Below are 144,179 nucleotides of genomic sequence, written 5' to 3'. Positions count from 1 at the left end.
GCAGTGCACAGCTTAAATTAAGTTTTTTGTCATATACAAACTTGCTTTAATAAACTTTCAACCTGTCAAGATCACAGTTGAAAAACACTTTTAAGGTCCAGCACTCCAGTGCAACTAATATTCTTCTTGACATTTGAAGTATTATATAAGGTGCTTCAGGTGTAAAAAGCACTGTAGACAAAAGACTTTCTTGCCTCACAAAGAAACTCATAAAATGGTTGAATTGTCAGGAAAGTGACAGCCAGTAAGGGACAAGAATGCAAATGGATTTAGAGCTGTGGTAGCTCCTGAAGGACACAGGCATCAGGAGACAGTTTGAAATGCCTCTGGATGTTCTCCCCTTCAATGAGCTCTAGTCCTTGTTTGCACCCTACAGACCACCAGCAGAGAGCACCAGGCTTGAGCCAAGTTAAAACTCAGCCAAGGGAGGAGGATGCAAACTTATTTATTCCAGACCTGATCTACCCAGGCTGCCAGGTTTGTGTTTGTGGGGAGGACAGCTGGCAAAGCGGTGGTGGCTGCCAGCAGCTCCCTTAGCTGCCCATATCAATATCACAAGCTGCAGGATCACCTTTTCCAAAAGTCATTAATAATTACAGTAGGACAAAATGCATCCATTTGCCAAAATAGGAAATGAAATACAAACCACACTATGCTATCACCACTTAAAAGCACAGAACAGTTCTGATTGTCTTTGGACCTGGCTGATTGTCTGGGTAAATGGATAAGTTAATGCAGTTGCTTGACCTTATGGTCAGCATGATCTTTTACCAGAAAAGACTTGTTAAAGTGGGGTCTTCACTGTCACTGACAAAAGCAGGGGCACTACTGATTCAGCTGAGGTTGGGACAATCAAACACAGGTCTACCTGCACATTACTGGGAAAAACTGGTGCAGTAAATTAGCCTTCATCCAAATCCCAGCTCATATTCAAAGTATCTGTGTGAGATAACAGCAGCAAATCTCAGTCATTGAATGCACAACCTTTTCTGATTCTTCTCAAAACTTCATTCTCTTTCATCATGGACACATCAGTCCAATATTTGCCCCACTAAATTCAAAGACAAAAGAGGAAAGAACTTATCACCATTGACATATTCCAGTTCTAAACATAAAGGAACTAAAATAAAAGTGAAGAACAACCTTCCTCACCCCATCAGCATCACTTTACAGGTGCAGTGGCAGAGTGGTGTGACTGAGGGGTGCTGGAGGGTACAGAGAGCTTTTGAGGATCACACAAGTACCTTTACAACTGTCCACAGGAACCTGTTCATTTCATTCTCAGGGGGAAGGCAGAAGACTAGGCCCCAAAATCATATTATTAAGGTCAAGCAGAGAAAAATAACTGTGCTGACTCAGGCACATAACAGCAGATTCAAATATAACTGTGTTTCCTAGGTAGAGAGCAACTGTATATTCTCCTCCATTTTACAGTAACATATTGCCTCCCCTCTCAACTAATTTCAAAAGGTTTAGTTAAGTTAAAAAAATCTGTTACCTTAAAGGTAAGACCACCCACAAAATGGGATACTATGGAAGGGGAACAAACAAGAACAGAGCTGAAACTCCAGAACAGTCTTGAGCTGAAGGCCCAGAATTAGTTTAAATGGCACCTCAGGATCATGTACAGGAAGGCAGAATGCTGAAGTGTTGTGTATATGTATCAATACATACGTGGGAACATCTATAATAAGTTGTAATCTTTCTGGAATATGTTGTCACTTTAAAGTAATTATAGCATACAAAGTGGGTAGGAAAAAAAAAATATCACTGAAAGTGAAGCTCAGACTTCTGAATCCACAATAAAGAATCATAATTACCTGCTCTTAGCTGGTGAACAGCTCTAAAGATATAAAAGTCAATATAAGGAGCAGGTGTTCAGGCACTACTTTGAGCATTTTTAACACACTTTCAAGTAGGCTTTTCCCCCTCATAGAATGGTGATCATGCCATGCTAGGTATGTCAGCTGTGCAGGCTTCTGGCTAATTCCACTGCTGTTAAGAAAAGAAATGTAATTTAGCAAAGCATGATGAACTGCTGTCAACCTGAATGGAGCTGCCTGTCCATTGTGCTGTCACCCAGCACTCCTGACAGTGAAGGCTTGAAAAAGCAAGTTAATGGCTCTTTGTGCACTTGTTCAGGCTAAAAAGACTTCCACTTTATACCCCTGTCTAGGAAGGGCATCACTGTTATTTGGTGATTTTCCTTGCTCTCTCTCTTCTGGCTCTCATATTACAGAGATTAGAACAGCAAACTTGGCAAATACCATACGTTCTTGTATGGCAATCTCCATTACTACCCTTTACTCCTGTGCAACTTTGTTAGACTGAAGAAATACATTTCACAGGGCAAGCTAGAAAAATATTGATATAACTGAGCCTTCTGATAGCACTCCTTAATCTACTGCATCTTCTATCTTGTACAATCCTTAGATATCCATTTTCCATACTTCCTTTAGTCTCCAGCAACCCTTGAGACTATTCTATTAACATGCATAATTGGATTGTGATCCTTTATGTTTGCAATTCACTCTGCATTCTTCCAGGTTTGTGTGCTCTGTTTTTGGCAAAAGCCTATAACAGCACAGATTTCTTTAAAAAATCTGGTTTTCAAAATTTGCTTGCATGCAGCTTATGGCTAAGGTCATGCTTTAATGGCAGGTAGGAATTTCAGGTCTCTTGATAGTTGGGATAATGCTGACAATGAATTATTTCTGTAATTTCTTGGAAAGCTCAGTGCTTCAAAACCAGCTGCTGGCAGAACCAAACAAGTGCTCTGCTTTGAACTCTGACAATATTGAAGTTTACTAAACTTTAATGTGCCAGGGAAGAAATTTTATCACTCTGAGTCAGAAATAAATGCATATATGAGGACTGAAACATTTTAAACAGTAGGGTATGTTTCTATGTTAATAACTCCTGAGCAGATACTGTTAGCTCATTCTGTTTAAATCTGATAAAGCTGCCTGCATTGGGTGACAGGGTGTTCCTAAATTGGTTTGAAGAATGTAGGCAAGTCCTCTGGCTTTCTGTCTCCATAAAGCCTGTTTCCAGTGCTGTTTCTTTCAATGGTTTTTAGTGCTGTACCATGATAGTCAATAAAGTTATTCAGTAAAAAGGTAATAAAACTAGTATTGACCTCAGAGACCACAGAAAAATAGAATTAAATCAAACAGGTCAATGACACTGATTAGTTCCTATTGGTTTACCTCAGGATCCAAGGTAGTGAAATGATGATTTGAGCAGGATAAATGAATCTGTCTGTGTAATATACTTCAATAGCAAAAACCTTATACTACTTTTTTAAACATTGCAGCCAATGCATCTAAAGCACAGCTTCAGACTTATATGTAAGGATTAGTTGATGTAGCTGGTTACCAGTTCTCTGAAATTCAGTGGTGAATGTGATGAAGATTCTTTTTTAATCTTGCTCATTTGCATATAAAATTGTTTTGTTCCAATCAAATTTCTGGTGAGTTTTGCTAACAAAGGAGACAATATTTGTGAATACTTCTTGATGTACTGCTGGGCAAATGATGCATCTGATTCATCTTGTTTGAAGGGAGTTTTTTGTTGGTGGTGCATGTCCTTCTCAGAAAACAGTGTTTGCAGCAGTTTTGACCATATATAATGTGATTTGATTAATATGTGGAGAACCTCTAAAATCTCCATTTTGCATGTATATAATTTTCCCAATACACCTAGATAAGAATACTTTCCTTAGGAACATTTATTCAGATGCTACTGAAAAGGATACTTTAAAGTAAATGAATAAAGATCTGAGCAGAGTAAGGATCTGAAGACAGAATGGTAAAATCATCATAGATTTTTTTTTTCTATAAACTGAGGCTTGTTTCTTATAAAATAAAAAAGGAACTTGATGTAAGTGCCAGCTTATTCTTTTCTTGGGACCCTGCTTTAACTATATCTATTATCTCAGTAAGCTTTGCAGGACACTTGGAGCTGACATGGGGGACACACAGGGCTTTGCTGACACTTGACAGTCCATGTCAAACTTTTCCAAGGGCAGAGCTTTAGGTGAATAGATTACACACCTCCCAAAACACAGGTGCAGTGACAGAAGATGTGCTTTTTCTGCACAAGCATTCCTCCTTGGAGTCCTGCTGCCTCTGAGAGAACTTTGAAACACATGGAATGTTCCCTTCTTCAGATACTCAGTTATGAGCTTTACAGATGTTCCTATTTAATGCTCAAGAGCTTTCTGATGTTCAATAAAGCCTCCTCACATTTGTGCCAACAGAGCTGTCTCCTCAAGAAGCATCTGTCCAGATGTGGTGAGTTCTCTGGGAAGCTGGTGGGACCTGCAGCAGTTTCTCACAGTCATGGTGCAGGCTGTGCTAATTATCCTCAGTATAAACCCAGCCTCTTTCCAGAGCCTGTGAATAAATTGGTATATGGACTCTTCAAGATATTTTTGTTCTCAAAGCCTCTCTGATTCCCGTGGTTCCTCATAAAGATTTTGAAGTCACAATTCCAAACTTATTCATCATTGCATGGTCTAGAAACTAACAAATAATTCTCTTGCTCACAAGTGAGGCTGGAGGAATTTCTTTCCTTCCAAACACTCTGAATAAAAGTCATTAATTTACCATATGCCTTGGAGTACTGATTGTTGTTTATGATCCAGTAGATTTCTTTTTGCTCTCAGCTATACTGACTTGGGGATTTTTTTATATGTTCTAGAGCCTTCATTACCTTCAATTACTTTCCAATGCTTGAACAACCAGTGTTCTTCACTTTAAAAAATTGTTCCTGTACTTTCCACTGTGCTTTGCCTGCAGAAATCAATCACGGTGAAGAAGTATAGTCAGAATAATTTCCTTTGCAGAGCTTATGCTCAACAGGATAAATCTCAGTTTTCCAGGAGAATGATACTTTCATATTTTTAGAATAGATGTCTCATAAATTGGATTGTTTCTACAGCACCATTGCTAGTCCTAATTTCCGAATCTCACAATTGCAGGGGTAACCATCAATTCCTGCTTCATTTCTGAGGCCCTTTAATACTGAATTGCCAGAAACAATTTTTTTTTTAGTTTATGGGGAAGAGTGGACATGTTATGCTCAGAGAAACCAACAAATGGGTCTTTGTGCTATGTATGGGTACATGGTTGCAAAAGATGTCCTCATTACACAAATTTGATGCACCAGACCACACCTGAGTTTGATCTAAGTTATAACTAAACAGTCTCAACATCTCAATATCACCCAAGCAGCCTTTATAACTGGATTTATCAGTGATTCCACCTGCAATGGATCTACAGTACATATATCCTTTTGGCCCAGACAAAACACTGATTTCTGCACTAATATTTCAGTTCACTGCCATCATTTGATGGCATGGATGAAAAGACAAGAATCTATAGCAATACCCTACAACCTGTTGCCCTCAGCATAAATAATGTAACCTGCTCAGATGAACAAGCAGAAGTTCTAGTTTGTCACAGAATAACTATTGTCATGTCAATTACAGTGAAATAGCAGTTTCTCCTTTGAATTTACTTACCTGGGGGTTGGTTTGTAGATTTCAAATCAAGCTGCATTAAATAAGTAATAGAAGAAAAGAAGGCTTCTTTACAAAGAGGTTTGTCTCCCACTAGCTTCTCAGGTGATAAAACAGCTTAAGAAAAAAACTGCTAACTACTGATTGAAAAGGAGTTTTCAGAGAGAAAAAAATTGATTTTGTGGACCCCAGATAAGAGTAATATAAAGTAATAATAATTACCTAATAAGGTAATAAGCTTTTATATTTTCTCTTAAATAAAGGTGTATAGTGACTTCTTTCCTTTTCTTTACCTCTCCTAAAAAGAATTAAAATGAGAAGCTGATGCAAGTAGGCTCCACATATGATACCCAGAGTATGCCAGGTGAGCATCCCCATCATGATCTAAGTAACCATCAAGTAGGAACAGATTCAGAAATCTGGAAGTAAGAAAAATGTTTCTGCTCTTCTGTTAAACCCTGGAAAATTAAACAAGAGGTTAAATGCAAACTGCTGGCTTCAATGTAAGCATTGATGGTCCCTGTATCATTCAAAGAACACTTGTACCTTCCTCTATTCTGTTCTCTGGGTGTGGCATTCAGAGGTCACAGGACTGAAACAACCTAAGTCAAGTAAGTAATTGCAGATTAGAACAACTGTCTGGATTTTTATGACCCCTTAAATACACAACAGCAAATTACCTGATTGCCTCTGTTAGCTCTAAATGTTGTTGAAAACCTTGTATGCCCCCAGTCTGTGTAATTGTTTGCTTGTTGAGAAGATTCCCAGGGGAGAGAGGTGAGAATTTTTTGCAATTTGCAAAACCTGTATAATCAAAATTATTCCTTTCTGTGGTAAATTTCTCCATGGCATTTATTTAAGTATTGTGTCATGCTTTAATTCTGATTTTTCCGGTGGTTTGAATTTACAGAGAGTAACTTGTCTAACAAAGGTCATAGCATAGACTTTTTTGCTAGTAGACATGTTATCTGTGGTGTAATGCAAGAATGAAAAGGACAATTTTCCCTTGGTCAAATGATTCACTAGGAAAAAATTGAATTCCACAAAGTAAGTATATGAATCTCTGAAAGTGGCATAATTCAAGTATTGTTTTGAGCTTTTCTTAGAGAGAAAGCGTGTTAAAAGAAGTGGTTAAAGAAGTAAGAATGCAGGTAAAGCATGCACTAGAACAGCTAGTATATTTGGAAAAAAAAACCTAGTATATTTGGGTGGCTTGTTTGGGCACAAATGAGGGTTTTGGTAGCAAGACTGTTATGACTTTTACCAAATGCAAAAGAATTTTCCATGCTGTAATTTCTGAAGACAGGTGAGTTTTTTACCAGCTTCTTCAGAGTATGTGCTTCAGTCTGCCAAAAGCGGGAACTGTGAATGTGTTCCCTCGAGTACACTCTGAGATCAAGCTCTGCTCATTGCAGAGGAGGTGGATCAGATGTCTTTCCAACCCAATCTCTTCTGTGATTCTGTAGATTCCACTTGAGTCCACTTGCACTTTTCAGAGGAAGCTGTATGTGGCTGTATGTAGCTGATGCTGTTGATTTCAAATTCTGACACTTGATAGCAATAAAACAGGAAAAGTTTTCTATAGATTGGAATAGTTAGACATTTCTCAAAGCCAGTTCTATATTTCTATGTTTCATTTCAACAAGTAATTCAAAACATTCCACCCCTGTCTTTCCACAGTTGAAATTCACTGGTAGATATGATTGCCTTTGCTCATCACCTCCTTTGCCATATTCAGATGGTAATACAAGGGTTTCTAAAATACATTATGAAATGATGATATCTCTTGGATGCTACTTAAAATGCAATCACCATGAAACAAGTACTTAGCATTTGGAATGTTCTTTTTTGTTTTGGACATTTTGAGAAACATTAGCAGAGAAGAAATTTAGGAAAGAGCAGTTGTATATGACTACACATCAGGAGGAATCAAATTAAAGCATAAAAAAAGGTTTTTAACTTGTCCAAATGAAGCTGTGAAGAAAAATGCTTGAAGAATTTTGTAGGACTATTCATCCCTTCTAAACTTTTTCAATATATGACTCCCCTTCATTCTGAGAGTTCTGGGAGGACTCTCAGAATCAGAGCTACAGTTCTGAGAAATCCTGAAAAGAAAGGTTTTGCCCAACTCTGCCCTGTGTGACTGTATTGGGAAAGAGAATGAAGCTTTGGGAAAGATGTTGAAGAAAAGACTCTCCAGAAAGTTCAGAGTGGCTGTGGGAATAGGATGAGAGCGTGGAAAAGGTAAGGCTGCTTTGGAGTCCAGGAGCAAGTGGATTTCTGTGTCTGCACAGGACTCCTGTTGCCATGTCAAGGCCTTCTCTTGAGATAAGTTGAGGTTACTGATGTAGCTTGACAAGTCACAAGGATAACCTGTCCCACCATATGCCTGTTCAGATGGGAGTGGAGAGCTCAGAAAAAGCCCCTGGAAGGCCTGGGTCTCACCTGGGGACAAAGACATCTCTGAAGGAAAGACAGGCTCCCAGAAGAACAGGCATTTGAGTCAATGCCTGTGGCAGAGAACTTCATTACTGTGCACCTGTTCTGCTGCCTCTGAAGAACTTATTTATATGAGTTACCTGAAATCAGACTGTCACAGCAGCCATGAGAATAATCATGGATCATGAGAGGCTGAAGGAGGAAGCAAGGATCAGGTACCTTGATCTGTCAGGATGCTTCTAAACCAGAATCTACAGATTGTTAAAGATGTACATTCTGAACAAAAACAACAGCTTAGGTTCTACTGGCATTGAACTAAAGATAATGATGAGGATAACTACATGCAATGCAAGGAAAAGATGTCTTAATGTTGATAGTGGAATGCAAAATATTGCCAAAGTAATTAATGGATATTGCATCAAATGATTCATTAAAATAACACTAGACAAAACATTGAAAATATGTCTGCATTTATGGGGAGATGAAATTAATGATCCAACATCAAGAATTTCCCTACCAGGTTCTTATTGACACAAATTGTTAGAGAAGTCTGCATGCATCTTTGTAAATTATCTAAAATATCCTTTTCCTGACTAAAGTAACAGGCTCAGTGCATCTAGTCTGCAACATTTGTAGTGGATTTAGTTCGACTTCTGGAACTATCTCCCATCTGAAAATCTTGCAGTGCCATTACAACAACCATGAGAAATTAGCATGAATCTTCATTACTTGATAAAAAATTTTTAAGCTAAGATTCCTAAACACATGATTTCACTCCAAAATATAGCATGATTCAAAATACTTTGTTTCTGTGATATTTTCACTGCAAGTACTAACTTAGTATTTTTTAATCTGGATTTGTAAATATTCAGGATTCTGAAATTAGATTCATAAAAATATAGAGTTTTTGTGGCTGTTCAAAAGAATCAAAGGACCAATATAGTTCCTTGAATTGTGTGTGGTAGTGCAGTGACATCTGAGCCAGAGCCAAAACTGAGATCATACTGTGAAAAGAAAAAATTATCACTTAATAATTAGGAAATGTCTGAATCATGCCTCAAGAAGAATTAAGTATAAAAATATAATTAAAACAGGTTTAACATATGCCAGTCAGTAAAATAAGATGAAATAAAATTTCAAGGAAGAAAAGCTAGGCATATTTCCCTGCCACTTGCAAACAGAATGAAAGAGGATAATCAGAATATATAATTAGTAGCAAGAGAGGTACACTCATTACTTTCATGAAATCTAAAATGAAGTCCTGATTAAGACTCATAATTAATACTTTTCAAAAAGTGATCTGTAAATCCTATTTATTTTATGTAAAAATATTCTGCTTGATCTTAACTCTTCAGTTTGTTCTGGATTCACTTGCAACTTTCTATCTGGAAAATAACTCATAGTTAAAGTTGCCATAATTTTTTTTTTTCAATCTCCTTTCCATGTCAGTATTCCCTACATTTTGCCACATGGATGTTAAGAATTTGAGAAAGAAAGAATTGCAATTTTTTTTTTTTTTTTTTTTTAACTAGAGTTTAGCAGATAAAATAATTCCTAAACTTTTTAAATGCTCCTATTTTATGCCTTCAGCTTTCCTTTAATTCCTTGGAAATTACAATTTGAGTGAATTGAGGGAGGTGAAACACTGTCACAGGTTGTTCAGTAGAAATTCCACCTCTGGAAACATTCAGGGTCAGGTTGGATGGAGCTCTGAACAGCATGATCTAGCTGTTCATTGCAGAGGGGTTTAATGATGTTAGATGTTCTTTAAATCTCCCATTCAACACAAATATTCTATGATTTAAAAACAAAAATTCCATTGAGACTGATATTAGTGGCTTAGAAAAACTTGACCAGTTGTAATAGAAAATAAAAGCATCAAAGCATTATGAGTTTATTGGAGGCAGGGGTGGGTGAGGCTGGTGAATTACAAAGTTCCAGTTCTGTCCAGGTAGCATTTCCATGAGAAAGTCTGGAATATTGTAAAAGTTTCAGTTGGTGTATTATACAGTTTCTACAAGTTCAGAGTGACTTGGCAGTTTTCAAAATATTTTTTTATAGCTAAAAATGGTTTTTGGTTGTTTTTTTTTTCCCTATCATTTTACCTTATGTGTTGTCTTGCCATTTATACAGAGAAAAAACTTTTCATGCAGGAAATTGTGCATGCATTATTTTCCTTTCTCTTACTTTACAGTCAGGAGAATAAAATGAATATACACAACCAGTCACACGATAAAGTAATTGAGGGTCAGGTGGGATATGTTTCTTGTATCCAGGATGAAGTTTTCCTTATTTTTCTCTTGGTGTCATGCCCACAACAATAAGCAGCTTTAAAAATTGACAGATTTATCATCTTGACATGCAATTTTCTGGGTAACTTTTCCAAAGCTGTGGTTAAGCTATGAAGCTATTTCTATTTGGAAAAATAAACTGATTATGATGACGTACAGAATTTTTCACTATATTCCATTTTTTTCTTGAGTTCTAACCTTGGTCTTTGGTACTGAGAATATTAAATTCCTGGGGTTGATAATTATGCTCAGTGCTTAAGAACTGGAGAAAAAAGTCATGGTGCTGGTGTTGAAAATAGTGAGATTTAGTCAATCTTTGGAGCAAGAAGTTGAAGCCTTAGTGCATGGAATGCTTTCTCTAGACAAAAATTATCATTTTAAAAGTTGGTAACACATTGCACATGGAAATAACTGCAGCATTGTAAAACTGTGAGGTAAATATGCTATTATACTAAATAAGCTATGAGGACTATGAGGTAAATAAGAGAAAGGTGTAAAATGGGGAACTATCTATTGGAATATAGAATATTTTCATGGAATTCATAACCATGAAAATCCAAGCAATCAGGTTTAAAACCAGTGGTGAAATGTGACATATATATGATTTGCCTTATAAAAGATTAAAGTTGAGTAATTATTTTGAAGCAGCTTTACAGAGAACCAGGCATTTAACTTTTCAGAAAAAATGTCATTTCAGGAGAGATTAAACTGATTGTGTATAGCCCAAAGTATTAAAGTCAGCACAGAGAAATTGTGACAAGTTTGTAACTCTTCTCAGATCTGTCTATTCCGTCCCTGGAAAAGTCTCAAAAACAGGACTTGGTATTTCACAATATAGTTCAGTGGGCATGGTGGTATTAGTAAAAAAATTGGACTTGATGATCTTGGATGTCTTTTCCAACTTTACTATGATTCTATGAAGTGTTCAAGGACAGGTTGAATGGGGATTTAACAATCTTGTCTAGTGAAAGGTGTCCCTACTTTTGGCAGGGGAGTTGGAACAAGGTGACCTTGAAAGTCCCATTCAACCCAACCCATTCTGTGGCTGTAAAGGGGGAAATGACTTTCTGAAAATAAGTATGGACCAGCAAAATAAATTAATTTGCCATTGGGGAAGTTAGATGAAGCAAGTTCATATTATGCTGGCTAATTTTCAGTGACACTTCAGGCAATGTTTTCTGTTCTGTGTCCTTTTCTTGGGGACTGGAGTGGGTGAAGATGTTCTGTGAACTGAACCAATCTCCTGATGAAAGAGGAAAACTGTTTTAATTCTCACAATGATAAGAAGTCAAGGAGGACAGTTCAAACATAACAAGCTCTGTAAAACCAATCATTTGTGAGTTTGTACAAGGGCAGACTCCAAGTGCAGTCACCCATTTCTCCTTTTCATCTCTTTCTGAGGGACAGAAGATAAGGAAGTGGGATCCTATGTGTCACTAAAAGGTATGGTGAATTTTAGAAAGCACTATTCTGTGTGAATTCTTTGCAAGCCACACAAAGCCTGCAGTATTCTTATGCTGGATAGTCCAACCTTTCAAACAAACAGTGGGCAAGAGTTAATGCTACCTTTCAATCTCTCAGGTTATGTCTTCAACTGAGCTTGAAATAAATTGCTCTGTGGATGAACAAAGGGCTCAATTCTCCTGGGCTACCAACCTAGCACTCTTCTCAAGTACAAAAGTCAAATATAAAACAAAGAAATCAAACAGCTGTAAGACCTGATAAAGTGTGAGCTGAAATAGGAGACCCAGAGGACTGCAAGTATGATACAGCAAGCAAAGTATCATTCTCATATGAGCAGTGCATCATGTCAACTGTATTACTGCCAGGATAGGAAAAAGTAAACATGTAAGAACACTTTGAAAAAATGAAACAAAAAAATTTCTAATCAGAAAACCAACCTCCTTTTTGTTGCTGTAGGTACAGGTATTTCTTTTGATAAAGAAATCAAGTTTTAAAATAAGCTGATATAAATAAGGGCAGAAGTATTTACTACCCTAGGTAACTTCCTGTATCTGTACTTGTGCAATGTAGATATGGCTGTAAAATAAGCCAGGAAAAATTCCAGCTATCCAGAAAACTACCAAGTTGGCTTTCTGCATATTATCAGTGCTAGTACAGGAAGAATAAAATCTGTCCACTGAGAAGTGAACAGCTGGAGTTAGGAAGAGTAGTGAATCACTTTTGGTGCTAAATAGCCTACTTTACTAACGTGAAGCTTGTTGTGTGACCTGATTGCAGTTCTTTTCAGTTCAGCCTGCAAAGGGCAGGACTACTGTGCTGCATTCTAGAGTCTGGCAGGCAGGCAGTGCACCTTCACCTCTTGCTTCTATCTCTGATTCATCAGAACACTGGTAAGGTTGTGGCTTACTCACTTGGATATGTAGACTGTAATTAATCTGTTAACCTTCAGAGACAAAGCAGAAATGATCTAATGCTGATGTGTCTGTAAAAGTGTATAAGCAGCTTAAATTTAGAGCCCAAGGTTAATGTCCAGCAAACTGATGAAATAAACTGGCTATCCTTGAAAAGTAATTCACTTAAATGTTTTTAAGCCCTCAATCCCATCAACATCTGCCTTATTCAAATCTGATAAGAATGCTGGAATGTTCACTTCATTTGGTACAATAAAGAGTAAGCCTGCACTGATTTATGGTGAGAATAATTTAAAAAACTCACCTTTTGGTATTGCAGCATTCTAATCAAAAGGGATTTACACTGACAGTGGATTTTCTTCTAAATGGTCCAAAAGCATTGCAAAGAGCAAAAAGATGAAATAGCTTACCTGAATGCCATTTAGATCTTTATCTTTCCATTTCCATCTTTCACTAAACCATGCTGAAATTTTCTTGAAGCTTGAACAACTATAGTGTGACCATTGTTGCTTTTTGTCTCCAGCCAGCACCACTTATCCTTGCTGTGAGTGTGACCAGGTTCTTTAAGCCTGAAAACAGAAACAATTCAACTCTGAATATAAAAATGTGAGTTTAAATTAATCTCTTTAGGGACCTTTTTATGCAAAAATGTTGATTTTTTTTTTTAATTTATTTTTTTTATTTTTAATTTCAGGCCTTATTCAGATATCAGTTTTTTGTTGGAATTGGACAGGCTTCATATCTCCCAAATTAAATCAGACTCAACTTTTGAAAAGGAAAGTTTTATTTTCTTGCACACAGGGTCCAAATACACAGTGATATGAACAATAATGAGAAAAATCTGAATTTAAAAATGAGAACCTAACACCAAAATTTTTAACCAATTAGAAATATCTTGAGCAAGAGATTGGCCTTGAATAAATTTATTTCTGTATATCTTTGGGATTATACTAATATGACTACACCAACATTTAGAAGACTACAGCATCACTTATCTGGTTAAGGGAAATTTTTATAATTTTTGTTATAAAGGGACAAAGGAAGAGCAAATAGGTACCCTATATATTTCAAGGATTCTTTTCTATTATTCTATTTTTTTTAAGCCAAATATGGTATAAGGGCCTTAATCCTCAAGATTAGTTGGGACTGCTGAAGGAGACAAGTTCTTGCATTAAGTCCTAAAGAATGAAATTATATGAAAGGTCCACTCAGAATTGCAGTCAGAGATGCATGGAAAGACTATTTTTTTAAATTACACTGAATTACTGGGTTGGAGACACCAGCAACCAGGAGTTTAAAGTTACAGGAGACATGCCTTTTATATAAAAACAGACAAATCCTTCTCTCTGTATTTACTCAAAGCCAGAACTTTTGTTCCAATCATTAAACATTCACAAATGTTTATTCTTGATTTTGTATGATTGGAGTTATGTAATAGTAGAGTCCTAGAAAGAGGAGTAAAGCTTAAGAATATATGGAGAGATATTTGTAAACTGAGTGGTCTTATGAATTATAGATTGATCAAATCTAATTCTTGAATGTAATATATTTTTAAATAAACAGATTGGAGAATAGTGTCAATGTCAAATTGTCTCTGTACAGAAAATTCTAAGCCCAAATTTTACATTACTTGTTGCATCTGATTTATAATTCTGGGAATGTACCAAAATCACTTTTTAGTGGGACCATGCCTTCATGGTTCTTCCAGTGGTTACTTTTAACTCTCCTAAGAGAAAAACCAAAAACTAGAATAATACAACACTTTAGTCAGAGGCTGATAAACTGATTACTTAGAATTTTTATTTGAATTATTTGACTGACTTAAGAAAGTGTTTGGTCTATAGAGCACTTACTAGGAGTACATATATTGTCTTTTTTCCTTATATAAAGGCTTACCAGCAAGTGTTCTCATGATTTATTTAACAACAGCTGGCTTTATTGTAGAAAGTCATAGGGTTGCCTTCAGTTTAGGTACACACTCAATGCTGACCTTGTGGATAAGGTAGAATTATGGCAGATAGGTTGGATTGTACTGTTAAATTAATGACCAGTCAAATGCTGTATTTAAAACTTTGAATTTTAATACTCCTCAAAGTCAGCTGTGTCCAACATTTTTGCTCACTTCTAGGACCATCTTTTCCATCTACATCCACCAATGCTCCCTTTCCCTCATCATGTTAGCCAAAGGTTCATTTGTTTCATCCTCATTTAGTTTTCTCAGCTGAGTGTACAGGAAGGGAGGTTCCTATGTGTTTGCTCTTTAGTGATATGTTTAAGCTTCAGAGAGTAAAATGATCAGTTTCCAGATCCAGCAGATGTAGAAGGCTCTAAAACAAGCCAGCTCATAGGAATGTCCTAACTGCTGGCACACAGCCCATGTATACAAACACTTACCTCTTGTGGTTCTTTCCTTGCAGCCTTAGTGTTTGGTAAGACACTTATTTGGTGGCATATTTTGGGAACATATGATTTCCCTGTGAACTCTGACCAACAGAGCTTCCAGGGAAGTAATGGTTTGAGAGTTGAGCTAAAAAGCCCTTTTATTGTTAGTGCTGTGTTACATTCAATAAAGTATAACTTTCATAATTAGTTCTGTCTATTCTTCAGTTCATTAATACAGACCAGTATTAATTTTAGTTCAAACATCCTCATGTGCTTATGTCCTTCACTGTGTGTCAGACACTGTGTGTGTCTCCTCTTTGTACAAAGTTATTTTCAGCTAGAGAGCATGGGACTTCTGAAAATTATCACTCTTTAAGATATAGATGTCAACCAGATCCTTGATAGATGAGAGGAAAAACATGAAAGGATGGGGATTTTTCCTCTCAAAAGAAAAGTGGTCTGAGCCAAAGTTTCATATGATCATTAGTCACTCATCCACTAAATACAGAATTAAAATTGAACATGCACCTACAGGAATTATCTGATTTCTAGAGAGTCAAGACTGTGTTTTTCCCTTCTGTTGTCAGTGCTTCTGTAGTGGCAAGTCCATTTTTGATCTGTGTGCGTTCAGTGTGTTCAGCCAACAGCTTTCCTAGGAAATTCTCAAGTGTTTACATGTATCAGGGTTGAAACACAGTGGTCTTCATCTTTCTTGAAGATAAACTGGTTGAATGATAGGGCTCCAGTTTCTGTGTTCTACTGTGAGATTCATTAACCCAAATCATCCAAAGGATAGCATGAAACACTTTATCACTATCTTCATTACTGCATGCTGTTTTCCTATGGGGTATTGTACATGGCAAATAGAGAAATTAATACTGAGTGTATAAAAATTATTAGTTAGTGCCTAACAAGAAACAAACAACAGAACCAAGTACAATCTTTGTGTGGTAAAAACTGTAGCATAGTTTGGCATATTTGTAGTTTGGTTTTCCTAATAACAAGTCTGATAGTGGTTAGTGACAGTCACTGGTCCTTAGTGAACCTACAGGAACAGCTGACATCTAATGGATGAAGATAAATTACCCTGATTATGGTGCTAGGCTATAGAGACTAAAAAGTTTTTTTTGAGATGTTTAGGGTGATTTTAAAAAATTAACGTGGTGATTCAAGTTAATGTGCTACACATACATCAAGATTTCCTTGACATTTAATCATGAGGTTCTGCTTTGAAAAGCTGTAAGCATATATCATGGTACTGCTAATATTCACTGACAATCAAGGACCATTTTAAAAGAAGAAATAAAACTGATATTGTCTAGTGATGTTGATAGGTTCTCATCAATTTTAGATGCTTCCATTCAAAGACATTATTTTTATTCTGCAACTAGTTAGTAATCCCTAGAATAACATGAAATAATGTGATGTCTATTTTTTGAGTAGTTTTATTTGCCAAGGGTCTGGGCGACCTCTGCATTCAGAGTTGAAATTTAAGTTAGGTGGGCACTGTAATAATTTTAGAAGTGGAAAAGCCACTTAGCATGAACTCATTTTTAACAGGTCTGCTGTTTCTTAATCTAGTATCAATCAGGTTTTCCAGGCTGAAAATCTTAACACTTTTTTTTTGAAGCTTACAACATGAATGTTAACAGTAAAGTTACTGAGAGACTTTTCATAAAAAAGTCTAACCCATTCAACCATCCTTATTGTTTTAAGCACTATAAGAACACACTTTAAAACCAAGGGGCAGATGGCAGAAGTTATGCATCCCATCTGATTTGTCCTTAAGAATCATGTAACCACTAGAAAGGCAAGAAACTATTTTCAGAAGTAAGAGTTTGTTAATGTTACACACTGCACACCTCCCAATACTCATGGCTCCACACGTGGCTATTTCTCACTGTGGCACCACAAAGTCTCTCTCCACAGCCCTACCTGAAGTGCTGTGCACATTGCTGCACACATTGCTAGATCAAACTATTCCATGATCCTTGCCACTGTGAGAAACATTTTCTCAAAAACTAGTATTTTAAAAAGATGTGATGTTTCTATGCAAGGTTGTACCTTTCCATTGCAGTATGAAAAATGTACCCTGCATCTCACCTAAAATTTCTAGTTATTGCATATTGATATGCTATAGTCAGGTCCATTTTTTTTCCCTCAGCTGATCTTCAGCTATTAGCATGTCAGACAGAAGTCAAATATTTTTATGGTCTGTGGAAAATAGATGTCACATGTTCTCAATCAGTTAAGGACTGTTGAGATGTGAACTGAAGTAAGCCTGTAGTGAAAGCATAAAATTATCCCAGTCAGTTTCTTATCTTGCAAAATGTACTTGATTGTTCTCTTTTATCCAAAAAACTATGCTGGCCATGGTATTTTCAATAAGACATCAAATATGCAGTGTATTTAATGCATTTTTTTCATTCCTTTATTTGTTTTAGAAAAATATTATTTCCTCTCTTTTCTCAGATTCTTAACCCTAATATATTCTATTGAGACTTCAGTTTGAAGACTGTACACTCAGTGGGGTCTATCTGACCACAGTAATCTGTCAATTTTAACTGAAAATTCAGCAATGTTCACATCAAGGATTACATAATAGAGTATTATGGCAACTACAGTTTCCTCAGATCCTAAAATATACAGCAGTAGGTCACTTTCCAAGCTTACTGTGGAAAGGCTATCTTTCCATTATAGAATTTGAATTATATACAGACACCCAGGTTATTGTTCCTTTCTTCTATCAGCTTTTTTTGCAAAAAACCACATGATCTGTTATTTAGAGCCTAGCCTCAGGATGAACACCATTGTGACAGTGCATTAGCATTGGGGTAGAAAATACACATATCAAGGAAAATAAATTTAAATTGATTAAAAATATTAGAAAAAAAGCATGTTATATCTACATGATAAAGACATGATTCTCTTTTAATCCATGTTTTTTATGTCCCTTCCATGAAATATCTATACTACATGTGCTGTCATGCTCAAATAGTCTGTAACATTTTTCAAGAGTTTTATCTAATCTAGCTGTATTTTTAGTGTCTCCATTTGTGCTTTCTCTATTCATTAGAGAATAAAATAATAGGCACATCTGGGGCATGGTTCATCTCATCTGAAAAGAGACTTCTGAAATGTTATTGAAAATACACTTTGAATGTGATAATGTGATTTCTCTTATTTTTATTTTTTTAAAAAAGAAAGGAATAAAAAGCAAAAGTCCCTTCACACTGCCTGACATGCAATGGGGACATCCATATTCTGTGAAGAGATGACATCTAAAGCATGTCAGGTAATAGACACAGTTTGGTACAAATAAAACCACTTGGGCTGAGGGAATCAGGACCTTCATTGAGGCTGAACAGAAGAATGTCTGAGAGAAAACCAAGTAACAATTTCAAAAGCTCCCTTTTAGGTGTGTATAATGTTAGATCACATGATTATAATGTAGTTTTCTGAAGGAATATGGAACACTTCTGGGATGGAGACCATAATTGGTCTATATAATTCATAAATATTAAATGCATTCTTTTAATTGTGCCACCACAATCCTTTGCTCACTATAATTCTCATTCCTAGTTACTGTCTAGGGATGCATTTTAATTACTACTCATTCCCATTCTAGAGGCATATGTAGAATAGCAAGCTTTCAACATTTCTAGCTGCTATAGATTAATTTTCCATTTTCTATTTGTTCTTTCAGGTTCTTATGAGTACTGCAGTAGTAACTCAAATATATCCTATCCTTCAAAAGTAATAGGCAACAACAAAAGCTGTAAGGAAAAATAAAAAACAAAAAAAAAACCAAGAAAAAAGTACACCTAGCAACTTGTGGAACACACTTTTAATAGAATTTGCAAATATTATAAATTTTGGAAAAGTTGTATGACGTGTGCAAATTTAGAAAAGAAATCTTGTCATACAACGGGATAATAAATATGCTGGTCATTATTTTTCCTTGGAAAGAATCAGTGAAATCCTCAAAAGAATTAGGCTTTAATTTAATTAATTAATTAATTAATTAATTAGTTAATTAATTTAGTTCAAATTAAGTTTAGAATTAAACATCACACATTTTTCGTTGCCAATTTTGCTTTGTAAAATAAATATCTGCATTGCTTTGCCTTTCATCCTTTTTAAGCAATCCAAAAATAGTTTTTACCAAAGTTTTTCCTTCAAATGCATCATTAATCTGACTAGCAATCACTTATGTTCCCAGTTAATTTAGGTTATAACCTTTCCTATGGAGAGAGTTCTCCTTTCCCTGACTGTGGTGCACAAGAGGTCTGAAGCCTCAACTTTAGTGAACTTCAGGGAACTTGTGTTCTTTATTTTCCCTTGAATGGTTTCTGGAGACTGTCAGTGCCCTCGAACAGAAAAAAAGTTTAAGTCTTTACCAGCCCCTGCCAGCTCACTGCCCACTTCTAAATTTTGTTAAACATGAGAAGAAGCTCATTAGTTTCTGCCAGAAAGAGAAATGGGAATTACTCTCCAGTATTATAAAGCTTTTTAATTTCATTTCTTTCCTTCTTTAGGCACCTGTGGACAGAGATATTTCTGTTAAGAATGGAAGTGACTGAATATAAAATTCCATTGACACAGGTGATATTCCTTTTCACCACTAAAATTTTTAGTCAGCAATCTATAGAGTAAAAGCACCACAATTTTAACAATTTAATTCTTGTAAATTGGTTTAAAAACTTTCACTATACCCTACTTTGATAGTTTTTCTTGGATGAACTAAGACAATAAAGAAAAAAGTGGAAAATTAATTGTGAGATTGAAAGAAGGTAACTAAAAATATTATATTTATTTACATACCTTTATGTTTCTTATTGAAATATATCTAAGAACATCTATATTTGACTATATTTGACTTCACTAAGTCACTCTTGGCAAAGTTAAGGACATTTTCAGAGATATAACCTCATTCTCATTTTGAGAGACTCTATCTGTTGTAGAGTAACTGTATCTTAAGATGCTACCAATTCTGTTATAATGTCTGGGTACTTTCGCAGACTTTTCAACATTGCTTACTAAAAATGAGGAGTTCATTTGGATCAAAAATCTTTGGGGAAAAGAATTCTATTTGACTTCCAACTCATTGAAATTTTACTTTCACCTTTTCAATGTATAGCTTCTGTATTTTAATTCAGCTATATTAAACAACATAGATTGGTATTATAAAGCCATATATTCATATTAAGAATACCTCAAAAAATCTGTTTCATGGTCATGCTCCAGGGGTGAAAACTTCTCCCATCCTTAAAGGATAATGGCTTTGCACCAGGAGGGTGTAAGAAATGTTACCTGCTCATTGTCCACCCTGAGAGAGAGTGCCAGATGGGAAAGGGATAGTGCTGGTGGCAGCAGGGCAGTGCCAGCAGGTCAGCCACACCTCCTGCAGCAAGAGGCTGCTCTAGCAAGCTGAGTATCCAGCACAGACAGCTCCTTTCTCTGCAGCAGGTGGGATCAGAGCATGTGTGATTACCAGCAATTTGCTTATCACAATCTGTGGTAAGTGAAGTGCTTTATGATTACATGATAATACATTTGCTTCTTTGTCTGATCTGCACCTGCTCAGAACAGGATGGTACAGATAAATTATTTTTATTCATGAATATTCTTAGGAGAGAGAGAGAGATTGCTCACTGAACTAATTTTATTTTATTCCTGTAACTAGGCTGCTATTATTTCTTGTGGCAAATTTCAACCTCTTTTGGATGCAATGCATAATAAAAGGAGGTACTAAAACTGGCAAACTCTTAATGTTATTTTGTGCCATCATATTTTCTCTTGGTTTTAGAAGTCTCTGCAATAGAAACACAGAAAAGCAGTAACAGTTCAAACTCCAAAGTCTTCCTGCATCTTCATATCTATGTCTAAAAGGCTAATGTAATATGTCCTAATGTGTCTACTGTAGGTGAAAGGCTTTTCTATTAGTCCTACATAATTTCTCTACATAAAAATACTCAGTTTGTTTTTTTTTCTATTTCTTCTGTCAAACAACTCCAGAAGCCCAGACAATCCTTGATTCTGTACTATAAGCGATGCAATGACATAATTTAAAGTGATTTCTGCATTTAATTTAAATAAGGCCTTGCTGTTGTTGTAATCCCTACAGTTGTTCCTGCACCTCAGATGGTTAAATCCAGATTGTGATTGATGGGCCTGGTGCAGATGGCATGTGTCTTGACAGCATCAGTGCATCTGAGAACTCAGGGCAATGATCAAATATGATCTGCTCCCCTTGCACCCCTCAAATACCATCAATGGGCTTTATAGGTGCTCTTTTCACTAGTATATAGTTTTTCACATTTTTCAATGAGATTAGGACACTGTTTAAAGTATATTTCTTGTATTTGTGATGTGGAGCAAATATTTACATTCAACATATGTTTTAGATAGAGGTTTTGGCTTAAAGCTGGTTCAGTATTTAGCAGTACTAAGCTGTTGAGATGGGTGAATTTAAACTGTGATAATGAGCTGCCTGGGACAGAATGTAGTCATGTAGTTGCAAGAGGTGTTTGACACCATGTCAGGGTGGTAGTTGCTTATGAATTCTACCTTCTACCAGAAAATAATTGGTTGATCACACGTAATGCTTGGAGAGGTTGGTGAGTGTTCCATGAAATGTAAAACAATTAAATATTTACATACAGTTAGTAATGCAATCAGATTCTCTGCTGCAAGTCAGGAATGGAGGAGGAAGGGGGAAGCAGAGAAAGAGGGTGAAAAGGTCAGCAGTGAAAATAGAATAGAAGTGAGAGAATAAACTTTTTTCCTTGAATAGCTGAGCATGCATTTTCCATCGAGTATTAAAGATTTAACAGAAAGCTTATTTTTGTTTATTAGAAGTGCACTTCACAAATGCTTGAACTGACCTCAATTTTTGGGACAGCATTACATTTTCATATGAATCAAAATGCTTAGACAGTTCTTTAGAGTGGAATTTGTATAGGCAACTTTCCCTTTGCCTTATGTATTATAACAAAATATGTTAAAAGAATGATGTGTTGGGTAGACTTAAGACGAGAGAGTAATTTTATTTTATGTCTGGTACAGTATGTTCCCTTGAATAAAATGGTTAAAGTTGCATAAAGTAACTAGTAAATTTGAAACAAGATGGCCACTAATTTAATCTAAATAAAATTTGTGAAGGACAGGTTCCTAAAGCTGGAACTGGATGGCTTCACCAGGTACTTTCAAGCTCAGTGATCCTGTAATTCTACATAATGTTCTACTATGCAACTTCCACTGGGCTATACCAAGGGAGAAATTTTTTTAAACTTATCCATGTTGCCCTCAAGTGCATACTGTGAGCCTTCAGCTATAATTACTGGAGAAATCTGCACCAAAAAAAGCCTCCTTGCACACAAATTCATGTTCAGGTGTGGGCCAAGGGTCTATGTGCTCTTATCTCAAATACAGATTTGGATCTGTACACAGGCCCATTTCTTTGGTCTGTGTACACAGAGTCACAGAATTCTGAGTAAGGGCTGCACTGTTTATTGATGTTTCTTCTGTCCAAAGTTCTAGCTCTGAGCTTACATAGTGTTTTGAGCTGCAGTTTGAGCACCAGTGCTCAAATCAGAGACTCCTTATCCTGTCTCTAAACAAGCAATCATGTTTATCAATATATTAGGTAATGTATAAAATTTGGTTTAAAATGTTTAGCTACCATTATCTATGCCTTTAAAATACATTGTTCAGTTCATAAACACAACTATTGTAGTATTAATCTCTTCATCTTTTGTGTCTCTTTTAATGCAGTAAGTGTAGAATTTTTGTGTCCAATTTTTATCATTGGACAACACACAGAATCATTAAAAACATCATTCAGGATATGACTTATGAAGGGGACAAGTGCATCAGACAGATTTTTAATTTTCTCCTGTTTTAGTTCTTATTGTTTTGCACTAAGACAATGTATAATTAAAGATAAGAGAATGCATTTTCATAGATAGGACATCCATTGCTATTTAGGTATGATTATATCATTTTGATTTCTTCTGATAGCAGATTATGGTAACAGTAAAACCTATTTGGATAAAATAAGAGAGGATGATAATGGAATATTCCCTGTGTGACTGAATTCTAAACATGTCAGGAAGCATGTGAAAATTAATACAAACATCAAGTTGGTCATTTAGGGAAATAGTGCAGGGGTAACTTCATAGTTGTTCTTTCCTGCTAAAGCTTTGCAGAGGATGAGGTTAAGGTTCAGCAGGGCTGTGGGATTCTCTTGGAGGAAACAGTACAGATGCAGAGCAGCCCCACATGTGTCAAGGGACATTTTATACTGTCTTGGACAAGACTGAAGTTATGGGCCAGAAGTATTGGTGTCCCAAATCATGATTCCTCTTGTCTCCCTTTCTATTGCACCAGTATGTAATCCTTTATGTATTGCTGTGATCTTTCAGTAAATCCAAATTGGTCTCAAAACAACTATCAAGAAAACAGGGAGAATGACATATAGCATGTGTAACTGCTAGTCAGGAAACAAAAATGTTCTATGTTTTCAGATCTCTGGAGGGTAATAAATGTCACTTGAAACACAGATAGTACTTATAGTGACATAAAACCACAGCAAAATGTCCTAAAAAACCCCTTCATTTTAAAAATTGACATATACTGTATCCTTTTCAGCAAGGAAATGCACGTCTTTGTTTTCCTCTGTTGTATTTCTACGAGACAGCCTTGCTGCAGCTGTAATTTAAAACACCACAGATTTTTTCCTGAGTCAAACAATCATCTGGCTAGAAACAGAAGATGAAAGGCATGCTGTTAGTGCTTACTTCTACTCAAACTTCTGTTTCTTCTTGGTACCTTATATGTCAAAATTGCCCTGCTTTCAAATTACAAATTTTACATTGTAAAAAAAGCTCACTGTCAATTTATAGAACAGATATGGACCCCATTGTGTATAATTAATCTCTGCTATTTTAGACTTGATCTTCTTAAGTGACCTGGAAACTTCAGAAAAACAGGCCTCTTGATCAATGAGAATTGAGATAATCATTATTAATGTGGAAACTTTCTATCAAGAGCCCTTCAAATAGATTTTTTCTTAATTGCTTCCTCACTAGCACTGGAAAAAGGAAGTCAATTTGCACAGAAATAGCAAATAAATGGAAATAAGGAGGCTTGAAGAAAGCTTGTGAAAGTTATCTAAGCTTTTGTTGAAAAGACTTGAAGGAAGAACAGTCAGTCTGAATGAGTTCATTAATCCCCAGTGGATATCTAATACAAATATGCAAGTCCACATTGAAAGCTCAAAAAATATCTCTGCTATTTGGGACAAATGTACGGGTAGCTCTTGTCAGAGAGGAGAAGTTGTTCTTTAATCCCTTTATTCATGTTGGTTTTAGGGGTTAAGAATCTGCTCATTTGAAGCTGTTAGGCTAAATCAGCCCACATTAGCTCCTCAGATATGTTTTTTGAAACAAATTAATTAGAAGACCTTGATATTCTACCTTATGCTAAACTGCCTGAGTTATAATTGTGAGAATAATTGGATGTATCTCCCTACTCTACAGTAGGCATTCAATAGCAGATGGTGCCTTGATGTCTCATTTTTCAGAAATATGGTAGATTGCATTCACTAGTATGCTAAAGAGTATCATCATAAATAATTGCCACTAAAGGAGTTGGCAAATAAAAAACATATATTATGACATGCATTTTAATAGAATTTGAAATGGTTCCTATCTATCCAGAGATGACTTGTAAAGTGCTGTAGAGTGCTTTAAGATATAAGAAGTTGCATACTAGTAATTGCATTTATAATACATTTCTCTGCCTATCATTAGACTCTATTTTTTGTGTAACTCTTTTGTGCAATATTCATATCACACTCCATTTTTATTTCTAAGGTTCTCAGTTGCAGGATTTTGAATCATTCTTTAAAGTTTATTCATTTGGCTTTGCCTTTTAATTGTAGGCTTTTATATTTAATTAAGATTTTTGTGGCATCTGTTCCAGAAGTGCCACATAAATGTTATGATTCATACATTTATGAATTATAAATATTTTGTTCCAACAAAAGCCAAAACACAGAACTCTCAACACCTACACATAACTGGGAGAGCCATAAAATGCTTAAGTTGAAAGTTTATACAGTTTGTTTTTAAATGTAAAACTTTTCCATATTTTGTGAAACAAAGTTAAAAAACTGTGGATTTATTTCTTACTAATTCTCATGATACTACTCCATTTGTTTTAACAGCACTGCATTAACTATTTGAAGACCTCAACAACAGTTTCCTCTGTGGAACACACAGAAATGTCATTTCCTCCTTCAAGTGGGCTTGGAATAAAAGTCTTGAAAATTACAGTGTTTTGGTTTTTTTTGTTTGTTTGTTTGTTTTTTTTAATTTTTTTTTTTTTTTTTTTTTTAAATTTTCAGATACCTGAGTATAATTTATATGTTCCAGTGACTGAAATGAGAAAGCAGGGATGCTTTCCATGAACCTGAAAGTTCATAAGTAGCTTCAGGTTTCTGGTCATCTTAAGACCAGAAATGCAGATACAAAAATGATTTAATTTTACTCTAGTTCTACCAAAAAAGGTTTGTACCCAACTTTTCCTGGTTTATGTCAGGTGTACATGAATGTTCTAATCACTGCTCACTGGCTGACAGTTCTACCTTCAGGACTGCCTACTTTAAATATATGCTAGCATAGTAAAGACAGGATGTGTTCACATTTTTAGGGTTGGCATTCAACATTTATTTGCACAAGCTTCTTGTAGGCTATGGCTTGGAATACTGACTAAAGACCATGGCCACCAGTCAAAATTGAGTCAAACCCTCAATTTTCTCTGGCAAAAATAAAGACGCGCCTACAGAAAAATGTGAGACCTGGGCAAGCATGGGAGCTGGATGTACAATGTGTGTGTTCAGCAAAGACCTGCACTTATTCCATTAAATAGTCCCTAGTTCCCCTGGATCCCTGCTACCTCAGCAAGCTTTGGCACAGAGCTGTAAAGTCCAGCCTTCAGCTGCATGATGGTCACCTTCACTGTGTCTCTTGGAATTGTGCCCCACTATCAGCTGAGACCTTCCAGCTCTTGCACTGCAAATGATTCTAATTTCATTCTAATCTCTTCTTCCCATGCCTTTTATGCTACACAGATCTTTAGTATCTTCTCTTTTCCAAACTGCACAATGCTATCTAGTTCAGCCATTCTTTCTATGGAAGTCATGCCACTTTCAGAATAATTGGTATGATTAAATTGACTTTGTTAATTTACGAAAGAAGTAATTTTTAAGTTTTTGTTATTATAAAATTATTTTTAATTATTCTTAGAGGAAAGAGATAAAAATTAAAGAGAAATACAATTGAAATACAATCAATAAATGACTCCTGAGAAAGGAATCAAGAAACAGAGTTAAAATCCATCCGTGTTAACTCTTAATCTTTTAATTTCATATTTAATGATTCAATGTAATTATGCTAACATATGCATACTCATTATATTGTGAAATGTACTAATATAAGGCCAATATAGATTGACTAGCCAAATACTTAGGATCATAGAATAACTCAGCCTGGGGGGAACTTCAGAAAATCTTTAGCCCTACCTAGTGCTTGAAGCAAGATCAGCTCTGAGATCACACCAAGTTTTCAGGGCTTTGTTCAGTCTGGTCTTCAAAACCTCCAGGATCTGCAACCACCCTGGGCAACCTGTTCAAATGTCCTTATGGGGAAATTTTTTTTCCAGTCTAGACCCACACAGGATCTCTTTGGGACAGATGAAATTGTTATTGTTTTCTCCTGAATTCACTGGACAAGAACCTGCCCAGGACCAGAGTTTACACTGACAATTGGACAAACTGAATTCACATATCCTTTTGAGATAGAGACCAGAAAACCACACGTGTCAAACTGGAGCTGGCTGACATACAATGCATTTTTTAATACCCTGGAGGATATGCATGCATGTTCTTACCAACTTCCCAAAACACAGATTAAACAATAATGGGGTGTAATGTATGAACTACTTAAACGACATTAAATGAATCTCCATCTGCCTGGGATGCCAACATTCCTGGGACTGTTTGTTCAAAATCCTTTTGAAGAGTTCAAAAGAAAAATGTTGACAACTCAGAGAGCAAAACTAATTTTCTCATGGGTAAAGCTCCACACTGTTCTACACCTCTGCAAAATTTTGCTTATGCATATTAAAGGGAGACTGTAACTTGGAGGAGTGTTAGTAGAGGTAACTAGGCTGACTGAGAAGGTAAAGCTTAATTCCCAGACAACTGGCAGAGCTTGGCTTGTTTAGGCTAGAAAATTGAACTCTGAGAATGAACTGATTGCTCTCTGTCATATCATCACGAGAATAAAGAGAGAAAAAGAAAGTTATTGAATTTAAACAAGAGATTTAATGTTGGCATAGAAGTAAATTATGAATAAATTTAGGATGGAAATTAGAGGGGTTTTTAGACATCATAAGCATGGCTTTCTTGAACAGATTTCCATTAGAAATAGTAGAGGCTGAGACCAAATAATTTTTAAAAATAATATAATAGTTTATGAAAGGCTCATTTGTGACTGAAGATGGCTGGATCTGGTGAAAGATTTCCTGTTTGATATTCTTAGTTCAGCAAATGACCTTTTCCCAAGTCTCTTAAGGACTTATTCTCAGAAATGCTAAACCCAGTTGAAATTCATTTAATCTTGTTCTGAGAGCAGTTCCTTCATCTGTAAAATGGATGTGCCACTTAAGTTGAATGAGCATTTGCAACCCTTAGGATAATTAAAAGAAAAAAAAAAGAGTTTAAATTAGGAACACACCCTGAATTTTTTAAAAGCAATATAGAAATGTCAGATTTCCAAGGTTAATTAACCTGTAATAGATATAGGCAGCTAAATTGATGAGAATGTTTGCAAATCTATAATGCAGAGATTAGTCTTTCTTTCTACAGAGGCTCTCTGGGAACTTTCTATGGGGCATGAAGAAATTCTGCTAGCACAGTACACAGTTTAGGAGCACACAGGATTTATTTACTGATTAATATTCATGGGGAACAGTAACTACTACCATGTTTCCAGGTTAAGCATTTGCCTGCTCATGGTGCATTCATGTCAAGAAGACTCTGCTGGTAAGACAGTCATCATACAGGAGCTGCAGGTGTGATCTCTGTTCCCCCAAGTGTTGCTGCATTGTTGCATCTAAATGCTTTTTTCCTTGGTTTTCATTTCATTTCATTTCATTTCATTTCATTTCATTTCATTTCATTATTTCATTTCATTTCATACTGATGCTTTTCTCTTAAGTCACTGAGTTGGTAGTTTCCATCTCTGCTTTTGTCTTTCTTATCTTGCACAGAAATAACTTTTCTTTCCTCTTACAGCTTAAAGGGCCAAAGTCAAAAGCTGTGTTGTAAGAAAGGCAGGCTTTGCATGGCACACATCTGAATTCCTGAGATGAGTTATAGCAGTACTGTCTCTGAATTGTCAAAACTTTGAGGATTGTAGATCCAGCACCAAGGAACTGCCCTCCTCCAGCATCTGCAGTACTACCCAGGTTTGAGAATACTCAGGGTAAAAATTAATTCTATTACTGTGTCTCCTTCACTGTAATTGTGATTCACACACTAAAGAAATTGAAGCTTTTCCATTATTTCAGTGTAGTTTTGCTGCCTAACTGCATTCTATTACATGCATATGTTAGGAGTAGAAACATCTCTAATAAAAACTATTACAAATAGAAAATAGAAAAATATATATTATTGAATAACAAGCCACCTGGGAAAGGAAGAAGTTAAATTTGCACCATTAAAAAAGTGGAAATTTACTGGAATTTACAGTTTACAGTAAACTGAGATGAGCCAGTGAGACAAAAACATTTTTCTGCAATGGACCATTTCATTATTTAGCAGACATTTTTCAGTATGACAGTAGCAATCACTGTTTGCAGAACAATCATGTCTGTGCACTCAGCCTCTAAATTTTTTGTGCTGATTGCCCCTTCAAATCTGTGGAGATCTGGAAACAAATGTAAGAGCAGGTAGGTTTGACAGCAGCCTATTTAGCCTTGGCCTTGGGTTTACACTATTTTAGTTTTTGTTCTGCCTTGGTTTTAGTAAAGTTGCCATTTGAATTAACAGCCCTCCCTCTTCTTTATAAGTGATATGTGAAAATGAAACATGAAGTTATTCCAACTGGGGCTCTAAAGCTCTTAGCTGAGGCAAGACTTTTGAACCCTAAATTATCTCCGAAAACAACGTAGTGCCTTTTAGGTTGACACCATTGCATTCCTTGTGCATTAAAAAGCCAAGAGTAATGGTTAGGCAAAATCCTGATCTTAGAAATACAAAATAAGTTATTATTAGTATTAGTAACATACCAAGTGATCCAGAGGCTCACAGAATAAGCAGTGCTTGCCTGCTCTTGCTTGTGCTACAAGTGACATTGCAGCAGGGTTGGACCAGAGGATCTCCAGAGGTCTTTTCCAACCCAGCAATTCTGTGATTCTGCATTCTATATGCTAAATATTCTTATGCAATTAGTAAATCCCTAAAAATTATATAAGGACTGATTCTGAATGACAAATTCTTTGCATATATTATTTTTCAAATATTCTAAGCAGACAAGACATTGTTCAAATTAATTTACATTTTAAAATTGACTTATAATCCCTAGAAGAGTCTAGCACATATAAATTTGTACACTTTTCTATTACAAACTGTCATCTGTAATAATTTCCCACTTTAGTGTTCCTCCTGGATATCTGTAAGGTTTATACTGAACTCATTTTTCACGGTAATATTGGGATACTCAGTGGATCAAAGAAGAGCACTCTAGCAAGAGTTTTCTCCAGTCACGAGCATTCCTTCCTCCATTTTGTATCATGGCAGTTCTCTGTACAAATTTGCTAAAACTTTCCATGAACAAAATAACTAGAACAGTTACTAATTGAAATCAACAATGTTTTTAAAGAGAAACTATTACTCTGACTTATGCAAGTATGTATTTTTACACACTTTCAGGCACAAATTCAATATATGTGAAACATCTTACTGACTTCTTTCTTCCTTATGTTGCTGTACTGCTATTTTTCTAGCTCATTCCTTATTCTGAAAAAGCAGTAAATACATTTTTGCAGTAATATAACTTGCCACATAATTTAAAGATATACTTTCTTATTAAAAAAAAACCAACAAAAAACAAAACAAAACAAAAAAAACAACGAACCACATAACAACAATGAAAAACAACAAAACCAACAAAAAATCTCCCTTGAGGTTCTCAAGATTTTCATAGTAATTTATTTAATTCTTTATTCTAGCAGGAATGGGGCTTCAAAGCAGAATCCACCTGAACCTGCTTTTGTGATGTGAACAGTAGGATTTATAGGATTTAATATACCTCTTACATCTTTAATTCTATAAAATAGTGCCCTTCATATTGACTCCTTACTTTGATCTGATGAAATTGAAAAGTAGCTTTTATGATCATTCTATAATTCTACTTATTTAATGAAGGTATTTATTTTTCCAAAATTTACAGCAATCTCTACTTACACTAAGAAGTCTTCCAGCATTTGCTCTTTGAAACAGACATTCTTTTTGTCCTCAGGACAGCTGCAATTTTCTCAACAGGTATATTAATGCTTGGGGAATGTCAAAAGAGACTTAATGAGAAATCACATGTGAGAAAGGATGTCATATTTCCAAGCACAATGAAAGCTGACCATGACTTTGACCCTGATATCTTATTTCCCTGTCACTCTCACAGTTTCAAGTTAGTCAGATACTGCTTGACACAACCACATTCATCAAATAGACTGTTTTAAGTTATTAGTCAACAGTTTACATTGTCCAAAATTGTTTAAACCTCACTGATATTTTTCCAGCTTTTCCAGTAATGAAACAAATGCCAGTAATGAAATATTCCCATAGAAAGAAATCTTGCATAATCACTGTGCAAGCTTAGAGGATTGCTGCTGACTGTTGTGGCAGCAGAGCTTGGAAGTTTAAAATTACAGAGAGGTTGTACTGCCAATTCTCACCAACCTTATTTTGCCATCTCTTGTCTGTCCTCTGTCCTCAGCCCCAGTATGAAAGGGGAGCAGGCAGGATTTTACTCAATCAGTTTGGGTTTTTTAGATACACAGCCACCATTGCTCCTGGCCCTTCCTTTCTCTTTATTTGAAAGACTCCCCTCACTCTACAGATCCTGTGGCTAGCACATGACAGGGTTTGCCCCTTCCACCAAACATTCTCCAAGCAGCAGCAAGGCATGGAGCCCTGGGTTGAATGACATGCACAAGGTCATCCACAACTTCTTTGGGCAGCCTGTTCCAGTGTCTCACCACTGTCTAGTAAAGAACTTTTTTCTAATGCCTAATTAAAATATCTCCTCTTTCATTTTACAACCCTTTCCCCTTGTCCTGCTGCTATCTGTCTGTGTAAAAAGTCTGTCTCACTCCTTTTTATGAGCCCCTTAAAGTACTAGGAGGCTGTGATGAGGTGTTCCCAGAGCCTATTTTTCTCCAGGCTGAACAGCCCCATGTCCTCCAGCCTGTCCCCATAGCAGAGGTGGTCCAGCCTTTTGGGTAATTTCAGGACTCAAATATTTTGATATTATATAACTACACTGCAGCAAAGCATCTTCTGCTTATAGATTTGTCCTTTATTTAGTATGTGACATATCTTGGCTACTTTCCACAGAATGTAGGAAGTTTGTGATGATATCACGTGATGTACTTTTACTTTGAGGGACAAAGGGCCCAAACTGTGGGAAAAATTAATTTCACTTCAATGCCAGCTGATGATAAAGTGCTTGTAAGAACCAGAAGATGACCTTTTCCAGAAGGCAGCAGCAAAAGGTGTGTTCCCAGACTAATAAATTTGATTCTAATACACAGATTCTAATGGCTCCTTGTTGTATCTTTTTTTAATTTTGATCAAGTTATTACTAGCTCTTAAAATTAATATATTTTCTTTTTGCTTTTTTACTTTAATTCCATGTTATCCTTCATCTTTTCTCTAATGTTGCAGTACAGAATTCTTTCAGTTTTTTTCTCTTATGTGTAATGGTAGATACAAAAGGGAGCAAACTTATATGGTCTGTGATATGTGAGGTTGAGACTTCAATTCTGCTGAAGAAATAAGGGATGTACATTTCCTGTGTGTTACCAAATTCTATACCACTGATCCTTACATTATCTCTTTGCACAGACATGAGATACATTTAGATATTTAGATCACAGGTCCTCCCAAAGTCACCTAGTAAAGCTGTGGCTGACTGGAAAATGGAGTCCAGCACTCCACCTGCCACGTGAAATGAGTTGACCTAATGAAGAGTTATGGTTAAACAACTGGAGACTCACTCTTTTGTTTTAATGGGAATTATAGTATTAAATGAACAAATAAAAAAAATTAAAAGTCTCAGAGGGGTTTAGCTCCTCCTTGCTGTTTGTTTTCTAACCAGCATTAATTTGCATAAAGTAAAAATGGGAATAAATAATGTAATTAAAAATAATAGTATGTTAATCTTCTATCCCTAAGCTTACATTTAAATGCTTGAAGGGTGATGCATTTGGATCTGATACTTGTTTACTAGGGATGATTGCTTAGCCACTTACTGTATTAATATTGACAGATGTCCCAGAGAGATAATAAGTGAAAGCATATCAGTACTTTGCAGTCATTTAATGTCAGCATATAATGCTACTTAATACATGTTGACTTCCACATTTACCTTTTCTGCTGAACAGAGGAACAGCATGAGAGTTTTCTCCAAACTTGATTTGATTTTTTCCATTAAATAAATGAAAAATGGCAAGCAAAAAAGTTTTCTAAAATGACAAACTTAATGTTTCATTTCACCAGTGGGGGGAAAATATAACATTTAAAAAGGCTAGTTTGTCAGGTGCATTTATAGATGACTACAGGTGGTTTTAGAAAAGTTTTCAGCACTAATATGATAAGAATTCTCCTCTCTCATGTTGTAAATAATTCAGAGTATTAGCAGAAAGAGAGTTTTCAACAGAAAATTTCCCTTCCAAAACTTCATGGGGACAAAAAAGAAGCAAAGACTGATAAAGTCTTAAATTTTACCCATATAAAGAGAGTTGTATTCTTCCACAATATATTCTAGAGCATCTCCTGATGCATATGTAAAAATATCTACTGACTAATTTCTACAACTGCCTTTACCAGTTCTCTCACTCTCAAAAGTGTGAAGAGTTTTCAGTATTTATTTCTTAATGTCAAAGAAATGCAAATAGTAGTAGTAGTAGTAGTAGTAGCAGTAGTACTAGTAAAAAAAAATAGTGGAGAAAATGTTAAATGATTTTCTTGAGGACTGTGAACTAGTATTGAAACCTACATTGTACAGGTGCATGTTTCTGACATGCAGTTCATCAGACATGCAGTAACAAAGCAGTATGAATATATAAATATAAATACCTGTTTTAACATGCACCCTTAGCAACTTTCCTCATGTAGGAATACCTAAATTATAATGATACATTCTGAAAGTTTTCCAAGAGCCTGGTATTTATATGACTCTTTGATTGCTGTTAAATTTTAAAAAATGTGGCTAAAAATGTTTAGAGATGTTGGCTTGTTGCCTGACTGATGTTGCCTCTGACATAGCTTTGCTGCAAGGCTTTTAAAGTTTTTATCTTTTATCTTTTTTTATGTATTTCTCATACTGTGGCACCCAAAAATTCCCCCAGCACTTGAGGTGAGGCTGTCCCAGTGCAGAGCAGAGTGGGACAATCCCCTTCCTTGCCCAGCTGGGGATGCTGTGCCTGAGGCACCCCAGGACACCTAGAGAGAAAGCAATAATCTGTTTTTATTCACTACAGTTCTTCCTTCACCTGCTCCTGCAAAATCTGCAGTGGCTCAGGAGCAGCCATGAGTCACTGCCATTCTCTTCAGGAAATCTGCACCAAGTGAGAGCATGTATTGAACTTCATATCAAACTGTGAATGAACAGAGTGGGGCAAATGCACTGAGGAGGTTTTCTTTAGAGGAAATGGCAAAAAAGGTTGGTTTGGAAGGGGATAATATGTAAAAAATTTATTCAGCAAATGGAGCCGTTGTTTTGTCAGGCTCACCAAGCACCAGAATGGATTGGAGCCTCAGCCCAAAAAGTACAGACAGGATCAATAGGTTGGGAGAATTTGGGAACTATGAGGTTTAGCTTGTTTCTTTGTTATTGGGCAAGAGCAAAATATGTTTAAAAAATGATATCTTTTTTTTTCACAAATTCAAAATATTATCTGAAACCAATCCCAGAAGAAAAACTCTGTGTGTTCATTAAGTTAGGAGTTACATTCTTCAAGCTAAGTGTTCTTTTCCCATATCAGCTCCTTATGTCTGTGGGTACTTTTGATCACCTTTGCTTATGAGGAGCAAGAGACAAATATGACAATTCTAGACTAAAAAGAAAATAAAATTAAATCCCCAGAGCCCAGGGGGATAAATTCCTTTAGATGTGTTCTTACTGCTGAGACAAGTCAAGGTGTCTAAATTTCTCAAGAAGATGAAATAAGGTCTCCCAGGGATTAGAGTGCATTTCAGAGTGAAAGCTGGATGTCTTATTTAAGTAATGATCATAAGGGATACTGTTAGCTGGGTGGTAGTTTTAAAATTACATTAATCTTTATTTCTCTGTAGAAACCAGTATGTTTAACAAGATGCTCTTCAGTTTTCTGCTGTGGTAAAGGAGCACATTTTTACACACTTTATACAATTATTAAATTCATATAAGCTAAGATCTATAGTTAGAGGTTTCATGATTGAATTCTTTATAACTTATTCTATGGCTAAAATGGGTCACAGACTATAAACACAATGATTAAAATATACATATATATATAAAATTAAAAACATCAGCAGTTAGTTTTGTTTTTTTTTTTAATTTCTTCTGTCAAGCTGTTCAGCTCAGGGATTCTGTACTCATCAAGACCCATGACTAACTGCACATTTTGAAAAATGTCCAAAATGAAGTTTTTTTGTTATATTGTAATGGTTCCATCATTCAGCAACCTGTAGAAAAACATAATTGGCAACAGCCAGGAAAGTGTTGGCTCAATCTCTACTCATTGAATGCTGTAGTCTCCTAAACAAACTGTTTGGATACAGTTGAGTTCAAGCACTAAAAATAGTAATGGTGATATTTTCGTCCTGTTTGAAGAAGAGGAAGAAATGAAAAAAACATGGATGCGTGAGATAAAGTTGGATTTACATTTATTCCTGATATTTTGTTCACATTTGGAGACCAAATATATCAGTTTTCAGAGTAGTTTTCTGAGATTATACAGAAACATACTAATTTTTGTGTTTCTTACTTCACAAGTTCAGAATTTTCTTTAGTCAGCTGAATTTTTATCATTGGTAGCCTTCTGGCACTACCTCTCCCTCCTCTTATGTATGTTTATCAGGTTTAGGTTGGGTTTTTTGATTGGTTATGTTTTAAAGTTAATTGTTTTGACAGAGTTTCATGTCAAGAAAACTATTTCAAGCTAAATCTTATTAATGTGTTGTTGTATACAAAACATTTTGGGAAATAAAACACATTTTTTTCCAGCCTGAGATGCCATTGTTTCAGTAAACTCAGCAGTTCCCTTCTGTTTCAAATAAGATTAAAAAACATTTTTATTGATAGATGTCCTCTCTCTCTCTCCCCTTTCCTTTTCCAGTTGATAACCACATTATTTTTTTAATTGGTAAAAAGTTATCACATCTGATAGTACCAATATCAATAAGGCTTTAGAAAGCTAATTGTCCACCACAGAAAAAGAAAATACAGTAATAGCTCGTTTATGGTTTTATTATATATATAATATATATATTAGGTGAGTGTAATTTCTTAAGCTAGGATTCTTGGAGCTCAAAGCTCACATCAGTCATTTCCATGTTTCCCCATATTTTCCTATTAACACACTTTAAATTTTTATGAGTAGGTACTTTTTCCAAACAGAAGGAGTCATATTCTGCCTAAGAATGACTGAGAAAGCAAGTGCAAAACCTCCTGGTGCTACAGAGACATGAAGAGTCCTTTGACAAGGAACTGAGCTTACTAAGAAATGACATTTCTATTGTAAAGATGCTCTGTATTATATACAGGCAATTTCACTCCATTGCTTCATTCCATTGCTTAGACTTGTATCTGGTGTGGCTTAAGTAGAAGCATTTAGGGTTGTCAAGTCTCAGTTGCTTTACATGTAATGTTCTTATGGAAAACAAACAGCAGAAGACTCACACCAGGAGAAATCAGAGTTTGTAAGCTGCAGCTTTCATTGCATAGTTACATTTCTTTCTGAAGTCTCTTGCATTTGGGAGCAAGACTTTCAATCTTACTAGAAGACTTGTTTCAACATGCACAGTCACTTGAGCTTGGATTTTTACATGACTGGTTAGGAAAATTCAAATTAATCAGTAAAAAGAATATAACAATCCCTGGAAAAAGTATCAATAAATTCCTAGCATTATTATTTTTTTAAATGCATCATATATGATTTTTTCTAGCTGACATTGGATAACTGTTCAAGTTAAAAACAAAAACACAAACAGATTTTAAAAAAATATAATGTACTATTGTCTTAAAGCAATGGCAATATACATGATGTGCTACAGAGTAACACAATGAAGTGGTAAGGAAAATTTTCTATTATGTAAGAAAAAAACAAAAGGAAGACTGAAATAGCTTAGCTGCACTAAGGGAGCACTGCTCTTTGCCATTCTACTCACAGAGTTTCCATTAGCAGTTTTACCATCTTGCAGAAAAAAAAAAAAAATCAGTCTGATTATCTTCTGGCTAGAATATAGGACATGTGGCATGTACTCCCAGGGAAGTTACACTTTATGGCATGAAAACTTTCTCCTACTAAGTGCAGGAGCACTGCCAACAGACTTGTGACTTGACTGTTAATTCAAACTACTACAAAATCAATTTTGGTACCATGTAATAGCAATTAGGTCTAATTTTCATATTGCCTTTAACAAAATATTAAGGGTTGACTCTGTCTAGTGTTTTAATGTTTTAATAGACAATAATTCCTCGGTGTTCATTAACCAGAAACATTCATTCAAGGATTTAAAGACTTTATCTGAGAAAACAGAACTCTTTAAGATGCAACTAAGTACATTTGTAAAAAGCTTTTTTTAAAAAAACTAACAAAACAGAAAAGCAACCAACATCCACTTTAAACTATTTCAGACTTTTTCTACAGTTTCAAACATCTTGAAAGTGATTCATAAAAGCCAATTAAAAGCTAGCCTGTTGGCTCAGCAGGAGGGACTCATATATCCCTTTCACATAATCCTGGCTGGGGTGTGATGAAATGGGTAGAGGTAAAGCAAGCTTCTAGACTTAAAAGTGACAAAGTATCCAGTTACTCCTCACAGGAACTGAAGGGGAAAAATCAATTATAATGTCTGTGCATCTAAAAATATGGCTTATGCCTCTGCATGGTGCATTATCATCAGAGCTGAGCAGGCGAGAGAGCAAAGAGGGAACGGGAGACTGGGGAAGTGATCACCAGAGGATGCATTAGGAATTCAGCAGGCTGGAAGCAATTTCAGTCAGAAAGGAAGAAAGAAAAACGTTTTGATGTTAATTCATTCATGCTTCCCCATTTGACTTGCAGTCAAGGCCATCCTCTTTGTAGCTTAGTGAGAACAGGTAGAAATTTTTATGCCTGATTCTGATTTCTCTTATAGTTGAAGCAAATCAGAAATTAATCCAATAAAATCAGCCCAGAAGTACTTACACAAGATTAGTGTAAAAATCAGACCCCTTATGTTTCTGTGACATAAATATGTAGGATTTATGTCTATTTCTTTCCAACACCCATCAAGACTTTGGACAGAATTAAAAAATGTAATTTGTTGTAGTTGCTGCAATAACTGCAAGCAGTTTTATTCTTGGCTTCTTCCTCTTCTAAGAGGGGAGTCAGGTTTTACCTCCCCTTCCTGAGGAAGATATATATGTCATAGGAATACTTTTTAGGAGATGTGTTTTGTTTGAGTTCTGCATGAAAGGGTCTCAGTTTTCCTAGCAGGTCAGTCTATCCAATTATAGCAGAAAGTAAAAGGCCTGCCCTGATAATCTCACCTGCTCTTTGCTTATGAGCACTGCAAGTACAGTCTGCAAAATAATGACAGAGCTTCTGCTCTCCCTCTGCTGCAGTCAACTGCACTTTGCTACTACTCTTTAACTCACTCTGGAGAAAGTGTGGGCAATTCACATAAAAAATTCAAGAGATGCTCTTCTGTGATGGCCAGACACGGCATAAGCAGTTATTTTAGATACTGACACCTTTCCAGCTAAAGCATGCTTCATTTTCAGCACACTGCTGCAGTAGCAGAAGATGTTGAAGTGCTGCATATCACAGCTGGCCAGATCTTGTTTCATGTGATTTTGGGAATTAAAGAGAATATCACCCTGTTCCTCTGCAGTTTGCCTTCTCTTTTCACACCCCATTCACCCCTCATCTGCAAAAAAGCAAAGCTTGTTGCTTTAGAAATATAGCACAGAGAAACCTTTTCTCACTGAAAGGAGGCTGCTGAACCAAGGCCTTCTAAAGGCAGAGTACAAGGCTGAGCTGCAGCTCTGAAGAACCAGCAGCTGCCTCAAAATACCGTGCTGGTGGCCAAGCTGCCATCAGTCTACTTTTCCACTGACTTAATTGGCACTTCACCCAGGCAGACCAGTATTCATCCTTTCACACTTTGCTGTTCAGACAGAAGGAAAAGACTCTATTAGCTGCTTTGATGTAAACCAAACCTTTAGTCAGTTAACAGGACCTATCAATTTGTTCAGTTCACCTAGTTCAAGAAAAATCAGAAAAAACTTCAGTTCCTTTTAGTGCATGAACTGAGCAGCAGACAGCTGTCAACAGAAAAGAGCTGAATAAGTGTATTTGACAAATATTTTGGACTTTAGTAGTAGGGCCACAACTGAAAAGACAGAAAAGTGCCCCTCCATAGCCACTCTTGTTGTGAGAAGTATCTTCTTATGATATGTTTACAAGAATTTCAGTTCAACAGCCATTTTTCCCCAAATTTTGTGCTTTTGAATCAACAGCAATATTTCAGTTGTCACATGTTTATATTGGATAACATTATCCAGAGACAAGATTCTGACCCACCTGTAACAATGCTAGAAACTATGCAAAAACACATTTAAGCAAGATTTGTGGTTTTAAAAGCTCCAGAGAAACAAGGTCTTCATTTGAGGTCAATTACTGCAGCTTACAGCTCTATTGGGCTACACAATTTGGTATGTAATGTAAGAAGACTGGACAGAGATCCTCTAAAATAAAATGCTTATTTGATCATGGCTTTTCTAGCTTTTATTTACCACAGGAAAACAAAACAAAACAAAACAAAACCTCAAACTGTAAGCATTAACAGCTGTGTGTAGGGGTAAATGTCTGAAACTGAACCAATGAACCTTCAAGCAGAGCCTGCTGCTTGCTAGCTACAACAGTTGTGAACTCCTTGTAAATTCTGAGAACTCCTGCTCTAAAGAAAAGTGGCATGCCCCAAATCCTCCAGTTAACAGAGACATGAAATTCAGGAGGCTGCTCTCACATTGAATTATTGAGCTTGGGAAAGCATAGAGCTTGGGCTTCTATAAAGAAGAGCATGTGGTGGAAAATCAGATTTCCCAAATGAAGTAATCTTCATAAGAAGAAGGGAACCTGAAAAGAAGGCAGTGAAGATCATAGTTAAAGGAAAGATGCTGGAAGTGGGAGAAGATCCTTAAGATCAGACAGCTTCATGGAGACAAATACTAGACATGGAGAAAAATGCTGGGGCCAGGCAGGGACCTTGGCTGATGATGCCCAAGGCAGGTGACAGCAAGCAGCAGCACAGCAGGAGCTGGCAGGACTCTGCCTGACCATCTGTGCCAGCAGGGACCTTCCTGCTGGGAAGTGCAGATCCAGCAGGCTGGGGACGAGGGAGGGAGGGAGGGAGGGAGGGAGTACATGACATCATGAAGCTGAACAAAATCTTGAATCTTGTTGACTCTTAATGAATACCTCAGCTCTGGTTTCTCCCATCCCACCCAAGCACGGGCAGTGTCAGAAGTGGGATGCAGTGAACCTTGCTGTGATGGCACCAGGGATCCCTGCAGCAGCAGCTGTGTGCCAGTGGGATGGTGCCCTTGTGCAGGTGGTGGTGCACAGCTCAGCTCAGCACCTTGCTGGGCTCTATGGATGCTGGCAGGGAACCTCACTGGGGATTTTACATGCTGGCAGCCAGGGGCTCTGTGGCAGCAAATGCAGTTGTTGGGCTCCAAATTCAGTGCATTTGTCTGCATAAAAAGTGATCAAAAATGGATGCTGGTCTCCAAGCTAACCAAAGAAAGCAAAGCAGAATAAAACTAAACTTCTGGTGCCATCCATATTAGTAAGCACATAAATATTTCAGTCTTCAGTATAATTTACTTTAGAATTTGTGTCCACTGTTGATTTCTCAAGAGGATGCTCCTTTTAGGTGATCAGTTTAAATTTTCAAATTGGACAAACTGTGAGGTGGTATCACTCAGAATTTATACAGAAGATTATATTTTGCCAGTCACACATGTAGATGTGGAAGGTAGTAATAACAGAGAAACTTTGGATTGGTAAACATAAATCCACAGCATCCATATGTGGAATGAGTGGAGATGACCTGGATTAACTCAAGTGTTAAATAATAAATTAAAAACCAAGAAAGGAGGAACAGAGCAAAGATGAATTGTGTGTCACATGGATGAATACACTAGGAAGTACCTAATGCACCTAATGTAGGTGTGTTTTCATAGATTAGAAAGCAAACACATCCAGAAGGGTTTCATGGGCCATAATTCTCTTAAAAACTATTAAAATGAGAAGTGCAATGCAATTCTGTTCTGTACTTAATATATTTTCTCTGTATGTAGGGAAGCATAAGTCTTGATCATTTGATGTCCCTTGAGGTTTTAATGATTTCCTGTTTTGTCTCTAATATTCCATTCTTTCTTGTGCATACCCACTTGCTTTTTACTTTAGGGCTACATAAAAGTTAAAATTGTTTTGATTTGTAAGCAGTTAGCTGTAAAAAATCCCCTGGCTGATATTTTTGGAATTGCATTATGTTTTCTAAGCTATAAAAGCATATCTGTAAAAACATGGCTGGATCAGACATGACCATCACTATTTCAGATTCTGCCATGCATTTATGTCCATGACCACAGCTTTACAGGATGATCCCAAGAGCATTTACTTGAACCCCTCCACAGATTATTGCAGGGAAAGAAAATATTAAACCCATTATGTCAGAATCAAGGTGATTTAATGGTGAGTTTGGTAACAGCTCCTCTTAATATTTTTCTATGCCTCAGAGACCAGGAATTAAGGTGCATTGCCTCAGGGAGGATTATGCAATTTTTAGAATGCTAGTATGCATCACAATTCCTCTTTTTCTGTCTCCTATCTAGTCACAGGAAGAATGGTGTCCCCATTCTTAGAAAGGAGGGCAAAGTGTTTAAATAATAAGCAGTGGGAAATTAGTTTATGATTCAATAGCAAGTTTGGAATCTGTGCTAGGGAGCCAAAAGCAGATTAGCTATATCCTTAACAGTAAATATTGCCATAGAAACTGAGGGAATACTTGCTAGCAGAGACATAGGGCTTACTTTAATTTTGGGGGGCTTTTTACTATAAAAATCCTTGTTGTTACAGCAGAAGCGATATCTATATTCCCCTGAGATTTATGCCTTTATTTTACATTTTCTTCTTTGTGATGTACTAACCTCTATAAACTTCCCTGGCCTGCAGAAGCATTCTAACTTCAATTCATTACTTCATCATAATAAAACTTATTTCAAGGTACATTAGGCTTCTCCAGGCAGAACACTCATATGATACCTTTGTTTCAAACAAACAAATAAAAAAAAAGTGGTGATGGGAGGGACATTTTTTCATTCAGCACTCAGTGAACTGAGACTGTCTCAAAAAAATCTCCTGTTGGGTTCAGAGCTACTACCTGTGTCATGCACTGTTTAAAATGGATTGAAAGAGTAGGAAGAAAATGATTCATAGAGTTTTAAGGGAAAAGCTGATGTCAGAAAAGTATATCAAGAAAAACAAAGCAGAGCAAAGCAAAGCAAAGCAAAGCAAACCAAACCAAACCAAAACAATTCCAAAAATAAGAAAATATATCAGGGAAATTTCACTTGGCAGTTTTTTTCCTGGTAATTGCAGGAATATGTGGCAGAGCCCTCAAAAGACTACAGTATATTTATACACTGAATAAGAATGGAGGTGATCATCTCCCTTCTGTCTTTTCTCTAATTTTTCCCAAACCAAGCAAGATGCCATGGTTTAACCCCAACAGACAACTAAGTAAGTACCAGGCAGCACCTCCTCAACCTCCACCACATCCAATAGGAAGGGGAAGAGAATTGGAAGAAAAAGGTAAAACCCAAGGTTTGAAATAAGAACATTACTAATACTAATACTAATACTAATACTAATACTAATACTAATACTAATACTAATACTAATACTAATAAATACTAATACTAATTCTAACACTAATACAGGAGAATAAAACCCAAGGAAAATGACTGATGCATAAAACAATACTGATGTGCACCAGCATTGCCAAAGTTTGAGTATAGGAATGATTTCTGTAAGCTGATGAAGAATAACTTCAAATACATAGAAAGCTGTGTTGGATGCCACTGGAGCACAATAATTTTCCTAATCCAAAATATCACTTTTAAGAGTGCTTTAGTGCAAAGTTAAATGAGGACATTTAAACCATGAAAGGAAACAAGTGGAAGCAATTTTTTATGTAAAATTCTATACTGCATCAATTTTTGAATGGAACAAAAAAAGGAATCATCCATTAATGAACCCTTGGTAATGTGAAAGCTAAATAGTCCCTTCAGTTAGGAAACCTATCCTCATCTTTCCATGCTATGATCTAAACTGAACACTCCTGCTTAAATATCCATATATCTATGGTAATAGAAAGATGAGAACTTTCTCAGAAACATTAATAAATTTCACTGTCCAGGACAGCTGGGTGAAAAATGAAATGCCAAGCATATGGCTCAACTAGACAGCAAATTTATCAATGTAATTTATCAGACAACTCCTACACATTATTTTATACACTTCAAATATAGTACAACTGTTACACAGACAGTATCAGCCCATTTTTGGACTCTTCTTTCCCTAATCACTTGTAGTTGCAAGAATTAGGAAAGGGAAGTATTTTTATGTCAAAGATAAGCAATTTCAACGCATTTGTAAAAATATTCCTCTTAGTGAATTAACAGTTTTATCAGGAGACATTTCTTCATTAAAATATCTATATATTGCACAAGAAAATTCTGTCTAGTAAATCACAGCAACTCAGACCTAACCCCTTGATCAACTGCCTTAAATTACTGACTTGTTTATAAATAAATTTAACAAAAAAACAAACAAACAAACTCATTTCTACTTTGGCAAAAATTCCCAATCCACACCCCACTGTTCCTCTTTGTTCTTCACTCTTACAAAGTACTAGGAGCAGGATGCCCAAGAACTAAGGCATAATTTTCTTGTCAATCCATTATTTTCAGTTCTTCAGTGCAGTTCTTCAGTTCTCTTAGAAGAGATACTACTCTCTTTTCTTTATGCTTGGGGTAAGTTTTTGAAGAGGTGAATATCAATTTGAAAAAAAGAAAAAGAACTTCAGTAAAAAAGTTTGCTTTGCATGCCTAAATGTTTTATGATTTTATAAGACTAGAATCTCATTCTAGAAAAAAAAAACAGTTCTGTGTGTGAAAAATGTGATTTTATTTTTACACAGTAGCTGTCAGATTATGGCATATTTGATATCTAATAGCAGTAGAGGAAAAGGAGGTGAAATACTCCATAATCACCTTCTTACACAGGTTGCCACCAAGCTGCCCCTGTGAGCTGTGTAGGGGATCAGTAGATGCACTGACTTCCTTTTCTGTGAAATGCAATCTCACCTTTGGCTGAAAAGCAAAACAGAGACAGACAGAGACACAAATCCTCCAGCCATTCACCTCCTTTCTTTTTTAATTGAATGCTTATGTGCATTGGTCTCTCAGCACTCTACTGATAACAAAACTCCTTTCAACTCTCTAAGCTATGAACTCTGTTTCCAAAGACACTGCATCTTCACTGGGATTCTTCTTCAAAAACAATCATGGTTTAATTTTTTTCCTCTTTTCTTCTCCAGCCCTCTGAAACGCTCCAAAGATTTCTCTTTCAGCCTTCTAAAGAGGCAGAAAAAGGTTTCTCTATTTCTCTTTCTCCTCCCCTGCATTGAGATAAAGTTGAGTGGCAGCCAGTGAGGGGATTAAAATGGAACAAAAATAACTTCAGATCAAACATTTAGCTGATATCTTTCCTCCTAGATTATCAGCAGGAGATGTGAATATATGTTTTTGGGTAAGTCACTGTTCAGTAAGCCATCTGCTTTTGATTGCAAAGTGACTGTAAAAAATTTAATAACTTGTAACACCTAGCAAATGCACTCCAAGAAACCTAGGAATGGCTATGGTGCTAAAACTACTGATAAAAAGTTGCTATTTATTATTTAAATTAAGTTTATGTCAAAAAATAAATGGGTATCATTCACTGCTGCATGCAAGCCTCATACTGCACAGAGAAGTCTTGACACAGTGTAGGTCAAACCACACAGTGGGAGAAGAAATAGGCTTTCAGAAGTGGTTTTGCTTTTTCCTGAGCTAACTGGTTAAAACACAGGGAGTGGGAGCCAAGAAGAGAGACCTTCCACTGCAGCCCTGGCCCTTGTTCCCCTGAGCACTGGTCCCACTCCATCCTTCATGAGCGGGGTTTTGGGAGATGGGGCAGCTGGCTGTCCTGCACTGGGCAGCACAACCTGCTGGGCCAGCTCCCAAGGATGGGAGCAATCACTGCCTGGCAAAGCCTCCAGCCAGCTGCAGGAGCACACGGTGCCCTGCATGAGCCTCTTCTAAAATAGGGTGGTCATGGCCATGTGAGGGCCATGGGGGAGTCACCTGCTGGTGATAATGAAATTATCTCAGTCATTATGCACTCAGCCCAGCCTCCAGCTCCACGTGTTGCCTCATCAACAGAGCTGAATGGGTCTGAGCTGAATGCACAGAGAAAACAAAAGAAGCTGAAAATGGGAAGAAAGGAGAAGAGGTGTTTTTCTAAGCACTTCTTTATCTGTTCTCCTTTTTGCTTCAATACCAGAATCAGTAAATAGATGTTTGCTAATTGACACTAAATTAATAGTCAACAGCACCTATGACATATACATTTTGTGTGATTACAAGGCAGGCTTCAGTTGTGAACCCTGGGGAAAAATATTAGAGCACAATGGAGTGGAAAAATTGAGTGTGCATCCCAGAGAATGAATGAAAGTTTCTGGAGTTTCTTGTCTGAATAGGCAATCAGTGTGTGTGAGCATGCTGCCACCCAGCTGTAAGGGACACGGTGTGCCCTGCTCTCCTGTCAGTACCTGATGGCAGCAGCGAGTCTAAGGTGCTTATCCAGCACAGGCTTACTCATGTATTTAGTTTTCACACAGTAGGTAAATTCTGTCCGTGCTATAATCAATGGGAGCTTTGCCAGTGTCTTAACAAGGGCTGGGTTTTCACCTTGGAGTCAGCAGTATTACTTTCAAGGTATAAAGAGAATTATGTGAGTAAACCCAGGGAGGGCTAGGATCAAATTTATTCATGGTGCCTCACATTGCTCTATGGATTGATCTTGGGGTTGCTACGTTTTAGTTACTGTAAAGTTTATTTTATCACATTGCTTTGTAAATTCACAGAATAATTCTGAGACTAAAGGTGAATTAGAAAACTTTCTTTATTCAACTGCAAAGTTTTAAATTGCCTATAAAATTGCAGTTACACAAAATTCTGTTCTCAGGGTTTACTTATGGACAGGTGAAAAACAGGTAAAACCGATTCTGTGTTTCAATACATGAGACATATTTTGCTTATATTTAAACATAACATCTAAAAATAATTTACATTTTAGAAATAGGCAATTCCATCTTTAACTGTCTTGATCCATTTCAGAAGGGAAACCAATTTTCTAGATTTGTGCTCTCTTTTAGTTCATGTAGAAGATGTAATATCTATGTAATAATATCTATGGCAGATAATAAAAGTTGCCTCTGAAGGAGAAAAAGCAAATGTGGATCATGAATGATGTTGTTTGTATACTGAAATCTGGTGTAGTTATTGTCTATGACTTTGTGAAAGCAAAATGTCACTCAGTGCCTTTAAAAATGAGTGTAAATCTAAAAAAAAGTTCAGATTGACCACATTTAAATGGAAGTTACAGCTGTCGAATCATGATTATGGACTTTTTCAGGCAATTCTGATTATAAAATATCTCATTAGTGTTAAGCTAATGTTTTCTATTTGGTTTTGATTACCACCAGATCCAGATGTGCTAGTTGTGCTAGGAGCAAGAAGGTGTCCTTCCCTGTGATTTCCAGCAGCAATAACCTCTGCTGTTATTCATCTCCTCCCTCTCCTTTTGCCTACTTCAGCTTCCTGTGCTGTGCCTCCCTTCTTCCCCAGGCACCCTGTGCACTCATCTTTCAGCCTCCATTCTTCTCAGAAGATTTCACCTAACTGTGGGAAGGTGTAAATGTTGGGGTAAAAAAGTGAAGTTCATAAAACTGGTGACTTCCAGCAGCTGCAGGATTAAAGTTAGCAGTGCCTTCTGTGCTATAGAGAAGCTGATCACCAGCAGTGATCATATGAAGCATATTCCACAAGGAGAGAGTAGACTGATGGCAAGCTGAAAGCTTGTGTGTCAAAGTCAATTTATCTTTGAGAATTTTAGGCCACACAGCAAAGTGGATTAAGGAACTCAGCCATCAACAAAGACTCTGGTAAATCCACAACCTGTCAGCAGTTTCTGTGCCTCAGCTGAGCTGAAAAGAAAGGAATTGGTGGTAAATCAATAGTGCTCAATTGCCATTTGCAATATTGCATAATGGCAACACTGAATAGCCAAGCTATTAATAATAGTTCTAAGCTTTGAGGAAAGCATAGAGTAGATGCAACTTCCTGGAAATACATTCTAATTGTCCATGTGTTTGGCCATTAAATTTATCATTTCCTGCTGATTTTCCATTATACATGAGAAGGGGATTGCCCTTCCATACTGCACTGAAATCACAAATATAGATATGACTATGTACAGGATCCCCAGTTTATTTCAAGGTACTAAGGCACTACTAATAATTCTCTCAGAAGAAAATGTAAACAGTTACAATATTTGTGCATCCATGGACATCTTTGTGAGAGGATATACTGAAATGGTGCATGATTTTCTTTGTCAGTTTAGATATTGTACACAAGAACAGATGATAGCTATTCATTGTTCATGTGACTGTATCTCTGTGATGCAATGTCATCCTCGTGGTAGAGAGCAGAGCTGGAGCTCCCCTATGCACTCCATCTTTAGCTGCCAAATATTAAATGCTTGTTTGCTAAGCTGTGATGCTTGAAGAACATGTTTCTGTATCTCTTGACTGATATTTTTATAGATGGAAGATTTTATTAGCCTAGTGCATCATGATATCTGAAGGACTTTATAGTGGTTTCTCTGTGAGATATAAAATCAATGAATTCCCACCTAGGTGCACCTTTATATGCAAGTTTTAATACATACATCAGATAGGAATTGTTGATGTACAGCTTCCAATTTCTCACATCTTTTCTCTGTTACAACTCTGTGCCCTAGGTTTTTTCTCCTCCATTCTTCTTATGAATAAATATTTGCTTTGTCATCTTGCCTCCTACCTTGAAAAGGGATTCATTTTGATGGGCCATATACCCAAATGGGCTTGTGCATAACAGTCATTTATAGCTTAAAATTTCACATCTTTTTTAGAAAAACATTTTTGCTATATTTCTGATTAAAATAGTGCCTTCTTTCAATTCATCCTTAGACTCTGATAAGCACAGAAGAGGAAACTCTAATGAATTTTGGGTTTCTTAGCTGTCTATTGTATATTGAGCACAGAAATACACACATACACACAACACACATCCACCTCAACTATAATAGTGCTGTCATGGCCATATTATTCTCTTTGATAAAGGAAAAATCATGGATGTTAAGTGGTAAACAGCATATTATCATAATTTTAGGTAGTTATTAAGTGTATTAAGTATATTAACAATACCTTGGTATACCTTTCTCTACTCTTGGCTGTACCACATTATGTAAGGTGCTGTCCAGTGTGATGTCCCTTTACCAATCTAATGAAATGTGAATGGGGACTCTGAGTTTCATTCTTGTTTAGCCATTCCTTATGTACAATTTGAAAAGGAATTTTCTGTAAGCCTGAGTAGAATTAACTTCTTTAAGAAGAAAAGCATGACAGCATCTTTGTAGGCAAGATGCTAAGAAATGATTATGCATTTACTGATAACTAAAAAATCAAAACTGAGAAATAAAACCCACCTTACACAATTCTACCCTTGGGAAAAAGAATGAGAAGAGGAAGGCACTATAAATGCTAGTCATTCTATTGAATGCACCATTCAAAGGTATTCAAATATTAGAGCCAGGACAGTTAATGTGAGAATAAAACAGGAAGAAAAATATGCACGTTTAAATACAGTCATGCTTCTACTTTGGATACTTAAATGAGCTAAATCTAATATCTAGTTTATGTATTATGTTTTTTTATGCATTATGTGTTAAGTCACTCCTCAGTTCTTGCATATACTCAAACCTTCTTTTGAGCAACCTAATTAACATATGCTGTATTGTGTAGGTAATTGTGTACCATACAAGTGTGTTTCTCAAGCAACAAAAAACTCCAAGTCTAGTCAATATGTTCTGCTTGGCATCTGTTCTGATGGTGCACAAAAAAAAGTTTCCCCTAAATATCACTTTTATTTTCACTTTGGAAGTACATACAAGTTTAAATTTTCACTGCCAGACAGGCATACTGTTTTCAAAGTTCTTAGTCTAAAACTGTTCTTTGAAGAAGCCAACACTGCAGGTAAATTTTAACTTTCTCTTCAGTGTGTAAAATCCAGGTGCATCCCATCTTAATGCAAAGAAAACAAAAGGAAATTTTGCAAAGTATGCTGTGTGGTAGCTACATAGGGCAGCATTAGGAATATTACCATGTTGACCTATTATGTTTGAGACTTTTTTTTAATCAAATATTCTAGTTCTATATTCTCTAACACCCTTTTGAATCAACGTAAGGGTTCAGTTTTCCCTAATTGTGGCAGATTTGACCACTGCTGGCTTGAGATTTATTCACCAGTTTTCTTTCACTCTACGATTCTCTAAGGAATGTATTGCTGTCATTTTGTGGTGAGGACATTGCTGAGTCAGAATGGCAATAAATTGTGAATAATGTCTCTGCAAATGGGTTATTCTAGCCCATCTCACCAGTGCTTACATGCTTGAGTGACTACAGCCAAATGCTTTTCCTTAGTCATTATGAAGTTCCCATTCCCATCTCTCATATAATCCTAGCCCAAGCTACCTCTAATTCTCAAGTCTGAGTGCTTTCCTTGAAGGGATGATACAGGACAGCAATGATTCACCTTCAGATGTGCCTATGCAAGAGCAGAAACTTGCCAAGCTAGACAAGGAAACGTCCAAGGTCAGTGACAGTGCTGTGCAGAAAATTCGTGAAGCAGATGTAAACACCTAATTCTAAAAGAGATTAGCAATCAGCTAAACTGGAGGTGCTGATTTCTCACAGAATATATTCCCTTCTTGATGAAGTGTTTTATTTTAGAAGTCTTTTAAAGCACAAGGCATTTCCAGTCCTTCATTCAGGCATGCAGTAAAGAGTACCCAAGTTACAAGAAAATTTGTATTTCTCATGTTTGGGTTTCCATCCTAGCCTTTGATTGCCTTTGCATTTTTTAAGCTCTACAGAGGAAATGCCCCTTCCTACAGCAGTACATAAATTACAGAAGTAGAATATATTTTGCCTGTTTCTGCTATCCCTGTGCTTTGAATTCTCTTATTCCATGGCCCAGCTTTACTGGGAAACACCTATGACACCATTGTCTAAACTCTTTTGTAATTTATTTTTTTTTAAATGGCGTATGATGTTTGAAGGACTCTGGGGAAAAAAAATCAGGTCAAGATCTCCATTTTTTTCTGATGGAAACAGATTAAATTGATGTATCATGATTCTATCCATTTTCTCTTAAAGATAAAACAGTTTTTGAAGAGGAGATTATGATTTGAGTGAATTTAAAACAAATCCTAATATATAGACAGAAATAGAAACCTCTTGTGCTTAACATTTGGTCCTATCTATGCTTCTCTTGTTACTTCCTATAGCTCCTAAATGTTCTACATTTCCTCAGCTGCTTTTGTGTAGTACTTGCCATTTTCTATGGATTGGAAAGACATTTGGGCATGTCAATTGAGGGAACAAAATCATTCTGCTTGAGTCATACAGCAATGTTTTAACTTTAATGCATAATACATATATATATGTTGAAAGCTTGTATTAAAATGAGGCATTAACAGATTTTTGTCCCTCCTAAGTGATGATAACAGTTACTATTCTAAGAGGTCTAAAACACTGTTAGGAATGATGTTTAAACTCTGTAGTTGTCAAAATTATTACTAACTCAAGCTGTAAGAGGAACTGCTGTGTATTATATGACTCATTTATAAGGAGCAGGGCTAAGAACGCAAAGTATCTACAGGAATTAAAAATTTTGGTGTGGGACATCCATTCTCTAACAAGAAAAGTGGGGGGAGTGAGGAAGGGGAGTTTATGGGATTCCATTTGGTGTGCTAGTAGAATTTTTGTCTCTTTGCAACTTTTTTGCACGGTTTTTAACTTTGATGATGCTGAACTGGGAGAAGGTGCTGACTCCCTTGGAGGCAGAGAGGCTCTGCAGTGAGACCAGGACAAATCAGAGAGCTGGGCAATCTTCAGCTGTGAAGTTTTAACCAAGACATGAGTCTCATTGCACTCTACAGCCTCCCTACAAGGGGAAGAAGAGGGGCAGGTATCGATCCCTTCCCTGTGGTGAGCAGTGACAGGATGGAACAGCATGAAGCTGAGTCAGGGGAGGCTTAGGTTAGACATTTGGAAAAGGTTCTTCACCCAGAGGGTGTTTGGGCACTGGAACTGGCTCTCAGGGAAGTGGTCACAGCACCAAGCCTGACAGAGTTCGGGAAGTGTTTGGACAATGCTCTCAGGTACATGGTGTGATTCTTGGGGTTGTTTTGTTCAGAAACAGGAGGGGGATTTTGATGATCCTTCTACGTGCCCTCCAACTCAGGATATTCTATGATACTGTAATTTGTAATCAGGTTGTAATTAAGAATAATAATGCTTTAAGATATGAAGCATGCCTATTTTATGTTATTAACTCTTGTAGTTTGAACATTTGTTAAAGATGTCCTAGTAAAAAGTATAATCTCTCCTCAGACATTCACTGCAGTGGCCAGGAATCAGCTGTATCTCTGGAAATAAGAAGGTCTTTACAACCCAGTTTACTGCCTTGGGTGATAGGGTTTTTGCTCTTAAATTCCATGCAGTTAGAGAAAAAAGTATCATTGATTGGCATGGATGCTTTAAACATAAGTACAAATCAGTACTTTGGAATAAAGCCAGGAATGTACACTTTTATGACAAAAGTGACACTCAAAATGGCTATTGATACAAATACTGTTCTTTTCTGTTGTCAACAGCCAAATAATTGCTTTCAATTCTTACAAGAAGAAATGGAAGAGGACCTTAAATTGCAGTGGATAATATAAAGACATTGCTTGTAACCAGTATTTCAAACTATAGATATCAGTTCTGTCTCTGGGGATCACAACCTGAAATTACACACAATGCAGCTCCCTGGTTACCTTAATTTTACTTTGTTTATTGTAAAAAGAATATTAGTAAACGGGAAACAAACTGATACCCAAAAGGTTACAGATATCAGCACTTGAAGCAGAACTCTTTGAACTCTATTACAATTTTACAAAATGTGAAGAACACTCTAGAGAAATAATTTGCAAATCAGTGAGAAGCAGTATTGCTTTTATATGATGCACCAAAGCAAAGTAAAACTTAGATGTGAAAAGTTGTGAAAGCAAGAACAATGTACCATGGACAGGTTTTAAGGGTATATAGAAAAGACACCAGCATATTACATAGGGTTGATAAATTTTAGAAATAGTCATATGAATAAAGTTAATTTTTTGTACTACTCATGAGAAGATACAGATTATTGTGCAAAGTGGATAGGAACTGTTGTAGCCCTTGAATAACCAGTCATATCACCCAGAGTAGATATTCACCTTGTAATAAAATCTTCAAGTTTTTTTCCAAATAAACTTTCAATTTTAAATACTGCTCAAACAACACAACAGTTAATTATTCAATAAAATTCCTAATTTACTTTAAAGAAATGCATAATTTGACCCATAAAGGCCTTGTGCTGACACCTGGTGCTCTCAATGATCCTGCTGCATGCATTTTTGAGTAGGCTTTTGTACTACTTTTTTATAGCAATTAATATGGCCTTTTAAATCTATTTTAATGTTGTAAGTATTTATGCAGGGCTTTTTTATGTATTTGGTGGATGATGAAAGTAGCTGAATGGGTAATAAGTAAATAGAGTATTGCAAATTACAATTCATTAACTGTTGTACTGTCTAACTATGGAAGGAGATTGCTTCAATGTTGACATGAAAAAAGGGCTTCAGGAAGAGGAGGAGAATTCTGGCATTAATTACAACGAAAATAAGATAGGTTTGAAGACTTTTGGTAGGAGAAGGCAGAGCAATAGGGTGGTTACTGCAGTAAGCAATGTGGATGCAAGACCCAAGACTCTTACTGGCATAGGAATGGTCTGTTCTGTGGCTGTTGGTCTGCTGACAATTCCTGGCTTAGTTCAGTAGTGTGGACACAGCCTCTGAGATTCAGTTCATAAACAGACTTGCAGAGAGGGGATTCCCCTGACCCACAGATCATTCAGAGCTAATTCCAGGGTGCTAAACAGCCTATTGTTAACAGACTGCTGCGTGGGTTTCTGTGGTGCCCAGAACTCCTGGTCTTAGTACAGCTGGATAACCTTCTACTAAAAAAACAATGATGCATTTGAGCATACTGAGTTGTTATGATACTCCTTTTCCTTCCACTTCTGCTTTAAAATGTAACACTGCTGATGGCAAAGCCCAAAAACCTTACTCAGCACACCTTTACTTGCACTGAGGAGGTTTGAGAATTGTAATATGCAGTAAGTGCTGGCAAGGGTGCAGCAGGCTAAATGGCACTTTATTTAACTAAAGAATAAGCTTAAAATCAATTAAAACTCAATTGTATACAGCAACTGGGAAACAAATACACTTTGTTCCTCGCTATACTCCTACTTCTTTTATACATTAAACTCTTTGCTGATTTACAGTCAGCTCTAAACTTATTCTTTCTTGATCAATGTGATCCAAATATAGGCTCAGATAAACAACAGGCTATAAAAAAGGAAAAAAAAAAGCGGGAAGGGTGGTAAATTATTGCCTTGATCCAATAGTAACTATTTTCTGACCTTAAACAGAGGAATCATGGCCAGAAGCTGGTACACTCAGAAAAGGAATTATTTGAATATACTTCGATTTACTTTGCCCATGATCAGTAACATTTATAGAAACAATCCTGTCTGGGCAGAAAAATAGATACAATGGCCCAACAGATCTTTTCCATCTCTTACTCCTATTGTTCTGCTATTACATAAAATACATTAAATATAAATTTGCATAACATACTGGAACATCTCCAAGTAAGCCATTTCAATCTCTGAGGAACAAAATAAATATGTAATTTAAATACAGCCTAAAAAATGTATTTACTGATCTGTCTGCATTTATTCTTCTATTGGAGATTAAAGAATGAATCTTTATCAAAGAACTCTCCCTGAAATAATGTCAAATCTCTGACTGAAGTCAGAGGAAAGACTGAGGCTTTGTCCTTAGAACATATTGCCTTATTTTGAAGATCCATAAGGGGAAAGTAGAACTAGTCTTAAATTTTTGATGAATTTCAGTAGGAATCTCTTAGGTCATAATACCATGCTCAGCTTTGAAAAATGCAAATATTCATTACTTAACTAGAGTCAGTCAATGATTATTTCCATTGGAAGTGTCACTAACCTGTCACAAAGAGACAACAAAGCTTGTCAATGACAAAATTGCACCTTTGTGGATATCTCCTGCCTGTTTTCATGTGTGCCACAAGCTTTCTACCTGAGATGTGGTATCCATGTGTTACTCTGAAGAATGATGCTCACATTCCCTTCTCTACCAACCTTTATTTTTGAGCTGCTTTTTTACTCTTCTCCAGTACATATTGTGCTGGGTATTTATTTGACAAACCAGGTTTGTTGGAGTCTGAGATGCCTCAGAGGCCAATTAATATGGTGAACACAGACATGATGGGGAGGGAGCACTTTTCAACCTAACTTCATATGGTATAACAGGATTTACTTATTCAGGCTCAGCACTGATTGACTTTTCTGACTGTGAACTCACTTTAAATGAGGTACCTGTGTGCTCCTACACTGAATATTCCATATTTTTTACCAGATTGTTGTGCTGGCTTGGTCCAACTATATTGTTTCTACATCTTCCTATGCAGGTGTTTAGTTATCTTTGAGCTTGCAGTACCAAATTTTATGTGCAAAAGACACCAGACTGATCTGAAAAACACATACTGCAACCATCCCACTTCAGGCTCCTTTTGAGCATATACAAAACCATGTGCAAGAGATACATAATTTAAAAATACCAAACAGGTGCTGGATTCTACAACACATAATGTAGCTACAGGAACAAGCTGCTAAACACTAAATGTTCACCATCCCTACAGTAAATGTAATTCATCTTTCACCAAGTTTTCATGGATCAGGTGGACAAAAATGAGCCTTCTTTGCTCCTTGGATCAAATTGAGCTTTGACATTGCTAAGCTGCTCTCTGCCTAATCACTATTTTTCCCTTTAACACTTTGATAACTTTTTCTGATGGCATATTTCCTGCTGAATGCTTGAGCTGCTCACAACCCTCTGCTTGTTTTTACCTGTCTTTGATCCTTCCTGTCATGGTTCAACTCTAGCCAGAACCACATCACAGCTGCTTGCTCACTCCCCCACCAGAGAGCAGGGAGAGATGAGAAGAGTAAGTGGGAAAACTCATGGGTAGAGATAAAGACAGTTTAATAAGTAAAGGAAAAACTAGACATGCAAGCAAGCAAAACAAAGAATTAACTCACTGCTTAATGGGTAGTGGTTCAGTCATCCCCGGGAAAGCAGGACTGCATCACATTTAATAGTTATTTGGGAAGACCAATGCTCCAAACCTCTCCCCTTCCTCCTTCTTCCCTACACTTTATATAGTGAGCATGATGTCCTGTGGTCTGGAATATCCCTTGGGTCAGTTTGGGTCACCTGTCCTGGGTATCTCCTCCTACCTTCCCATGGGAGCACACCCAGTCCTCACACCAGTGTGGCAGTACAGAAAACAGAAAAGGCCTTGGCTCTATGCAAGTACTGCTCAGCAATAACCAAAACATCTCTTACCAGCACAAATCCAAAACACAGCCCCATATTAGCCACTTGAAGAAAATTAACTCTATCCCACCCAAAACCAACACACTTCTCTACCTTGTATGGATCTAACATGTACTTTCTCATAGTTCTCTGCTACAATTTTGCTATTTTCCTGGAAGTCTGAGTCAAGAACTTGCAGCTGTTCTATATCCCAGGAAGAACTTGGGTCCACGTTGACAGTAGACCTTGTTCAGGCATTTCTCTATCTCGATTTTGCACAAGACTTAGGAACATGATATAAAGATACCAAAGCTGGTCAAGCAGGAAATCAGCACAGGAATAATAGGATTCACTAATTCATTGTTCTTTATACCTTAGGAAAACCACAGCTATGCTGCCATGAAATACAGCTGAGCTATTAAAACTTGTCAGATCCAATTTGACTCTACCATGCAGTCAATTAATATGTTTCTGAATCTCTAACACTGTTAATCCACAGCCTGGCTAATTGAAAGGGGCATATTTGATAGTACTATGATTATGAAAGCACTAGTATTTTAAGTTGTATTTCTTGAAGAAAAGACATTAGTCTTTGCCACTTAATATTTAATATGTGGAAAGGACAAAAGTCAACAACTGGTGGCCAAACTATATGTTATCTCTTAGAAATGTATCATGTCTCTGATAAATTACCTCAAATAATGAAGAAATAACCTTCACAAATTAAGCTCTAATAATTTTTGGTTCTTCACAATGTTCAGGAGCTATTATTGTCAATTGAAATATTTATTTCTAATTCAAACAGTTCTAACTTGTTATGCTGTGTATGACATACCATCTTAATTAATTATCATCTCCTAAATAAAAGAAAGAAATGAAAGATTATGATTATCATTCACAGAGGATTTATCTTTCAATCACTGGATCTTATTATGATTTCATCTATCAGATTAAAGGGCTTCTTCACTGTGTTTTTATTAATCAAATTTGAGAAAGAGAAATGGGGAACTAATAACCACAAACTTAATTAGCCACCTTCTTTCATAAATATCAGAAGAAGAATAAAAGGTAAAAATTGTAAACTATGCATTTTCTGAGTCTATGAGAGGAAATATACAAAGAGGAAAAGATACCTGATGATGCAGACTCAGATTTTCTGTTAGAATGCATTTGTAATAGCAAGCAAGTCTGTCTGAAAAAGCTAAAGTAGGACATTGACATGCTTGTGTAACAAGAAAAAAAATTCACAGGCTGCTTCTGGTGGAGAAGGGCAAGAGTAACAAACATCAGTGTTCTCTGCTTTGCTTCTTTCTAGGGTCACACAAAGTAATGTATCCTGAATCCATGAATAAATCCTCATGTTGCTTTTAAGCATTTATATTTTAAGGCTTCCCTATTTTTACAACAAAAACATATGCATTGCTCACCTTTCTGCCCATCTGCCCTGTTCTCTTATGGAGAGAGATATTGGGAGTCACTCTTCATCTAAAGATAGAAGAACTTAGTAAAAGAGTGTTTCTTTTTATTAAAAAGACCAGTTCTAACTTTGGTTTTATGTTCTTTAGAATATATGGCAGCTGAAAGAAAGAATTAGAAACAGAAAAAGAATGAAGGCTAATCCTCAATTTAGCAGCATGAATTAAAGGATCACTTTCAAGGCCTGCTACTTTTCTTTCCAAAAATCTTAATAGCAACATCTCTTTCTCAGTGTGATCCTTCTTATCATTCAATAAAGGAGCGGTTTTTTTTTAAGAAAAAGAAGCAGATATGAGAGCTTCAGTAGAGTTATCAAAGAGCATGATGTTGTCATACAAATGAGAAGAAAAAGACCTCTTCATACAGATCTGTCTATGAAGAAATCCTAATTTTAGCAGTAACTATGGACTATTGTTTGTTTCAGGCCTAATAATCTCAGAGAAAACGTCTATTTAGGGTTGATTTTAAATCATATATTTATATATAAGTATAATTTCCTGTTTCCCTTTCTACTTTCTGCCTTTTTATATTTCATAACAGACCAGGCAGTCTCCAGGTCTGCTGCTGTTGTGCCCATGGCCAGCCACTGATTTCAGAGCTGGCAGCCATCCCTCTCCTTCCCTCCCCTGTGTCAGTGAACTCCAGCAGCTGAAGAACAAGCACTCAGGAGAGTTTTGGAGTAGTTTTAATCATTCTGTTGTGCTGTGGTGTTAGTAGTGATTCAGATTTCTAACTAATGGGACATTTTCCATCCTGTGTTACTTCAGGGTCTTGTCAATTTCCTTCAGTTCCCTGAGATCTCGTTTTCACATTACATTTTTGTCACCAAACAAATGCCATTGGAACCTTTGGCAAATTTCTTTAGTAAATCTTATTTTAGTGAAAGGTAGAGGAAGCATGGAATGAGATTTCCCCAGACAACTAAGGCAATAAAAAAAAAGAATGGATCTGTTTAAAGAGAATTTCATTCTGATTTCCAATAAAACAGACAAATTCAACTTTCTCTTCTTCTTTATTTTTTCCTTCCCCCCCCCCCAGTTTAATAGAGGTTATAGTAGTGTGGTTTCAAATAATACCAGAGGATCTAATTATTCTTGTTAAGAATCATGAAATATTTCTAAGCAGTACTGTATTACATACCATTTCAAATCACATTTAATTATTATCTCCTAAATAAAAGGAAGGAATGAGAAATTATGAAGACTGCACAGACAATCTATTCTAATTCACTCCCTAAACCTTGAGCTGCTAATTTGATTATGAACTGAAACATTTGTGGGGACTAGTAATTCCATTGCAATCTTTATTTCAAATACACTGACTGATGGCTCTGCTTCTCTTAACAACCTTCTGCAGAAAGTGCCTGATTCCTTTGGGGGTTCTTTTTGTTACTTTTCCCTTTAACAAACTGAAGAATACTTTCTGACCTCATCTCTGAAGTTAACATGACAGCAGATGAGAATGCTGAAATCACAGCTGTGGGTTCATTTCCTTCCACTGAGTGAATTTCTTCATTTTAGATAGGTACAGGACTGGGAATGTATTATTACAGGCAAAAAGGGAACTGTATTTTTAGCAGGACCATTTGTATATGCTTCTGAGTCTCTGAAATTAAATTAACTCTGATTGTCTCTATAAATTCGAAGGAGTGGGGTTTTATTTCTTTTTTTTTTTTTTTTTTAATTTCTTCCCATGATAGATCAATATTTTATTTTCCACTTAATTTTTAAATCTCTTCCCTTACTTTTCTTTAAACTGACTGCCAAAGGGCTAAAAAAATGGGATGAAAATATTCAGGAGTTGTAGAGTAAGAATAATATGCTTTTGTCCTGTCTACTCAATGCCCAGGGAATAATTGAAAAATTTGACAGTTAAAAGTACAGAAAGGTACTTATAATTAAAAGATGCTGCTCACTTCTCCAGTTCAGTTTTGTTAGTTTAAGAAGAGTCTTGTATAACCATGAAACCCCTGCAAAGTTAGAATACTTTACTGTGGCATCTCTTTGATATACACAGGGCCCTGTATTGGTATCTTATGAAGGACATACAAGTGGCACAACATGGCAAGTTAACTTGTATTCTTTCAGTGCAGCAGACTCTGCCTAGGGTAGAACAGAGACATATTCTCCTGTACTCCACTGAAGAGATTCTATGTCTGCTGTGGTTACATGGAAAAGCTTCTGCACTTTTCAGTGGGGATGTAGACCTGACAGGCATTACTGTGGCTTTGGGAACTCTTTATATGCTGGCTATTTTGAATTGTAAGGTATCAAAACTATGTCACTTTAAAAATATCCAAACAACTGAACTGGTAATGGCATTAACAAGAAGAATATGTTGGCAATATTGACTTATAGTAAATCAGCCCAAATGAAAGCAGCAAGTCTTGAATATCTATCCAAAGAAAATTGTCAGGTAGTGATGTTTTTCATTTTAGTTGGGACCTGTAATTTGTGTCCTCTCTAGGATGGGTTTGTCCCTTGTCTCTGTGCCTTCTTTTTAATATGAAGGACATTGCACAAATCCAGTCAATCCCTGCTTTCTCAGGATACAGAGGGAAGAAGAAAGAATCTATTATCTGTTAAATCACATATCTAGGTGGAGATGAAGATCACTGCCCCACCTGGTTTCAACAGATGGTGATAGAATACATACTTTTGGTCACATCCTTTATTGAAACCCAAGATCCTGTGTCACCCAGCTCCAGCTTTCTCAGATTATTTCTGTGGCACTGCACCAGTTTTAATAAACCACACAGATTAACACAGAGATGTCCCTTCACTGTTTAGGGAAACTTCTTCACAAATGCTGCTAAGCTGCTTTCAGGGGACCAAATCTGTTCAGGTTCTCTCCCCAGTCTGCATTTTTAACAATAACTGCACAAAAAAGATGAAAAACTTTGTAGCCAACAACCAAAATTGAGAATGCCACATGAAAATCCTAAACAGACACCCTTTGCTTGTTTTCTGCTTGGCTCCACGAATCTTGCAATATGTTCAGCCCATGGGCAGTCAGTCCATTGCTTAATGTGTTCTCCATTATTAATCATCATTATAAGATATAAATCTCCCCAAATCTTCAGAGAAAGACTTTATCTTTAGACTTGGTTCTGGGAACCAAAAAAATAAAAACAGAGTATGTCATTTCACTCCTGGGCACATAAATCACCACTGAATTTATATTTATATGTCTTGAAGAGAGATTCTGCCAAAGATTTAGGCATGATGAAGTTTCACAATACAGTTTTTTGAGGAGGAAGCAGACTCAGATTTCATGCATTTTCAATAGGTGGTCTGTTTGAAAGGCTTATCAGATTGTTTTTCTTTCTAAAACAGAGTTTTCACTTCTGGTTGCACTGTAAAGCCAGAGGAGTTACTGAGCTGGATCCTGTTCTGTCTCACTTGTAAACTACAGAACTTGTTACTGCAGGATTGTTCTCTGTAATGTCTATAATAGGATCTCATGAAACAATGAAGCAATACAAATTGAATTCATCAACATGAATGCTGTTCAACCTTTTCTGTGTTGCTGCTGTTTGGTGAATTTTTACTGAAAAGTAAAGCATTTTACTTTAGTTCACAGTTACTCCTTTTAGGTCTGTAGCTGTCTTTTTCTTCTGGGATCTATCTGAAAAGCCTTAGTAGCCTTAATGCTGATGCAACCTGGACTATTAACTTCAGTTTGATGTATCTGAGTTTTTCTTGTTGCTTGAAAATATAAGGGGAAAAAAAAGTGACATTGATCGTTGTCTCTCCGGGTTAAGCACAAAGAGAAGAGGCAAGTTGATGGTGTTGATGGTGTTGATGGTCTCCACTGATAGGCAAACAATGTTCAGAGGTATTCAGCTGAGAAAATACTTCCTCTTGTGCTGTCATAATATGTTTTTAAATTCTGAAGTGGAAGGGCTTATTCTAGTACAAAAGTGAATATTAGTGAGATTGTAGCAGCATCTTTCCCTGGTTTTCTTCTGTCTTGTAGATGTAAAGATGATTGGTTCTTATTTCCTTATTTCCTACTTTTCAAACAGTAGAGTTTTTCAGGTTAGTTTGCTTGTGGTGTGAATGGATCAAGGGTCTTAAGTTGGAATATCAGAATTATCTTTTACTGGTGGTATTGGCACCACTCAAGTGCTTTGAAAAAAAATAGTTTTGACTGAGGGAGCAAGAGATGTTGGCCTGACTTGAGCCTACATAGTTAATCTCAAAAGCTGCTGCAACCACAAATTGCACTGGATGAAGCAAGTTCTGGAGTACCCTGGAGCCCTTGGAATCAAAGAGATAAATAGTGACAGTCCAGTGTGGGGAAAGCCCTATATTGCATATATGCACACACACACACACACACACACACACACACACACACACATATATATATATATATATATATATATATATATATATATATAATTTTTAATGGAAATGAAATTTTTGAAATAGATAAGGGGAAGGAAGAGGTGCCTCCTCTGACTTAGTAATTCAAAAATTAGTAGTCTCTCGTGGATGCTATCTTCATTTACCTCCAACAGTTCAATTAATCTTAATTAGACTTATTTGTTAGGAGATTTGAGTATGTGTATTTAGCTCTGAAGATTTTTCTGGTGCAGTCCAAACAGACTGAAAAAGAAGTGCAATCATTTAAATGATGTAGGGAAGTAGGAAATGAAGACTCTTTCAGTAGGATGCAGGCAATGTGTTATTCTAGACATGCATTGCACCTTTAAATCTTTGCTGTTTCTAGCAAAGCAGTTTAAATACCTTCCTGAATTCACTCTGCAAACAGAGGCAATGAAGAAAATATATTAGACCCAGCATGTCCATGACAGTGCCTGTATTAAAAATGGATGGACAGCTTCCGAAAATCCATTGTTTGTTGTCTCCATAGATAGGATTCAGCTAATGAAACAGCTAATTAGATTTTTGTAATCCTGTCGTCATTGTTTGAGAGTGACACTTTACTTGAATTCCTCATGTGGATCTCTTCAGTCTAGGAAGGAATACTTTTTTTCAGGTCAATTTGGTTCTTGTCACTTTGCTGGAATGGCAGTTCCCTCTGTTGGTGTAATGAAATCACTGCTTTCCCAAAGAGAACTGTGTCACTCAGCATTTAAATAGGAAAGAATAGGAAAATGAGGATACGATTAGTCAAACAGGCCCTGTGTTCAAAATCCATTTCTGAAATCAAATAGCAGAATTGGATTGAGTTCATAATGGAAGAATTACTTGGGTATTATTGCAAGCTGTATTGCATATTCATTGACTTGCTGAATGTGCATGGATTTGTCAGGCATTCTCCACTCCTCGCTCCTCATTTCCATCCCGTGCAGATGCAGTGAAGGGATAACCAAGTTAAAAGCTGTCTAAATTAGGGGGTGATTAAGACAAGTTTGGGTGGATGCTGAGTGTTAATCTCACATTCCACATTCTTCTGCAATGTGAGAGGGTGCAACTTTCAGTGGTAGCCCTCTACCTTCAGCAGTGCATCATGATGAGACTAATATAAGAGAGACTGTAGTCCTTGAAGCTTAACTGAGTTGTGTATTGGGGTTTTTTGAAAAGCTTCCTTGTTAATAGTATTTCTGCTGGTATTGATTTCTAATGGTAGCTAGGAGCTTTATTCCCTTTGAGGTTCTTGTAAAATCCCTGCAATTAGAGAAACAAAATTGCACTGACCAGAAAAGCTGAATTAACTGGTAACTCAATATAGTTTGACCCAGATCATCTGCATTTCTGCCTGGATGGTCCCCTGCCATCAGTGGGCCTCTGAGTTCTGCCTGCAACAAACTCACTGAGCAGCTCAAATTATACTCTGAAAGTCTTTGCGACAAGAGTCCTTATATTTATTTTGTTAAAATATCAAAGATCAGTGTGCAAATTGCTGAGCTCCAGAGCAGGTACAGTTTGTTGAACAACCTTGTGATGTCAAACATGTTTTCCAGACTTACATGATATAATAAATACTGTACTGCAACTCAAATATTGCTGTGAATCTATATAGCAAATGGCCTGCACAACTGACTGGATTATAGAATTGCTTGATAAAGTACCTTGTCCTCTGATATTCTCTTAATATTGACACCACAAGTCTTTTTTTGGTATAATTACGTAAACAATATATATGAATGCCCTCTTTTTTTTTAACACATCCACATACAGAATCTCTAGGACTTAAGGTACAGTCTGTATCATGGCTTCTCTGTTGCAGTAGATGCCATCTCCACAGCATTCTTAGGCAAAATTCAGCAAAGAAAGTTAAGTATAGAGTCAAGTCAGAGGCCAGGATTAGAAAATGGATCTCCAAACTGAGTTTCAGTTGTCAGTGAGTCTGCCTTAAGGGTTGCTTTTCATCCTATGTGTGTTGGACTATTTTGACTTTTTTTTTGCCTTGAATCAGAATAGTTGTAGACCCAGGGACCTGGGTCTAATATTGAAACAGGGATACTGCTGCCTCCAGTTCTTATTTGAAGTGAAAAGGCAACAATTTTCTGTGATCAGATATGAAGCACAGAATCAGTATCCTTAAAAAGACAGAAACAAAGAAAAGGCTAATTGCAAAGGACATTTGCAAAATGTTTCAAATTTTTCACAGCTGCTTCTATTTCTGTAAAATTTCATCAAATTTTAGCTGTACTTTTCATGAATTTTCTTTTCCACTGCCATTCCTTGTCTGTCTTTTACATTTAGAACTCACCTGAACAACTGATTTGGTTTCTTCAGATGCTGTCATCCACATTTTGCATAACTGAAATGTTCTGTTTCCAGAATACATCTGAAACTGACTAAATTATAGGTCCCACACCTGCTTTCACAGCACTGTTGAAAGCTGCTGCTCTTTTTCATGGAACTTTAAATGTTTAAACATTATGCTTAGAGTATATGTCTTAGATTTTTGTTTCGGATTTTTCAGTTTGTTTTTATAAATTGTTAGGAACTTTTCTGGAAAGAGCTTTGTGAAAATAGAACAGTATTTATTTCAATAAGAAAAAAATGGCCATTTTTAATCATAATCTTTAACTGCTTATTTTGGAAAAAATGTTGGTTTTATATACTGAAAAATTTTATTTTCTTTTTTTCCTGTTTGATATTAAAATACTTTTCTTTCTGAAAATAAGACTGGCTGAAGTAGAGAAAGATTAATTTCTTCAAAGTACTTAAGACCTGTCCTGACCTAAAGGAGCTATTTTTATCATGTATCAGTCATATCAATGTTTAAAAGATGCTAAAAGGCCAATTTTTATACTTTTTTTCTGGGAGTTTTAGATCATTTTTTGAAAGATGGACATTTGTCTAGGAAGAATTGGAAGAAAAGATTCTTGAGTTTTGAGGTATTAATGAGTTTGATCATTAGAGAAACAAAGTCCTCCTTGTAACATAATTTTAATTTTAAACCCCCTGAGTCATCTAGTCCTTCTGTGTACCTATTCATTATTAGTGGTAATTGCATGAAAAGGAAGTTGTTTGTCTGCTCCTGCTGCTCATTCTCCACCAGAGAGCATAATCCTCTGTTTGTGGACAGCACAATTAGCAGCTTTGGAGATCATAATTATTTCATACCTGGGGCTTGGAAGAAACCTGGAGGAGAGTTCTTCTTAAGCCTTGCCTGAAAATGCTGAGTTTACTTAAAGTTACTTTTCAAAGTTGTGTGAGATATGAGTGTATCAGTAAAATGCTCAGCCCTCACATATGTGTGTGGATGGATTACTGGAATATGTGCATGGAACTCTGCTGATCTATTCAGAGCACACAAAGCAAAGCACAACAATAACAAAAAGAAGCACGAAATAATGACACAAGCTGTAGCACAAAAGTAAAGACCCAAACATCATATTATCTTACAATTATTTTCTTAAGTGACTGACAGAAAATAGATTTGATATTCCATTGTACCTCATCAAATTTGCATAAGCTAGCCTGACTGAGAAGCATATTCTCTGTGCTCAGGAACTAGAAATTGCCAAAATTAAAAAACAAATAATTTTAAAACAAGAACTTTCTGTCTCAGTTTAATTTTCACGTCTTTGATTTTGAAAAAAAATCTGGTGGCTTTGGTGCCAGGGTTGAAATTTTATTTCTGTAGGCTCAACCAATCTGTTGAAGAGCTATATTGATTCTACTTCGATTTCTTCAGGAAAACAGCCAGCTAAATTGCAGCTCTTTTATCAATGGGAGAAATTTGACAAGAATACAGAGCTCAGTTTTAAACTTTGAGATGAGTTAACGGCTAAGAGAGCAAAAGGTTCCTCCACTGAAGATGATCTAACTTGATTAGTGGTTGCTGAAATGCTTAATCTTAAACCTCAAAATACATTTTCTTAACAAACTCAGTTTAAAGTAGATCAACATTAAAACAACAACTAAGCATGTCAATTGAAACACATTAATATCCATTTTATTTTGCAGAACCCATAGTTTATTTCAATTTAATTTTGTTTATAACCCATTTAATCTCAAGAAGGAAAGGAACAGGAAAGTGAGTAGTTTTCACTTTTAAAAGAACCTCAAACATTATTTGACCTGTAAAAACATTTAGTGATTGCTGTTTAAACAAGAATCTATTGTACTGCCAACAACACAAAACAAAGAGACACTGTACATTCTAAAATGTTCTTCTAAACAAAAGGGATGATAAGCACTGACAGCTTTGGTGATATGGGCACACTCCATAACTTTCAGTAGTTTCATGTTTCTGAATAAACTTTTTCTTAATTAAGGATAAATATTCTGTACACACCTATACCATCTTGCTGTCCTCTGAGTGTTCTTTCACATGCCATTACCACCAGTTGCTGCTCTTCATGAAGTTTCAGATATTTCTTGGCTGGTCTGCTTTTTGTTGTGTATGGCAATCCCCAAATACACAGAAAATGACCTGATTTAGAGTCCAAGGCTCTAAAAGAAGTGCTAGATGGAAGCATTTTTTTGGTAATGAAGCCATCCATCCTGCAGCTCTGCACACGGTGGATCATGTCTGTTTGTGGAGAAGCTGTCAGCATGTGCTGCCTGGAAAGCAGATCTGCTGTGATCCCGAGCTCCTGAAAGCCGGGTCTGGAGAGCAGCTTTGCTCATGGACCTTGCTTAAAGCATTACTTGTGATAGGGAAGGTGTGTGCTAATGTCTTTATAAACAATTTCATGGGGGAGGCTGTGGGTGCTAATGCCCTTGCAATGGATCTTTATGTCAGTACCCGCTTCAAGCAGCAGGTTTGTTACAGCCTGACTTCTGAAACAGAGAGGATGCTCACAACCCGAGTCTCTGAGCTTTGGGGAAAATGACTTGTTTAACAGGGAGTACGTGGTAGGCAGTCCGGGAAGGCTCCACCTTCCTAGTGCCTCAGGCAAAGGGTGAGGAAGAGGACAACGTGTGCAGGGAATTTAGGAATTTAGGAATTTAGGAATTTAGGAATTTAGGAAAGGAGGCTACGAAATCTTGAGAGAGAAAGGCCCGTGGGTGCATGCCCCAGTGGGCTCTTTATTCAAATAAAGTTGCAGGGCTCCTCTGTCTCCTTTATGGACACTGCTGCCACAGAGTGATTTTCTGTGCACTTGAAAGGGCAAATGTAAAATGGAGTGGGACAAGCCCTGGGATGTCATGCTGTCTCTGTTATTTTAAAGAAACATAAGCATGAATATTATTTAGACTTCTCCTTTGTTTTCTAACATTTATTTACTATGAAAGAGATTTAATATATCTGTTGATAACTTTTATTTAGCTAGTGACGTGTTCTTCAGCAACCAAAGTCTCTTTACACATCAGCTTGGTCAAAGAAAAGCTTAGTCCCAAAGTCAGCAGTGCTTCAAAGCAGAGACAGTAAAAACCTGATAGTAATGATTTTGAGAAACATAGAGTAATTTGATATGCTCCCTGAGTAACCAAAGCCCAAGGTTTTTTTGTTTTGGTTTTTGGAGATTTTATGTTTTTGGGTTTTTTTTAAGGAAACAAGTGTTTTTCTGAATGAATAATTAAGCTTCTTAACAAAGCACAAGCCAGTATCCTATTTTGGGAGACCTTAAGGAAAAAATGAAACTATTTTTAAATGAAATTATTTCATACTGGGAGCCACTGCTTAAAACCTAGCCTATCTTACCCCTTGTCCAGGGGATTTAACAACAAATTTTGGACAAATTAAGTTTATTGTCATTTCACGTCATTGTCATTTTCCCTGCCACAAGTGTATGATTACCACATATATCAAAAAGACTTATTGTATCTATATAATGACACAAAAAGATGGAGAGTTTGGAGTTGAAGAATAAAGGTATATTTAATATTAGCACTGTGTTTTGCTAAGTGTTGCAAGAAGAAAACACATCTTATAATCAGTGTTCAAAAAAAAAATGATGAAAGGAGAAAGGAGATATTAATAAAGTTATGAGAGTAAGATTGTTTAAAATTAGTCTATGCTACAACATGTACCAAGGGTGTTATTAATGAGAGTATATATTGTAGTATGCCAATATAATTTGTACTAAAATATTATGGTGTAAGTATCATGAAATTCAATATCTGAATTTATTGTCTGGAGCATATTGTAATTTAAAGGATCTAGGTTGATACTAGAGTCTCCATAAATGCAAAATAGAGATTCTTTTCAGACTGCAGACATGCCCATTTTATTATTCCCATGCTCCCTCTGAGATGCACGTTCACTTTCACAGGATCTCAGACTGGTTCCCCACCAGAGAGTGGCCAACAGCCAGTGCAGCCCTCGATGGGGTCTCAGCTTTGAGCTCCTGGTAAGCAGCACACGTCTCTAGGGAGCCAGGGCAGTGCAGGGGGCCCTGCAGCTGTCAGAGGAGAGGTGCCTGCTGCTGTCACCTGCTGCTGTCACCTCTGCTGTCACCTGCTGCTGTCACCTGCTGCTGTCACCTGCTGCTGTCACCTCTGCTGTCACCTGCTGCTTCACCTGCTGCTGTCACCTGCTGCTGTCACCTGCTGCTGTCACCTGCTGCTTCACCTGCTGCTTCACCTGCTGCTGTCACCCTCTGCTCTCACCTGCTGCTTTCACCTGCTGCTGTCACCTGCTGCTGTCACCTGCTGCTGTCACCCTCTGCTGTCACCTCTGCTGTCACCTGCTGCTGTCACCTGCTGCTTCACCTGCTGCTTCACCTGCTGCTTCACCTGCTGCTCTCACCTGCTGCTGTCACCCTCTGCTCTCACCCTCTGCTGTCACCTGCTGCTGTCACCTGCTGCTCTCACCTCTGCTGTCACCTGCTGCTTCACCTGCTGCTCTCACCCTCTGCTGTCACCTGCTGCTGTCACCTGCTGCTGTCACCTGCTACTTCACCTGCTGCTTCACCTGCTGCTCTCACCTGCTGCTTCACCTGCTGCTCTCACCCTCTGCTGTCACCTGCTGCTGTCACCTCTGCTGTCACCTGCTGCTGTCACCTGCTGCTCTCACCTCTGCTGTCACCTGCTGCTGTCACCTCTGCTGTCACCTGCTGCTGTCACCTGCTGCTCTCACCTCTGCTGTCACCTGCTGCTGTCACCTGCTGCTCTCACCTGCTGCTCTCACCTGCTGCTGTCACCCTCTGCTGTCACCTCTGCTCTCACCTGCTGCTGTCACCTGCTGCTGTCACCACCTGCTGCTGTCAACCTGCTGCTGTCACCTGCTGCTGTCACCTGCTGCTCTCACCCTCTGCTGTCACCTGCTGCTGTCACCCTCTGCTGTCACCTCTGCTCTCACCTGCTGCTCTCACCTGCTGCTCTCACCTCTGGTGTCACCTGCTGCTGTCACCTCTGCTGTCACCTGCTGCTGTCACCTGCTGCTCTCACCCTCTGCTGTCACCTGCTGCTGTCACCCTCTGCTGTCACCTCTGCTCTCACCTGCTGCTCTCACCTGCTGCTGTCACCTGCTGCTGTCACCTCTGCTGTCACCTGCTGCTGTCACCCTCTGCTGTCACCTGCTGCTCTCACCTGCTGGTGTCACCCTCTGCTGTCACCTGCTGCTTCACCCTCTGCTCTCACCTGCTGCTGTCACCCTCTGCTGTCACCTGCTGGTGTCACCTGCTGCTGTCACCTCTGCTGTCACCTGCTGCTGTCACCTGCTGCCTTTGCTCGGCTGTGCTGTTGTCACACAGGGAGCCTTATGCAGCTCCAGCATCTCTCCCTGTGCTCTCCTGTGTGCTTGCTGTCCCTCTAAGAATGTAAAACCATGTTTATGTCAGTAGGGAAGAGGAAAAGTTTCTTAGTGTAGAGGATTATTAAAGTCCTGGAGATCTGCCAAGGTGGAGTTCAGTTTTAATACCATGACCAAAACCTGTCACTCTGGCTTGATTACCTTTCCCCTACCTGAGGGGAGGACACAGGTTGCTTCTAAACCGGTTCTTCAAATGATTTCTTTTTGCTGGGAATTTTAGATAGTGTGTAAATCATCAAAAGACTAAAGGAAGGGAGGAGACAGGGAGAAAATCTCTGCAGAGAAGCCAATATTCCCTTTGGGAATCTCCAGTTATTCTACTTCTTTTCTGGATCAGAGTGATTACATCTTTCTAACTATTCACAGAGCATTTTTAACTGTTACTTGAACCACCATTCTTAGAAAAAAACCAGTACAGCTGAGAAATATCTTAATATCCCAGCAAATCCATGTGGTTATGTGGATACAAATAGATAGCACAAGAGAATTACCACTTGAAATCTTTGAGACCATGTCAGACAACTCTTTCAACTTCCCTTTTATACTGCAACCACTTGCATTCATGCTCACCTTATAATAATTCAAATTTTCCATAGCACATGACTAAGCACTCCAAGTTGATTTAAAACACTTTTTCTATTATAAAAAGAAAAAAAAAAATCTAGAAAATAATTCCAGATTTATAACACTGCTATTTTGCATCAATATTTTCCTCACTTCCACAGTTTACCCAGTACCAAGTTTGAGATGTTTGTGCAGTATGTTGCTAAAAGCTGTGGAGGAATTTGGCACCTATAGTGTAGCCTTTCTGGGTGTATTTTGTACACTTCTTTTGGTTCTCACTAGTACTGTTTAAAATGGTAGAATGTTGCATTAAACTACTTCATCACATTCAGACATCAATTTGTTCATTTGAAAATGTATTCTTATATATTTGTGCTTTCCTTCCACGGTACAATGAATCAATGGATTTTTTTCTGGGATCAGCAGTTTCAGGAGAGTTATAATGAGCAAACCTAGAAAGAACAAATTTGTGCATTGCTATGGCTTAGTCATAGGCATCAAAGGCCTAGTGTGACAAAAAGAAAAGACATTTCTTAAACTGAAAACACGTAATAAATGTAATTCATTAGAGTTGTGGAGGGAGTAACAATTCATCTTATATGGGAGCACTGAGTGTATATAAATTAATGCATTTATCATTGGTGTGTTGCTTTGGTGTTTGGATCCAAATGACTGCTTGAAATAATAATGCCTTACAGAAGTTTGGTTCAAATTTTAGAACATACTTATTTCTTATGCAGTTGTACCCAAGGACACCTCCATGGGAGTTTAGGTGTTCTGAGTATAATCCTCAAAAAACCTTTTAAAATATCAGTCTATGACAGAAACACTTAACTCACAGCAACAGCAACTCAAAGCCAAGAGCCCAATAGAAGTCAGCCTGAAAATATGAAACATATTGTACATATCTGCAAAAACAGAGGATGTAGTGCTGTGGTGCAGAAGTACAGTGGAGATTTGCCTTTTTTTTTTCTAAGGGACATCACAGAAGATCTGGCAATTTAGATAAACTTTTCACAGATTGCAGTGACTCCACAGGGCATTGAACTGCTGATAGCTGTGATTTACCCTATGAAGCTTATTTGCTATGTTTTCAGAAGTTCTGTATATCTAAAATTTTACTTTCCATCCAGACACTTATGAAACAGTATCAACATAATAGTTCTGTTCATAAAAACATGTGAATGTGAATTTGTGAAAAAAATTTGCTCATGAGCAATTGTAAAGCATTTTAGCATGTACTGATGAAAACATCAGTGTATGTTATTTTATGGTGTAAGACTTCCAGGCACCTTCTCCCTGTTTGTGACAATGTCACATTTTGAAAAATATTGTAGTTGTAAACAGCCTTCAATTTTTAAGAACAATTTGATGAAATATTTTATTGCTAACAGTAGTTTATCTTAGGTACAGATTCTGATATTTTGGTTACAGCATTTTCTGTGTATTACAGAAAGGTCAAATATTTGTAGTTGTCAGAAGGACTATGTATCTTTAAATGCTTATTTATTGTCATTTTTACTATTAATAGTTTAGCAACAGAGCACTCTTCTAAAAATTTTCAATGGCAACCAAGAAGCAATGGCCAAAGCTTTCATCTGTTGCTCAAAAAAAGGCATAAGTATTAGAAATTTTAGGAAGATGGAGCTTAATGGGCTGGCTCCCCTTATTTTAAATTATAAGAAGTCTTCTTTCTGGCATTATAGTGCACAAGAATGTTATGAATAGCTTTTAAATTTATTAACAATTCTGCAAGGTTTGGCTTTAATTCTACGTGAAAGGGACTTCTCTGAAATATGTAGCAAATTAAAACATCTTTAAAAAATTCAAAAACCTATTAAATGTCCCTTTTTTGATCTCCTAAAGTAAAATAACTTTAGCTTTGAATATACAAGAAGCATGCTACTCATGAGTGATGCACTGTGTGTCCAAATTCTCTTTGGCAAAATCTATCCAGCAGCTTAGATCTAGCACACTGGGCACATTTTTAGGATCACATCTACATGCTTTCCTGAAAAACTGCATGTACACTATGTTCCAATGGATAGTCCTTGTCTAGAAGAAAGTTGGTGTCAGTTTCATCCTTTCTTTTTGTATTTATAATGAATTCTTTGATATCTCCTTTTGCCTTTTTGGGGACGCTTAGCTGTCCTTACATATCTTTCCAATCCCTGAAAAGTTGAAAGCACTTACAACTTTATAACAGTCTGTGACAGCCATATTACTTTGTATAAATCTAAAGATTTCCAGGTTTCCTTTGTGAAAACAATAGATTTCTGACAGCTTCTTGCAGAAGCGTTATTTTTTTGGATGCATTCCAATTTCTCTGAACATGACTTCCCACTGTCTTATGCACTTGCAAGAAAAAGTATTGCTGATTTTAAGTCCTATTTCAAGGTCAGCCTTCTCTTCTGAAAGATTAGAAGTGGTATTACTCATTTTGTGGGCCATGAAGTGTATTTGAGACACAATCTTCTCATGTGAGCTTGATTTACCTGGAGTCTCTCTGATTGATGGTCTTTCTTGACACAAGACAATTCAAATGTTTTGTTATTGTTTATTATAAACATTCTCAATCTTTTCTAGTGATACTAAAGCACTAATATTTCATACTCGGTCAAGTTAGGAAATAAGAATGTGATTTTTAGAACTAAATAACTTTTGGAAATATTTAAAGGTGACATTAGATAGGTATTTGGACCTTCTGAAGTTTTCTAAGTCATGCACCTCCGTGGTTTTTTTTGTTGATTTTCATTTCATTGTAGATTTTAATAACTTCTTAGTTCAATGAATTTGACACTTATTCTTCAGTTCTGCACCCAAAGATTGTATGTACTCTTATATTTATCCACCCCTCTCCAACCTCCCAAAAATCCCCCAAACTATTATTTGGAACCCTATAAATAAAATAAATAATAGCAGTTATGCCAAGTAAATCAATGAATTATATTTCCCTGACCATTTGCCATTTGGTAACCACCATGGTGGGACCTGCATGCATATTGCTATCACTGTTCAATATAAACTTCAATGTAAAATAGAAGGATTTTAACACCTGTTAGCTGTTAACTCAACAGTATTTAATATCATTATTACATATGCTGCTTCACATGGATATTAAGTATAATATTCTGTTTCAGTGGGCTGGGAAATTGCATTAATCTGCCTCATAGTTAGAGAACCTCCATGTGCATGGATCCTCTGCTGAGAATTCATCATACCTTCCCTCATTTGCTTAATACACAAGGCTAAGATCTCATTATAATTTTTATCTAGAGCAACAGGTTTCTAGCTTTAACTCTGATGTTTCATATTCAAGTATAAGCTGGAATAGACTGTTACATTAGGAAAAGAGTTAATCCAGTATACCATCAGTGATGGATTCCTTATGCTTGGACAAGTTTTATCAGTATACTTTTTTATCAGTATACACAAAAAGGTCACAAAATTTCCTCTCGAATCAGAGTTGGCTGAAACAAATCTATAGTTTTATCCTACTATTGTGATTTTCTGAAACAATCTTACCAAGATACAGTAATTATTTTTTCAATGCTTATGAGAACATTTGCTAGCCTTCTGAGGTGGGCTTTGAATGACATCAGTTTCTGTGCCTGGTACTTCATACCTGACCTTCTAAGAGTTACCAGGTAGTATTTGGCTATTTTAAAGTAAAATAAGTTAGACATAAGCAGTAGCTCCTATTATTTGCAGACCAACAGACTGAAATAAAATAAATATCTGTGTCTGAAAGAGGCTTTAGAAGAGGACAACAATTGATAAGGAAACTTATTTAATTACTTCAATTCACTAATGAAATATTGTCAGCCACAGCAATTCCACTTAGTAGGAAATTGAAATTGAATATTTAGCATGACAGAATCTGGGTGTGAGAGACTGGATATTTGCAAAATAATGAGTGATAAATCTAAAAATCAGAAAAGCAAAATGATGAGAGGATCCACAACTGCTTTATAATCATCAAAATTCGTTAGGAATAGCAAACAGCAATGTTCTCACCTGCCAATGTCTTGCCCTTTCATGAGATTAAATGACAAGAGCACAAAGTGTTAAGAAAAGTAGTCTTATACATGTTCACACATAAGAAGTTCTTTTAGTATTACTCATTTGTTGGCAGTAGGGAATTTGCAATTCTTTTAATTTTGACTAAGTTTCTTGCAAAACTAAGTGGAAAAAAAAAAAAAAAAAAGCTGCAACTAAAAAAGCCCAGGCTTTAAGAGGCTGTATAAAAATTCTTCCACTTCACAGAGGCAGGTTGTTGGATACAGTGTAATAAACTCTTTGGGCAAGAAGCAGATGTTGAATATCATTTTAGTGCAGCTGCCAAGTCTCACCTGACTACAGTAGCCATAGTAAGAAAATATTATAATTGCAGGTATTTTTCCCAGCCCAGAATTATATCCCCTCAGTTGTGGTTTAAATGGAAAATCTTAACAGAAATGTGTGTGTAACCAGAAACCTACTACCTTTATTTGAAACATACCGCTTTTTCAAGGATTTGACCCAAAAACACATATATGTTCTGGCTGAAACTGTTGTAAATGGACCCTGAATATTTTTCCCTCCAGACTGCTTTTATATTCTTCAGACTTGAATACCTGCACCTGGAAAGTTTCAGGAGAACTTTGCAGTGGATGTGCCTTCTTGTCAGTATGTTACACAGTTATTATTGATAAAAATATGTCATAGGATCTCAGAATCGCTAAGGTTGAAAAACACCCTTAAAATCATTGAGTCCAATCATTAGCCTACCAACACTACCAACTTCACCACTAAACCATTTCCCTAGATACCAAAGATACACAACTTTTATACACCTGCAGGGGTGGCAAACCACTTCCCTGGGCAGCCTGTTTCAATGTTTTGATTGCCCTGTCAGTGAAGAAATTTTCTCTACTATCCAGTCTCTCTAATATATCTAATGTTGTCCTTAAAAGTACACCTCAGAACAATTTTTGATGAAAAAGCTGCCTGTGAAGGCTCTGTGGGTGAAGTCACAGGAATCACACCTCTATCTGTCCTATTTTCAAGTCTATAAACACTTCACCTGAAAGATCTGGTAGCCCTTATGCAAGTAGCTCCAGGGACCCATAAAGAAAAACCTTTTAGAGGAATGGTTAAATTGATTGTTAAATATTAAATGTCTACCTGAGGTACGGACTCTTAAGAGCCTCAGGGCTTTGAAAGAATTAAAATTGGTTCTCTCTGAATACTCACGTTACTTACAGGAGTTTAGATAGTTTTTTATCTGCCCTGCTGATGGCTCAGTGGGTGGCCTTAGGGTATGACAGTCAGTTTGTGTTAAAATGCAGTGTAATTCCACCAATTATTTGTGAAAATCACTCACTGGGTTCCTGCAGTAGCTGGCGATTGACATTTTGAAATTGTTAAGTAAACTATAACACATTGAATCATAACACATCTCTTTTTCATTATGAGACCATATTTAATCTGACTTTCTATCACATGTATTTAGGAATCCTTTGGCTTACTTAGGGTGGATAACACTGAAATAATTAACATGATATAGAACAGTTCCTGCTGAGTGAAATCACATTTTGTGCTTCAGAAATAAAGCATTAAAGCTAAATATGAAGTGCCTGGCACAACAACACAGAAAGTTTCCCTACAAAGTGACTACATGTCAATGATTTTTCTACAGGATTCTGGCACAGAGAGCAGTCTTTCTCTCTTCTGGGTTAATTCTGGCCAAACTGAGCACAGCAGCACAATGTGTGGGCTTTGCAACCAATATATAGATTCACTACAGGTAAGAGAATGTGCTTTGCATTTCTATTTTTTTCCTATTTGATGGAATAAATGCAAAAGACAAAACTTGGGGAGATAATATCAATATCCACTCACAGGGAGACAGCCTATGAAAAAATAATCAGAAGCAGTGTAAACTAGTATTAAACCTTTATGTGAATTATGCACAGAAGATGATTCAAGTTCTCTTGAATACTTCTGTGAAAAAAATAAGAGTTGAAAGTTTATCTCTAAAATGTCTTTATTGTTACAAATTCAGAATTGCTGTGGCAAAGTTAAGCTATTTCATAAGTAAGCTATAAAAGTGGTAAGAGGTGTCAAAAAATACAATTAAAGGTGAAATTATAGACAGGTGAGCAGTAGAGGATGCTAAGTGGATGCACCATATTTTAGGATGCATGCTTTCTTAAGGATATTTTCAATGCAACAAAAGGAGTAATAGGTAGGAAAAGAAGAATTAAAATAAAAAGGAAATTTTCTGTTAACTAGGATATTAGTTTGGTGAATTTAGCATTTGATACATTTTAGATAATTTGGTAAATAAAAAACGTAGAATAACAAAATCTAGCATTGAGAGGAAGTGCTTTGCATAAGCTAATTGCCTTTCTCAGATTTAGTATATTTAGCACTCTTTCTCACTTGAATTGGATAGTTTGGACAGACTGATCATTATCTATTTTTGCTCATCTGGTTTTAACTTTGATCATCTCTAAAGCAACACTGTCAAAGAAACACTCTATCCTTGGAGCTGTAATTTCAGATTGTGAATGATCAAATTAGAGTTGAGCTTTTCTACAGCTTTTTTCTATATAGCAGCTGGGCCTGCTTCTGTGTTTCCTTTTAGACTACTCACTGTGGATAGAAGGTAGTGCAAGGTGTGAGTATGTGGATCTGCTGTGCAAGGTGTGAGTATGTGGATTTGCCATGCAAGGCAAGCCACTGTCTGATTGCTGGGGAGCTCTTTTGTCACTAGGTAGATGCAAATCATCTTGTCTTCTCAGCAAACAACTTTCTACTTATGGTCAGGAGGCATGAAAAATTTAAAGTGTATTTCCCAGTAAATGTATGATGGATTGGAAGATTATTATACTCTGAGTACTTTCTAGTGACATGTGTTTTACTGGAAGCAATATCTGTGTAGCAATTATCTGATGTCACTACTTGCTACAGTCTTGACAGGTCTCCCACACTAAGCAAAGTCAAACTAAATAATTAATCAGTATCAAGGTTTTTCCTCAAAGTTTCCCATGACAAATAATATCAATGCAGAATGAATGTCTTTACATTATGACAGTTTTGTCTTGGCTTGTGCTGGAACAGATGTGCCTTGGATGAAACATTCAGGTCCTGTATACAAATAATCTTGTGTACCTTGGATCCTGCAGGGCTACTTGGAGCAATGGCAGTTTTAAGGGGAGCTGGAATATTTTATATGTGCAAATTTCTTAAATGAGCACTGCATATGGACTTGACTGGTCACATAAAAGGAAACTTGGTTAACCACCAGAGAGGTCTGGGAGGACCAAAGTAAATATTTGGTACTTCTAGCACATTCATGACTGGTTCAAATTCAGTGGAAGTAATTCTAATTGCATATAAAACTCTGATAATCAGCCTATTTGATACAGCTGGTTTGTCTTATGTTTCACTTATTGTTTATGTTTAGGAAGGGTTTTTTTTTAATTTTATTTTTTCTTAATCCACATCTTTACTAGTACCAAATCATGTTTGTTTTCAAAGACATATGCTTGAAGTATTTGCTTTTCCAGAATGTCCTTGGATTCTGGCAACCCCGAAGGTGAGCAGACAGAAAATCAGGCAGTTTGTTGTTTGCAGCCTTTGTGCATTTACTCAGTAATTCATCAAAACCAATCTGTTTTTGTGAAATGCTTCTGTTTGGCAAATGAGTGTTTTGTAACAAACGCTCAGTTTAATCAGAAAAATCCTGTTTAGTTCTATTCATTGTATGGTAGGAGAGAGACAAATCAGATGCATTTCAGTCTACTAATCACAGAGCATGACTGAGTGACTTTCAATCGTGCCTCTATCCTCTTTCTCTTATTGCTGTGATTTGTGATACCAAAATGAGAGCTGTGAAACCTGCAGGCTGCATTGCAGCTTTTTATATTGGCAGCTGCCAAGCATGAATTTTCAAAATTAGCACTGTGTACCTATCACCTCGTGTGTGGAACACTGTCCTCTGAGCTAATGCTGTGGATTGTGCTTTGAAGGCATCATTTGCAGGTCACTTCAATTTTAGATTATTTCCTCATTGTGGTTCTATTGGTTGATAGCATGTGAAGTACACATGAAAAATAATACAATTTTAAAGGAATTTAGGCTCAGGTTGGGACAGTATTTAAATATGATCTTAAATTGGAAGGACTCAGGTATGGGACTACAGAGGAATATAAAAGTATATAAATATTCTTTTGAATTATTGACTGAACACTGAATACTTCATGTTCAATCAGCAGAGAAAACATCTAAATTGTGCACTGAAGCTAGCAAATAGGATAGGTTGGGATATACACTTGTCCAGCTCGTGCAAAGCCCCTTGATAGCCTGAGGACACCTTTGCACAACCACAGCTCTGAATAATTTTCAGAGGAGCAATGCAGAAAAAACAATAAATGAAAATTCCCTAGTGTTACTACATTTAAAGAGAAAAGTAGTATGTAGAGTGATAGCTCTGTGACACTGGATAAATTATTGCAAATCAAGACATCTGACAAACACATATTTTCCTTCAATCTAGAGCCTGCTTTTTGGTTTTAAAGACTAAGAAACAATAAAAAGAGTTTTTCCTCTTAGTCTCTGCTGCTGATATCTTGCTGATGATATAGTGTTTCCAATAATAAGTTGAATTTCTGATATTTTTTTTTCCTTATCCTTGGCTTACTAGTGGATAAAACAGAAAAAAAAAAAGAAAGTCAAAAGGAAAGTGGGGGAGAAATACAAGTTTGGCTTATTAACTTTCTTTGCTTAGATCTACAACCTAAATTTATTTCAGCTCTTGGCTGAAGCTCAAAAAATAGAGAAACAGAAGATGTTTTTAGCTAAACTGTCCTCCTTCTCTCTCTCCTGAACAGTATTGGCTGCCATCTATAATTTCTACTTTATGGTAAAGCAAACAGAGGTGGTGGTAGATAGATGTGGTATGATAGATGAGAATTCAACTATGTATAATAAACATAGTGTTCAGCCATTAAATTAAGAGCCTATTTACTATTTTTCTTAAGCTCCTCCTTTGAGACATACACAAACTTAATTTGTCTGTTTTCTTCAATAGGAGAAACTTGAATCCGTAAAATAACTAAAAAGAAAAAAAGATGGTATGGTGACTTACAAAACCCTTACATTTATGCTAAAAAACGCAGTTCTCTGGCTGATCTGGGAATCCAAAAGGAAAAGCTAATTTATTTTATATCCCATGAATGGGAAAGTTCATTAAACTTCAGGTTTCTTGGGAAAGAGTTTAGTATTGATTGTGTTTAGGACTTGAGGGCTAAGAACCCCAAGGCTTAGCAATTGTTTTAAATTCTCACACAAATTTGCCCTGTGACCCTGGAAAAATAAATTAATTTACATTCTAGAGCTCAAACCAAGTAATTTTTAAAATTCAGTCGCTTAAATGAAAATAATAATAATTTAATTTCTTGATCTTTTGAGTTTAAGTACATCTGGCTAATGTGGATGAGAGTTGCTACTGCTGGCTTTTCTCTGCAAAAATAAATTCTATTTATCAGAAGCTTAAATATGGATAGATGTATCTGTATAATGCCTCAGAATTCAAACCATGGAAAGCATGCCACTGCTAGCTAACTGCTCTTTATTTGACACTGAATACTCTGGATTTTTCAAAATCATGATACTAATCAGTTTCCTAAGACAGATTAGTAAAGTTTTTCTGACATTTTCAGAGTGCTACAGCTGGCTTAACTAAATTTTGCTGAAGCTAGATGTAACCTTTCTAAAATCTTGCAACCATGTTGTGGGTTGGAACTAGATGGTCATGAAGATCCCTTCCAAGCCAAGCCAAGCCAAGCCATTCCATGATTTTAGCTGTCACAAAAGTTTCCTGGAGCAGATTTTGTCTTAACTGGGGCATTGGGGTACTTGTTTGTTTTTAATTCCTGGGCACAGTAAAACATTTCACTCATTCTTCTAGTGAAATACTTTTTAATAAATGACAAGTGTGTTGCTGGGAGATCATGAGATGTGATGTATTCATGCATTTTATTGATATGTCTAGACTCCCATGAGCCCTAGCTTATAGCAATGTGTAAGGTTTTGTGAGATATAGATAGTAAAAATTTTGGAGAAAGGTTTTCTTGCTCTCCTTTGCCTACCCTTTTCACTATTTTATCCAATTTTGTCGTAGTTATCATCTCTATACATTGAAGAGGGCTTTCACTCTGTTCTGTTTAAAAATCTCCTCTAACAGTAAACAGGTAAAATCTACTGGTACTGCCACATAGAAATTTTTTTTATTGAAGGTCTTTATTCAAAAATGTCAAAACAAGGAAGAAGAACAAGATCTTATGAAGTGGTGGAAAACTAACTTTTGTCTCAAAGTAGCAGCCAACATCTTCACTGCTGATATTACCCAGGAAATAGTAGTAACCTTAACTACACAGGAAATTTTGTCCTGTTTTATAAGGAAAATATTGGTGAGTATAGTGCAGATAAAACCTGAAATAGCTAATCCATGAAACACACATCCAGGCATACTGTTGGGATTGCTGTGTAGGAATTGCTTGCTATCCACTAGTGACCATCACACTTCTTCATATATAAGTGCACATAGAGCAATTTTGCAATATATAGCAAAAAATACCTTCTGCTTTTAAACAGCTGATAGTTGAACCATAAAAACATCTTTAAATTATTTCTTTAGTCACATTCTTCTGGAAAACAAGCTGCTGTTTATGTGATAAGGATTTCAGGGAATGGAGAGTGTTGAAAGGGCAAAACTGTGGTTTTGGCCTGGGTTTAAGTACAGAAGCATGGAAACAGGTGCCTCTGCTATTTATTGGTCAGTAACTAAATTAATAAATGTTTAAATTATTGCAAACTTTCTCCAGTGATTTTAATGGAGCTGAGATTTCATCTGAAATGCTCAGCTTTCAAATCTGAAGATATTCTCATGTTGACTCTTCAGAAGAAAACTGTGTCACTGGTTCTTCTGTTGAACCTATTCAGTCTCCTGGTACTCTTGTAACAAGTACTGCTAACCAATGCAAAAGCTCTTCTAGCATTCATAATTCCTTTTTACCTCTGCATTGTGCAGTCCATTCAGAAATGATGCCATCATAATATATATGTGATACCAATAAGCACTAGCTAGCCCCAAGACAGCTCCCAAGGCACAAACTATAAGGGTCCAAGACATTCCAATTTTCATCCAGACTTTCCAGCTGAGGAGTTTCTTCTGTGAATTTGGAAGAATGCAATTGAGATTCAACATATTTGGAGCTGAGCAGTTGAAACTCAGTTTATTCTTATGTTCTGCCTTTAGTAAAGCCTAGTTTGCCTTCAGATTTTTTGAGGAATTGGGAGTTTTGAGAGCTTCAGGTAGCCACTGTTTTCAGTGATTAGAAAATTGTTAACTGCTACTCCAGCCTATGTTTTATTAATGTGCTCTTCTCTGATTATAAACTGTCACAATACAAACAGATGGGACTCAGTTTCTTCATGCAGAAAAGCTGGAACTTTATTGCATAGCTCATATTTTTATAGGATTATCAGAAGGCACCATGTTAGATCTAACTGGCTAACAATACACTGACACTCAGTTCATTGGTCAGTAAATGGCATTTTGCATATCCATCAAACTTCTCTGGTTTTGGTTAGTTTACATATTTTCTTCATGGATTCTTGTGGGATAAACTGTTTATACAGGTGCAAGCTTATTTTTTTTACAAGGATGGATTATTATGCAAACTGATTGTCATTCTTCTGATTCTTTCTTATGGGAATTAGCAGTCTGGCTGTTAGCTGCACCCAGTGTAGCAGAGCCTAAACTGTGTTTTAACAAGGCCTTTCTTTTGTAAGGTATTACCCCTATGTGACATAAAATAATAATTTAATTTAATTCAGAAATCTGAGTTGGTTCTTCTGTTTTACTTCTCCAGACAATATGATCAGTGCAGTATTGTTTGTAATATTCAGAGCATTCTTGAGGTGGCTACTACATCTTCCATGTGTCCTCCAAACTTTCCTTACATTTTGCTGCATGTCTCACTTTAAGATTTTTGCATATGTACTTCATTCTTTTGAACACTGCTATTGTTTCAGTCTGTATTTGACTACATCTCAATCAAAAGTAGTAAGTTTCCCATCATCTTTTTCTGAAATAGTATAATTTACTAGGCATCCACCATAGCATATTCAGCTATAGCATTTCAGCTTATTTCCTTTCATGTTGGATTCACAAGTGTTGCTGTAAATTTCATCAGCTCTGAATGGAAACGGCATAACTTGAGATTACAAATTGCTCTCCAATATTCCCTTTCTGGTTTTATCCATTAATTTCACGTTTGTCCATTAATTTCACATTTTACCTAATAATTTCATGTTGTGAACTTTTGTTCACAGTATGAAGTAATAATGTAAACTTCTATCAGTATGTTATGTCCTTTGAAACTGATCATTATTTGCTACTCATATAATTGAACAAGAAGTGTCTTGTAGAAGTTAAATTCCCCTCTTGCAAAATCATGTGCCATCACTTCAGATTTAATTAACATTTATGATCAAAGCCAATCAAATTCAGGGACATTCAGCTATATCTTTAAAGTTAATCATTCCATATTAATTTTCTGTACCAGTACATTTTCCCAAGTTTTAAACAAATTAATCTTTGAGTGTTAATTTTAGAGTTTAAATCAAGTATTATCGTTTGACAAGGTTTCAGAGCTGAGTAGCTGTTACTGTAGATTCAATTTCTATCTTCACTGAGAAGAAGGGTAGAAGATCTGTAGCTGTTTCTCTGTTCAGTTAATTGTTCCTAGCTGTACATACTTTGACAAATACTTGTAAGTTATTTCGTCCTAGGTAGTTTTACAGGAAATGTGATGAGTTTTACTCTTCAAAATATTCACTGTAACATTGAAATTCACTTATAGATCAGGTTTAAACTGCTTGTTCTGTGTACCAGATCCAATCCTAATTAAGGGAGTATACTTCCATGGGTTTACAGTTTACAGTCCAAAATAAATATCTATTCCATACTTATGTAGGACCTGATATTTTCAAGATTAATTTAAATAAAAAAATAATTTAGTCTATTCTACCGTGTTTTACATTACAGATGCCTCATAGCAGAGAGTAATTCTTGCTTGAAGTGCAAATACTTGAACATTCCTTATATGATTCTAGTGAGGTTTTTGGGGATCTGCTGAAATGAAACTTCCAGTAACTGTTTTGTGAAACTGTAATTATTGCAATTTTAACCAGAAAAATTTTAATTTATTAATTTTGTACTACTGAGTTCATCAACATTATCAATTGAAATTAAGATAATGCTTGTTAATGAAGTATGAAATATCTGTCAGTCAAATTGAAATTAGCAGCTTCACTTTCTGAATTATATAATTCTATATTGTTATGTTTTGCTCTTTTTGCATTAATTCTATTTTATCAAAATGCTGTCAATACTATAGCTAGAACAAATTAATTCTGAGCTGAAGGTAGTATCAAAATTCAGATTGCAAACTAATGAACTTTCATGTATTCACACTGCATATGCCAATCATAAAAAAAAACTATTATTTTGCATTCTGCACATTTATGAAGAGAAATTTTAAACATTGCAGAAAAAATTTCGACTTTTGTGACATGCTTTTCATATTATATATTTGATATTGACTTTAGCAATTCTGCTTAGGAAATTACATTGTATTTAGGCAGGTTTAAAAAAAATCACATAATCCAACAATTGCACACTAAAGCAACTGTATCAGTTCTTAGTTCATGTTACAGGATTATTTTGTGCAGAATTTCAAGTACTATGAGTAGAATGGGCTTCAGTGCTTTAAAAATGGTGTGTGTGGCAATCTGTATTTCAAAGCAGTGAACATTAATAGAAGAGAATTCCTTTCAGGAACATTCAGTGAAGAACAGAGATGGTGAATGTGGCTGAGAGGTCACAGGAGGTAAATCCAGCTCACAGTCCATGGCCCAAATGCAACTCAGGTGGTCATTGATTGACATGGGGGAAGTAGGACAACTCCCCAAAACTTCATTCCTCATAACCAGACATCCACAGCTTAACAGACCACTTCCCTTATACATATAGTTGAATCAATTTAAATTTTCTAATAGAAATTGTTGCAAAAATATTAAAAAAGGCAAAATAACTGCATTACATACTAGAGTGGCCCAAATCACATGCACACATGGACACACAGAAGCATAGACACACACACAGAAGTATAATTCAATAAAATATTTCTGTGGCTAGAGCTGGTAGAATTGCTGTGTTGCTCCTTGGTTTTTTGAATTTTTTTTTTGCCACACTTTTCTCAGACTGCTGGATAGGCAAGAACTTGGAAAGAAATAATTTCATTACTAAGGACATTTGAGCTTATGCTTTGTAAAACTTCTCTATTTTAACTGTCTGTTGAATTTATGAGATACCAAATGTGGTTAGGAAAGTAATTTGAAGTAATGCTGTAGCCTTAATGCAAAGGAAGTAGTAAAACTTGAAATAATATCAGAGGCAGTAGATCAGTGTGACATTCTATAATGAGGTAAAAAGTTATGGAGCATATGTGAATCACTAAAGTTAATTTCTTATTTACACTGAAATATTTGTATTTGGATACTTTAGAGCAGTAATATACCTTTATCTGGTGTTTAACAGCTCTTTTTTAGTTCCATCTAGCCCTCTCACATATGCCTTCAAAGATATTTCTACAATGTAAATTGATTACATAGGTGGAAGGTTGTTAATGACATAATAATACCTCTTTGATTGTAGTAGAATATTTCTCTCTTCACTGTTACACCAGGAGATTAGTGCTGTATAATTCTGCCTGGGCAAGATGAGGAAAATCTGTAGGCCAGAGTAATTTCCTGAGATATTAAAGAAATGATGTGTCTTATCAGAAAAGGCCCAGCATTCTTCCTGTTCTTGAAGGGCAACAAGTCTTCATTAGCCCAGTCTGTAACCTGATGAAAATCTGAATGTGTTTTATTAGTTATCATTTTTCCAGTAGACTTGCTTTAATTTTGGGTTGTGTACCTCATAAATTTTATAGTGTGCCTGAACAAATTCCTACAATTAATATAACACTCAATAATGGTACTTAAGTTTCACTTATAGCCAGAATTATAGACATTAATCTGAATGTCTTAATCTTTCATTTGCTTTAAAAAAAAAAAGGTCTTGTTCAGACTGTATCTGAATCTTGCCTGAAATTAATGAATATAGGTTTGGTCAGGGTTCTACTCCAGACCTTAAGTAAAAATGGAATCAATAAAACATCTGTAGAAGTTGGCATTTGAGACCTAACCTTACTCTTCAAGAAGATTATAATAGAAATACAAAATCTTCATGTGAATACTCAGTTTTATATAATTCATTTTTTCTATGATAAGAGAAGTGTTAACACAATTAAGCAAAATTAAAGTTCAGGGGGAACAGACACATTGCCATTCAGTTATTTTTGTTACAGTTTTTTATAGCAAGAAGATGAATCTTTCTCTTCTGGGAAATCTCACATGTAATGTTTTGTTAGCCAAAGAACTCCTCTGTGGCATTTAAGTAGCAATAATATTTAGGAACATACAAACTTTGTTCAAAGATGAGCTATAGCTAGGACCTGTTCCTGATCAGCTGTAGTGCTAATTAGGAGTGCTACCAGAAATTTAGTAGAAAGGAGACTGCATTAGGTGTCACCAATTCTTCTGATATCCTCCCTTTTTATTCTCAGAGGTGATATTTATAAAAGAAAATGCAGCAGTATTTATATTTCTAAAATCATATCTGAAGGCAGTTGCTTAATCTGCTCCTATTAATTTGTCTTTAAATTTGTACTTCTCCAATATTTCTGTACACATACTTTGAAATTATGCAGAAACATGTTTAGACAACAGATATTATATTTTACATTGTTATTTAAGAGACAGGTAAAATTCTGCCTGACCCACCCTGCTTTGTTTTAGTACCACTGTCATCTCTGACAGTGCTTTAGACAAGAGTGATATAAAATGCCCTCACTAAATCTCACATGTTGTATAATGATGATGAGGCTTACTGATATTTTTAAAAAACTCAGTCTATATTCATAGCAGTTCACAGGCACTAAAGGAGGTTATGCAGGCACCAGATTTTGTTCCTGCTATCTCACTCTCAGACCTGCCTTTCAGCATGTCTCAATGCTGTTATTTTCCTATGTGCCATCAGGGGACAGAAATGGCAAAGCATCTGCATAGTTACAGCATTGCCTTCCTTTATATAGTGACCTATGGTGGGGGAAAAAAACAGCACTTTTTCCTGTTATTTTGGGAATAAACTATTCACCTATACCCATCATATTGATTGGGGGTAGAGGAGCAGTAGAACTTCTAAATGAGCTATTGCCTGAACACGTCTGCAAGGTCTACACCTGAGCTGCTGTCATGCAAAATGCTCTTCAAGTCTTCATTCAGGATGATTTTATTAAGAACATTGTTAAATAAAAAGTCTTATAGTAATGCATAGCTCACAGATAATATCCCTTTAGCTGTAGGAGGTTATTATAATTTCTTCCATAGAAAATAATATTTGTTTAATATAAAAAATTATCTACCCAATCTTCTGGTACTGGCAGAACCTCGGAGCTCATCAAACAAAAGGAAACAAACAACAAAAAAAAAAAAAAGTAATGAAAGTAGAAAGTAATTTGTAGTAAGGAAAGGAATAGGTTTCTGTGATGTAACAGAAGAGACTGAGACTGTCAGTTCTCTCAGAACTCAATCCCACCATTCCATGTCCCTAACACAGATATTGTCACCTTGCTGATACTGACTGTGAGGAACGCCACTCTCCACTGATCTCTGCTGGACATTGAGTCCAAACTGGAGTGACCAGCCAGCCAATTCCTAATTCACCCAGAGGTGCACCCATCAGATTGGTCCATGTCTCTCCAGTTCAGAGACAAGGCTGCCCCTTGATGGGATGAAAGTGCACACAGGAAAAATGAAGCCTAGTAAAATGCATTGTGCACAAAGTAATTCTGATGAATTATTCATAGGACTGACGATTCAATTAGGAGAATATTTTTCTTTCTCAGGTGTGAAATTCCATGCAAGTTGAAAAGGGAGCCTTAAAAATAGTAATGGGTGCAATTATATTCAGAATATGTCAGATAATCATGTCATTTTTCAATAACGAATTAATTAGATAGTAATACTTTTCATATGCACACTCTAATTGCTTTCCTCTGAGGATCTCAGAATGATACAAAGAGCACCTAATTAGGCCTCTAAACAACCATTTGAGGAAATCATTGTCTTTCTCTACTCACTGTAAACTGAGGTACCAAGTGGTGAAATTACCTTTCTGCTAACATACATTGAGTTAGAGGAAAAATCGAAGTATGGATTTTTTTTTAATGTTAGAACAGAAGGTGTTTTCATTCAGAGTGCTTATTTAAAAATAGGAAATCATGAATGCTTATGTATTCAGCCCCTATCACAAAATAGAAAATGTACCCCTTCTATTCAAAAAAATAAAAAAGAGTGTATTGAACCATGTATAAGAAAGATAACTTTAAGGCTTCAAGCAAGCTTCCTAAGCTGAGCAACCCTGAAAGAAATAACCACAGAGCACAGGTTTATTACTTAGCAGAAGTCACTAAGTACTTTCTCTCATGTATAAAATGTATTCATCTAGTAATTTCTGATCACAATTTTATTATTTGCATGCAAAGAAAAAGTCATTATTTATGTGATCTTTTTCCTGTTGGCTTGGCATGTATCCAAATACTGATGACCTCAAAAATATAGCTTACTAATTTTAATGTGATGAAAATGAAATCAAAGTTCAGCAGAATCTGTTATAGAATTGGTGATCAAGTACATGATCATCATATATATCTCCTTTATATATCATACATCATATCTCCTTTAATAATAAAAATTTAGGTTTTATGCTAATTATAGAATATATATTGTATTTGCTTAATATTATTAATAACACTCAAGCTGTCAGTTTTCAATTACAGTTTCTCAAATATGTAGTAAATTATCCATTTGTACATTAGTGGGGTAATCATCCAGTGATTCTGGAAATTGGTAGCTAGGTCCACAATCAGTGTTTTGCAGAAAGATTCATTAAGACAGCTTATTTCCTAATTAACAGGGAGATTCTTCTTGGCTAATGTCCCTGCCTGACATATTATTCAAATTTTTGTTAGTTTTTTACCAATATCAACTGTCCTCAAAGGACTTTCAATCTGCTACTTTATATTTCTGTTCTGTTATTCTTCTTTACCTGCATTTGACCTTTGAGACTTGTTATGGTATATGTATCTTAAATATGAGTCCTTGATGAAAGAATCACTGGCTGTACAAAAGAATTATTTTTTTTATAATAGACCTTTTCCAGTTACTGGAATCTACTGAATGCCTTTTAAAGAGAGACCTAGAATAAAAACACACACAATTCTTAGTTCTTCAATCTGAGTAAATGTAGCAGCATAACAAAGAAAATTTATGAATAGACTTCTTTTAGCAGAACACCTAGATAACTGCTAAATTTTTAGGTTTGTCCTGAATATGAAAAACTGTAGGTTCTCCTGCCTGAAAATTCACTTTATGTTCAGTGCTCTTGAATTTATTATCTGTGTTAAAAGACATGCTTGTTGAGAAGAAAGCCATAAATGGTAGGAATGCTGGCATACTTCAAAGTATCTTCAATGTTTAAATACAGAAGGTTCTCAAAAAATAAAGGTTATTTTCTACTCTCTCAATAATTTCCCCCATCACTTAAAAGGTAATTGAAAATAAAAGTAGGACTTAAATTAAAGAAATTAAGTGTTTTTCCAAACACTAGGAAGCACCAGTTATTAGCATGCTGCATAAACCCAGATGGCTAAGAGTGATGTTTTAAGGATGTTTTATGTTTATGGATAGCAATTTTTTTATCTTAGTAGATAATTGGCTATTTTGCTTTTTTTTTTTTTTTTTTTCATAGACAATAAATCCAAGTCCAACCCAGCTCATTCTAGGAGTTTCAATTAGCCACAATTAATTTTCCATTGAAATGGCCAAGGGAACTGAAATAGTCTATAATACTATAAATTCATTCAACAGCTTAATTATGCAGTTTTGTCTCTAGTTGGATTTGCTATTTTTATTTCATTGTGTCATTCTTAGGGTGGGGAAATACTTACATATTTTTAATTCTGAAACAGAAAAAATTATAGCAAAAACCAGTGAAAGAGTTGAAATATTGCAGTCAAGAAGGATTCAGATTTTCAAATTGAATTAATTATATCTTTTTGTTCAGTATATTTTAAAAGAAAATTTGAATAATAGAATTTGATGTGGTTGTAAAAGCTACTTTCCTTATCACTCATCTCTGTGGAATCACAAAATTGCACATTTTCTGTTTGTTTGAACTTGAGACAAAGGCTAGGGGCTGGATGAATTCACACAAACCATGACACCATGACTCTGCTGTTGTGTCATCAGAGTTCTCAGGAAAGGACTGACTAGTACTTGATCCAGACACAGAAGCTGGGAAGGTGAAATGAGTAAAACTTAGGCAATAGCTGGTGTTATGTATGCTTTATCCAATTTAAAAAAAGTACAAAATAAACAAGTTCAGAAGGAAGGACTTAAAAAGGAGATAAGTGGCAACCAGAAAACCTTGGTATTGAATCACCTACTGAATGCCATTAAAATTAAACTAAAACTCTGATAAAGGGCACCAAGAATAACAAAAATGCAATTAATTTAAGCTTAGTTCTCCCATAATTACACTTTCAAGATGAAATGTATTTAGAAGGGGGTCAAGACATTTTGCAGATTTCTGCCACTGAAACTATTTTAAGGTAGGTCAGACTGGGCATCTTAAATGTTAACAAAATGGACAGTTTCTTGGAAATGAACAAAAAAGGATGAAATTCATAGCATTGAGTAATTTTAAAAGGCTTGCAGCAAAAATACATCTTTTTCCTACAGTGATGAATTTAATTTGCATCCATTGAATTTGCAACAAAGGTTGAAAAGGAAAATACTCAGACAAAGGGAAAGATGGATTCAGAATTCAACTCATTCTCAGTTCTAATGCTCCCTCTGTCATATTCCATTTGAAACTTTAAAAAGGAAACCCATTGAGCTGTATTAAGTAAGTTTTGCTGAATGAAAGATTGGATTCTGTTAATGAGCAGGAATTAATGAGAGGGCGTTCCAGACTTGGTTTGAAGCTGGGGAATGGATGAACTTCAGATAGAGTCAATCATATCTTTCCCTTAGTCTTCAGAATTTGTAACATTATGTATTTGAAATTAAGATGCAGGAAAAAGATGCCATGATGTTACAAAAACGTTCCCTTGAACTTATAATTTCATGGTCAATTATAAATAAATACCTCCCTAAAATAAATAGTTTGTATTTTATTTATCACATTTTTAAAGATCAGTGTTTTCTTCCACAGTTTTATTGTTCTATCAGTACAACAGTAAGATGGCAGAAGAAAGATGTTTACACTAGGAGTTCCTAGAAACAAGGTGTTTCCTATAAAATGTTAGTGGTTTCACAGGCTTAATTGCTTTCCACTGATACAAGTGCACCAAAGATGAACCTGAGGAATTAAGCTTTTGTACCTCTCAAAGCTAGAGATTTTGAAATCCACAGAATTAGCATCTGTTTTTATATTCCAGTACAATTCTTTCTCTGATTCATCTCTGTTATACAAAATCAGAAACAGATTTTCTCTCTTTTCCAAGTGAGTTAATGGTGTATCTCCTTGATGATTTGCTCCTCTCTTCTAGTCTTGCCCTTCAATCCTTCCTCTCTCGTTATTCCAGCACAGGCATTATCTAACAATAAGCTAGGAATGGTAGCAGCTGATCATGTGTGCAGTCTGGATTTTTTCTCTATTAGCAGAAATTAATGTGATTGTAGGCATTTGTTTTCTTCTATTGCATTTCTAAAATCTATTTTCAGATTTACCAAGTCCACCTAGAAAATGTCTCAAAGGCTTTTTGGACTTTTGGACGTGAACAGTGACAGACTTACTTTTGAGTAGTTAGTTTCACCCCAGATTTTTTTACTTTTTTTTTCTTTATTTGCAACACAGCTTGTTAATCTCACAAGATGTATAGCACAATAGCAAAGAAACTGAGTTGCAATTGAAAAATGGGAGTAAGATAATGTAGAATAAATTTCCTGGTTTCACAGGTTGTTTCATATAACTGTATGCCTCTGAGATCCAGTTGTGTCATGAAATTTTAGTTCTCCTGGTGGTTTGTTTGGGGCTTGGGGTTTTGTTTTCGTTTTTTTCTCTAGGTATGTGCCTTCCTGGGAGTGGTTATTATTATTCATGGTACATATTACATACATCCATCTTCAACTTCTGCACAGTGTCTGTTTGGAATTCAGGCTCATTCAAATCGGATAGCTGAGAACTTCATCTAACAGAGCTTTGTTTGAATGACTGTACTACACAAGCTTGTCCAGCAGAGACTGACAATACTTGTACTTTTTCTAGCTGCCTCTACCTAAATTACTTGGTGCATTTTTGTTTTTTTTTTTAGGACAACCTGATTATTCATTAATATCCTTTAAATAGAATTCTCCTGTAGTATGTCAGACTGTGTGGAATCCAAAGGAGAAAGGATGTGACTGAAAAAAATATGGAAATAATAAAGAAAAGAGAAGTATAACTAAGGATAATTAAAATCTGATTAGTCTCTTCTATCTGGAGTGAGAGACCATCATCATGATGCCATTGATGGCTGCATGAAGCCAGCTACAATTTCCAGACAAATCATTGCATCTTTTATAGTTTAAAACAATATTTTAGATTGAATTGCTTTTGCTTATTAAAATATCACACAATGTGGAAATACTTAGAGCAGAGAAAACAGACAGATGGCTAAGTAAATTAATCTATAAGCAGCAACAGAGCATAAGGTTAGTTGCTGACATTGACTGAATCTTGTGGAAGGTGGTAGAAAGATGACAGTATTAATTAGTTGCAAACATGAAGGTGAAAAAGGTTGTGAAAAGCTTGTGAAAGGGGAGGATATGGGTTAGGAACCTGTCATTTAAAGGGAGGTTGACATTTCACATTTGAGATTTATAACTGTGCTTTAAATTCCCTACAATTTCATAACTTTTTGACTGAAAACTCTAGTTAAAAACATTATGAAAATAGGGACACATTTCCAGTGTTAATCTGCATTCTTGGCTTCACTTTCAAATGCAGGCATTTGAGACTACTCTGATTTTTTTTCACCAGTTGTAATCATCATGCAGCATATAGAAAAAAGAAAATAGGTCAGATGATACTATGAGATGCTCCAATTGCTCTGAAACAGATATTTTCCTCTTCCAAATTACTAGAGATTTCTTCTTTTGCAGTGTTTCCAATTGCAATATATGCAATTGGAAGATATATTAGTATAAATTTGGAATACTGGATGCTCCAAAAGCTGCACTGTTTTATTTGTGGTAAACTGTATATTGTTTTCCAAGGTAGATTGCATTCTTAGACTTTTTGCTCTGGAAGTCAAAACATAGTTAATCTTTAAATTCTGACACCATTACACCACAAAAATGACATTATATATTTTTCATACATTTTTAACAAGATAATCCAAGTTCGCTGACTTTTCTGGCGCTGTATAAATTCATATTAGCTGAAGATCAGGCACAAAATTTTCTTAATTTATTTCACTCTCATTTCTTACTGAACCTGATTTTGAATAAATGCTGAGCACTCCTATGAGTACCAAGTATTGCATTCACTTGAAATAATGCATTTTAGGGTCTTCTGATGAAGGAGGAAGGAACCAGTGTCAAAAAAAAACAAACCCACAGAGCTGAAAACAAGATAATATTTCAATGTATGACTTAAAACACCATTTCAAAATTTTACTGGTATTTTATTCTGTGAAAATCCATAAATAGATACTAGAAATGCATGACACAATGGTATCTAAATGCCAATTTTAAAAGGTATATATTCCCTTGTTTATTTTCTAGTGATGTTTCACACAACTTTTCTCCATTAACAGCCTAGTGGTGACAATTATGCATTATTTCCACTGAATAGATGTAAAAGTAAAAAGAAACAAGTATATTACTACATCATAACATGTTTGACAGAATTTTTTGATTTCAGAACAGTTTTATGTGCTGAGTGGGAAACAGAGTCCCTTGAGTGCTCCTTCCTGCTTTAATCATATTACAACTCACTGCCTTTTATCCAAGATGGCTTATGGGTTGACTGTATATAATTTTACATTTCTCATTACCTCCATACCAAGATTTTCAAGTCAAAAAGATTTTTTTTCTTTAAAAAACAGAAGCAAGAATCTAATTTCTTCTGAGATTTGTAGAGATCAAGATTGATTATGAGAAAGCAAATATTTGTTTGGATTGTTTTCTGTTAGTATCATCCTCTATTTATAAATGATCATGCTACAAAAAAGGAAAGTAAGAACATGTTTATGCATGATTTTAATATAAAAATAATGTTTGGAAAGACAAAAACATTTGACCCTAACTAATCAGTCATTTAAAATTTCTAGTTTATATATTCATTTTTCTTGGCCTGCACTTGACTTTAATTCTATGCCCTCAAATCCAACTTTAAAGTCTCAGAAGAATTTGGCATGGTCCATGGATGATACAGACATGAGAGAAATCAATTTGCAGCAGAAGCTAAAGAGTGAATATTTAGGAGATGAGAAGGGAGGGAGATGATGTTCTCTGATGTGTTCCACCAAGAAATGTTTGATGCTGAAACTCAGGTCCTGAAATGGTTTGTGATAGTAAAGAAAAAATCATGTATAAAAGAAGGCACTGGAGGCATGTTTTGGATGCTGATAATCATACTATACAATGAATAATATATCACAACTCTGAAAAAATAATATTTTCCAGTACTAGAATATTTTTCATTATGTACTGATTATCAAACCTATTAAAAGTGAATTCAGTTGCAATAAATAGGTATCAGAAACCTCATGCTTATCTTTACATGTTTTCAGATTTTTTTTCTTAGAAAAAAATACTGAATATGGTATTTTACAGTGCACTTCTAACCTAAAAGAGTAATACATTAAAAGCATCACCAGAAGAGAATGTTTGTCTCCTGGAAGGTTTATAGAATAGTGAACATTAAATATATAGCTACCTAGGTATCTTAAGAAGCTGTTATGTTGTAACAAAGTCACAGATTCTGCCTTTTTCATAGCTTTTAAATTTCAGGTATATAAAGGAGATGGAAACAAACATCCATGAGTCTCAAAAAGACAGCAGAAAAAAAAGAATGGCGTGAGCCATGGCTGAGTTGTGCAGGGCTACAAGCACAGGCACAGAGAGCTGTGTCTGAATGCCAAAACCAAGAGCTCCCTGAAAGTTCCTGAAAAGAGATCATGCTGACTCTCAGTGCAAAATATTCCGAGATGTTTCATAACTGTTGTCTTGGGTTGCAATGTAGGATGTGGCAGAAATGTGTATTCAGTCACCATCTGTTGAAGCCGGGTGGGGCAGTGATTCCTTATCTCCGTGGGAGATATTCTCTGCTAATGGGCCATCTTTAAGACGAGGGGGTCAATCATCTTTATCTTTCCCACAACCCATCCTCCCTCCAGGAGATATCATCTGCTGCTGGTCCATTCAGTCCCACTGCATGACTGATAAAATTACATCATCCCACTGGGAGATGCTCCAGCCAGGGGGAGGAGCCAAGCCTTTCCTACCTAGGTAAAAACTGAGATTTGGAACACCAAGGCACTCTTTTTCCACTGGATTCCAGAGGAAAACTGGACCTTTCCACATCATCCATTGACTTTTGGAGGAAGGCTGCACCCTTCTACAGGAGCACTGCTTCAGCTGAACCACATCTGCCTGTGCAGGAGGATGCAGCCACCATTGAATGGGACTGCTACCAACACCCTGACTGACTGACAGGATCAGGTTGTATTCTGACTCTGTCAGGGTTGGGATTGTTCTGTGTAATACTGTAATTCTATTTTAATTTTCCTATTAAAGAACTGTTATTCCTAATTCCCATATCTTTGCCTGAGAGCCCCTTAATACTAAAATTATAATAATAATTTGGAGGGAGGGGGTTCATTCTCCATTTCAAAGAGAATCTTCTGCCTTTATTGGCAGACACCCATCCTTCAAATCAGGACAACTGTTAATCCTATTAAAACAATACCTTTGGGACATTAAATAAGAGTAAGGAATTGCTGGTGTCCAACACATGCTGACCCTCATTACTATGTGCTTACATAGCTGTCATCTACCTGAGATACTGATTTATCTGACAGTGGTTGGTACTCTGCATAATGTATGACCACATGCAAATTAGAATGATTGCAATAGCCTTTCAAAATTAATGTTACTTTTTATCTAGAACTCTGTTTCAAGATGTATGCTATTATTTCATTAATGTTTTATTATGCTTTATTAAAGTTGTAGTTTTGGTTTTGTTTTGGTTTGGTTCGGTTTGGTTTGGTTCGGTTTTTTGTTTTTTTTTTTTTTTTGCTTACATAAATCTCATTGGGAACGAAAGGCTAAAAGTTCTCCCCAGCCCCACTCCCCAAATCACATCCTTGGTTTGGAAGGAATTATACATTTTTTTCATTCTTCCTAAAAATCTTTTATAGATTCATTCCTTTAAATGGTTTTAGTTAGCAATGTTTACCTCATAAAACAAATGCTTTGTATCCTCTGAAGACCAATTTACAAAAAAATATACATGTTCTCCAAGCTTAATGTGCACACAGCTTTCTCTGCACTAAGGTACTGTGTGGTATAAATAAGTGCAGCTTAATAAGAGCAGTGCCTTCTATTTCTAAAAAATTGTTTATAACCTTGAATTTTAAGTCTATATGACTTTACAAACATAATCCCTACAGATAGAAACTATTACCTTTGTTTTTTCTTTTCATCTTGCTTCAAAATATTCTTAAATTTTAGAAATGTCTCCAGGTTTTTGCTCAAGAAGAAGAGGGCACAGACACACAGACACATGCACTCACACACACTCACCCTCCCCCACAAACATATTCATTTTGATTTTTCATGGGCTGTCCTGAAGAATTTGATTTACTGAAACCCTTAAGGTTTATCTCAAAAGTGCATTGAACACATTCCAAAGATCACAAGATTTGGAATTGGAATATTGTTGCTCTTCACTTACACTCTTTATAAAGAGGAGAAGCATTCTCATGTAATAAAAACAGTGTCTGTTTCAAGGTCAAGTGGCCATCTCTAGCCTACCTGATCTTATCAGCATTTGGTGCTTAAATAGGGCAATTAACACACTGTTTATTTTTTGTTTCTGGAAAATGTATGAAAATAATTCTTTTCTTCATTTAGCTTGGCATAAGCAGGCTTACCAGTTTTATATATGTAAATAAAAGTTACATATAATTTATATTTATATGTGAAAGAATGTGAAGAAGCTGGTTCCTTAGTGTAACACTCTTAGCTTTGAATGCTATGTTATTTTAGAACACCCTCTGAGTTTCTAGCTGCAGTCTGAGCATGATTTACACTTTTTGTCAACATTTTGGTTAATTCTTTTAAATAATTTTGGAATGCTTGGTCCAATTGACTAGATTCCTCAGTAATTATTCCTTGTCCTGTTCTTTTACACGAGGAAACACCTGAACAGTTCTGTACCATACAAGTTCTGCTCTCCATTTATCATACCATCAGAAACTCTTGGCTGATTTGGAAGCTGTTTATACATGTATTCCCAGTTACATTCCATTACCTAATATGCCCTGGTAATAGAATGACCTTCTCCAAAATTACCAATGTCACCTTGATTTCCACAGGTGTTACTTAACAGTGATTGTACTTTTCCCAGTTTTATTGTAGAACAAATTGCTCTTGTTCTCTGATGACATGCAGCTGGTAATGCAGGTGCATTTATAACACAGCCTGAGGAAATAGATTAAATATTTGAAGCAATAAATCTCATTTTGATTTCTATAAGATGGATGTCAACTCTATTTCCTCTCCTTCTTCTTTTCATGTGTCAAATAGAATTCATAAATGCAATTATTTCAAAGACACTTTAAATAAGAAAAAAATAGAGAGGAAAAAAAAAGGAAGTGACAGGTGACAATGGCATCAGAATTAAAAAATATTTAAAATATCCTGTTATTGTAACTAATGCTGCAAAAGCTGGAACATTCTAGACTTGCTTTGTCTTTTGAGGTAATTCCAGATGAGTATATTTGATTTTCCAAATTTTCTTCTGTTTATCTTGCATCATATCTTCCTATGATTTACAAAAATTTCATTTAGTCTCATTATTTTGCTGTAAGGTAATTGATAAACAGAGAGGATAAGCTGAACTAAAGATTTAAGAATCAGTCTGTAGTATATTTCAATGGCAATTATTCACCTAAATATCTTTGAGGATCTGGGTTCCACCATTTAATCAGTTGTAATTCTCTGCTCTAACATTAGTTTAATATTATCTGATTGCTGATGGCTGCTGATGCTCCTGAATGTTTGTCCCTTAAATAATAAAAAAGAGGTACCTCATCTCCATAATCTGTAATTGAATGTGCACCAGGACTACTTTGCCACTCGAGTAATTGCTGTTGGATTCTGAAGAGGTTGTGTTTGGGTGAGGAACCTCTAAAAGGAGGTAACAAACCTCTCCAAGTCTCAGAGGACTATGAAGCTGTAAATGGAAACACTTCTACCATCAATTACAATGTGGGAGTTAAAATGAGAGTGAAAAATACAGTGCCATCCTAAGGTGCAATACGTTTCAAATATGGCACAGCTTGATACGAAATGAGGATCAGAACCATGTGAGACTTGCTGAAAAAGCTGCTAAGAGAAAATCATGCAATGGCAAGTGGGAAAAGAACTATCAAACCAAGTAAGAAATGCACTGCAGAGCATTGTAGTATAAAGTACTTGCTTCCTCACATGAATGGCTTTGTTATTGTACCATTGCCATCAGAAGAGAAGAAAAAGATTAGTGGTCTTGATTTTCATATCTTTGTGTAAGTGGTAAAAGAAAGAATGTGTACTAGATAAAATAGTTCAAACTACAGATAGAATTTCAGAAGAATTTCAAGCTGGAATCATGACAGCTGAGGTGGTAAGAGTGTGAGGTCATAATAATTACAAGGTTTTCTCTATTGTCAATATTATAAATTATCAGACCTTTTTTAACATTTCACTCATTTAAAACCTGAAATATATTTGTAGCCGACAGGATTTAATATATGCAGAAAATTAAATTAGAAAGTACTAGCTTTTTGATGTAAATTATGTAATGACCAGAAGTTTGGATTTAGCAAAGAATATTCTCCTAAATAGAAAGGACTTTAAAATACCTATGGAATCTTTTCTTCTTTCTTTCCGATATTTGCAATAGTTGTGTCTGCAATACACAATCATCTTATGGGTTTACATTGATTTCTGTGTTTTGATTATTTTACCAAACAAATCCACAAAAAAAAAAAAAAAATTAGAAATATATTTGATGAAAATTTCTTAGAAATATTTTCAGTCATGGAAAATGAAAAATTCTGCCATGTATAGCAAGGTTTTATTTTCTTTCTTAAGAGTGTTTAGTGTCTAGACCTGAAGGAGGAAAGATCTATTCATACGACCAACTATTGCTTTTTACATAGACTCAATAATAGCACATGCATATTCATAAGGAAAAACATTCATTTAAGTCATCAGGAGAAGGGTAATTACCTCAATATGCAGGTTTTTGCAAAATCCTGTTTTGTCACAAACTAAGTTAATCTATATTTAGCACAGAGATGATGAATCCACTGAACTTACACATGCCCATTTATATAACATTTGAAAAAATGTTATAACCAGCTGGAAATAGGCAGTTAAACAAAAAGACTACAATTACCACTGCATATGGGACCAAGACAGATAGTAAGTTATTGAGAATCATTCTGGTGAGATACACCACCCTTTAGTATTACTTCTGACTGCTATAGTAATTAATTTTAAAAATCTGTAAACTTTCAATGTAGTTTTCTGTGAAAATCTCTAAAACTAGGTAGGTCTTTCCTTTTTTATTTATTTTTTTTTTTTTTTTTTTTCAAATGACGTACCTCTGATTTGATGAACTACACTTCTGTGAATATTTAGGAAGATCAAAAATCTGAATCTAGCTTTGAAAAAGGACCTTTAATTACATAAAGAAACATTTTCTTATGACTCAGCACAGTCTCACTTGAGCTGGTTGGGTACTAAAAGTATTTCAGCTGCTCTAAAAAGAAACTAAGAACCACTGACCCACTCAAACATTGTCTTGTGTGGATTTTGTAGAAGTGACTATTGTGAAGACACAGCCTGCAAGCACATTTTAAAACCTGTTTAGCTATTCCTGATGTTTGAAAAATTGGTGCTGAACTGTGTTTTATGTTGAATTACTTTTTTCAGTATTCCAGACACAAAGTGCCCACTTGTACATTGCACATTTCATACATTTTAATGACAAGATTTTCATGATGGCATGGGTGTCTTGCTGCCATAGTTCTTGGAAAGAAATATTATTTCCAACTTAGAAAAACAGTAAACTTAATTAATGCAAGATTTCCAGTGGTTATAATTTCACCAATCATTAAAAAAATTCAGGTCCAAATAATCAAATGGTAAATCTAGCTCCACTAATTGGTGCTCTGAGCCAGGATGTGTTAGTTTGCTCAGAATGACCCAAAGGCATGGTGCTTACAAAATGTAATGCATCAAGATGCTTCTCGCTCTTCTTTGTTCCCATGCAAATATTTTATAAGATTATGAGAATTATGTTAATGTTTTAAAAAAACAAGAAATCTTGTTTAGACTCCAGTGTTTGCAATCCCAGTCAATACTTTCTCAAGCTTTGTTGGCCATTGCACAAAACTGTGATAAAAAGAGTGGATGTTACAGAGTAGAAAGGTCGCATAGGTGTAAACTTAAATCACATAAGCAAGAATTCTAATAGAATTTCTGGTTTCATGTTTAGAATCAAGATGTGCTTCCGTACTTGTAATTGTGGACAAAAATGGATATAACATGGTAATTCTGAAGGTACTGAACCTTCACTGGTTTGAAACATTGAAAAGATTTTCAGATTTTATTCTATAAATTGTGTTTATTATTTATTCATGAAAATAATTGTTTGTGGGTTTGTGTTTTTTTAACAGTAATGAAAAAGACACAACAGCTCTTAGAGCTATTTCAGTGTCTTAGAACATGAATTCTAAAAGATATACAGACTTTTCATAGCAACAAATATTTCTGGGGACCACCTGGATAAGAATGGATAATGCAATAAAAGAACCCTGAGTTCTGAAATGGAGGGCATATAAAGCTAGAAAAAAGCATATTTCATCTAAATTGCTCATAGGGCTTTTTACTCTGTCAAATATGGCTGATATAATTTGACTGATATAAATTATTATTGATTTCCAGGCTTTGAGAAACCTTTTAAGCCCTGAACAAAGATTTCAATCCTTTCTGGTTTTTAAATAAGATTTTTTTTTTATTATCCTTTAAAAAAGGTTTTATGAAGTTATTCATTTGATTATCCCATAATAATGACTGTAATTAAATAGTATATTCACAGAAGATAAGGAACTATCTCATTGGAAAGAATTTTATGTCCAGAAATAACGCTCAAATCCAGAGCTCATCTATATATATTGATGTCAGTAGAAGTTCAATTTGCCACAGACTAAATGAATGCATTTGATACAATTTGTGTTGGGAAAATCTAAATAAGCTAAAAGAATTAGGATAATAGATCTACTAATAGCTTACAAAAAGGTGTCATGAAAATGATCTCCAAGGATGACCTTCTCCAAAGCCTTTGGCATAAGCAGCCTCCTGTATTCAGTATTGTACAGATGCCACAAAGGGATGCTTACAGCACAATGCAACACTTTCATTTGATCCATAATGTTGTGGTTAATATTTCATAGACCAGCCATGTAGGCCGTGTTGGCACCAGGCTCTGGATGAGCAGAAAGTGTGAACTGGTTTTTGTGAGACAAGTTAGTCTTGCTTCTCCCTCTTCAAAGTCGTGGGAGGAAAAGCAAGTTGAAGCATTGGTGCAAGGATTTCTTCACAGGGAAAGTCACTGACACATCTGGTCTGTTACCTACAGAACCTGGGACTTAATTGAACAAATACACGCAAAAGTGTGATGTCCTTGAAGAGGTAGGGCCTTTAAGCTACAAAAGTGTTACATTTAGCTCTATTCCTGCTGCAAGACAACAGAAACTTGAAGGTCATATCAATCACATGACCTATTAAAATCCATAGGAAGTTTTCAATTGACTTCATTGTATTTTGGATGAGTTCCCAGTTCAACAGTAACTTCTTATTCTGATTATTTTGCTGATGTGCACAAACCTCTGACCATTGCTGTAAAGCAGCACCTTCTGTACATAAATTCCATGATGGCAAATCCAACATTTATAGTAGATCTTAGAGGCAAGGGCTGAAAGTGCTTAAGACACATAAGGCAAAAAAGCCCTGCAGATCAAAATGAGAATTTCAGAAGGAAATCAGTGCTCAGAAGGAAATTTGGCCTCTGCGCTAGGAATCAGCAGAGATGGGGTTAAGAGCACTGGATGTTGCTCTGTGAAACATCAATGCATGACATTTCACAGCAGTTAGTGTGCCCAGATGCCCCCAGAGCTCAGCTCGCTCCTCCTCCGTTCTCCACGGCGCTTTGAACAGTAAGACAGCGCTAACAGGCAGCTAGCCCATGTGCTTTTGAGCCACTGTGCAGCAAAAAAGAGCAACACATGAGCTGGACTTTGTCAAACCCTTTCTGGAAATCTGAACATGTGATGCCCATTGAATTCCATTTTTTTGTCTCCTATGGTAGTCTTGTCTTCAAAGAAACCTAACCAGATGGTGAAGCTTGCCTTTCCTTTCTTAGAGGCCATCAGTCTTTGCTCACACTGTGTATTTCTAAGTGTTTTTCCTGTTTTGATCTCTGAGAAAGACTTTGTAAGACACTTCCTGCAACTGAAGTTTAACGACATTGACAGATATGTTCCAACTCTTTTGTTAATCTATGGCTCCATGATAAGTACTTGAATTTACTGAACTTCAACTAAGACATCTTGAAAAAGTAAAACACACAGAAGCTTCCCTGCAACTCTGGTCATAAACCTCAGCTTACTATGGATAAATAATAATGACTTCCATTTATGAGAGCACCATTTAACCCCTAAATACCCCAAAGGTATTGCAGACACTTGTCCTGATTCTGCAGTTATCTATTTCAACAGACAGACAATAAAGTTCTGCTGTCACAGATGGGTAACTTCTTGCATCATAGAAATCACAAGTGGGGAATTTTTTCTGCTAAAAATAAAGTAAAACACCTCATTAAGAAGAAATTTATGTTGTGGTCATTTTAGGAAATTCTGGTGCAATTTGTTGAGCAACTTGAATATCATTGTTCAAACTTCCTGAAAAAAAGAAGACAAGACTCCAACAACATTTAAACATAACCCCAGTAGATTCTGAATGGCAACATGTTTTAAAGTCTCTGAATCTTTTTCTTGTGTATTTCCTATGTTTCACAAACGCACAATCAATATAGACTCTTTTCTATACTACTGGATTACTGTTACAACCTCAATGATCAATTCCATATTCTTGTGACATTTTCTATTCCAGATCAAATGCTTTTAAGCCTTTATGAGTGCAAAACAATGCTGAAAGTTATGCTTGATGATTCTATCTTTATTCATGACAGAATAAAACCAATAATCACTGTAAAATTATCTAAAAACTGGCTCCATATTTCTTTTGGAGGTAATAGTCTTTCAGAGAATCATTTGTATTAATATCTTTGCATCTTATCAGTCAAAAAGCACCCATTGGCTGTGTGCAATTAAGGTGAAGTCAGAGTTTGTGGAATCCATGTCCTTTAGGCACTATAAACGAGTTTATATTCTTTGAGTGTTCTGTATTATGTAATAACTATGTAATCTTTTACAGATACACCAAATAAATTTCTGAAGTAAAGCCTTGTTATTTGTCACTGATGTATTTGAACTGAAAAAACAACTGCTGTGAGGTAGGAATTACTCAATAGATATCAATTACTGATATAACAAGTTGATCTATTTTCAATTAATAGTTTGGAATTATAGCCCTCTGTCCTCTTTGGAATGTAATAATAAATAGAAGTTACTACTGCTATTTCTATTTGCTGTAGTTAATAATCATATAAATAAGTAGAGTTTGTATATTAGTCACGTCATAAACAATGTTATTTCTGTTATTTATTAGGTCACTAATGCTACAAGCTACTGCTTCTGCTCTAGACATGAACTAATGGAATTATTTGATAAAAATATAGCCAATGGCTATAGAGAACTAAAGCTGTCTATTCATGCACAAATGCCCTTGATTGTAGCCAAATAAAGGTGATCAGAATAATAGCACTGAGAAAAAATTGCATTATTTCCAATAGTGACTTTTTGCACAGTACAGCTCTAACAGGTGAGTAGCAGCTTGGGTGACTGAGGAGCAAGTTGTTAAAAGATTAACCAACAGACATGTTGCATTTAAGTTACTACATTTTGGGTTTGATATGGTTTATGTTTAATTAGCTGTTCTGATTTAGGAACTCTACCATTAGTTCATGTGTCAGCTATAGAAATTTTGTATGTCTTGAAATTTAATTCCATTTAGTGAACAATCTGTATTGTCTTACTCTTATCACAATCAACAATGTGTAAATTTGGTTTGTTATAACAAAAATTATGGGTAGTAGGCATCTCCAATCTTTTCTGTCATGATTCAGATAAGAACATAATAATGACTGTCATGGTTCAGTTGATCCACTCCAGTAATGTCATAGCCTTAAGCAGATACTCAATAGTATGACAAAAAAAACATATATATTTATATGTATCTCCTTATATAAATAAGGATATTTAATAACATAATATTACATATTAATAATACTCTTCTGACTCATCTCCAAGTATTTTTACCTCAAGGCATACTTGAGGAGATTTTCAAGTATTTAGTAGCCCTCAGTTCAGTTTTGTTTTGTGTCCCTTGTGTCCACCAAAACTTTCTACAACTACACTATCTTCTAAATACAAGTAAACCAAGCCAAAAGACTCAAGTTTATTAACTTGTATAAAAAAGGAAATTTTCTTAACAAAACATATGCTTTTTTACATGCCTAGTCAAAAAGGCATATTTTGTAATTGTGATCCAGGCAGTTCCTCTAATTGTGATCTAAAGCATAGCACATGATTTAGTTTACAAATTTTTCAAACCTCTGAATTTAGCAATCCATTATCAGTCTGCTGTCCTAGGATTAATGTCAGTAAATCTGGAAAAACATCTATAGGAGAATAGAAACTTTTAGCTTATGAGGAACACAGTTTCCTTCTTTAAGAGAAACAAAAGGCTCTTGGACACAGATGATTGATTTTGGCAAGTCTGTCCTTGTGGAGAGCTAAGGAGTCAGATAATTTTTGTTTTGCCTCTATACCAGAATAATTGTATAATTGTGGCTCTTGCCTGTTTTTAGTTTCATTGAAGTACTTAAAGCACTTTCTTGGAAGATGTGTTTGCCATGCAACAGAGTTCCCATATCAAGGTCTCTCCTGATGTTGATGTGAAATTCTGAAAGAGAAAGTGGAAGTGTCATGTCCTCTTCCTCCTCCTACATACTCTTTTCAACTAGTGCCTAAAGGGTGATGTTATCTGATCTCTGTCCTCACAGAATAACACTTGTTTGCTGTGAGTTACCATTCAGTCCTATAGAACTGAAAGCCTGCAGGTGCATCCTCTGAATTCACACATTCTTCACTATTCAAAGTACTGTAACACACCAGGAACGTGACTCTCACTTACTCCTCCATTGTGCCACCTTGGCATATACATATTTCACATTTGCATTAGCACATTGCTTCATATTTTGCCTTGCTGTGATTGACATTCAGCATACTAAATTACCTCAGTTCTTGAATATATTTAACTGATTATAGCCTTGAGACACCCTCTGATAAATGGCTGTGCTCTAATTTTCAGAAGCAAACACTCTGATAATCAAAGGAACCTTCTGTTTATGCACTTCTCATCTGCCAGTATCACCAAAATGCTTTTAAATTAGTCTGTGAGCTTTAAAATTTATAGGTTTATAAATACTATTATCTAGTTTCATGTTTGAAGTTATAAATCCTTTTTATTCCATGTCACTTATTTTAACTTTATTCACATTTCTATACCATCTAATTGGCTTCTATTCCAAGACAGTTCGTGGCCTGGAAAAAAGCTTTTCTTGCTATGATTTAGAGAAAGATATAATTATGACAGTTAGATACAGGTAATAACAAGTATGAGAGCCATGAATTGCATTTCTTAGGATGATAAGGAGGCTACAAAATATTATATAGAGGGGCTCATTCTCTAATAACTATATCAGCACCTATTTCAAAGATTCTGAGAGACCCAAACATATTGGTTTTGGAGATCTAAACTTAATTTTGAGATAGTTTTGGTAGAGAAGTTATAAGAAACTACTGCTACCTCAGGAAGAAAGACCTTGGCTTATATTTATGTGTTAGGGTGCAGATTTTCCTAAGGAATTCTGATCAGAGTTTGGAAGATCCTTGAATTCAATTGAACAAGCTTCCAATTCTAATAATTCTAATTCTAATTCTAATTCACAGTCTTATTGCAAATATGAGCTTTTTCTACTCTGGACATAGCCTTTGCAGATCCAGAAATTACATCATAATTAAATGAATCATAGCTAAAATTTACATGCAGCATGAAAAGTCCTAAATGTGGTGAATTCCCTTTTTTCTCACATACAACCATTCTGTTGGAAAGAGATTCCCATCAGACCCAAACTCAGAATCAATATGAAGGCAGATGAATATAAGATTGAATTTTCACCCCTTCTTTTTAAGGCATCGATAAAAGCTGATGTGAAGTCGACATCTTCAGCCTCACAAATAAAAAGGGAGCTTCAAAGAGAAAACGAATTCTCCATTGTCTTCTCTTTTAAGCATCAATATCTTATTTAAAAAATCATCTGAGAAAAAGAAAGCATGATGTGTGAGCCTAACAACACCTAAATTGAACCTCTTAATTTCATTTGTTCATTGTGATCTATATGCAGCCCTAGAATGTTCACTTTTTAACAAAGTTTGTTGGTTTATTGAGAATATTTTCCAGTTTACAGAACTTGTAAATGCAGCTTGAAAGGTGCTGTTCTGGGTGGTTTAACGTCTCTGAACAGATAATTAAAATGAAACATGAATTACTTCTTCCTTTCCTTCTTCAGATCTCTGTGACACTGTACTTGGATATTTTATTCTTAAAAGTCTTCATGATTCTGTGTCCAAGTGCATTCCAGCATGATTCAGAATCAGGTAGGGGATTGCAAATGCTGATCTCCATAGGGCTGTTAAAGCCATGTGTCTCTCACCTGTTTCTAGTCCCAGTACCCTTTTGCATTAAGTTGTCATGAAGCTTATTAAGCAATGCAGTCATTCAGATATCTGTTATTCATTCTCATAGTTCACATGAGTCCCTGTTAGTGTGTTGGCTTGTCTGCAGTTCTGAACTTTTGTATCAGTGAATTATATAGGCAGGAGCTTACATATTTAATACTGGTTGACTGTTTTAAACCTCATAAGCACTGTTTGACTACCCCTATTGCTCAATGAGGCTGATGCATTGCCTAGATTTAGTGATATCAGAGCTGGGATTGAAATTACACCTGAAGATTTACAGGTTTCAAAGGCAGCTCTAATGCCTCACATGAGAGGAACTGGAACAATGGAAAGAGAGTGGTGCTTGTTGCAGAATTTCTTAAATTGTACCAGATACATGTTGACTTTGTGGCTTAGGGTTTGAAAAACATTCCCCAGAGGCATTTTGAATTTTGACAGTTCTTAGCTGTAGAAATATATATTTAGGCATTTTTTTTCCCTCTTCTGAGCAATTCACAACAGATGCTATAGAATAATATGTATTGTGAGAGTTCTCACACATTTTAAAATATGGCAGGCTGTATCTTATCTAAGATGCAGATATACAGCCCTGGCTTTAATGCAGAACTCTGGAAAAAGCATAGCATGGAAAATACCAGTTATAATTCTGCTTCTTTCTGTCTGCAAGTGTTACTAAAGTCAGTCTTAAATCAGAGTGAAGATAATGGTTAACTTAGCTTTTTTTTTTTGACAAGTTCTAATAAAGGCAAACTTTTGCCTTTATATTAAGTTCAATGTACTTCTAGCAACATTCAAAATTAGTGCATTGCCTTAATATTATACTCCAACTATTTCAACTTCATTTATTTTCAGTGCACAACATTACAAAGTAAGGACACCGATTCAGTTGAATTTTGAAATTTTGAATTTTTATATTGTTTACTGTTTATTTATTGTCAGTCTGCTTGGTTGCATATTTATTGCTTAAAACAGAGAGATAATCTGTACATTTAAAGCTACCCATCAAAAAGAAGTGTCTTCTCAACATTGGGGACCAGCTGAGTTGTGCTAGTTTTAAAATAAAATAATCTATTAAAATACATCTTGAAGAACCAAAACTTCTGTCTTAAAAAGTTTAGTGGAAATAAATGTAAGTTACATTGACAGAACAGAGACATAATTCATTCTTTCTTTCAGTGTATAAATCAGGGTGTTTAACTCAAAGTGTGGACTCTTGAGAAGTTTTCGATTTTGCAATATTAGTGAATAAACAAATGGAACAGAATTAAAATGGTGCCTTATCATTATAGGATGATATATCACAAAATATGATTTATTCAGTTATCTTGACAACTGAACTACAGTTTTAACTATTTATGATTACACTTTCATAATATAGTGCTAAATATTTTATAATGTATTTTATGAAAATAACAAAGACACATAAATTCTTCCCTGCACACACTAAAACACTGGAGCAGGCTGCTATGAAACCTTGACCAAGAAGCAGGGAACACACACACACAATTCATGTGTAAATCATAAAGCTCACAGGTTATTAAAATGCAGCCATTTCTATGCAATTTTTGATGAAGCAGCACTGTGAAGCTCAGTAGTGGAATCAGGTCCATTTTTATTCTTTCTAAATCAGAATTGTTTAAACGAAGAGTCAAATGCTTCTGGCTTGTAGTGAAGCACTGGCTCTCTTTCAGATTTTCTGCATACAGACTGGAATTGTGACAATTGCTCCTTCACAGCTCCAGATATATTAATGTCTCTAGTTGCCATCACACATAAGTAATTATATAAATGTAACTTATCAGCTTGCCAAAGAACTATAAATAAAGGATTTAAGGAAGATACCCACCCAACATACAGTTATTTTCAGATTCATGAGATTTGCTTTTTATCTTTTTTAATATTACTGCTGTTGCTTTTCCCAGATTTGACATTTATAAACATAGATATCAGGAATACGTCCAAATTATTCTTACAGACTTGTGTGAACCAGCAGTTTTTTACCAAGCAAAGCAAAAATTAAGTCATAAGAACACCTTTACTTCTTCTGCCATTGAAATGGCAATTAGACCAGGTAGATTGTTAAGAGAAAGAGACCTAAAAGACTTTAGGAAACAATTTTTATGAAAAAAACATATTGTGTGACTAATTTATTAAAAAAAAAAATAAAACATTTTAATTTGCTTAGTTTTTTTTGAAACAGAGAGAAGCAAAACTCTCTGCATGAAAATTTGAAATAGAATTTTTACTATGTATGCCATTTTAATTCTGATTTTTTTATGACTATTGAAATAAGTAAATAAAATGAATATATGATGTGACATTTGGATATAGACATACACTGTCAAGAAAATTCGTTAGAACTGTATAAAGAGAAGGAGGGAGTGTCATTGATATCTTTTTGAAAATCAACACTAAAATAATAAAACTACTTATAGTAATCTTAGAAAATACAAAAACCCTTTTAGCATCTTAATTTTTATTTTTAGAAACTCCAGACTGCTTTAAAATATCTTAATAGTTGAATTTGTTAACAAAGGTTATCATCATATGTCTTTTTTAATCTCCTGTCTTGAGTTTTATCTTTAATCTCCTAAGTAGTTCTTTTGTACAAGGTACTTGTGTTCCTAAACCTCTGTTTAAAGTCTGTAATCCTCAAATCTGTAAAGTTTGGGTTGTGTGAGAGGACAGAACTTCACCTCAGCAATTTTCAAATGCACTTGCATGTTATTGTGTTTAAATATCACAATAGCTTCTTTGGATGTAAACAAAACTATGAATACAGTCCCACTGTTAAAAAATAATTTAGTGTTGGAAAACAAGGGGGAAGAACCTCTCAGTTGTTTTCCATCTGTGCTTATATTGAAAATAACAAAGATTGTAGGTGGAACCTTTTCTTCACTGCCATGTAGTTTAGGCAGCTTTTAATAACTGAGTCTTCCAGAGCACAAGCACCCAGGCAGCCCTGGTAGTTATACCTTCATTTAATATTTTTAGGCTGTTTCAGGAAGTCTGCTATCTCAAAGCTTGTGCAGCAGGCAGTTGGTATAACACATCACAGCTGGTACATCTCATAGCAAGTACAATGGCTTAGGTTAAATACTACCTTTTTTTTTTCTTTTTTTTCCTTCTTTTTGTCCCCTCTACATTAAGTAGGTCAAAACATGCATTTATAGAACAAATTTAAACAGTTTCACACATAGAAGAGATTTCCAAACAACCATAACCATTTATTTCTGACTTTCCATCTAACAGAAATCAAATTGTGTATATCACTTTTTTCATTTTATAAAGCATGCTGGGGAATCCCAGTCTGGCAGCCTCTGTGAAGGATTCCATCTGGATTTTTTTGCCCAGCAGAGCCTTCCTTAGCCTAACTGCATTCTATATTGGGAAATTATTTTATTTTCTATTTTCAGTTCTTGCATTGGCTTGACCTTGTGTTTCATCTGCCCAGAACTGCTGTTCTTTCCATTCCCAACATACAGAATGTTTGCCATTAACTGTGGTGATGTCTCTTGTGTTTTTCTCATTAATATAATTAATCCTACATGTGACACTAAGATTCTCACTGAGAACTCCTATTTGCATCAATGTACATGACTTGGATTAACACCATATTTCTTACTAGAGCTAAGGCACCATAAATCTACCATATATAAAACTTCTGCATTCAGCCATAGCTGCCAGACCAGGAACTTCCTCTCTTGAAATGTGTTTATTCTTTATATTGGAAAAGAAAGATGTGAAAATTAGCAGCAAAGAGAACACTTGAGTGAAAAAAAAAAAGAGTCTTGCTCATACCAACAGGTATCCTTCACCCACATATTTCAGTCTAATCTTGAGTCACCAAAATAAGACTGATATGATCTATTGTCAGCAGAATTTCCTTACTGAGTCATAATTAGGGAGGTTAAGGAGTGAAACTGCACAGAATAAATTTCTCCTTGTCCTCTGGATGAAATCACAGAGATCAAAGACTCCCAACATTTATCTCTTCTATTTTTGCTGACAGCACAACCACTCACCTACTCTTTGTATTTCTCTCCTCAATGAAACCATTTTAGCCCAATTATTTTCTAAGCTTCTGATTTAGACCCATTATCACCTGATAGCTAAAAGCCAAGAAAGTGCTGTGAATGGATACTGTCCAGTGAAAAGTTCTAGCTGTAACTTTTACTTTCCAACTTTTTAACCTTTAATCTATAAGAGGTTATTCATATGTTAAATTTCTATTTAAAAAAAAATGCTGTAACTGCAGTGCTATGCTCATACCTTGTGGCAGGCCAGAGAAAGTATCATAGTCTCATACTCTGCTATGTCCATTCACTGTCTGCCATAGCATTCCAAAGTAAGGGATTCATTTTCCTTCTGCTAATAATAATGAGACTATTTCTTTGATTTTGCTGGAGGAAGAACTACACCACTACTGAGGAAGCAATTTGGATTATTCGTCTAGTAATCTAGGTGTATTTAAGATTTAAAGAAAGTAATCCAGAACATAAAACTTCTTGAGATTGAATCTTAGCAGTAAAAGGCAGAATCAGGGAAAGGTCTGTTCTTTTCTATTGAGAGCAGCAGTCTTTTTGCAGCAGGAAAGAAAGGTATAGTGAAAAGTGTTACAACAACAATAATAGATCTGGTCGTGTGCTGAGCAATGCTTTGAACTGAGAACTAAACGTGATAAATTTGATTCTCTCATTGTTGCAGTCAATTTGGCTAAGATGGACCAGGTCTTAACCCAAATTCCCTATACAGAGGGCATGAATCTAAGACCTTGGGAGGCAGGCAGTGAAAAAGCAAGGCCTTAGACATGAGGTCAGGCCCTGCCCTGCAGCTGCAGAGGCTTTAGCCTAAAACTGTGGGACTTGGAACTGGGCTTGCCCGGACATGTTCCTAGTTGGATTGGACCTTTGCCCTCAGGTATCCCTATGTATCCTGGTCTTTGGATGCTGCCTCTCAGACCAGGTCGTCACAGATGGGTTAAAGGATATCTCAGGCACATCATCGTACCCATCCCATTTATTATTATTATTATTATTATTATTAATCATTATTGTCTCACTCTGACCCAGCTAAGCTGGTGAGGTTGTTGCAAAGGGAAATGCCCCCCACATGTGACATCTGGTTGTACTATTTCTTTCATTTTCTACTCGAAAAGGCTCAGACAATACTGTGTGTTTTCATACACATGTAATTAGCTCTTGGGTTTTTTCTTTTGGAAGACCCCAAATGAAAGACTCACCAGGTGCTGATTTGTTGATAGCTAAAGGCTCCGGCTAATGGGGATTTGATGAATACTGTGGGTATTTAGAAAAGTATTTCCATACTCATGACAGCCGTTTTTTGGAACAGTGACTGAAAGAGATGTGACAAATAATCTCTAGATGTCTAGAGATTGAATACAGGTGAAAACCAAGCAGTAGATATCATCATTGTGTGTCTGACAGGTGACAGAGTTAGTGAGGCAATCATCTGGAGATATAAACTGTACCAACAGTTCTCTGCATAGCCTTTATCTCCAAGATTTACTACAAACAGGGTCAGGGATCACTTTAAGGGCAGGTTCCATTCATGGCTGTCCTACTATATGTCTTACATCATTATTATCCTTTCTTATTCTGGTTTTCATTTTAAAGTAGACTGGAAGCTTTTAAAGAAATAACTGATTGTCGTTAATTGCATGTATTAGGGTCAACAAAATAGCCTATTGAATTCCTCTGAGTGATCTGGGAGTTACTGAGAGATAACAATAAATGAGAATCCTCACAGAAAGCAGGTATATGTGTGTAGATACACGTTTTTCATCTAGGAACTCACAGATCACCAGGGTAGGGCTCTTGCAGAGAGAAATTTTATGACCTAGAGGATAATTTGATCACAACCTCTGTGAGTGGGAGTGGAAAATCTGTGTGCAGATTTGACAGCCACAGCCTTGATGTGGTAACAACCTGTTCTTCGAGAGGGTAAACAAGAAAGGAAAAGTACTGTACAAACATCTTTTGAAAGTCATAGGGGTTTTGTGTGTGTTTAAAGACACAAAACATGTTTATTTTCTCAATACTTCTCAGTATTTCTTTGAGACCATGACGGTTGAATTACTGTCCTTCACTTTACAATAGCTACATTTTTCTGCCTCATGAGAATAAATAATGCAATCCTACCAAAAGGAGCTAGTGCTGAGTATAGTCATTCAAAAAGTCCTTTTGACAAAATGACCCATAAGGTCATCTCAAAGAGAGCACAGTGGAACATGCTCTCTTTAGTGTCTGTTTTCTTGTGTGTTTTTTTAACATTTTTAAGTGTACAGAGTTAAGATTTTGTCTATTGGGAGCCCAAGTAATTGTCTAAACTCTACACTAAACGTGTAGTTTAAAGAAGCAAAAATGCTGAGTACTTTTCTTCAGCAATTCGTATCATAAACAACAAAAAAAGGAAATCTCTGCAGGAAAAATGCTTTCTTTTATTCCTTTCCTCCATGCCTTTTTTCCCAGTAGGACTTGTATAGCTGTGCTTTTGCAGCTTAGTGACACTTCCAGCAAAATTCGGGTTTCCAAGCACAGTAAAGCAAATGTACAGGATATAATGTTCTTTAGATACTATATTCATACTATATTCTTTCCAGCTTGTCAGAAAACTACAAATCACTATTCAAAAAATAACTAGGTCTTCCACTAATGCTAGTTTTGAGGTGGTGACAGAGGTTTGTTTGACTGTGCTCACAGTCTGAAGGAAAATTAGAGATAAAGCTTGTATTTGGTCTTCCTGATTTTTCCTAAATTATTCATGTGTATGAGTGCTGAGTTCACTTTATCTTTTCAAATGCCTCATTATCAGTAGTCTCCACTCACACTACATGAAGGTGAATGCACAGAGTTAAAACATTTGTCTTGCTGTCACAATTTACCATCTGTCAGTAAAAGCAAAGGTTGAAACTGGGGAGAAATGCTCTTGATAGCCACTCTTTTCATACATCTTTCACTGTTTCTGTAATCTTGCTATAAACCATTTGGCAAGAACAGACCACTGAAAATGGAATATTGTCTCAAACAAATAAAAGAAGACGAGGCCTGAATGATGATATCTTGTTTAATATTTGCCAGATATAAGCACAGACCTATAGAAGAAAATGTGATAAGGCAACGAGTACAAGGAGGGAAAATGTAAGAAGAAATAGAAGAAAGGGATTGTGAATTGCAGATGGAGATCTTCTAACAGAAGAACATTTCTTATTTGTGAAAACCTGTAATGAATGAAGTGGGGTCTTATTAAAAGTAGTAAAAACTTTGAGTGTGATTCCAAAGAATATAAATAATAGCCTTCCAGTCTCCAGTTTCTAACAATTATTACTACTCTTCCCCAAAACCCCTAAAATTATGTTTTTTCCTTCTTTTTTTCACTAAAACTATTTGTAATGCCCTTCTTCTCTTCATTTGCCTTTTCCCTATGTCTTCATGCACTTTATTTAACTAGAATATAAGGCACATGGGAAAAGATTCAATAGAGATCAAAATGACAAGGTGTAATCTGTGCTACATTTTTCAAATATTGTAAACTTTAAATTTACGTTACTCTAGTTCTTCTTAGTTTAAAATTCCAAAATTGGAACAAGACAGAAATATTCAATCTTGCCATATTTATTGCAAGATGTCACATTAATTACAGAAAAGAAGGCACCATATAATTCAATTCAAGAATATCAGATAAAGAAAAGCTGCTATTCACTCTGAGAGATACCAACTCTGCCATATCTGCAGGCAGTAGTGACAGGTGCTATCTTTAGGTTACTTTGTCCTGGAAGTTCAAGCCACTCTTTGATTACTTTGAAGGCAGCAATGCCACTGTACATGACTTTAGTGAACTTAGCTGTCTTGAGAAATATTCTTGGAAATGAGAACTATTCTCTCTGTGGTTGGCAAAATTTTCAGAATACAATAATATGACTTCTGTGGTTGCACTTTGCCCCTAATTTATATTTAACAACTTTGAGGTTATTTTAAACTGTCCTCTGAATAGGTTTGACCAAAATATTGTTTCAATGAAATGGCTATAACAGAAATATCCTTTATAAAGTCTATTTTGTAAAAATTCTAAATGTAGAACTTAATTTTGAACATTTTTATGTGTCTAAATGCATGGCTGTGTATACACAGGCATCCTCACAAAGATGAACCTGTATGTAAAAACTGTATTAGAATCACCAGTTAGTTTCATGCTGTGGAAGCAATGCAACATTTGAAAGGCTTTTGAGATATTTGAAGATAAGGAAGTAAAATAATTAATGCAATTACACATATCCATGGCTTCAGCAGTTTTCTTTTATCATCATAAAATGATCCTGTTTCAAAAGAAAAAAAGAGAGTAGGAGAATGCACTGTTGTCATCCTCAGAATTTGGTTCAGCAGAAAGCAGTGATTATATATAAACAAACATTATGGATTTTTTAATCATCTAAAAGTACAGAGCTAGGGAATGTTGGAGCATTGGAGGGTGGATAAATAAAGTACAGTTTTGATCTTTGATAGAAAAGTACACACACTGTAAGAATGTAAAATAGTGGGCTTATAAATTTTGAGATGGCAAACCATATCACATGGAGTTAATGAAAAAGTCATGGAGAAAATCAGAAATCAGTATTTCTAACTGGGAATCATATCCATGCTGTGAGGTTGATGAATTCAAAACAATCTGTGCAGTCTTTGTGTTGCTGTCCATACTCTGTAGGTTGCTCTGGGCAGGAGTGTGGAGTGTTCAAGTGATCTTTCTTGAGGATTGCATATTCACATTGACTGATTATAAAAATCTTACTTATTATTTGATAAAAATACATTTTATTCAACAGCTTCTGATCTAAGACATCAATTATAAACAGAAGAAAAACTACACATAGGAATTGAAGAACAAAGTTGTAACAGCAGACTTACTGCTATTTTTTCTTTCTCTCCTACTACTTTACACAATTGTTCAACATCTATTTTCTGGTCTTACTCACTTTAAGAAAATGTTGCTATTGTGCATAATTACTACCCTGTTTTACTGTTTTTATGTTTCACTAGAGATGTATTGCCTTCTTCCTGTACATTGCTCAGGATAAAGCTTAGACTTCTAAAACTACTGCTGTATCTGGCTGGTGTATTGCTTCCTTTCCCCCACCCCCCCATTCTACATAAGAATGAATTTGCTTTCAAAAAGGTAGTAAAAATTTTTCCACTAATAGCCTTAGTCCTTTACCTGCTATCCTTTCATCTTCAATTTGCTGTTTTCATGAAATTCAACTGCCTGAATATATATTATTTAGTTTTATTGCAATCCATTGTTTCAAACCTCCAAGTGGTATTTAAAAGTTTAATTTTTTTGGAAAAACAGTGATATGTTAACCTATTTCTTAAAATTCTGTGAAATCTAGCTGGAAATGCAGCACTATAAGTCTCTTCAGATTATTCCTTGATGTTATCTCAACAAAATAGTTTTTACACATATGAACATTTTTTTTCCCTTCACATCAGCAGAAGACTCAGTTGAAGACCTGAGTCAGTCATCAGCAATAGCTAATCTCTGATTGTTGAGAAAAGACACAAATATTAATATAAAGAACTACACTGGTAATATCTTTTGTTTTTCTTAATCTTACGGAATGCTTTAATTCAGCATTATATATTATTTTGTAAGGTTTCTTACTTATTACTAATTTTTTTGTATTCTTAATCTGAAATAATTGACAGCTCTTACAGTTTGGCAATTTTTAAAATGTATTTGCTTTAGAAAATTAAATTATACTACCTATATATGCCTTAGGTTTGTCTCATGAATTCTGGATTTGGCTTTTGAACTTTTACAAGGATTATTTTCCTGAGTCACATTTCCCTGTAGGAACAGTTCGATTTAACAGAGGTAGCCTTTAAAGAGAGGTTTACAATTGCTGCAATTGAAAATAATATCCTATTAACATTTTAATTTTATCAGGATACATTTAACTGAGTTTTTGCATTAACTATCTTGGCCATTTAAATGTTGCATTTTCTGATTTCAATGTGTTGTGCAATTCTTTAGTCTCTTGAACTTGAAGCTAAGAAAAAATATAGAACTTAATCTAATCTACAGAGATCCATTTTATCCATTAGGATTAGATGAGAGTTTTGTAATCCTCCAGAGATTGTTCTTCTCTGCTGCTATTAGTAGTGTTGGCAAAAGTTTATTTTCATCCTTGTGTTACTTTCAGTAAAAAGTCACAAACAATTTTGTTATTTTCGACTTTCTCATAACATCACCAACTGTTTGAGCATTTAGGAGCTGTTTGAGACTCCACCACAGGCAGCTGTATGTCAGAGTAGATGGATTTGTTATGCCATAGAAACCCCCTGCTCTATCAAATCTGGCTCTGCCTAATTCCAACACAGTAAAGGACAGAGATGAAATGCAATCCCTAACAGGGCTGCGTAATTCATTCTCTTTTAGTTCTGCCATATAAATCTACATTTTCATGGCTCAGGCACCAATTCCTCTGGTTTCTATTCTGTCTTGTTTCACTCATGATAATATTTATCTTCCTCATAAGATAATTTATGTTTTGTTGATGGCTCTGGGCACTAATTTTCTCTCAGCTCATCTTTCCTTTTTCTTGTTTGCACAAGCGTTTTTCCTATCTACTCTTCATGGATTAGATTTATCAAATCTTAATCCTGTTTATCTCCTTAAAATAATTACTCCATTTTATTGATAAAGCTTTTGAAATGGAAAGGCCAAAGATTACTGTAATGTTTCAGATGAGACCTACTCACTACTGCATAGAAGAGTGCAATTGCCTTACTTATATTATGAATGATGCTGCTGTTACCACACCACATTGCATAATTTCCTTCTTCTTTCAATCCACATTCACTTCTTAGACTTAGAAAATGTATCAACTCTTGTGAACTTCAGTTCAATAGCACTGCATGTTAGTAATTTTTAGTTTTCTTTATTCGCTTTATTATTATTCTTTAGTTACAATTGTTTTTAGCACGGATAAAAATATTTTGTTCAAAGTTCAGCATTCTGGTAATGCCCAAACATCACAGCACAAATGTGAGGGCAACAAAACTAATAATTGAAGTTGAGTTCAGAAATATTAAGCCCTTTACCAATTGTTTGGTTTATGATTTGTTGTGGAATGGGGTTCTACATCCCATTCCAAATTCTACTCAAACTCTTTTTTTTTTTTTTTTTTTTTTTTTTAAATACTGGTTGTAATGCAAATATCAAGAGTTAGCTTAAACTCTGAGGATCTAATTCTAATTTATCTGATGTCAACTACATGGAAGAAAATTAAATACCTTTAGTTCTCTCTGGTCTCATTTGCCTTCTCTCAGCTGCCTGTTACCAGGGAACTTGCAAGCTCGCTTGAATTTGTCTGGTTTTGAAACTAGACACAGGCAGAGTATAGGAACACTTCGAAATTAGTTGTATGTATTGTTGTTACAAACATATTTGTTTCACAAATTTGCAGCAGTTCTCTTATGAATGATATAATACAGCTCCATGAAATGCGTTCAGGAGCCAGAGCTCAAATATTATAGATTTATGCAGTAACATTTCCAATCATTTCCAGGGTTGTGTCATCACTGGAATTGAAAAAGAAGAGGGACAAATTTGCCTCTGGCTCTCTTCCCCCATATGATTAAAGCTGGAAACTTTGCCTTGCACTGCTGTCAAACTACTTATTCAACTCATATGCAAAGACTACATGAAAAATATGGCAATTTAAAATGCCCTTCTTTGCTGTTTTCTGTGTGTGCAAGTCTGTCCGAAGAAAGTTTTATTTTTATTAAATTTCAATCACAGATATTTGGAAGATTCTAAACAATGTGCTAACATTGTTTGGCTCCAACTCAAAAGTTTAGAAAGCAGTGTGTGATTGAGATACTGCCTCAGCTTCAGAAAAATTCATTTGGATTATCCAGAGATGCAGTGAATTCAAACCTGGGTACAGACAGGTAGCACTGGCAAATATCTGTCCCTGGAACACTGCTTGTGAGATAAAGAAAATGGTGTTCAAATAGAGACTGAATCTCATAAGCAGTGCCTCACTTAATGAAACCAGAAGCTCAGCAGCACTTCTAGCCCATTACAGAAATCCAGGTGGATACACTGCTCTCACATCACTGCAAGCTCAGAGGTCATGGAGAACAAGCAGAGGGTCAGACCCATGGCATGTGGAGTGACACTTGCTCACCTCTCAGTACTGTCCTGCAGTTAGAAGGAGGGACTTGTTAGGCAGAATGTGGTCATATTCAGGGTACTCAAAAAACAAAATAAGGAAATCATGGCCTCATTCAATCTAATAGATTCATGAAGCCAAAATAATACTTACAGTTTTATGATGTGAGCTTTCTTTCCAGAAGTGTAATACATTTCTAAACCCCTTTCAATCATTTCTTCTCATCAGTATTTTATTACAGTTTAAAGAGGAAATACTAGGTACTTTTGTCCTTTATACATTTTTTGTCAGCAGAGCTGCATCCATTGTACAGTTGTTTTCAATATACCATAATACTGATCTCTGCAAAGGGATGCAAGGACTTTCTCCTTCCCTTCCCCAGCACCCCAGCACCTCATCTTGACCTTAGAATAAAGATTAATAAAAAGCAAGCCTTGTGCTTCTGAGGGTTAACCAGGAGAGTTTGGGTTTCTGCCCATCAGCTGTAGCTCAGAAACTACTGAAATCCCACAGTGGCATCAAGCTTCCAGAGGCCATTAATGCCATATATATAACAACAAAGTTAGTCCTCTGCTCTAAACACATCCTTCTAAAAATCTTGACTTAAAATTCTTTGTTTTACAAATACTTCTGTCTGCACCAAGCTTTATTCTTACTCACATCCACTAGCAAAGGACAAACATTACCAGAGTCAGGGAGGCTGTGGAAGGGAGTTTTTATTCTTTCAATAAATATGTGTGATCATAACACAGTCTCTCTGAAAGCAGTGTTTACTGAGTGGATAATATGGGAAAAATAAGTATTCTCAATTTCACATACCTTTTTATTGTTATATACAAAACATAATTATTGTGATACATGAAACAATAAATGCATGTAAATTGAAATCACTGTGGTACAGTCTATCTAAAAGCAAGTAGAGCCTTTCAGGAAAGTTAACATAAGACTTACTTTAAAAAAATGTGGTAATTAACCCCACCTTCAAAATTTTTCCCACAAAAATATCCACCTGAGAGTAGATGGGTGGCATCCTGATACTCCTCCCATTCTGCTAGCAAGTTCAATCTGCTTACAGAATTGTTTAAAACAAAATCATTCTTCATCATCCACTGTTTTTAGGCCCCGTTGGTACTTGCCCATTTACATGCTCTGTCTTTATTTTGAGTGCATAAAATACCTGTAGTCAACAAATGTTGTTTATTTGATGTCAAGCAAAATGGGTCCTGATTTAGCTTCTTGTCACTGTTCAAAATTAAGAGATAGTAATTATTTTATCGGTGTGGATAGCTGCAGGACAGCAAGGCCAAAGTCTTCACAAAATCTGAACTACTCTCACATCTGTAAGATGGATGCCTAAAATATCTGAATTCTAATTCTTCTTGAAATGAGAGAAAAATGTCAAGACAAGAAATAGATAGATATGTAGTGAATCAGAATGAGGGTTAAGAGGGAAGATGCAACCTCCAATTGAGCATTTTAAATTCTGATTAGTTTTGATTTAGCATGACCTTAAAGTGTGTTAATAAAACAACAGCATCTCTGAAAGTGTTGATAATTTTTTCATATCCCTTAGGAAAATAAAAAATGGGCTGAGGCTATGGGCTATGTCATTTTTTGGGAAATTAGATAAATCTTAAACTTTATCTTCTGACTGCCTACTTAGGTATTGCAGTTAGCCCTAAGACATTAATCTATTGTAAAGAAGATATCATCTTTCAGGAGAAACCTGTCGAAAATATTTTGATAAAGTATTTATAATCCCTAAAAACAGATGGCTGTTCCATAAAGATTGTCAGCTGAGAAGATTTGCTGACAGAAACATGTTAAACAACTTTAAATTTTTGAGGGAAGAAATTGCACCACAAAATCAGATGCAATCTTCTATTAATCAATCACAGCTGGTTGATTTTTTGACAGCAGGACCATGCTGGATATAATTTGATTGTCTTACACTTTGTCTGATTAATAGTACCTGGGTAACTTGGAAGCTTGATGGAGAAAGTACAAAGGCAGATCACTTGCTCAAAATATAGGTAGGATGAGGGGAGAAGAAAATAATATGTTATGTAAAGATAAAGGAAAATCTGTGGGATTTTATATTTATTCATACATAAGAGCATTGGTTCTGTTTTGGCTGAGACAATAGTAGCTAGCATTTAAACTTTCAGAAATACAGTAAAAATCCCTCCAAAGAACACATATTTTATGAGCAGTTTGTAGTATTTGAAGTTTGCCATATTCTTGAGTCTTTTTAGTATGCATGAAGTGCCTTTTAGATGGAAAGAAAAACACATGGCAAGGTAGGGTTCAGTGAGTTGCTGTACTACTGCACTGATTCCCAGTTGAAGAGGTCAACAGGATCATACAGTCTAGAGTGCAGAAAGACACAGAGAGACTGAGAAACATAGTCAGAAGAACAGCTGCTGACAGGTATTCTCCTCCTTAATATGTTGTTTATTGATACTTGATAGTGATATCTCATGAAAAGTAAGCTTAGCTAAAAGACAGTACAAAACTCCTCACTAGTGTTATGGAAGCAGACATTCTTCAGCTCCCATTCTTAATTTATACTTATCTCTGTATCTGATTTTCACACACCAGAAAATTTGTGTATTACTAAGTCAGATGTCAGATGTCACTGCATTATGGTGTTTCTACATTTAGATACAAAGCTGGAAAGCATGAGAGATTCCTACAGGTACAAATGGAGCACAGTGGTACAAAATCTAAAGCATTTAATGTCAGAGTGCAGTTTGATCCATTGCTGTAGCTCTCTGAAGTGCAAACATACAAGAGAAAATGTATTAACTGTATATACTCATAATTGTTTATTTTCCCTTCACTTAACAGAAACCCTGGGGGGAATAAATTACTTGAACACCTTAACAACTTAATGCTGTAGGCAAGGTTTACAGTATAACCCAGTGGAAGTGATCCTGCTCCCATTGAGGCTACTAGGAAGTTTCCATATAAAATTCCATAGCACAGGCACTCAATACAGTATTTGACACTCCTGCAATAAATGCAAAAAACCTGTATTTGTAAGCACACAAAATCTTCTGCAAATGTAATGGATAGAACTTAAGCACTGCTTTAGATACTCAATTATTTACATATTACATATTATTTACATTTACCTTACTGTTTCTGATTTATATGGATATAAGCATAGAAAGGAAAATTATTTGAGGCACATGAAAGAACTCCTATTTCCAAAACAGAATGAAACTTAATATTTTCTGCATTATAGTATAAATTTACAGAACTGATGTGAATGGACTTCAGATAGCTTGAGAATATCTGCAGTTGTCAAATATTCACATGTCAAGACCTTGATGGACTCATTGTCAAGAGATGCTTGTGTGGTTTATTGCATTTATGCCAGGCATTTATGAAAAGGCTTCTGTGTCCTATTAATTCCATGTTTGTTAGTTAGTTTTTGGGTTATGCAATGTATTTGAGGCTTTGGAAGGATGTTCTAAGTAAGGAAGGAAGAGAAATGGTGTCTGTGATGTAAGAGTTTTGGTTTTCACTCGTTATTTTTCCTGTTATCACAGAATAGTTTTCCCTTGTTTCTACTTTTTGCAGCTTAGGCAGTCTTGAGTCACAGCTCATACACAGTGCCTCTTCAGCACCATACATTGTACATGTCTTAGCTATTAACACACAGTGATTGCAATATTTAAAAATTCTAGTGGATTTAATGTGCAGGAAGCCTGAAAATAAGATGGTGAGGCACTGGCAGAGGTTGCCCAGACAAGCTACAGATGCTCTATTTCTTCAAGGCCAGGCTGGATGAGGCTCTAAGGAACCTGGTCCAGTAGAGGATGTCCCTCTCCATGGCAGGGTAATCAAAACCAGCTGATCTTTAAAGTCCCTTTCAATTCAAACCATTCTGTTAGTCTGGCAAGTAGTGTTACACTCTTCCATTTTAGTGTCCTGCATCTTATTAAACCAAGGACATTTCACACTGTTTATTGGAAGGCATTGCTCTTAAATTATTGTTTGCTTTTAATTATCTGTTTCTTCTCTGCTTATTTTGTGATATTCAAATATAGAAGATTTTTTTTTTTTTTCTAGTCCCAGAAAATATATGATGACTCACTGCGTAATGATTCTCCTGTAATTCTAATGTGATATTGTCTGTTTTCTGAATCACTTTATGTAAGATAGAGGGAATCACTTATATAAACACATAGCTATCTAGCAGCCTTAGGTAAGGATTATGGACCCAAATCTGATCTGGTTGTAATCAAAGACAGTTTAAGCCTGTATTCAGAGTTACTCTGTTCTTTAAGAGGAAATATAAGTATCTGTTAGTAATCTCTGTGTATTGAATCATAGGATATCTCAATTTGGAAGGAACCCATAAAGTTCACCAAGTTCTACTCCTCAGCCTATTATCTAAGCTGAAGACTCATCTGTATTTAACATTCTGCTCCCTAGAGGCTGTGTCTGCATCTTATGCAAAGTATTTTTCAATAATAGTTCATATGCTGTTCTTGGTCTGGTGATATGATTTACATAATATAGATTGCAATAACATTTCTTATCTTCTTAAAAAGTATTTTGATATCATATAAGTACTTCTAGAAATGGAGATTAAGGAAGGAAAAATGTGAAAGGCCAATTTCTCAAATGAAACTTGCTGTCTGCTGTTTACTTTCTGGTACTTTTTACAAGAACTCAATAAATAAATTGTCACACAACAGGAAACATTAGTTTCCATGTGAAGTGAGGTCATCAGTACCAAGGCAGCTTGAAGTGCTTTTGCCCTTAATATTCAGTCAGTGAGAGAGCTGACATTTCTCCAGTGCAAAACATCATCATTTTTGCAGAGAGCTTCCTGTACAGAAGCATGGAAAATTAAAGAGAAAAACCATTATTGCATAGTCATACTGAATGATGAACATTCAACTGCAATCCTGAACAGTTCCTCTAGGATTTTCTGGGACAACAGGCACAATTATATGTAAATTGGGATTTACAATGATGATCCTTAGTATGCAGTCAGGTTACACTTGGTTGAATGGAGACACTAATACATGTGGTGCACTGCATCTCTGATTGAGAAAGGACAGAGGCATGTTTGTTTTCCTATAGACACAGACACTTTCAGGGAATTATAGTGTAAATTCATCTTGCTGTCAGGGGAGGATTGCTGTATTACACATATTCTGCTGCCCAGAAAAAAACAAGCAACAGGTCACCTTCTGCTCCTGGAAAGAAAAGTTCTATGCCAACAGGGTGTCTGTCCTAAGAGAGTTTCTCCTGATATTCAAATGTATCCTATGTTAAATTAAACCCCTTATTTCCACAAATAAGCTATATAATTTAAAAATTTTGATAGCCTTTCTTTTTACTATTGTCCTTCACACTCATAAACTTCTAGTGTCTCCCTGTAGTTGTTACTGTGCTAGATTATACCTAGGTGCAACCTTTTTTCCCCAAAAGTTTTGAGATGCAATTTTTTAGAGTGAAACACACAAACACCACCACACACAATGTATAGAATACAGCACAGCCAGTGATTGCCTTCCAAGTAAATATTCTTTTGGTAGTGTATCTCAGGATAAATAAATAGATGTATATGATGGGATTGATATTAATAATTTACTGTGCAGAGCCATAAATAACAGCACAAGTTAAAATAAGAACAACAAACTTTTGTATGGATATAATAATGCAGGAAGATAAGTGTTCATATGGAGACAGCATTGCTGGTGACTCCATCCTCTGAATAAATTGACAATGCAGTCGAAGAATGTTAAAGAATACAGTGAACAGAATCAATGACAGAAGAGTATAGTTTGGGTGACAAAAGGAGTAGCCATTCAGATCTCTTATTTATGCAGATTGCTGCCTGACAATGCATAATTGTGTCATGAAAAATGTATTCTAATTCACATATCATGTTTCTGTTTTAAATAACAATGATTTAGCAAAACATTTATTAAGAAAAATATCTGTTAACTGATAAAAATACTATCAAAATTATCATGCAAGCATAATTTTGCTGCCATAACAATGAAAAAATCTAACAACAACAGCAACAACAACAACAACAACAAAACAACAACAAAAAGAAACAAACCCCAGATCTGGAATTGCAGAGGAAAACTATGAAACAAGGATATATTTACCTTGGATAAAAAATAGGTATAATAGTACTGTAGCAATTACTTTAGGAGAGTGTGCATTGTTTCAGACAAAGACCAGAAAATGTTGATAGGTTTTAATGCCTGCATATGACATGTATCAGATTATATGACAAATTATAACATTACTCTTTGCAAAAGCCTGCTTCCACTGACTGGATAAAATGCTTCCTGCAGCCAGCTGGCATCTGCAACAAAGCAATATGAGTACATAGTTTGATTATTTATTCCTTTAGAGGATAACAGATTATGACAGTATGCAGGCACTAACTGAGAATTTACTTAGACCTAGATTTTGGGTTTTTTTAGATCCAGGTGCCCTCTTTTAGACAAAAAAGAAAGATGGCCTGAATTTAGACAACTTCTTGCACAAGCCATGTGCATGTGTGAGGGTTGCAGTAGGAAGTATCTCCATTGGTACAGTTGAATATTGGCAAGGGAATATGTTGTATTAACAATGACATTTTTTTTTTTTTACAAGAAATATGCAATCCTTTTAGAAGTAACCAACTAATGCCAGAAAATTGTTGGTTTGTTTCAGTTTGTTTTTTGTTTTTTTTTTTCCCTAAAATTATGTTTAGAATTTTGGACCTCAAATATAAGCACCACCACTAGCTTTAGTTAATTCACCCAGTTTTGGAAACAAATGTCAAGACCAATGTCCTGTCCAGGTGAGTGAAGAATAGCCAAAGAATTGACTGCATTTGTAAAACATAATCATGACATTACTACTAGCCACAGATGAAGAAGGGGCTGAGGAATGGTCAGGGAAGCAGGCTAAAATATCAACAGCCTGTCCAAGACTGATTCAGAATACAGGTAGCAAAGTTTGCTTTTTTAAGATGATCTAATCTGACAAGCTTCTGTTGATCATCACTGTGTATGCAGAAATTAATCTTTTCCTGAAGTCTTTTCAGAAGATAGCAGTTTGCAGTGTTTTTAAGGGCTGTGATTTTGTATGATGTCTGTAAGAATTGAGCCAATACCTTTAACATTTCATAAATTCACTCCATACAAACATGGGCATTGTGTTTCACAAGAATGGCTTTTCTCAATAGGCAAAATGTGTGTATTTTAAGCTATATAAATTTATAAATTCATATAAGTTTATAAGTTTATTATAAGTACATTTTCCTCATGCCTTCTTACTTAGCCCATAAAGTCTTTTTTCCTCAGACACACTGCCCAAGAAATGACCTACAGTGAAAAAAACACAGCTGAATCCTAAAGTTTCCTTATTCACTCAATGTATTTGCTCATGATGTTTTCCAGTCATGACAGTTCACAAAGCACAGGGCTCATGGATGTCCCAGGAGAGACCCCAGTCCATTTAGAGGGGAATGGCAGTTTATCCAAAGCACTGATTCATGCCTTTCCTTGCCTCTCTCTATGATCCTGTTCATTCACAAATGCTCTTACTGTTTAAGCCACATACTACTTTTAAGAATGTATAATCAGTTTGGGTTTGGATATTTTCCCCCCAGAAAAGACAAAACATGTTTTTATGCACACAGCCATGAGGGATTTTGTAAGCCTCTCTGTGCAGTACTGGCTTTCCAAGTATGTCCTTTTCATCTTGTTGATTTGATCCTAATTAAATAAAAATAATTTTACAGTGATTATATGTTATGATGCATATTTCATCCTAATTTTTTTTAATCTGCCTACCTAGCTGCCCTTTCTGTCTATATCTATCTGTCTATTTTTCTATCTCCTTAGACCCCTCCATGTGACAAGTATTGATAGTTTGTCTGGTACCAATGGTATATAAACTTGAGCAACTGAAATGGAAGATAAATTAAATACTTCTGTTCTCTTTCCTTGCTTATCTTAACCCCCTCTTTGCTCTGTAAATTAATTATATGCATGTATAGTATCCCAGGAAAATGGTTTGGTTATTTCAATATTTGATGTCTTTTAATTATGAAAATGTTCTCTTCTTCCAATTCTTGGAAAAAAAGTACAAGACATTAGTCTATTTGCAGTGCTTTACTATCTAAATTTTAAGCTGGAATGAAAAATGGATTGCATCTGCTGCAGAAGTCAAAACGTCAGCAGCTAGAATTTTTGGGTCTTATGAAAGCAGATTAATTTCAGATGAGATTATTGTGAATGCAAAGCCTTATAGAAAAAAGGAAGAAAAAAGGAGAAAAGAAATAAACCCAAACAGCAGATTAAGTGTTGATGAGGTGCTAAGTGGCACATGATCTTTTCTACCCTCAAGCGTTCATGGTACTGTGCTAAGAGGATGCTTCCATTCATTAAGAGAAAAGAAATCCATAGAGTGTTAGCTGCCAAATATTAAACCATATTTGCCCAAAATAATGGTAACAGAAACTAGAACTGCCTTACCCTTTTATTTCCTCCCCCAATGTGATATACAGACTTTGGTTTTGTAAAAAATAAATAATACAAGGGCAGCCCTAATGTAGACCCTAACTCAGAATACTGGGTTGTATGTCAGTATGCTTGTTTTTCAGGTGGGGTGTACTTTGTTCTTATGATCCTTGTCTATGATTCCACACTTGAAATGATTTCTGCTAAAATGTTCTCTTCGTTTTCATATCAGGTATTCATTCTTTAATTTAGTGAAGTCTCCTTTGTTACAGTCAATGTTGTAAGACCAGCATTTATTAATAAGCTTCTGTCACTTTTAAGAAGCAACCACTATCTTTACTAATATCCAAGAAATTTATACCCACAGAATGGAAATATAACTTCAGGTGCCTAGGGGATGAAGGCTGAAACAGATTTCACTACCTATAGATGAGCTTCAGAGATATTCCAAAAATTGTATCAGTATTAAAATCACCATGGAAACAGAAATTATGGTAATTCAAACCTTTAGAAATAATGAACACTGCAGCATTTGCAGCTTCCACCTTGCCCCTTCCATGATTCTTTTGCAGTCACAATTTTGAGAACCAGCTTGCTCAAAGGTGCCATGAAATTCCTCACCCAGGGATCTGGCTCAGAAAGAGGCCTGTCTGTCTTTTTTTGCTTCCTTTATATTGTACTGGGGTTGACAGACAGGATAAATACTAAATAATGATCCCACATAGACTTCTCAATGGTTTTACCTTTTGACCAACTGCTCTGGTTTGTGAAAAATATCAGTATCCAGTGGAAGTGATTTTTTTAGTATTTATAGAAACAAACAAACTTTGCATGAAGTAACATACAACTGAGGAAAAATGGTCTTATTTATCTTCTTGAGGAAATACATTATAATAATAATAGTGAGTGTTTACATGACCTCACTTTCTTAATTAATTCACCTGGCCAGCCATAGCTGTCCAGAACAAATAATATTATCTTTTTCCTAGCTAATGAATCAGATTTGCATTCAAAAATATGTATATTAATTAACTTTGTAGTGAAAACTGCTAGGATATTTTCCTGGATCAATTTTTTCAAATATCATGCTTTATTACAGCCTAGTACTAGATTTTGTTTTTGCATCCATCTAAAAGTAGGCTTTTGATCTTGGTTAAGCAAGTGTACCCCAACTACACTCAGTATGATAAAAAAAGCTAAATTTGGAAGTTGTCTTGAGAAATACTGTGAAGCACAGTGCTGTGAATCCTTTACAAGCTAAAGTGATAATACTGTAATTTGAGGATGGTAAAGGTGTGAAAAGTCTTGGGAAAGTCTTCAGCTGGAGCTATTTAAGCTTTCAGAGAGGGCAGATAAATAAATTCTTGTTAAGCGATTTACCTTTTTATGATTTAAAGGATAATACTAGATGCATTGAGCCCCAAAACAAATATGTTCTGTAAGCAAACAGAAAGAAAGAAAGAAGTCAACCTTCTGCTAAGTCCAAGGTTCAAAACACACTGATTTTGATTCTTAAAAAAAGAATTCAGTCATTGAAAATGAAATATTAACAGAAATGGTGAAAATTAAGTTCTCATTTTACTCTTTAACAGTAAAACAAGAAAGGAAGCACTACACATTTTGATAATTCTTAAAGACCAGGGATTAATATTTTTTCTGACCCCTGAATACTGAACAGCCTCTTTAAATGAAAAAGAATCTCTGTATGCTTTTCTACCATATTTTCAGTTGCAGCCGCTCTTCCAGACAGAATTTATTTGAGGTTTGTTACTAGCTAGTTCAATTTTTAAAAACAGGAGAATTGTCAACCCAGGAGCATTTTCAGCATCTGCTTTTCACTGCTGACATCCTCTGGCTCCATAACTTTATTTCCCTGAAAGTCTCTGTTGACCAGGTTTCACACTGACTTGTTTGAAAATTATGGAATTTGCACACTCTGGTGGGACTCTGGGGACTTGTGTTTTCCATTTTTCTGCTGCAAAGAAAAACCTGCACTGAGTCTAGTAATATATCACTGTATTACAACCATCAGGGCATTTAATTTACAACTTAAATCAGTTGGGACTTGCTGATGCTAGACAGTAATATACTGTCAGTTTTAAACCCCTGGATATTGCAGCTCAACATGCAATGGGCTGTCAGTCAGCAGAGTGACAAAGTGACAATTTATGGTTTGTAAAAACCCAGCAGATAAATTGCAAGAAAAGTGCACTTTGACTTAAGCAGCACACTGTGTGGAATATGTTTTTGTTGAAAGGACTGCATTAGGTGAGAAGAAATTTCTTCTAATAAATAGAAACACTTTGCTCTCTTTATTTTAGTGTGTTTTAAAGGACCTGTTTACTGCTTGAGACTTTTAAAGAATGTATACACTGGGCATTTTTCTTTGGTGATGTAGGGATGGTGGTCTTGGGTAGATTTCTGTAACCTCACTGTAGCTTACCAGAGCTGTACAGGAGGTTGGTAAGTGCAGTTCAGTGTGTACTGAAAGCTGCTGCTATGGCCCTGAAATGGCCATAAGTTTTTAAGAAACAGGGTGCTTTTTAGTGCTAAAGAAACAAGGAAGACAGGAGAGACAGGTATAATAATAATACTAATACCTCAAATGTCATGAAGCCAAAAAGGAGAGCTTTCTTTCTGTGGTAGCTTCATGGCCTGTGTAAGCAAAACAAATTGAATTGGGAACCTGTTAGGAACCATCTGAAAAAAGGTTGGAATGAAAGAAAAATACTTTTGTGCATATTGCTTCTACTTCCACTGTACTCTAGCTTTTCACAAGAATCATCTTTTTTTTTTAATTTTTTTTTGTGATGGAAGGAGATTGTGTTGGGTTTTGGGTTTTGTTTGTGATTTCTTTTGGCTGCTTGGTGTTTCTTTGTGTGAGGCTTGGTTTCAGTTTTGTGCTGTATTATAGCTTAAAAAAAGGTGCAAGTTTTTTCCACGCCAAAAGCGGCGAATCCTGAGCAAATGGCTTCAGCCATCAAAATTGCATGTGAGTTTAGTTTCATGAGGCTTCCCACCTTTTGCCTTTTCATGAACAATTTGAAAGGAAATAATGGATTGGAATGCAAATTTTGAATTTCTTAGAGTGAGAATGAAGCATTCTTTAACCTAATTTGCAGACAAGTGTATGCTACAAAGAACCTACAACCAGGAAAAGGAGGCAGATTCATCAAATTTCACCTAATTTGTGTATCTTTAAACAAAGAACAATATTGTTGACTTGGAAACAGTCAGTTGCAACAGCAATGGCTGATTATTTAGAAGAATTTTGCCTTCTTGAAATACACTGTTTGTATTCTAAACACATTGTCCTGTACTGTACACTTTTAGTGCTGTTCTGGTCTATTGCATACTGTAATTAGCACCTATTCTCTTTTTTTAGCTTGAATTCTATGGTCTCCAAAAGCTTTTTGAATATGATATCCGTAATTGCACTCTACAAAAAAAAGACTATTAAATGCATAGAAAACAACTATTATGCTCCTTCACTGTAAATCAGTCTTGACCCATTGGGGTATTTAGTTGCTAAATCAGAGTAGGAGAGTGGTAATTTTGTCCTCACATCCTATTGAGATTTGACCAGTCTGCTAAAATTCTCCTGGCTGATGACAACAAATATGAAGGGATTTTTCAAAAATTAATTATTTCTGATATGACTGATAGTCATAGAAACATCACAACAGAGAAGATATAAGTAGAATAGGAATTAAATTTATTTATTGAACCCAAGAATAATTGAAGATCATTTGCACTCCACAACATGAAAAATATGGAGTAGCTATTAATTCATAATCCTTATGTAACTTTTTTCCATAGAGCATAAATTCTAAATATTTTTAGATTGTTATCCTAACTGCATATGTAGGTACCCAAGGCTTAAGACATCAAGCAAATTCTGAAGAATCTCAAAGTGACTCGAATCAGGGAAAAGAAAATGTCATCTGAATATTTCTAACTTCGACTAACATTTTTTAATCATGAAATGAATTGTAATTGTTGATGTTCTTCAGTAACTGATAAAAAGATCTTCTTTCTTCAAATAATTACTTATATAAAAGTCATGGTTAACATATAATTCTGAAGCTCTTGAGGACCCATCATTCCATGTTGAATTTTATTTTTCTTTTTTTACACATTTAGTATTCCTGAATTCAAAATCAATGTCTAATATATGTTCTATCCAGAGGACAGTCTTGCATTTCTAGCAGACAGCACTTGTTGGAAGAAAGCCTTTCTGATGTCAGATTTTATGCTTTTGAATGTCTGCATTAATTTTAATTGTAAAATATATACTTACTGTCACATTGCAGAGGAAAAGAAATCCAAACACGTTCAACAAATTTAAATTAATTAGAAATACCTGAGATCATGATTACATTGTTTGTTTGTCTCTTCTATTCTCTTTTTTTTTTCCTTTTATTTTATTTTTTTTTTCTTATTCATCTAGGTGAAGATTTCTATCAGATGTAGAGGAATATAGTCATTAAAAGTTAAGATTTAGAAAAATCCAGCTTTACATCAATACTGATCCTTTCTATTGTGAAATTACTTTTTCCACCTCATTTAATGATAGAAACTTGGCAACCGCGATGTGCTTCTATTTTATTTTTAACTTCACATCTGATGGATGCATGTGTGAAAGATTTGGCAATTACAATGATGTTTTTGTTACTTATTATGCAGTAGTGTCCTGCCCTTTCATGTGCAGTAGGATTCACTATAACAGAGTATGAACCTTCTGATAATTTGGGATGAGTTTTCACAAGGCAGGGTTGCAGCTGCTTCTGTGCTGGAGATGCTTTTACACTGAACTACATCTGTGTCTGTAGTCAGCAGCGTCCTTTTAAGAATCATGATTTCCAATCAGAAGCCCAAACCCTCCTTAGAACTTTGGAGTATTTTTCTCAGCCTATTCAGAGCTTTTTGCACAGAACTGGGCATTTTCAGCACTCAGCCAAGTGGAGCAGGCAGCCCAGGCTGCTGGTCCTGACCTTAATGAGGGGTCTTACAGAGGGGGCATAAAGGGACAAGTGGGTAAGACAGAGGGAGTGTGAATCAAGCTGTTTTTGAGGTCAGTTATTTGGTTGTGTAGGAATTTGATTCACATTTAGTGCTGGATGACTTTGTTTTGTAGGAATGTAGGTAGAATTATGTTCTTTGCCACAGAACCCATGACATCTGAGAGCAGGTAAGGTTGGCTCGTAAGGTTTTCAAGAAATACATTCTGTCTTTGCCATGGGGCATGTAGATAGTCTGTTCTGAACGCTTATTTTAGTGAGAACCAATAAACCTGAGATTTTGCTCATTTTCATTACTAAAATAAGACAGAAGTGAAAAAAACTATTAGTGAATCGAGTCACTGTATATGTTACATAGAGTGAGTTTTGGATATGTGGAGTAGGGAAGAACAGAGGCTTCAATAGCTAAAATTGAGCTTATCTGTAGAGGTAGTGGTGTGTGTGATGGTGTTTGCTCACCAGAAGCACAGACTCACAGTTGAGAGAGTAATATGTGCTGTATCAAACTGGTGGGACTGTTCGAGTACTGCAGGCTGATGAATTGATGCAAGATTTTAAAAATGCTAAAGAAAAATAGACTGTAATGCAATATAATAAAAGGTGAAAAAGTCATTCCTTTGATAAAGTCAGTTGGCTTTTCTCCCACTCATTTTGTCTACAGCAGGTGTACTATAACTTCCTCACAGTTGCATAGCAACTGGACCCCAAGTGTTTTAGTATTTACTAGTAATTACAGTTCTATTGAAATCTTTTCAACAGAAAAAATTCTACTTTTCCTGCATTTTCTTATTCCCTGGTTTTAGCCTGTTTGCCAAGATGGTGGCTTTGTCCTTGAGGAAAAACACCTGTCAGGAAATGAGCTGAAACAAGCAGTAGTGTGTCCCCTTGCTAACAAAGAGGGTCTGATGTGCCCTGTCGGTGCTTGTGCTTCCCAAAGGATGAGGGTGTGGGCTCCAGCCACTGGCTTAGCTCTCTATGCAGACAAACATTAACTGTCTAGATCAATTAAAAATTACCTGGACGTCTCTGAAGGCTGCTGTTTCAAGTATCAAAGAATTTACATCTCTAGCTTACAAAAAGGAAGACATTAATAACTGATCATGTTGAAATATCAACTGTCCCTGGGAAGAAAAAAATTCTAGTCTCTGAACTTTAAGACAGAAAAAAATGCACTGCTTTTATTATACTATTCTCTTGTTAGATTCTTTAATATAAATTGCTCCATTATAAAGGTATAGTCTTTCTCTGAAGTGGATACATCGTGCATTACACTTTAAAACAATTGGACTCTTAATAAAGATGTCAAGATACAGAAGAGAAAATCTCTGCCCTGGGTTTTGATCTGCTCAGATTTCTACTGCTTAAATCCAGCACACATGACACATTTAAAGTTTGAACCTGGAAACTTTGCAATTTTGAATTTTTCTCTGCTTTCTCTACATTGCCTTACAGGTGCAGAAGGTGACAGACATCTCAATGAGTCAGGTAGAGCAGTACCTGTACAGTTTCAATTAACATGTGTTTAGAGAGCTTTTTAAGGGAAAAAAACCCAGTATTTAAAACTGTTAGGATCATTTTGCAAAAGGGAAAACTACATATTTAAGTCTTTGCATAACACAAGGAAAGCCAGAACAAGATATTGCAGCACCACTCTTCTGCCTGGTTGTCAGTGATGGATTATTTCTCTGAATTAGACACTAAAATAAGATACAAACTCCTATTCTGAGCATTTCAGAAATCTTTACTAGAGGACATAGAAATACTTTCAAGTTATAAGTTACAAAATTAAATTCTCCACTGTGCTCAGAATAAGGAAAGGGTAGGAGTTTTTTTGGTCTACTTCCAGCTAACAAACTGTGCTAAATATCTTTATTGTCTGAAAATTTCTGTTCAATGAAATTAGCAACATAACTTGAACTGAAAGAAAATACTGATTTACTTATTACTGGAGAGCTTTGTCATACTGCCTTTGGCATGAGTTTAGCAAGAAAATAGATTTCTCTCATTTGATTAGGAATGGTTTTGATTATTACTGTGAAATACAATAAATAATGCTTACATTGGTTTGTTCAGCTCTTTCAGTGATTAGAGTTTGAGTAGAAAAAGTTGAGGTGAAAAAGATTTGGTAACACATTTCTGTAACCTTTCATATTGTCTTACTCCTTTTAAATAAAGGCCAGTATGTAACACTGAGGACAGATATCAAGACTAATTAATCAGGGAGACTACTGAGTGAATTTTATGGGCTCAGAACAACAATCTTGGCTTGGCCCATCTATTCAGGTTAATTCTGATTGGATAATGGAAAATCACTGGGCTGGATGTCTCTACAACCTAGTTTTGGTTAACTACACAGCCTCATTTAGAGTATTTTGTTTTAAATGTCTAACAAAATTGAATTGCTTACTGGGGTATACACTAGTGTTGCAAAATCAAAGAGAAATCTGAATTATCTGAGAAATCCTGTATGTTTCTAGATAGAAGGAATAGGGAGATCATCTAGGTAAATCTCCATGCCACAGATTTTGGGATTTGTGAATTTGGGAATGATTCCTAAACTCTAATAATGTACTTTGTTTAAAGATTTCTGATTGACCCATTAATAAGTAGTTTCAGCTAACAAACTTTTTTGTAATGTGCCATCTAAATCTCTTTTTAAGTTTATTTTGGGTTTTTTTTGGCCAGGGTGAAGGTGTGTCTGTTGGTTTTATGTTTGTTTTATTTTGCAGCTAGAGAATAGTATAGATAATTACTTTCAGAACAACCACCATTCTGTATATGGGGAAACTTCTTGTGTGCATGTTTTATTGCTTTTTCAACTCTGTTTTATTTATATCAGTGTGATAGAAAAAAGTGGAGATTGTATACCCACTGAGACTTCTTCAGGAGTGAGTATGCAAAATAAATCCCTTAGGCATCTTAAACTTGATACATCCATTAACTAAATTTACCTTTTCTCTGGGACAGCACCATTCATAATTTAAAATGGCTTTTCATCTGTGCTGGTTTTGATTGGAGTAAATTTGCTTCACAATGACTGGTATGGGGCTGTGTTTTGGATTTGTGCTGAGCACAGGGTTGATAAGACAGAGATGTTTTTGTTATTGCTGAGCAGGGCTCACACAGAGCCAAAACCTTTTCTGCTTTCCATGCTGCCACAGCAGTGAGGGAGTTGGGGGTGCATGGGACCAAAAGGATTAAATTTACAACTTTCTTTTCTTTGATGTAAATCCACTGATAGTATATAAGAACATGAATAGAGACTAAATTGTAATGGATTCCACTTGAGATGTTTTCCTGAGTTACCAACTGCAACTTCAATCTGGATTTCTAGGGAGTTGCAAATACCTTACTTCACCTAGCCATGTTTCTTCGCTTCACTTAGAAAAATGTCTTTTAAATGTCAAAAATCAGATGGGACTTGTCCTTGAGAAATCTTTTTCACTTACTTTTTAGCTTAATTTCCTAAGGAAATTAGGCTTCTGCAATCACACTGTGTGTGTCTGTTCTTCCTGATTAATAACCTCTTTTCAACCAAATTTGACATTGACCAGAGGGATAGAAGTCTCAAATATAATTAAATCCCTATGCACTGCAGGGAAGTAGGCAGCTAGGTAAATGAAAAGTGCCTTTTATAAGATAAAGATTGAAAATTCAACACATCCAGAGACACTGGTGAATCCATCCAGGCAAGGTATTACTTATTCCCTGACCTTGGAGAAATTTCAGTGAGTGCTCAACATATTATGAGACACCAGAGAATTTGTAGGATGCTGTTCCAGATGAAACAATGATGACTTTTGACACTGACAGTGCTTAAGTGAAGTACCTGATAATTGTTTAGTATTTTTTTCAAAACTGAAGGTTATCTGATAGATTTAGAGTTTCTGATGTTTTTCCCAAATTATGACCTTAAAATTTTTTTCTTTTTTTGCAAAAGAATAGTGATGGTTCAGACTACTTCTGAAAGTCTGTTGACAATGCTAAACATTTATTTTAGGAAGCCATACCAATACATGTATGTACAATTTATCATTTTTTAAAATCTAGGATCTCTTTCCTAATCTTAGATTTTATTCCTACTTAAAATTAATTTTCCAACTATGTGACTACTTAATGACTACAATTATTCAATTTGCTTCATATGTTTTGTTATATAGATGGGAAAAAATACTGTTTTGCTTTGCTTTTTATTAGTTTTCTGTGTCTATGTTCTACATTCAAAATCCTTTTTATTTTTCCCTTCACAGAAAACTGTATCTCCATTTGCTATAGAATTCCTGACTTTCAGACCCATAATGAACCTCTAGAGACCCAACTGTTCATCATGATGCTGTGGTGTATTTAATACAGTCCCTTTCATCAACTGCAAGTTCTCCAGTGTTCCTTTTACATTTCATACTATGTACTGAAACATAGCTTGAGGCAGAGGGTGAATAAGTAAGTTTTGATATTGTACAGAATTGACCACAGGTATTCAAATATTTCCCAGAGACTTCTTGTCTTTTTTTTTTTTTTTTTTTTCTTCTAAACCTTAAAACTTCTGCAAGGCATTATGGATAGTCTGAATTTTGTTTTCTCTACTTTATAGGGGTTTATAATGGTAGCTGTCTCTTGGATCAGCAGAGAAATTTAAATAATGCTTTTCTTATTCATTAATAATTGACTGATTCTTTTTAGAACACCTATAAGCAACACAAGAATGAAAAAAAAAGCAAGGCAAAACAAATCCTTTTTAGCTTAGAGTTTTGTTGTTTGTTTTGGGTTCTTTTCTATGCAATCTACACAGCTCCTCCAGTACTGTTTCTGTCATAATTTATCCATAATAGAAAACAAAATGTATATTAAAAAAAATACATGCTCACTACTTTGTTATTAGCAATATTTTACCAAAAATCAAACTGCAGGAAAATCTAATTATTTTATTTTTGTGCTTTTCTCTTTTATTTGATTGTCTGAAGAAAATAGTCTATATAGCAAAAGGGCAGATGGAGCTGGAAAATTAGTCTTCAGAGCATGGCTAGTAGTGCTGCAAGCTACAGAATCAAGTTGTCAAATTGTCCCCAAGTGTCTTTCTTGCTTTACTTTAGTCTGCTGAAAGATGCATGATTCAGAAAAAAGCAATTCTGGCCCAGTAAGTTTGCATGAACAGAAACAATGCCTTTGATTTCATCTACCTACTTGCATGTTTTGGATAAATATTTTTTTATATCTTACTGAAATACATTGAGCTTTGGTTAAGAAAATTCTTTATCACTTATCTTACTTTATCACTACTATTAATTACAGTACAAGAGCATACATGGGAAAGTTGCTTAGTTTTCCCAATTTTTCTGTAAAAATTTACAGCATTAGAAAACATTTGTTGGATAGTTAAAAGACTGGCTCCACTGGCAATAAAATAAACTCTTCAATTATACTAAGCCTCTTCCTCTAACAAAGAAACACAGCAGGAAGCCAAGACTTCTTTTCACCGTTTATTTTGTAAGTTAAATAATTTCTTTCAAGTCATTTCAGTTTATATTTTAGTGTGTGTACATTATAAATCTTAGGGTTATCACTGAGGTTCTTTAGATTGTCACACAGGGGGGTGGATGATCCTGGGGGATGGTCCTGGCCAGGGGTTTTGGGCAACGTAATTCTCTGCTTGGGTTTTTATCATGGCATCTGTCACATGCCCAAGATATGTCAGAAATAGTAGGGATGCTTGAAACGTTCAGCTTTAGTTCCATTTTGCCACAGGTAAGCACATCATGCACTTTTTTTCAGAATCTATAAAGCTTTTCCTGAAAACAGTTTGATTATTGCTGTGGAATGTTAAGAGCTTCAACTGATAGCACTCACCCATCAAAAGACTAGAGGACATGAATTTGTCATCTCTCCAAAGTGAAACTCTGTGATTCAGATTGACAAGTATGCTTAGTTAAGGTTTAGCCAAGCACTAAAGGTGTTCTTTCGATTTTCTGATAACAAAATTGTTCATTATCTGCAAAATCAGCAGTTTTCTACTTTTTTTTCTTCCCCCTTTGAGAACCAAATTCCTCACACATCCTGTTGGCAGCAAATTTCCAGGCAGTACACGAATGTTTTTATTGTCCTTAATTAATGTCTAGCTAGAGATCTGAACATGGTAAAGTTAGATATAACTATTAATTTAGAGTACATGAAAATCCTAGTAGGTATCTGATCTAACCTATTCTTAGGCTTTTCATTGTTAGTCATTCTTAAGTGTCAATCTTTTCCACTGTCTGCCTGAAGCCAGAGTTTTTCAGGGCCTGATTTTGTATTTGTTAAAAACTTATTCAGCAGGAGGTGAATACATGGAACTGTATCCTCTACAAATCAAGAAACAAAAAACTTTTACTGAAAAGAACACCTTTTAAAAGTTCCACTGTATTGTGTCTGCAAAATTGACAGTAAAAAGAGACTGTAGGCAATTTGTCATAGGTCATAGTTGTTTAAGGTGACTTACAATAACTATTTTTTATTTCCCTACTGCCAATTACAAGACTTTCAGTCCAGTAATCATACTGTAAAGCCTGAGAATCTAAACAGATCTCAGAAGAGGATGGGAAATGGGGGAAAGTTATAAGCCTGATGCTTCTATTCTGTTTCTTCCTGCTGAAATTCCCTCCTTGGCAGTTAAGAGCACCAGATGTTCTGAAATCTCCTCTTTGGTACTAGTTGATTGTTTTGTTCTGCACCCTGGGTGAAATTCAGGTCAGCCTGTTTAGTACATCTGACTGCTCAGCTAGAAAAACAGTTGAATACTGCTTAAGATGTCCAAGAAATCTAATACTGAGCCCCCAAGTGATATTTGTAGCTTAAAAATAACAAATTTATATTTTGTTAATTTAGGAGGGGTTTCTTGTGCAATGCAACTACATAAGGGATTAAGAAATACAGTTCAGAAACTACTATCAGTTAAATACCAACCAGACTTATCTCTTAGTACAATGAAGTGCTTAGATTTATTTTAATTCTGTAATTAATACATAGCAAATACACAGAAGAATTATTTTGCAATAAAATAAACCCTCATATCATCTAGCCCCTTTTCCAGCATTTTTAGAGATCCCTGAGGCACATCTGTACAATGAAATCTATCTGAAACCTCTCAGGCCTCCACAGCTGACATGCCCTAACCACCACACTCATGTGTACCTAAGCACACCTCCCAAAGGCAAAGCAATATAGTATAGGAATAGTAGGAAAGAGCTCTAACTTTTCTATTTCTGAGGATCCTGCTAGAAGATTCCCTTTGCAAGGGGTACTCTGTATATCTTCAGGTTGTCCATAGGGCAGAAACCTGAGCTTCCTTTCAACAGACAGACACAAAAGAGTGTAAAGATAGATAAACTACGTGTACTAATAATGAAAAATGTGAGGTGTTGCAGCTGAGTTTCTCATATTTTGTCATAGTTCCTCAGCCTGGGTACTGAGTGGAAAAAAAAGCAGGAAAAGATGAGCCACTCCTGTGCAGGGTCTGCACAGTGCAGTGCTGCCAGTATCTGTCCTCTACAAACCCTTGTGTCAGCAAGAGAGATGTGCAGCACTAGAGGTAGGCAACATCACAACCCTCTGCAGAATACTTCTTGGGAGAGACTTGGACAGAATGAGCTTCCAGGGTTTATTCCAAAGTATGACATGCCTTTCATTGTTCCTAGAGACAAGGGCTTCTCTGCAGCGTTGGGACTAGACTGGAGAACTGGAGGAGAAGGAACAGCACTGGCCATGCTACACCCCTCTGGTTTGCTGCTTCCCTGATGTGCTTTTCAGATTCTTCTGCAATGCCCTGGCATGTTCCCTTTGGGAGCTGTGACTTCTCAGCACAGCCATGTGCTCTGACAAGCTTGTTGCTAAATGTGCAACCATCACCTCAGGCTACCCTTCTCCCTTGCCTTTCCCTCTCCTTGTGGGAGGGACCATACATGTTAGAGGTTTACAGAAAAGGGTGAGGAGAACGTGGTTCTTCTGAAAGTGATAGTGAAGCTGGAGTGAAGACACTAAAAGGCATTTTGAGCCACATTACTAACCTCTGGTATGCAGCCATCTATTTCTTCTTTCACATAGCTTGAAGGGATTATCCTTTACTTTTCTGTCAGTGGGTCCTTGCTGCTTTATAACTTGCTCTTCAGTTTATTCTGCTGCTGCAAAGCTGTTTCATATTAGCCTTGAAGCCATGCTGTCCCCAAAGGGTTACTTGAGTTTAAACTTGCCTCCAAGAGGCTTATGTTATTTTATGTTGTTTTGACTCTTTCAGGGGCTGTCTTTATTTCCATTGAAGCCATCCCTGAGTCTTGGGGAGAAGCCCTTGCCTTCTAATGGATGCTTTGACTTTGTCAGAACAACTGACTTTACACATTGGTGAGAAAGTTGGTGAAATTAGATTTAAATGTATGTGTGGGGCAAGGTGGTAGAATACACCTACTACAGCAACTTAATGTGAGTTCCAGAGAAACAAAATATTCTTTTCTCTTTGCTTCAGCAATGCACCATCTGCTGTGTATGGGTAACTTTGCTGTGGAACTTCTTGGGGTTACAAATGATAACATAAACATAAGGGTATGGAGCAGGAGGGCAGCACATGCCATCATTCAGGAAAGATGCCTTGGAAAATCAAGACAAATGCCAGGATGCAGCACCTTCAATGACACCTCCACCTTCTAATTTAAAGACCTTGGTTAGAAGCATACTACTATAGCTTCCTGAGTCACTTGATAGGAAAATATCTGAGTGTTTCAGTGTTTTTTCGAGTTAGAGGATTGTCTTTCTTAGGTTACATGGGGCAGCACTCGCAGTGGCTTCTGAAATATATGTGTAACAAGAAACCAGAAGCTTGTAGGGAAAAGTTCAGTGGAAATGCACATGAATGAATTTTATAGCCTAAGGAAGTGAACCTGTGCTTGCATTTTGAAACAAATTCTTTGACATTTCTCATTCTCAATATGCTGTTGAATATATTAACAAGATGATTTTTCCAACCTGCAGTTTTGATTCTTGAGCAACGTCTTGTTATCATGCAAAATTATAACAACTATTTTTAGAAGCCCAACAACAAACAATCTAAAGGTTTTAACACGTCTCACATGATGAATTTAATGCACCATAGCCTTCCCTAGTGAATGACACAAAAGTCTGTGCAGATTATGCTTAGGAACTGGGCACAATGCTCTCAGAATAGAGATGTACTGTTAAAATGCTGATTAAAAAACCTTCCGTTCATCTTTGTGGAACACGTTTCATAATGAATATCTGTGGTGCCACCACTTCTAGCAAACTTGCTCTTTTCCACCTCAGATTTCCTTGAAAATCAAAGCATGGATGCAATTTGAGAAGAGCAAGGGAGAAAATCCTTGACTATGTATTTTCATTTTATAGTGTTTGGTTTAAAAAGAAAAAATAAAAGATAGATAAAAATTGAAAAGATGGCCCCAGGTTGGATTTGGATGCCCTGGAGGTGATTTGCTGTAGTGCATTAATCTCTTCAATGTGACTGTAGGCTATGGGCCTGAGAAAAATTGAGTCAGTCAGGCTTTATCTCTTCATTTCTGTACTCACTTGTCAAGAAAACCTTGAAATAATAGCAGAAAGAATGTGGAGTTGTTTGCAAAGGCAGCAGAGGTGAAAGTCTGGGTGCAGCACCTCTTCTTAAGGCTAGAGCAAGACTATATTCTGCTCAGCTTGGACACAAACACTGTTCAACTGGGCATCAGCATATTTCAAAAGCATAATTTCTGAAAACATGAAAAGTTATGTGTGCAGATTTTGCATTAGGATTGTGGTATTGTACTAGAGAAGAATATTATAGTACAAAAGTTAAAAACTCAGTCCAAAGATGTAGCAGCATTTTTGTTGCTCCACCAGCAAATTTCCATCATACACAGTCCTCTGTCAGAAAGATTCCCAGGATAGGGAATGCAGAAGACGGACTTATAAAAGCTGGATACAAAGAAAGCAAGGGTCTGTCTGTGTGAAACAAATTGATCTGATGCACAAAATCTAGAAGACTGCCCACAGTATTGCTGACATTCACCTGCTACATACTTGCAGCTAGTGAATATTTGAGACTTGGATAGGATTAAATGCAGCACCTGTGCCCCAGAAGATGCAGAGCTTAAATTAAAGCTTCAGAAAGGGGATTTTCAAGTGTAATTGGGGAAGCCTAGGTTATCACTCATATCTGAGGTAATCTTCCTTGCACAAGCCACTAACATCTTCCTTTGAGAACAAGGAGAAGAGAATTAAATACTTGGTCTCAAGAACAAAAAAAGGTAGTTAAGGCAAGGGATTATATCAGGGAGAGAAATGCACATATGGCTTATTTCCAGAAATAGCTGCATCTCTCCAGCTGATGGCAACTGAGAGGTGCCTGGCAACTCCCTCTCCAGCAGAGTAAAAAGCAGACATTTACAAAGTCATTGATCCTCCTTGTCATCTCTGCTCAATTTGTCTTTATCTCCAGACTTATTCCATCGGTGTCAAGCAATTTTTTTTTCAGTCCTCAGCTCAGATGACTTTTTTTCTGAAGTAACTGCTTCAATAACTGCTTTTTCTTCCATGTACCACTCAAATTCTGAGTGCAGGAGCTGCATTTCCTTCTACAGTGTAGCTGAATAGATTCAGTCACTCTCCTCATGCCCTTGACAATTTTCAGTGCAATTTGACTTTCACCTCATACAACAGAGCTCTAGGGATTGCTATTACAAAACACTGCCTAATCATTCCTTTAACTGTTGAGATGCACTGGTGTATGTGCCTAGTACAGAAAGGCATACAAGAAATTGTGGAAAACATCCCATGAGATCCTGAACACTTTCTAACATATCCTGAATGCTCTCAACCCCTCTTCCCTTCATCTGTATCCAATATCTCAGACTAAAACAGAAAGTCTCAAAGCACTTTTTCTGGATCTAGTCTCTACTTCAGAGGAATTTCTTCACAGAAAGGGTGATTAAACATTGCAATGGACTGTCTAAGGAGGTGGTGTGGCCATCCCAGAAGGTGTTTTAGAAAACACCTGTGGCACTCAGTGCCATGGCCTAATTGACAGGGAGATGCTCAATCATAGGTTGGATTCTATCACAAAGGTCTTTTTCAACCTAACTGATACCTCTTTTAAGACCAATTTATTTTATTAGAATAATTAGACAACCTCTTCAGCAAACATACATTGCTTAGGCCTGAAACAGAAGAAATAGATTTCTAAACACAAACTTAAAAAAAATTGCTCAGTTTTGACTCTATTTCAGAGAACTCTCTGGAAAATGGTGTTTGGTGGGTAGGGGCCAGAAAATAAGTGGGGAGAAAAGTAGGGACTTACTAATTAAATTATGCAAGGAAAGTAGACAACAGTTCATATTGTGCAAAATTGAAGGTTAGAAGAGGAAGACTCTATTTTACCAAAGTCCAAATTTTGTAGGTATTAGAAAACCCCCACAGAAATTAATCAGTTATTTTAGCTTGCAGAATCTTCTTTCTCAGTAGTTTAACAGGTTCTTTTTTTGGTCCAAGACTAAAAATATGGTAGAATGTGAATTTCATGTGAATTTCAAATGAAGGATATGCTCCTTCATTAAAAGTGTGTGGTCCTAGGCATATTTTCTGGGTGAATTATTATTCTTGTATGTAAAAGGTGCTTAATTTCACCTACACATTTGCCATAAGAGCATTTTTCACTGTGCAGCTGTAAGATTTGTAGGCTGCTAATTGCTCTGTGGTTGAGAACATTTATTGTAATACTGTATAGGTCCTTAATTCAAGAAAAACCTATATTCATTTAGTGTGCTTGAGAGCACGAGGAGTTTCCTTTCAGAATCAATTTAGTGAAGCTATGGGGCTGTTTGAAGAGCAAGAAGTTTCTTGTATTACAACTTGTAGTTATTGAATGACACTGTATAGCTTCTGGGAGAGGCTGTGACAACAGAAGATGTACATTTGGTGATGGGTGATACCTCTTCTACTTAAACATTTCTTCACGTGGTGTTTGACATATTTTTATGAAATTCTTTTCTACATGAGTGTAATATGATATATATAAATCTTTATTGCTAAGGTAAGCAGTCCTCCACTTCTGAGGAGCCTGTATATGTGCTGGCCTTTAGTTGTCCATTTATCACACTTGCACCTTACACTGGTGATGTTGCTGTAGGGAAATGGTGCTGGTGCACAAATGTTGCAGTGACAGTTTGATGGAGAATGGTTATTATTGAATTTGTGGTAAAAATCAATAGGGGAGTCCAGATTTCCAATCGAGATAATAAAGATGTCATCTATAAATC

The sequence above is a fragment of the Oenanthe melanoleuca genome, chromosome 5 (genome assembly GCF_029582105.1).
Source record: "Oenanthe melanoleuca isolate GR-GAL-2019-014 chromosome 5, OMel1.0, whole genome shotgun sequence".
NCBI lineage: Eukaryota > Metazoa > Chordata > Aves > Passeriformes > Muscicapidae > Oenanthe > Oenanthe melanoleuca.
Note: the sequence above shows the minus strand (reverse complement) of the source record.